The following is a 127,433-nucleotide window of genomic DNA, read 5'->3' on the forward strand; positions in this document are numbered from 1 at the left end:
ACTTAGAAATCCATTTAATGGAGAAAATAATGCCCCTAGAGATAAAATAAGAGACACTGGAGATACTAAAAAACAAATGTTTTGGCAAACTACTAAAATTAGACCACAGAAAGTGCAAATCAGGAGAGATCAATTAAGAACTCTTAATGATTTTCAAAAATTGCTGGGAGATATTAATAGGCTGCCATCTACAATTGGCTTAACTACTCAAGAACTAAATAATTTATTTCAAATCCTACAAGGTGATAAGGACTTGAATACCTTAAGAAAGCTACAAGCTGAAGCTGAAAAGGAATTGATTCTGGTAGAAAGGAAATTATGAGATTCATATATTGACTGCATTGATCCAAAGAAGACATGTATTTTAGTTATCTTGCCTTCAATTCATTCTCCTACAGGAATTCTTATGCAAAGGGAAGACTGTTTTTTTAGAATGGGTATTTTAAAAAATACAAACAAAGTAAGAAATTAAAAACCTACATAGAGGGGCTGGAATGATGGCTCAGAGGTTGGGAGCACTGACTGCTCTTCCAGGGGTCCTGAAGTCAGTTTCCAGTGACCACATGGTGGCTCACAACCATCTATAGTGATGCCCTTTCTGGTGTGCAGGTGTACATGCAGGCAGCACATTGTATAAATGATAAATAAATAAATATTTAAAAAGAAAAACCTACATAGAAAAGGTTTCTGAATTGATTGTAGAAGTAAAAGCGAGACTTCGCCAGTTAGGTGGAATAGATCCAGCAGATATGGTGGTACCTTTTACTAAGGCTGAGACTGCCTCATTATGGGCCAACAATACACATTGGCAGAGGGCTTGTAGTGATTTTTAGGGAGAAATTAACAACAGATACCCCAAAAGCAAGAGATTTCAATTCATAAAAAGAACTAATTGGATTCTTCCTCATATAGTGAAGCGGATTCCAATTTCTGGTGCTCCTACATTTTACACCGATGCCAATAAGTAAAAAAGAGCAGGCTATAAATCAGAAAATATAAGTAAGGTAGTTGAGAGTCTTTATGATTCCGTGCAAAAATCAGAATTATATGCAATTCTGCTGGTCTTATAAGAGTTTGAAGACTCTCTTCTCATAGTTACCAACTCTCAGTATGAAAGAGTTGTGCTGAATATAGAAACAGATGACCTAATTCAAGATGATTCTGAATTAACTTCACTATTTATTCAATTACAACCAATGATTAGAAATAGAAACCATCAATATGGGTATATAACCCATATAAGAACTCAAAGGGGTCATTCAGGACCTATAGCACAAGGTAATAATGAGATTGATCAACCATTGATAGGAAGTGTGTTAGAAGCTTCAGAGTTTCATTTAAAAAAAAAAACCACATGTTAACAGTAAAGAATTTAAAAAAGGAGTTTTCTATCACTTGGCAACAGGCCAAGGAAATTGTGGAAAAAATGTCCTACTTGTTCTATATATAACCAAACTCCATTACCTGCAGGAAGTAACCCTAGGGGGAATCAAAGAAATGAAATTTGGCAAATGAATGTATTTCATTTTATAGTGTGTAGAAACTGAAGTATGTGCACCACACTGTAGACATATATTCAGGATTTCAGTGGGCAACGGCTTTAAGTTCTGAAAAGCCTGATTCTGTTATTACTCATTTACTAGAAGTCATGGCTACTATGGGTGTACTTAATCAAATTAAAATTGACAATGCTTCATCTTATGTCTCTAATAAAATAAAACATTTAAAAATGTATTGTAACATAAAACATGATACCAGTATACCATCTAATCCCACAGGACAAGCAGTCATTGAAAGATCCAATTGTACTTTAAAAGAAATGCCCATCAAACAAAAAGGGTTATCAAAGACCCCAAGAGATAGATTACATAATGCCTTATTGACTTTGAATTTCTTGAATGCTAATGAACAAAACATGACAGCTGCAGAGAGACATTGGATTTTAGAAAAATCTGCTGAATTAGATCAGCCTGTCTATTTCAAGGACATCCTGACCTCAGAATGAGAACAGAAAGTGTGTTACGATGGGGTAGAGGTTTTGCGTATGTTCACACAGGAAAAGAAATTGTAGGTTCCATCTAAAATGATAAAAACTAGATATGATAGAGGAAGACCCCCTGATAATCATACATACAGCCTTAATCCTAACACCATGAAGACAAAGACAGACAGATCTCTGTAAGTTCTAGACTGGGCTGGTCTCCACAGGTCTCCCGTACTGATAAGTTATTTGTCAAACAGCCTAGGATTTAAACCGACAAATTTCTCATTAACACACATGCAAACTGCGTGTCTCCCATGTTGAAAAGCTTTTTGTTTGCAGAGTTAATGTGTCACTGCTCTGGCAGCTGGCTTATCCCTCTAAATAATGAGCTGCTTTCATAGGGGACAATTGGCAATCACAGCAGATGCAAAAAGACACCGAGGACTTACAGGTGACAAAATACTTGCCAGCCTAGTTAGACCCTAAAAACTCAAAGGCTAAAATTCACATACTAAAAGGGTAAACTTAATGCCTTCTCTTCTTTTGCTCAGGGCAACTGGCTTGTCTCTAAAATGAGGTGCATTTACTTGGGAGACAGGTAGCAGCCTTACCTAACCATCAGGTGCCACAGAGCCTAGAAGACATTTAGTCTAAAAGGTGGAAGTGTCTATTCCTATGGAGAGAAGGAGACAAAAACACCTGCAACAAGTGTGAAAACCCAGGTACATGGTGCCTATGGTATGCATAAACTCCTAAAAAAATGGGAATTTATGTAAGTGTGAAAACCCAGGTACATGGTGCCTAGGGTATGTATAAACTCTAAAATGGGAGTTTATATAAGTGTATAAACCCAGATACTAATGCCTTGGGTATACATAAGTTTATTTAAGGCTTAGTGCTGTTTCTTTTGCTCAGGGCAATGGGCTTGTCTCTAAAATGGGATGCATTTCCTCAGCAGACAGGTAGCGGCTTAACCTATCCATCAGGTGCCACAGAGCCTAGAGAAGGACATTAAGAACTATACAATCTTGTTTTGATTTTAATTAAATAATGATTATATGTCCTTTGGTAATGGTAATATACTTCCTCTTTGAAAGAGGTCAAAATTAAGCAGACCTGGATGAAAAGGAGACTGCTGACTTAAGTCAGTCTATACATACATGAATTCAAACTACAGTACTAGCCTCGGTTGTATATTGCTTGTGCATCCTGCACACCTCATGTATTTATAGTTTTGGAATTGTATAATGCTTGTGAGAAATTATATAATTTCAGAATTAAAGTACCAGACACTGATGTTGGATCAGACCTGACAGGATTCATCCTCCAGCATGCTGATGTGCTGATATGCTGCGTTTCTCATGTTCCATCCACAAGTGCTTCGGTTACTGTTATGTTCATAACAGAACATCTCCCATGACAGCTTTGGAGAAAGCTCCTGATTCCAAATGGTCCAGCATATCTAACCGTCCCACACAGGACTTTTATTAGGCTTGAATTTTTCAACGTTTAGAGACAGGACCACAAATGCTATGTCTAGCTTGTTTAACCATTTTCCTAGTTTTATTTGGACCCCTGTATAGGTATTATTTGTCCCAAATCAGCCTGAAGAAGCTTTAAAAAGATAATGCCATCCCATTTCCCTTAAAGGGGGCTTGAGTTAGGTTTGGGGCTGTGGAGGCTTATCTTCATTGAGAATTGATTGTGTTATTATTGGCTTTCTTCAGAGAAAGAACGAGGCTGAACTCAGGGATTTTTCTCTGAAAATATAAAAATATATAGAAATGATAGGACAAAAGGTAAATTATTGAATTTACTCTTCAATGTACTCATAAGACTAGTTTAATTCATTGGTATAGAATATTAAATATTGATGTAAAATAGGTTTATTTTAATTCATTGTACTATTCAATTTTATCACAAGCCTATACATCTTAGGTTTAATAGATAGATAAGGTAAAATATTTAGATTAAGTCTTCAAAAACCTCAGAGATCTACAGAATATGGCATTTAAAGAAATTTTGTTTTGAGGATTCTTTGAAAATGAGACAAGTTGACTCCTGGCAACATCCAGCCTGCCTGAAAAAAGGTAGAGAGCATCGAGGAACCTACATATGGAGATGGGTTCAGATATGGCAAACGCGCCTCTGGGCAAAAAAAATGTTCTTATTGTCTGCCACAGAGAGAATTCTGCCTGAAATGGGCAAAGTTGGATGCAAGTGGAGTTGACAGCCTAACTCTGCCAAGACAGGGTAAGCAAGTCCTCAATAGTCCCTGCTTCACAAACGTGTCTGTCAGATAAAGTGGGCAAGAAGGCTGAAGATGATGCTTCAACACGTTAAAGAGTTTCAAGTGACTATTCTGGTAGCAAAGTGTCTCTGTCATTTTTTTTTTTTTTCATTTTGGAAGCTGCTAACCTGCACTTCCTATTTATAGCTAATTAATTTTATTCCTTTTCAAGTCTCTGATGGGGTTGAAGACAGCAAAACATTATAACATAATGATTGTTTTGTGGTTCTTGTGTATATTGTATACTGGTGTAATGATATAAATATATAGGTAAAAGGGTTTTTTTTTATTGGACTAAAAGGGGGAATTGTGGAGGAATGCTGAGTGAATGTATCAACTGTCAATAAAGTGCTGGTTAGCCAATCAGCTGGGCAGAAGGACAGGAAGTGGAAGGCGGGACTTACTGGAGGGGAGGAGAAAGTTTGACGGTTGGAGGAGGATGGTGGGGACTTAACGAGGGCTGGCCCAGGGGTCATAGCGGCAAGTGCTTGGAATATGTGTATGTTATAAGGTTTAGAGTAGTTTGATTAGTTTATGAGTAGATCAGAATCAGTTCAGATTCTGCCTAGTGAAGTGCTGGCAGCTTTAAAGTACGTTTCAGTCTCCCTTTGTCAGTTATTTGCTTTGTAGGCCAAATGAATACAAAATACTGTAACATGTTTACAATCTAAAAACAAGACAATATTTTACTAATGTAATGTTTCAACAAATTTTATATGAACATCAGTGAGATGGTTCAGTAGGAAATGTCTTTTGTGTGCACTGCTGGCAACCTGACATTGATTATATATAAAGATAGCCAAATCAGACCCAACAATGTTGTCAAACAGACCCCCCCACACACACACATGGATCAAAAAATTTTAAAAATATACCTCATTGTTGTTACACTATTTAGCATGCCTATATAATTCATTTCGAAGGCATACTTCAAGTTAAAGTCCTAAATGGTAAGTAATGGGAATATGAAAAAGCATGGAACATCAATATATATATATATATATATATATATATATATATATATATATATATATTCTCAGATTGTGTTTTCTTTGTTGCTTCTAATTCACTTTTTAGGTCTTGAATAGCTTTATTCATTTCTTTCTCCTGTTTGATTGTATATTCTTGTTATTCTTTATAGGATTTATTATATTCTTTCATCTGTTTCAATGTATTTTCTTGTATTCCCTGAGAGATTTATTTTCCTCCTTCAAGCCATCTATCATTTTCAAAATCTCAGATGTGAAATATTCTTGCAATCCAAGGGTGTTAGCATCTCCAGGGCTGGCTGTTTTAGGACTGCTGGCATCCAATTCTGTCAGAGGGGTCTGAAGTTTGTTTTCTGTGTTCTTACACTGGCCTCTTGCCATCTGGTAGTTCCTGTTGTTAGCAGGCCTGGAGGTCCTTCCAATGGGGTCTCAAGTGGGTGAGGCATGTCAGAGGTATTCAAAGAGAGTTCCAAGCCAAAGACTGCTTGCTAGGAATCCCCAGAGGCTGCCTAAGGATGGCAGACGATTCAGATTAGAGCCCAAAACCACCTCAGATATGCTGAGTTCTCTGTGTCCCAGTTGGGCCAAGTAAGTGAGAAGCAGCCTGAGAGATATCCAATCTGAAAGCTGCTCAGGTGTCCAACAGGCATCCAAGGTACGATGGACAATGTGGCTTTTAGTCCAAGCCTGACTCACTTTTGCTGATTTGCTCTCTGTGTCCCAAGTGCGCTCGGCTGGTGAGGAGTGGGCAGATAGAAATCCAAGTGCAAAGCTGTTTGGATGTCCCACAGGTCACTTCTGCTATTTTGATCTCTCTATTCATTTGCTTTCTGTGTATAAGACTGGCTAAGCCAGTCAGATACTGGTGCAGTGAGAGCCACACCCAAAGCTACTCAGGTACTCCACTGGCTTCCTTTGCTGATTTTCTCTCTATGTTCTGGATGGGCCAGAGTACGTGGAGAGAGGTCCAAGCCTAAAGCTGCTCCATGTGTCCCTCAGGCCTCCTCAAGGTGGTGGGTAAAGTGGGGTACAGCCCATGCCCACCTCATCTCTGTTGGTTAACTGTCTGTGTCCTAGACAGACCATGCAGGTGTGGAGCAGGCAGAGAGTGATCAAGGCCTGAAGCTTCAACATATTAAATGCACTTCTTACATTATTTCCCATATATTTTCATGTCCCTTAAGATAACTGTCATTCAAAAGTTTTACCGCATTGCTTAAACTCATAGGGTTTCTCTGTATTATGCCTTCTTTTATGTATTAAAATATGACTATGATATACAAAGGACTTTCCACATTGATTACATTCATACGGTATCTCGCCAGCATGTATACTTTTACGTATTAGGAGACACTACTATGTGCAAAAGCATTATGACATTAGTAATATTCATAATGTTTGAATGAAAGTCTATATTCTTTCATGCCTTTGAAGAAAACTGTGCTGTACCACACAAATTACATTTATAAGGTTTCTATCTCATATGAATTCTTCCATGCTTTTGAAGAAGACTGTGCCGAGAAAAGGCTTTACCACATTGATTACATTTATAAGGTTTCTCTCCTGTATGAATTCTTTCATGCAACTTAAGAGAACAATTCCATGCAAAGGCTTTACCACATTGATTACATTCATAAAGTTTCTCTCCTGTATGAGTTATCTTATGCATTTGAAGATAACTGCGCCGTGCAAAGGCTTTACCACATTGATTACATACATATGGTTTCTCTCCTGTGTGAATTTTTTCATGATTCTGATGATTCCTGTGACATGCAAAGGCTTTACCACATTGATTACATTCATAAGGTTTCTCTCCAGTATGAATTCTTTCATGCATGTGAAGATGACTGTGCCGTGCAAAGGATTTACCACATTGACTACATTCATAAGGTTTCTCTCCTGTGTGAATTCTTTCATGCATGTGAAGATGAGAGTGTCGTGCAAAGGCTTTCCCACATTGATTACATTTATAAGGTTTCTCTCCTGTATGAATTCTTTCATGCATCTGAAGATGACTTTGCTGTGCAAAGGCTTTACCACATTGATTACATACATAAGGTTTCTCCCCTGTATGAATTCGTTCATGCATGTGAAGATGACTGCGCCGTGCAAAGGTTTTACCACATTGATTACATTCATAAGGTTTCTCACCTGTATGAATTCCTTCATGCATTTGAAGAAGACTGTGCTGAGAAAAGACTTTACCACATTGATTAAATTCATAAAGTTTCTCTCCTGTTTGAATTTTTTCATGCATCTGAAGAGAATTGTTCCATGCAAAAGCTTTACCACATTGATTACATTCATAAGGTTTCTTTCCTGTATGAATTATTTTATGCCTTTGAAGAGAACTGTGATCTGCAATGTCTATACCATATTGCCTCCATTCATTAGAGTTCTCTCTTGTAAAATTTCTTTCATGTCTTTGAAGAAGACTCTGACATGCAATGGCTTTAACACACTGATTATATTCGTATGGTTTCTTTCCAATATGATTTCTTTCATCCCTCCAAAGATGACCTTGACACGCACCAGTTGTACCACATTGGTTATCTTCATGGGTTTTTTGTTCAGTGTGTGTTCTTTCATGTATTTGGAGACTACTGTGATGTGCAATGGCTTCACCATATTGAATATCTTCCTTTGCTTTCTCTCCAGTATGAGTACTTTTATGCCTCTGAGGATGACTGTGATATGCAAACAATTTACCATGTTGAGTAAATTCAGAGGATTTTTTCTCCACTATGACTTCTTTCATTCCTGCAAAGATAATTGGCACAAGTGAAAACATTAACACAGCCATTACACTGATGAATATTTTTATCTGTGTGATTTAATTTTACATTTTGGTCCAATTGTGAATAAGAATCAGATATTATGGAATGTTCACTTTGCTTACTTTCATATGATCCTATTCATTATGCATCTTTGAAGATTATTATGATGGGAAGAGCATTGATTACATGAACTACATTTACAACATCCTTTTAATATATAAGAAGATTTTCACATATTGGAAGAGAAATGGTAGAACTCAGAGCTCTACCACAATGATTGCATTCATAAATTTTCCTATAGTGTGACTCATAATATATTTGCAAAGTCAACTGAGAGAAACAGAAAAAAGTCTCATTCCTATTACTAAAGAGGATTTTGTATAGCATAAGTTTGTGGATTTATTGCCAATGAAGTTGGACAATCAATTAATTGTAAACTTGTAGTATATTCAGAAAGTCTAGGCACAATGGGGACTTCTACATATCTTCTAATTCTTCTTGGTTAGAGGGGAGCACATTGCTTCTTTTAATACCCCTAAGCTCACATGGGTAGCATCCATTGTGACATATGACATACTTATCAAAAGGAGAATAATAAATGAAAGGTCCCCCACTCTAGTCACACAGTTTGACGTTTGCTTTCCTTATAGACATACGGTATAAGGATTAATGTTTCTCTACAATAACATTCTTGGCTCTCATAAACTACCACTCACTAAACTTTGCAACATTCCTGCACAAAAGATGAGGAAAACAAGCTTTATTATGGAGCATTTGCTTATTAGATGTTTTGAACACAGACTTATTGCCTATGGGCTTAGCTTCTGCTATATCTAAGTGGAATGAGACTAAACACATTGGCAGTTGTATAGTCTAGCTCTCATGGGGCTGTGATTCAAATGGTGATATCTGTTAATGCATGGTTTTCTTGTCTTCTTTCTTAGAGAAATGCTTTGTAAACATAAACCAGATACCTGCCTTTGAGGTACATGGTTTTGTGAGAATTTAATAATCATCAATATACTTAAGGCAGTGCATTCTTACACTGTTGATTTTCCATAAAACTTGCAGGACACATTAAAATTTCTATAGAGGCACATTTGGATCAACTTGTACATGCTAATTACCTTCCATGTCTTCTAGACCACTGAAAATGTTCTTAAGAATTGTATTGTGTTCTTCCCAATTGTAGCCTAAAATGTAATAGCAGAAATTGATTATTATTATTATTATTTTTTTGGAAATTAGGCAAAATTTAAGTTAGCATTTTCAGTAAAAATAAGAAACATCACTGATTTATTTACCTCATTCTCAATTGAACTTACAACAAATAACTATATCAAAGAAACAGTTGTCCTTACATTTTAGAAAGAAAGAAGAAATCACTGTCTTACCTATATCAGTGAGGTTCCTATAGGTCTCCAGCATCACATCTTTGTAGAGACTCTTCTGGGAAGGATCCAGCAAAGCCCACTCTTCCAGAGTGAAGTTCACATACACATCATCATAGGTCACTGCATCCTATAACACCACATATGTGAATATAAGACAAAGCATGATAGTGACAACACTGTAAATGTATACGTCATTGACAATAGACTCATGTAATTCTGATGCTTCTTCCACATATTTTCTGACACAGATATACTAATAATGACTATACTAATAATAGTCAACAATGCATTTTACAGAGAAAATGAATAATGATGTTCACTTCCATCATTCCTGTACCCCTTGAACAGGATACAGCTTTGCAAGAGGAATACCCATCAACAGACATAAACAGAGAGAAACAGAGAGCCAATCAAGCAGATCAACAGTACTGAACTCACATCACAGAAACTGTATGAGCAACTGCTGACTATAAATATGATGGGAAGCCTGGGTGTATTTTTTTATGCCTGTAACCCCAGCACTCAGGAGACAGAGGCAGGTGTATCTCATTGAGGTGTATGCAGACCTACACTATGCAATGAGCTTCAGCACAGTATGGGGTTCATATGAAAACCCTGACTTCTCTCAAAAATATCAAGTAATCAAACAAAAGAGATAGAAAGAACTCAGAAGTGTTTCCTGAGGTTCCTACAAAGTAATACACATTCACCCCAGCTCTGTATTCATCTTCCAGAAAACTCAAATGCCCCAGTTTAAAATGTAACAATAATAACATCTCTGTATTAGAAAATGCATGTTTAAACAGTTACAAATGGACAGATGGATGTATTAGCAATATAAATATTTATCATAAATAAGCCACATATGGAAAGAGACATAGTATACCAGAGCTCTTGTTGGTTCTGGGAATAATTGGAGTTCATTACCAGTATTTAGATTAGAGGTTCACAACTACCCATTATACCATGGTCAGATGTCTGAGGCCATCTTCTGACTATTGTGAGCATCAGGCACACATCATGTACATATTCCTGCATACAGGCAAAATATATATTTATTCAAAAATTCAAATCAACTGCAACAGGTAGAAAGAATGTCAGACACCTGAAACCCAATGATGTAAAAGGCGCATTTAGTATTAATGTCATAAACACAGGCCATCCTGAGAAATAAAATATACTCTATGACACATTTCAAATTAAAAGATGTGGAGGAAAATAAATACAACAGCATATGCCTGCATATACCTACACACCAATCCCATCTGCTAATAATATTAAAACAAAATAAGCCAGGCATTTTGGCCCAATCAAACCTCAGCACTCTGTAGACAGAGTCAGATGGATCTCTAAGTTCAAGGACTGATTGGCCTACATAATATACTTTCTGGAGAACAAGGGCTACACAGAGAAATCTCTTCTTCAAAATAAAAACAAAGAACAACAAAAAATGTAAAAATTAACATGCTAGGCAAATAGCAATGAATAGCTTTTACTATTCCTTATGTGATATAGGGATAGATTGTACAATACTCAGGGCATGACAGCACAAGATGGAAGCTGTCTGATGAGTTTCAATGACAACACAGTAGACACAAAGAACAATAAATGGGTTGAGTCTATAGACACTCACATCCCATCCCCAATAAGGAATTTAGAAAGGCTCTTCTTATAGCAGCTTCCATATGCTCAAAAAAAAAAAAAAAAGATTGCAATAAAATAAAGACATCATCCTTACTGGGAGCTTTTTGATTGAATCAACTACACTCTGACCCTGGTTACTACAGGCTCATGGTCATCCCATGATGAAAATACATTGAGTCTAGATTCAATGATCCTACTAGTCTCCAACAGCCCGTACAGTGTTCAAATGTCCAAAGGCTCCTTTGACAGTAATGGCAATCTCCTGACTGCCACCTCTTGTAAAATCAGAAAAGAAGCAATATCTTTCAAGCATACAATGGCACAGGAGAGCCCTTCCCATACCAATAAAGAACAATGCGTACACAGTGAGGGAAGACTGGACCAAGAAAAGTAAAGCAACAGGGCAAACACCAAATCGTGTCAGTCTGACTCAGCTATCTGGGGCGTCAGTTTCAAAGGGCACAGTCAGCCCTATGCACACAAGTTCTCATATATCCACCAGTTTGTTTATTTCCACTCCCTATATGCATCTCTCCATGGCAGATTTCTCATAGTTTTTTTGTTTTGAATTTCATTTATTTATTCAGATTACAACTCAACTGCCATCCCATCACTTGTATCCTCCCACTCCTCCCTCCATCCCACTTTCACCCTATTCCCCTCCCCTAGGTCTATGATGGAGGATGACCTGCTCCCCCATCATATGGTCACAGGCCATCAAGTCTCATTCAGGGATAATGCCCACTCTTTCTCTTTGTGCCACCAGGCCTCCCCACCAAGGGGAGGTGGTCAAATAGGGAGCACCAGAGTTCATGTCAAAGTCAGTCCATCACAGTTTTGAAATCTCAATATTTTATGCTCTCAAAATTAGACTTGGGCTTCATCCTCAAAGCTTCTTGCAATAAACTCTCAGTTTCCTCACTGAGCATCTGATTCTCCCAAAGACAAATCCCTAAAAATGTCTGAACTGAAACACATGAAAGGATCCAGGACCTTTTTTTGTTTTTTCTTTTGGTGTTTTGACACAGGGTTTCTCTATGTAGTCTTAGCTATCCTGGACACACTTTGTAGACCAGGCTGGCCTCAAACCCACAGCAATCCACCAAACTCTGCCTCCCAAGTGCTGGGATTAAAGGCATGTGCCACCACACCTGGCTAATGACCTTACAGTTTATATCTTCCTTGTTTCCAAAACCAGTAGAGCACAAAGGAACCTGTCACATTTGGCTTCTAAATTCTGATGAGCTGTACCATACTGGACCACACTTGTAGCAGATTTTATAGGAATTTCCTTTCTGGGAGTAGGAATCACTTTGTGTATCTTCCATTAATTCAAAGTTTAGAAGTAGAGAGTGATAACCTTAGGGCACCTTCTTAAGCTTCTAATACAGAGCAAAGGCCTTCTCTTTCATGACAATAGTGTCCTTGAAAATCCCTGCCCCTGTTTCATCATTTGACGGCCATCTGAACCTACATAGTGCTGTTTGTCTCTACAAACCACAGACTTTGTATTTATCTCAGCCTCTCTTGTTGCTTTTTTCACTGTAGTCCTGAATGAGTCACTAGTAATAATAATCCAACAGATTCAAGATTCCATCTAAGAAATCAACCCATTATTTTTAAATTCTGCCTTACTAAATTCCTCAGGGCATGGACAGAATTAGAATGTTTTGGGGCCAAAATATCACATAAATGACCACCAGCTAAATTCTTTTCATGGAGTCTATTTTCCACTGAAACCCTATGATCTCAACTTTCTATGTCTGCATTACTCTCCACAGTCTGATCTTCTGTGTCCTACATGAACAGCAGACTAAGTTGGGTCTACAGCTTTCCATGCCTTTTCTGTATCAAGTCTTTATGTGTTCCACATTCCTTCAAAAGATAATATTCCCAGGTTCTGCCCAGTACCAAAATAACTTTCTGTGTACCACTTTTGGTAATAACTTGCTACTCAGGTAATGAACAGTTTTTATTGATGGTTTTGTGGCATCACGGGCCATGATTTTGGGAGCTTAGCACAGAGACACAAGCCAGAAAATGAAGACAAAGACCATGGTGGATAAACACTGTTCCATAGCTTGTTCTCTCTTCGGTCAGCATCTCATGTTCACCTGGCCCTTTTATGCAGCCCATACCCACTTGTTTTGGGATTTTGCCACCCTCAGTGGAAGAGTCTTCCCACATCAATCAACCATCAACACAGTTTTTCACAGACATAGGAAGCAACCAGTTTGATGGGAGCACAGCCTCAATTGAGGCACCCTCAGCTAACAGTCCACTTCGAATTAAAGAGAAATGAATCTAATCATGACACAGAAAAAGTGATACAGGAAAAACTTTTAATAACCCTAAACCAATGTGCTAACTAAATATATCAATCACCTAAGTAGCAAAACCAGAAACATTGATGATTACAACAACCAGAAAACACAGATTTGCCAAGAAACAAAGAGAGACAAGTCTTTAGAATCAAGAGAAAACCAAATCTTTTTCTCCACAGAAAGTCCCCAAACCAACAAATATTCAAGGACCTCATGAAATGAAATTTTCAGAAGACAAAAAAACAGAAGAGCTTCCAGATAGGGTGGCCTGAGCCGCTAATCCTAACACTCGAGGAGTCAGAGGCAGGTGGCTATCTGTGAGTTCAAGGCCATCCTGGTGTACAAAATGAGTCCAAGACAGTGAAGGCTAAACAAAGAAATCCTGTCTTGAGGGGAAAAAGAATTCCATTCATTCCTTTTTCTCAGTGGCTTTCATACTTGTTTCTATATTGAACAATGTCTCCTGTAGCTCACCCTTTTTCTGCTACTCAGGTAAGACTTGTTTGAATACCTAATCCTGCCCCTCCTGCCTAGCGCCTGGAAGACAGTTCTGTAACTCAGTTTTGGTTTTTCAAGACAAACTATTTCTGTGTAGACTTGACTGTTCTGGATTCACTCTGTAGATCTGCCTGGCCTTGAACTCACAGAGATCCACTTGCCTCTGCCTCCTCCTAGAGAGCTGACATTAAAGGCCTGTGCCACTGCATTGGCTAGGAAGTAAATTCTTAATGACTGAGAACCATTGGGGAATAGAAACAAACAGGAGATTAGAGCAGTGATGAATTTAAAAATGAAATTTAAAATTAACATCAACAATTAATTTTTTAAACAGACGAATATAATTGCAAAAACAGACTGGCATACTGACATTGAAAACAGCACGCCAGTCTGTCTGCAAGGGACCGGCATTAGAAAAATACATTGTTAGCTGCTGAACTCTGTAACCTAGCACATAATTGCAGCCAATAGCCTGGGTCTCAAATTTCTAAGTTACTATAACTATGTCAACTAGGATTTCACTTAACTGCATAGGATAGTCCCTTAATTGGAAATTCAGGGTTCGCTGCCTCAAGCTAACCTACCCAAATTGAATAACCGCCAATCTGATGTTTTTACTCATAAGAATGGATTAAATGAATGGAAGCGATCACTTCACACACAATTAAAAGACTGCTTAAGAAAAATCTCTTTAATGACAGCAAGCATTCAGCTCTGGCTAACGCGCAAAGAAAAGCCAGCTGAGAACAAATTTTGCATTTCATGTTTAGTGTCAGCCTAATGTCTCTTTAAGGTTTGGGACCCAGGTTATGTTTTGAACTACTTAAATATGGACTGGAAAGGGCAAGTCTAGACATGTAGACAGATGGAATATTTGCATAGCAAAGATATTCCCTGAGATGTTTCTTCAGGAGCTGTACTTTATTCTTAATATACCAGGGGCCTTAGGGATAGATGCCAATGCCTAGGCAACAGGATAGATGCCAATACCTAGGAAACAGGATAGATGCCAATGCCTAGGCAACAGGATAGATGCCAATACCTAGGAAACAGGATAGATGCCAATGCCTAGGCAACAGGCTGTTTCTGGTTCTGCAAAGCATGTTCCTGTAGTTCTGCATTTGAGAAAGATCTAGGCCATTTTTTTCATTCTTGTGGGCCTCTGAGAAAGCCTTGCTTGATTATTTCAGCCATCAACACAATAGTTTTTCCTTCTTTTGTCTTGTCTCTGTCTCTCTCTCTCTGTCTCTCTCTCTCTGTCTCTCTGTTTTTCAAGACACAATTTCTATGTGTATCCTTGGCTATCCTGAACTTCTATTGAAAGCCAGGTTGGCCTTGAACTCACAGTGATCTCTTTCCTCTGCCTCTCTGAGTGCTCCAATTACAGACATTTGAAAAGCACCTGGAAAATTTTCCTTTTGAAAGTCTTGTCACCCAAAGTAGTCTTGCGTATGTGACAGAACTATGCTTGTTTCAAGAAGAAAACTGAACTTTGATGTCAACCAGGCTTTAATGTTGGCTGTGATGCTGTAATGCCCATCTTGATCAGGTTGGTAGAGGACAGTTTTTTAGTGTTTTATGTGAAGATGGGCCTAGTAGCTGGTTGTATGAAAGGAGGTCTCCACTGTCATGGTTTGGAGCCAAATTTCAGGACAATACCTTTGCAAAAAACATGTGTTTCTTAGATTTCTAATCTCTTACAGGCCTGAGTAGCATACTACTTTTCTATGAGGTGTTTTGGAAGAATCCCCCTGTCTGTTAAACTCTACTTGGTGCCACTTACTATTTTTTAAGCATTGGTAAATCTTTTATATCATAAGTTTTTCTCGCCCACATCGCAGCTTATTATTGAAGTGCTACAACCTCCAGAAAATTAACTCCTAATGGATCTTAAACCTAAATGGTAAATGGTAAGGACAGAAAATGTACATATATTAGAGAAGCTAGGCCTCTCCGAGTTTGTCATCCTGCAAAGGATATTTCTACACAAAAGCTCATGTTACAAAACTTTTATGCAGTTACAGCCCACACAGTGAAGTTTTTCAGAGGCCACCACTGGATGCAAAGCATGCCTAGAGACACAGTGAACTTTAAGGTCACAGCATGTGGGGGAACTTTACCAACCAGGCCCAGGAAGAACTTGTCACAACAACTCCTGCTGCTCATCTGCCTGCTCCTCCATTTGTGGGCAGTGACTCTGCAGTCACCATGCTGTGACTCTGCAGCTTTCCTGGGCTTCCCTCACAACACCTAGCACCTGCCATCAGAGCACATCACAGGGATCCATTCAAGCCCCCTCAGATACACAGATCAACTTTAATTCTATACTGACATGGAGCTGAATCAGGCACCTGAAAGTACCAGACTGTTCTTGCAGACATGCCTGGAGGCCCTGATTGGTCAGGCAGTTTTGAATGAGATGAGCTTCTCCCTCAGGATGAGATTGTGCTTGTAGGGACACAGCATAATAGTTCCAGGCTCAGGCATCCAGTCCAGGGCCCTACCTTTTCCAGATCTCTAGAGATCTGCCTTTAAGTAGCACTCCTGCCTCACCTCAGATAGCCTATTCATCTTTCTTCCCACCAAAACCCAGGCAAGACAAAACACACCAGCTAGTTTTGCCCAGCAGCCTGGTTCTCCCATTTATGGGCAGTGACCATCCACACACCATGCTTCCTGATGCATATTTTATTTACAACCTGGTTAGACAGACACTGACAAATGACAAAAGAACTTCCCATATGCTCCAGAGTTCTCACTCCCTCCTTCTTTTGCTGCAGCCTCCAAACAGTGTTTCCCCTGGTATAAAAGCTTAAGAAAGACAGCTCAGAAGAGGATAATAATGTATGGGGCAAAGTTAACCTAGGAGAAGAAATCTAAGTTGAAGAAGGAGGCAAAAAAGTACCATAATTCTAACTGGTGCCCCCACATGCCACCACAACACTTACCTTCCAACTACGCCCACCTCTTAGCACCTCTAATCTTCTTCCTCAACCTAACGCTAACGACTGCCCATAACATTCTTTTATTGAAACCTTGAAGAAAATTTTGTCCCAGTCCTCCTCACATATATAGGAGGGCACATTGCCCAGGCCTTCAATATCTGGTACACAATTGGTAGTTCCTCTGTACAGGAACCAGCATGAAAAGCTGACTATACCATAGTGGAGGATACTAAGGTTCTTGAGGCACAGGCCCTCCCTATACATACCACTAATCAACAGGCCAAGCTAATAGACTTTACCCATGCATTCCAGTTGGCACATGGACAATACTGAAGTATTTACATAGACCACAAATATGCTTTCATATCCTCCTGTCTGATGCTGCTATCTGGAAAGAGCAATGGTTACTAACAAGAGAGGGATGATCTATAACTAAAGCAGACGAGGTCATGGCCATGTTAAAAGCCTCCCACATTTCCACATCTATTGGAATTCTCCACTCTAGGTCACACCAGAGTGATAATTTTATAGTCTCTAAAGGAAATAACTAGACTGATGAGGCAGTTAGCACTGTGGCCCTTGGAAGCCTAAACTTGTCTCACCCATCACTAGAAATCCATACCCTACAACCCTCACACCCCACATCACCTCCTGACACTCATCAAATTCTGTCCTATTCATCTTAATATCCAAGCCCTATGTAACGTTGTTAAAATGCACCTACAGCCTAAGTCCATGAGCTTAAAAATCTTAAAGACATTACTACCTCCTGTAATACCATCAGATATCAAACCCTAACTCCAGGTATCCTAGCCCCACTTTCGCTAGTCTCCAAGTTAGAGGCTCCCTCTCTAGGACTGACTGGCAACATGATTTTACCCACACGCACAAAGTCATGCATGTCAGGTATCTACTGGTCGAGATAGACACAGTCTCAGGATGGGTGGAGGCCTTTCCCACTATTAACACCTCCTTCCAGAGAACACACATCACTTTGGACTCTTTGGCTTCATCCAGCTGGACAATGATCCTGAGTTCACATCTCAAGTTTCCCAGACCTTACCTAAAGCCCTAAACATTCCTTGCTATTTTCATATACCATATTACCCACAGTTTTAAGGAAAGATAGAACCAACTAACCGGTCTCTAAAAAAATATCCTTATCAAACTGTCACAGGAACTTCACCTTGACTGGGTGACATTCCTGTCACTAGCTCTATTCAGCCTGAGGGCTCTCCCTAAGAAACCTGTTTCTATTTCACCCTTTGAGCTCTTTTCAGGACAACCAGTCCTAAAACCTTTTTTTTCAGTAAGATCAGCACCCCTTTCCGACCAAGTACTCACCCCTTTACTGTGTCATCTCAGCTCCCTACTATGAGACTTTACTAACCACCATCTAGCCCACCCTTGTACCCCTCCTGTAAACACCGGAGATCATCAGGTCATTTGTCTCCTCTAGACCAATGTCCCTCAGCTCTTTCCACTAAAAAGCAGAGCCCTTCAAAGTAAATCTTCTGACTCCCGCAGCTGCAAAACTGGAAGGCTTCCCTCACCTATGTAACCTCAGGCCTTTTAACTCACCTCTTCAAGATAATGCCCCTTCCTACATATCAACTCCAACAGGGCCCTGCTCCCTTAAGCTCCAGAGGAAGGCTGAGACCAACCACCTTGCCTCCTGCTCTGGAAAAGTGAGGCTTTACTCCAGTGGCCATGGTCAACTCTACTCTATTGGATACATAGTTTCCCTCCTCCCCCCTGGTCTGTTGTTGTACAGGGTAACCCTTATATTTCAAGATTCAAGGTTCAGGAAACACTCATTTGTTCATAACAGTCTCTCTGAGTAGAGTACGGAAAATGCTCTATGGCTGGGTGTCAGAAGCCAAGTGAATTCGCCATTACCCACATATCCAACCCTCCTCTTTATTTGATAGAATTCTTGTTAGCTTCCTCTTTTACCAAACAGAAAGTCTTTGCAGGGAAGGACTGGACACTTAAGGGGGCTGCCCCTATTGGTCCTGACGGATCCACACACAGAGAAGATGTTCCTTCACCTCTACAGAAAGAGCCTCTTTTTTTATTTCTAGGACCAATGGGACACCAGCTGGAAAACATGCATCACTGGTAAACTCTCCTGCCGAACACTCCTGAACTTCCAATAGGAACAATTCATATGCAGAGAAAATATATCCCAATGACCCAATCCTTTAATATACAAGAGGTGGAGAAAGTGATTAAACCTCCTCCAAGGTCATTGCCTCTCTGACTTCCCCTACCCTAAACAACACAAACCTGTCATTTCCTTTCTCACTTCAGACTCTGACCTTGGTCTACAAGTTTCTTAACATCACCCAGCCTGGCTGCTTGGCCGATTGCTGGCTCTGTGTACCTCCTGGGAACAGCTCAGAACTGCCACTGACAGTGTCCCCAGTTACCCTGCTACCTTCACCTTGCCATTCAAGTGCCCTAAATCTGGCATTGCTGCTACAACCCCTACCCTTTTCTCTACACCATCTTTGGCTTGGAAAGTTGTTTCAAGGCATCAGAGACATGTTCTGTAGGAACGTTAAGTTCCCTGGACTACAACAAAACAAGAATCCGCCATAGCTCATCTCAGCCCTAATGCCCTACTGCTCACAGCACCTCGATTCGGCCTGGCACTCAGGTGTATCATCGTCTACCTGCTGGTCCATCAGGAACTTGAACTCTGCTGCTTCTCTTCTCCAAGTTGGCCATGACACATGAGAAGAACTTTTATTAATCCAAGTTCTGGATTTAGTAGCTGCCCATCTTGTTAAGTGGGCAGTTCAAGTTATGTCCTCCTTGCTGTTACAGTAATTACTGCCTGTATTGGAGCTGAGACAACGGGAATGGTATTTCACTAACTTTATGTTATCCAGCTTTCTTCTCAGATTATTCAGGACCTCCAGCAAGTGGCTCACACAATATTAACTCTTCAAGGTCCAACTGACTCTTTGGCAGTGGTGGTACTCCAGAATCGACGAGGACTAGACCTCCTATGGCTGAAAAGGGAGATCTTTGTCTCTTTCCCCAAGAGACATGCTGTTTTTATGTCAACCAGTCAGGTACAATACAAGATAAGACACCACAACTTGAGGCAACCAAAGCAAAGGGAACAGCTGGCGGCTTCTAATGCCTGGAGCGCTGAGAATCCACATGAAGTACACTTCATCCTTCTTGACCTGCATTCTGCTCATTTCCCTGATCTTACTGTCTGCATCCTGCTGCAGTAACTTCTTCTCCAACAGCAAATGCAAAAGGTCTCTCACCAATCCTTTAATCAGTTACTTTTACAGAGTTATCAACTACATCCTAAGAGACAACACCTCTCATCAGCAGGATCTGCCTGATGGAAAAAACAAAAATCATCCATATCCCCTCTCTTCACCATCAGCCCCTTTCTGGTTCCTCATTTCCTTTTATAGTAACTGAAAGTGAGGAATGCATGCAACAACACAAGCACCCCAGCAGTCCTGAAGACCTGCAGTGAGGACACAGACAACTTCACAGCAAACATGGAAAGAAGTACACTGCCATGAGTGTACATTTGGCTTCTCTCTCTCTCTCTCTCTCTCTCTCTCTCTCTCTCTCTCTCTCATATTTTATTTATTAATTTTTTTGTCCTTTGCATGCATGTCTACGTGAGGGTGTTAGCTCTTGCAGTTACAAACAGTTGTGAGCTGCTATGTGGGTGCCAGGCATTGAACCTGGGTCCTTTAGAGGAGCAGTCAGTGCTGTTAACCACTGAGCCATCTCTCCAGGCCCCCTCTTTATTTATTTATTTATTCTTTTTAAAGACACGGTTTCTCTGTATAGCCTTGGCAAGTGCTGGGATTAAAGGTGTGCACTACCATGACTGCCTCCTTTTCACCTATCTTTGGGGTCATCTAATAAAGAGAATTCCTTCCATCTGCCCCATCTCTCTCACCCTCGTGTGTCTGCAGATACAATCTCTGTGTGCTCTTCCCCAATAAAACCACTTACATGGATCTGCCATATGGCATGATTGCTGAATTCGCCATTCAGCCCCGCTACACAAATCCTGATACCTGGGAGTAAACACAGGCTTTCTGCATATTAGGTAAGAGCTGTGCCACCAAGCTATGTTTCCAGACCTTCACAGAAATTCTATATACAATTTCATTTAAAAACAACCCTGAGGTTGGGTCTAGTGCTACATGCCTTTAATCCTAACACTCGGGAAGCAGAGGACAGCCTGGTCTACAAGAGTCCAGGACTGCCAAGGCTACACAGAGATACCCTGTTTTGGGGGCAGGAGGACTCTCAGTTATGCTAAGTAAGCTTTTTAAGAATAGCATCTTGTATACCTCTTAAAGGGGGTAACTGGAAAAAAAGGGACACATTTATGATGTCAGGAGAAACTCTGCTACAACTTAAGAGGAGTCCAATGAAACAACCTGCAGAAGGGAACACAGGGCATCTCAGGTGCATCACTGGTCAAGCCCACAGAGCCCTTGGGACTGAGGACCAGAGCTCTAGGTAGTGACAAGACTTGAGTCCTCAGGAGCTGAAGCAACACCTCCCCAAAGGCCCTGGCCCCAACTTTACCAGCTCTCCCAAGCATTGGCCCCGCTGTAGAGGAGTTCTACTTTATTCTCAATACTTGAGCAGCTAGGTAGAGGCTAGTCCTTTGCATGAAGATGGCCCTGGTGGCTGGTCATAGTAAGGGGTGACTCCTTTGCCATGGTTTAGAGCCAAATGTCTGGACAATCCTAGTGAGCAAGCATATACATCCTAGCATCCTAACCTCTAGCAGGCTGAGTGAGCATACTCCTTATCTATGGGGTATTTTGAAGGCAGTCCTCACTCACCTAAATTCTACTTGGTGTCTCTAACTGTTTTGTAAGCATGGGCTAATGCTTTACATCATCACTTCTACTTTGTCCATCACAGCTTCACACTGCAGTGCTCCCCAACACGTGTGATGCCTTTTACAACCTCCACAAAATTAACTCCATATGGATCTTACACCTAAATGTTAAAGTCTAAGGGTAGAACTTGTAAAAGATCTTAGAGAAAATAAGGATCTCAGTGTTTGGCATCCTGCCTAGGATGTTTCTATACCCCAGTCCTAACCCAAAAGTTTTGCCAAATGCAGCCCCTATAGTGAAGTTATTCAAAGGCCACAGCTGGGTCAAGGCAGTGACTAAGACCACAAGGGACCTCACAGGTGGCCCAATATGGCCCATGCTTACCACACAACCCCAGGGAGGAAGCACCGCACTACACCAGCGGCTGCTGCTCACCTTCCTGCTCTTCCTCATTGTGGGCAGTGACCCTGAGTTCGCCTTGCTGCAACTTCGGAGCTTGCCTGAGCCTCCTTCACAGCGCCCAGCAGCAGCTCTCAAAGCACAGCACACCAAACCATTCAAGACAGCTCAGCTTTCCAGCTGAACCAGCGCCCGGAAAAACCCGCCTTCTCTGTGTGCTGGCAGGACTCCTGGAGGCCCTGATTGGACGCGGAGTCTTGAGTGACACGAGCACCTCCCTTAGGGTGAGAATGTGCCGCTGGAGGCACACCTTATTATTATTTACCGGCCCAGGCTTCCAGCCCATTTCCAGATAGGAAGAGATTTGCGTTTCAGCAGCGCTAGTGTCTGTCCTCCAAAAGCGAAACCCTCTGTTTTCCACGCGAGACTCACCTCACCTCTCCTGCAAGCTCTGCTCAGCAGCCTGCTGCTCCCTTCCGTGGACAGTGACCCTCCCCTCACCATGTCGGGATGTTGGAACTTGCTCGAGCTTCCCTCACAACAGTCAGCAGCAGAGCTCAGAGCACAGCACACCAAACTTCTCAAGCCCGCTCAGCTTCCGAGCCGAACCCGCAGCAAGGCTCCGAGAAGAACCCGCCTCCGCGGTTGACTGGCAGGTCTAACTGGAGGTCCTGATTGGCCAGTTCATCTTAAGTGACATAAATGCTTCCTTTCTGGCTAGCGTGTGCTGCAGGGACACAGAATCGCGGTTCCTGGCCCCAGGCTCCTATCCAGGGACAAACCTTTTCCAGAAGTGCAGAAGTTTGCATTTCAGTAGCACTGTCCTCCAGTAGCCTTAACGCCGTCTTTCGGACTAGCCTAGGGAGGATCCACCACTTGAGCTTCCTCCCCTCAGCCACAGGCTCCTCCCTCCTGTTTGTGCACAGAGAACCTGACTTCACTATGTCACAGCACCCAGCAGGCACCTCACCTTCTTCCTCCTGTACCTAGGTGGCTAACTTGCAGAGCCCAATACTCAATTGGCAGTGAAATTATCAGTCGGTTCCGCAATTAAAGAGAGATTTTAGGAGACACGACTGTTGTTTTATTTCTTCAAGCTGGGTTCAGGTAAACTCCTGCAACGTGTTACCTGGTAGGAATCAGACAACCCTGGAGAAAAGAGGGAAACCTAGCATCCTCTGTAAAGCACTGTTAGCTGCAGATCTTCCTCAGTGGGAAAGTGACAAGCAAATGCACACCTGTATTAGTCAAGGTTCCCCAGGTGAATGCAGCTGATAGAATGAGCCGCTCTGTGTATGAAGAAAAGGGATTTATGTCTCACTGGCTGTGGTCCCACTAGTCCAACAGTGGCTGACTAACAATGGCAAGTTGAGGAATCCAGTAGACGTTCAGTCCCTGTGTCTGGATGTCTCAGTTGGTCTTCAGTATATAGCAGGATCCCAAAGAAGAAGCTGCTAATGTCAGTAAGAGATGAACTTACTAGCCGGACGTAGGGCGAGCAGACAAAGTGAAAGAACTGTCATTTGCAATGTCTTTCATGTATGTAGGATGCAACCAGAAGCTATGGCCTAGATTAAAGGTGAATTTTATCCCCTCAAGAGATCCAGATTAAAGAAGAATTTCCCTACTTCAAATGCTGTGTTTAAGGAAAATTCCCCACATTATCCAACTCTTTGGGTTTAGTTAATTCCAGAAGGAGTCAAACCCAGAAAAGCCATCACAACAACCAAGATAGAAGAACTGAGAGAGAGTTTTCCCTGTGGCAGGCAAGGAGAGCATGAGAGTTGTTCCCAAAGCAATGTTTTCTTCAACACAAGACAGCTCACTACTATCTGGTACTCAAGGTCCAGGGGTTCTGACACCATGTCCGGTCTCTGTGACTAAGAGGCATGAAAGGAGCTCAAAGACACAGGCAGAAGACTTGTACACGGAATATAATGACTATTTTTTCTTTTGGAAATAGAAAGGAGAACTTGCAATAAAACATATTGTTGAAGCTGGGCGTAGTAGTGCATTCCTTTAATCCCAGCACTTGGAGCCCAGGGGCGTGGTGATGACTGTCAATCTGAGGAAATACTGTGCTACATAATAAATATAAACACACATATTGAAAAAGAAGAAAAAAAATTAAATAACAGATAAAATGGGGCATTGGAGAATAGGGCAATATCTTAAGGTCATTTCAGATGTCTTCCACCGGTGCCTATAAAATCATTTTCAAAAGTGAATATTGCCAAGTAGGGTAGCACATTCCATTAATGCCAGAACTTTGGAATCAAATCCATATTCATGAATTTGAGGCCATACTGATTACATAGTCACTTCCATAGTATCACACAACTCCAGTGGACATTTAAAACGTTTCAAAACGTGACTGTTGTTGTAGTGTCTCAAAGCAGAAAGCAACCATCAAAATGTTGTAAGGTAAAAAGAAATATTTTAGAGAGGTATGGTGGTGCACGACCTTTATTCCCAGAATTACAGATGCAAAGGCAGACAGATCACTGTGAGTTCCAGGCCAGCCTGGTCTACAAAGAGAGTCCAGGACAGTAAAGGCTAACACAGAGAAATCCTGTCTTAAAAAACAAAACTTTTTTTTCCTTCCTTGGCCAAACTTGAAATCTCCTCTGCAGGAGGAAAGAGAAGAAGGCCTTATCAAAACCAGGCTGTTCTGATGGCAAATGTTGTGATTGCAAATGACAGTTCTTTCACTTTGTCTGCTCGCCCTACGTCCGGCTAGTAAGTTCATCTCTTACTGACATTAGCAGCTTCTTCTTTGGGATTCTGCTATATACTGAAGACCAACTGAGACATCCAGACACAGGGACTGAACGTCTACTGGATTCCTCAACTTGCCATTGTTAGTCAGCCACTGTTGGACTAGTGGGACCACAGCCAGTGAGACATAAATCCCTTTTCTTCATACACAGAGCGGCTCATTCTATCAGCTGCATTCACCTGGGGAACCTTGACTAATACAGGTGTGCATTTGCTTGTCACTTTCCCACTGAGGAAGATCTGCAGCTAACAGTGCTTTACAGAGGATGCTAGGTTTCCCTCTTTTCTCCAGGGTTGTCTGATTCCTACCAGGTAACACGTTGCAGGAGTTTACCTGAACCCAGCTTGAAGAAATAAAACAACAGTCGTGTCTCCTAAAATCTCTCTTTAATTGCGGAACCGACTGATAATTTCACTGCCAATTGAGTATTGGGCTCTGCAAGTTAGCCACCTAGGTACAGGAGGAAGAAGGTGAGGTGCCTGCTGGGTGCTGTGACATAGTGAAGTCAGGGTCTCTGTGCACAAACAGGAGGGAGGAGCCTGTGGCTGAGGGGAGGAAGCTCAAGTGGTGGATCCTCCCTAGGCTAGTCCGAAAGACGGCGTTAAGGCTACTGGAGGACAGTGCTACTGAAATGCAAACTTCTGCACTTCTGGAAAAGGTTTGTCCCTGGATAGGAGCCTGGGGCCAGGAACCGCGATTCTGTGTCCCTGCAGCACACGCTAGCCAGAAAGGAAGCATTTATGTCACTTAAGATGAACTGGCCAATCAGGACCTCCAGTTAGACCTGCCAGTCAACCGCGGAGGCGGGTTCTTCTCGGAGCCTTGCTGCGGGTTCGGCTCGGAAGCTGAGCGGGCTTGAGAAGTTTGGTGTGCTGTGCTCTGAGCTCTGCTGCTGACTGTTGTGAGGGAAGCTCGAGCAAGTTCCAACATCCCGACATGGTGAGGGGAGGGTCACTGTCCACGGAAGGGAGCAGCAGGCTGCTGAGCAGAGCTTGCAGGAGAGGTGAGGTGAGTCTCGCGTGGAAAACAGAGGGTTTCGCTTTTGGAGGACAGACACTAGCGCTGCTGAAACGCAAATCTCTTCCTATCTGGAAATGGGCTGGAAGCCTGGGCCGGTAAATAATAATAAGGTGTGCCTCCAGCACACTATAAAAGGAAATGAGGAACCATGAAGGGGCTGATGGTGAAGAGAGGGGATATGGATGATTTTTGGTTTTTCCATTAGGCAGATCCGGCTGATGAGAGGTGTTGTCTCTCAGGATGTAGCTAATCCTCCCTGTCAGAGCATATTGGATTGTCGTTAGCACCCGGATCTGTGGCCAGGGGCTGATAACTCTGTAAAAGTTACTGATTAAGCCGGGCGTGGTGGCGCTCGCCTTTAATCCCAGCACTCGGGAGGCAGAGGCAGGCGGATCACTGTGAGTTCGAGGCCAGCCTGGTCTACAGAGCGAGTCCAGGACAGCCAAGGCTACACAGAGAAACCCTGTCTCAAAAGACCAAAAAAAAAAAAAAAAAAAAAAAAAAAGTTACTGATTAAATGTTTGGTTAGAGACCTTTCGCATTTGCTGTTGGAGGAATGTAGAGAAGTTACTACAGCAGGATGTAAACAGTAAGATCAGGGAAATGAGCATAATGCAGGTCAAGAAGGATGAAATGCACTTCATGTGGATTCTCAGCGCTCCAAGCGTTAGAAGCCACAAGCTGTTCCCTTTGCTTTGGTTGCCTCAAGTTGTGGTGTCTTATCTTGTACTGTACCTGACTGGTTGACATAAAAACAGCATGTCTCTTGGGGAAAGACACTCCCTTTTCAGCCATAGGAGGTCTAGTCCTCGTCGATTCTGGAGTACCACCACTGCCAAAGAGTCAGTTGGACCGTGAAGAGTTAATATTGTGTGAGCCACTTGCTAGAGGTCCTGAATAATCTGAGAAGAAAGCTGATAACATAAAGTTAGTGAAGTACCATTCCCGTTGTCTCAGCTCCGATACAGGCAGTAATTACTGTAACAGCAAGGAGGACATAACTTGAACTGCCCACTTATTAAGATGGGTAGCTATTGAATCCACAACTTGGATTGGTAAAGGTTCTTCTCCATCTGTTGTAGGAGACGAGCTATATGGCAATGTTCAGCCATCTTCAGAGCCTAGGATTCTATTTCTCTAGCAGTCTGTCATTTACCAGAAACCAGCTGACCTTGTCATGGATCGGCAGTTAGATACCTGTTGTGGTTTATTGTAACGGCTGGTCATTGAAGACCCCTGAGCTACTCCTTTTCCAGTAAGACTACTGATAAGATCAGGTTAAAGGGCAGTTGCCTGCAAGCAGCAGTTCTGGGAGCTTTTTCCTGACTAACCAGATCCTTCACGACTTTTCTGGAATTTTTCTCTTCCGCAGCTATAGCAGCTGTAAAGGTAGACACTTGCTAGAGCATCCAGAGTTAGGTATCCATAGCAACCCTTGCTTACACAAATACCTATGCCTCTGTGCCTATATAAACTCTGTGAAAATTTTCAATAAATGGGGTTTGATCAAAATGTAGACTTGCCCTCTTCTTTGTGTCTTGTGTTCTGTCCCTAAACAGGAAAATTCTCCTCCTGAGCTTTAGTCGAACCCCAGCGGGCTGAAGCAATCTGTCATGGCCAACTTGGAGAAGAGAAGCAGCAGAGTTCAAGTTCCTGATGGACCAGCAGGTAGACGATGATACACCTGAGTGCCAGGCCGAATCGAGGTGCTGTGAGCAGTAGGGCATTAGGGCTGAGATGAGCTATGGTGGATTCTTGTTTTGTTGTAGTCCAGGGAACTTAATGTTCCTACAGAACATGTCTCTGATGCCTTGAAACAACTTTCCAAGCCAAAGATGGTGTAGAGAAAAGGGTAGGGGTTGTAGCAGCAATGCCAGATTTAGGGCACTTGAATGGCAAGGTGAAGGTATTTAGCAGGGTAACTGGGGACACTGTCAGTGGCAGTTCTGAGCTGTTCCCAGGAGGTACACAGAGCCAGCAATCGGCCAAGCAGCCAGGCTGGGTGATGTTAAGAAACTTGTAGACCAAGGTCAGAGTCTGAAGTGAGAAAGGAAATGACAGGTTTGTGTTGTTTAGGGTAGGGGAAGTCAGAGAGGCAATGACCTTGGAGGAGGTTTAATCACTTTCTCCACCTCTTGTATATTAAAGGATTGGGTCATTGGGATATATTTTCTCTGCATATGAATTGTTCCTATTGGAAGTTCAGGAGTGTTCGGCAGGAGAGTTTACCAGTGATGCATGTTTTCCAGCTGGTGTCCCATTGGTCCTAGAAATAAAAAAAGAGGCTCTTTCTGTAGAGGTGAAGGAACATCTTCTCTGTGTGTGGATCCGTCAGGACCAATAGGGGCAGCCCCCTTAAGTGTCCAGTCCTTCCCTGCAAAGACTTTCTGTTTGGTAAAAGAGGAAGCTAACAAGAATTCTATCAAATAAAGAGGAGGGTTGGATATGTGGGTAATGGCGAATTCACTTGGCTTCTGACACCCAGCCATAGAGCATTTTCCGTACTCTACTCAGAGAGACTGTTATGAACAAATGAGTGTTTCCTGAACCTTGAATCTTGAAATATAAGGGTTACCCTGTACAACAACAGACCAGGGGGGAGGAGGGAAACTATGTATCCAATAGAGTAGAGTTGACCATGGCCACTGGAGTAAAGCCTCACTTTTCCAGAGCAGGAGGCAAGATGGTTGGTCTCAGCCTTCCTCTGGAGCTTAAGGGAGCAGGGCCCTGTTGGAGTTGATATGTAGGAAGGGGCATTATCTTGAAGAGGTGAGTTAAAAGGCCTGAGGTTACATAGGTGAGGGAAGCCTTCCAGTTTTGCAGCTGCGGGAGTCAGAAGATTTACTTTGAAGGGCTCTGCTTTTTAGTGGAAAGAGCTGAGGGACATTGGTCTAGAGGAGACAAATGACCTGATGATCTCCGGTGTTTACAGGAGGGGTACAAGGGTGGGCTAGATGGTGGTTAGTAAAGTCTCATAGTAGGGAGCTGAGATGACACAGTAAAGGGGTGAGTACTTGGTCGGAAAGGGGTGCTGATCTTACTGAAAAAAAAGGTTTTAGGACTGGTTGTCCTGAAAAGAGCTCAAAGGGTGAAATAGAAACAGGTTTCTTAGGGAGAGCCCTCAGGCTGAATAGAGCTAGTGACAGGAATGTCACCCAGTCAAGGTGAAGTTCCTGTGACAGTTTGATAAGGATATTTTTTTAGAGACCGGTTAGTTGGTTCTATCTTTCCTTAAAACTGTGGGTAATATGGTATATGAAAATAGCAAGGAATGTTTAGGGCTTTAGGTAAGGTCTGGGAAACTTGAGATGTGAACTCATGATCATTGTCCAGCTGGATGAAGCCAGAGAGTCCAAAGTGATGTGTGTTCTCTGGAAGGAGGTGTTAGTAATGGGAAAGGCCTTCACCCATCCTGAGAATGTGTCTACCAGGACTAGTAGATACCTGGCATGCATGACTGTGTGCATGTGGGTAAAATCATGTTGCCAGTCAGTCCCAAGGAGGGAGCCCCTAACTTGGAGACTAGGGACAGGGGGCTAGGATACCTGGAGTGAAGGTTTGACATCTGACAGGTATTACAGGAGGTAGTAATGGTCTTTGAGATTTTTAAGCTCATTGACTTAGGCTGTAGGTGGGTTTTTAACAAAGTTACATAGGGCTTGGATTTTAGGATGATTTGGATAGAATTTGATGAGTATCAGGAGGTGATATGGGGTGTGAGGGTTGTAGGGTATGGATTTCTAGTGATGAGTGAGACAAGTTTAGGCTTCCAAGGGCCACAGTCCTAGCTTCCTCATCAGTCTAGTTATTTTCTTTAAGGACTATGGAATTGTCACTCTGGTGTGACCTAGCGTATGAATATGGGCCTGGCGGCTGGTCATAGCAAGCATATACATCCTGGCATCCTAACCTGTAACAGGCTGGGTGAGTATAGTACTTATCTGTGGGGTATTTTGAAGGCAGTCCTCCCTCAGCTAAATTCTACTTGGTATCTCTTACTGTTTTCTAAGCATGGGCAAATGCTTTACATCATCAATTCTACTCTCTCCATCACAGCTTAACATTGCAGTGCTACCCAACACGTGTGATGCCTTTTACAACCTCCACAAAAGTAACTCCCAATGGATCTTTAAATTTTTTTTTTATTAATTTATTCAGATTACAACTGAATTGTTATCCCATCACTTGTATCCTCCCATTCTTCCCTTCCTCCTGCTTTTATCCTATTCCCTTCCCCTAGGTTTATGACTGATGGGGACCTTCTCCCCCACTATATAGTCATAGACTATCTAGTCTCATTTTTGGTAGCCTGCCTATTCTTTCTTTGAGTGCCACCAGGACTTCTCACCACAGGGAGGTGGTCAAATATGGAGCGCCAGAGTTCATGTCAAAGTCAGTCCCAGCTCTCCACATAACTGTGGAGAATGTCCTGTCCATTGATTAGATCAGAGTAAGGGTTCGATGTTTACTATTCTATTGTCCTTGGTTAGGGCAATAGTTTGAGCAGACCCCTCTGTGCCCTGACCTACCCATCACGATGTTCTTTTTCAAACATGGGAACTTTCAAAGACACTATTCATCCACATATACGTAAACACACACACATACACATACATACATACATACATATAAACTTAGGTATGTACATATTGATAATACACACAGCCAGTTAGACATATAAATAGACAGACACATTTTTGAATGAAGCAGATGGCTTCAATAGCTATGTAATTCTGTCTTGAGTTTTTGTATAATCCAATATAAAGGTTTTCTATGTATAGAAAAAATTACCTCATTCAAAAATAAATTCAGTCATTACATAAAAAGCGAGTTAGAGTAGTACTATTAATCCTAATATCTAACTATATATAATAAGTTTAAAGAAGTGGTTTTATAAAAATACTTTTATTACACATGTATAAAACAAGCTACATACAGCAGGGTGAACCATGTGACAATCATCAGAATTATGAGTTCTATACATGTTACATTCATAGTTAATTGACCATCTGCCTTTGTCCAGTTTGAAGTAAGTATCTTTCCTGTCTTGTTGGATCTAAATTTCGGAATGAAATTCATTACCTATCCTATTTCAACTCTAGTAGCTTAACTTCTTTATCTTGATCTAAAACGATCTTGTCCCCTAACCAACTAAACTTGGTTATAAAACTATACTATCTTGTCTTCAATGCCCCTCAGAGACTTGAGAAGGAATAAAACTTAAATTCCTGAATGAACCAGCAGTGTGGGTTAGCAGCTTCCAAAATGTACAAATTGACTTAAGAGAATTTACTGCCTGACCAGTCTCCCAATACACTTTATAACGTTGGAGCCTCATCTTCAGCTTTCTGGCCTAATATCTCTGCCAGACTTGTTCGCAGGGTAGGAACTATTGAGGACTTTGTTACCCTGACTTGGCAGAGTGGGGCCATCAACTCTGCTTGCATCTAAGTTGCCCATTTTGGGGCAGATTCTGTTTGTGGCATGAACAAGGACATTTTGCCCAGTAGCTGGTTTGCCACTCCGTAAGGAGGTTCTTTGATGCTCATCATCTTAAAGAAGTGGTTTTAACTATACGCTCATTATGAGTTCAAAGCAGAAATTTGACTTTTTTCTTATTTCAAATGCATGTTTTATGTGCAGACAAGAGTTTTTTATGTCAAGGTTTTTCTACGAAACGGGTACCTGTCTTGTCTTGTCGAGATAACCATTCATTCTCTGTTTCTATATTCATAGGGTCTTCCTTATCATGGTGTACACCTGGGCCTATCCTTGGTTAAACCTAGAATGAATGCATTTCCTTGATTATTAATTCATTTTAATCTTGTTTTCTTTCTTGGTGTAATTCACAAGGAGGTTCATAGACCTCCTTGCAGTTTTTGCTATATTTCTGGGGGATGGGAATTAAGGTTCTTTGAGTCAATTAGAAACCATTACCAGGAATTATAAAATCATTTATAGGAAACCTACCCAAAAGAGAGAAGCACCTATGGATGACTAGGATTATGCTATAGGCAGTGAGAGTCTATGCCAAGCCAGATGTCTGAAACAAGCATGGAAAGGCAGTATAGCAACACTAAGCAGTCCTGAGGAAAAATCGTTGGGCTTTGCCTAAACCAGGGACACACCCATTTGTCAGTCATGCAAGACCAAGTGGGCTGCTTCCAGGAAGCTGCCTTGCTTGCTTTTGCCAATCCAGTATGTGGTTGCTGCAAGCAATAAGTTAATTTTATGAGGCCACAATCACCCTGATCCCCAAACTACATAAAGATTCAACAACAAAACAGACTTGCAGACCAATCAACCTTATAAACATAGATACAAAACATTCATTAAAATACTAGCAACCTGATGCAAGAACTCTTCAAAGAGATCATCCAACATTGTCAATTAGGCTTGATCTCAGAAGTATAGAAATGTTTCAACAGACAAATAAAATAAAATAAAAGTAAATGCAATCCACCATATAAACAAACCGAAAGAAAAAACAATGGTCTCTTCATTAGATGCTGAAAATGCCTTTGGCAAGATTCAACACCCCTTGATGATAGATGTCTTAGAGAGATCAGGGTTACAAGGGACATATCTTGTATCACAAAACAAAACAAAACAAAACAAAAAAACCCATAATTTGCAGCAAGCTTATGAGCAAGATCAAATTATGTTGGGAGAAACTCAAAGAAAGTCCACTGAAACCTGGAAAAAGAAAAGGTTGTTGCCTCTCTTCATAAATACTCAATAAAGAAATAGAATTTCTAGCTAGAGCATTAAGACTATTAAAAGAGATAAAGGGAATACAAAGTGGAAAAGAAGAAGTCAAACTATCATCATTTCAGGATGATATGATAATACAGATAAGTGACCAGGCTTCTCCGAAAACTGATAAACACATTCAGTGAAGTGGGTGGACACAAGATTAGCTAAAATAAGTCAGTAGCCCTTCTATAAACAAATTAGAAATAGTCTGAGACAGAAGTGTGGGAAACAACAGCCTATACCATAGCCACAAATAATAGAAAATACCTTGTGGCAATTCTAACCAAGAAAGTGAAAGATATCTATGACAAGATATTTGAGTTTTTGAAGATATAGATTGAAGAAGGTATGAGAAGATAGAAAGATCTCCCATGTTCAAAAATTCATAGGATTAACCTAGTAAAATTGGGCATCATACCAAAAGAAATTTACAGATTCAGGCAATTCTCATTAAAATTTTAACACCATTATTTACAGAACTGAAAGAAAAATACTCAACTTTCTATGGAAAAGAAATCTGGAAATCTAAAACATCCCTTTGCAATAAAAGAACTTCCAGATATATCACCATCCCTGGTTTCGATCCACAGATCTGGAGAGGTGAGTTAACAAGGAGGCTTGAGGGGAGATTATGGAACTCCCTAGGAAGGAGAAGTGCATTAGATTTTCCACATGGACTGTGGTTAGAGTGTGGGGACAGGAACAGGAAGGATGTGTGTTGGGGCAGGGAGGGAGGGAGAGAGTCTGAAGAGAGATGACTGACCTGAACAGGGAGCTTTTGGGAGGCAGTATGGAAACCTCTTGCAGTTAATAGTCCCTGGAATCAACAAGGTGACTCTAGTGAGGACTCTTAGGAATGTGAGATAAGGAGCCTGAACAGGCCAACTTCTCTAACAAGACAAGGCTTTCAGTGTTGGTACTTAGACCCCAACCAAGACACAAAACCTCAGACCTACAGTTTGTCCTGCCTGCATATGTGCTGAGGTGTTAGTGGCTCAGAACTTGGCGCAGTGGACAGTCAAAATTACTGATCTAGTACCATGTCCAGCACTGCCTGGGATGCCAGGAACCTGACTCTGAATAGCCAAGAGATCAAGGATAAAACAAAATTAGACATGTGGGGGAAAAAAACGTCAGGACAATGATTCTTAGTGATATTTTGCTATTCTAATAGAATGCTCCCTAGCTCAACTGTCATCAGACAGGAATCAGTCTTCAATTCTTTAATGGGAGTAAATAACTTGAAAATGTCTGCCCTTTCTTTACAATTTAACTGTCTTCTCATACTACCTAGTGCTATTTTTTTTCTACAAAAGACAGAATTTTCACTTCTTTCTGGCCAAATTGTTTCATTTTCACTGTAGACCTGAATGGATTATCAGTAGTAACCAACCAACAGGATCAATATTTTGTCCAAGAAAATCCCTCAATTACTTTTTAATTGTGCCTTACCCAATTTCTCAGGACATGGGGAGAATAAAGAAAGATCCAGGACTAAAATAGCACACAAATGACCTCTAGCCAAAATTTTAATGGAGCCATTTTCCAAGTAAAATCCTATTTATTACCTTGACCTCCACTGTCTGCATTCCTCTCAAGTCTCCCATCTTCCCAGTCCTTTCAGAACTTCCTGTTAGCCTGTGTGCACAGCTTTCTAAGGGTTTTACCATCTAAATTCCTGACACTTTTAACAATCCTCCAGAAGCCAACATTAGCAGGTCCTTCTCACAAACAAAATCAATTTTAGGTACCATTTTTTTAAACTTGTATTTCTCCTGTTGTGATTAAATTCTCTAACAAAAGCCGGGCGTGGTGGCGCACGCCCTTAATCCCAGCACTCGGGAGGCAGAGGCAGGTGGATTGCTGTGAGTTCGAGGCCAGCCTGGTCTACAAAGTGAGTCTAGGACAGCCAAGGCTAACACAGAGAAACCGTCTCGAAAAACGAAAAACAAAATTCTCTAACAAAGAGCATCTCAGGCCATTGTCAACAGAGTTAATCGCTGTGTGGGATGACTGATAGCTAGGCTATTGGACGGTAGGCACAGTGCTACTGAAATGCAAATCTCTGTGTATCTGGAAAAGTTCTGGTGCTGGACTGGAATGCTCCTGTCAGGGCAGTGTCCCTTCAGCATAATCTAACTTTAAGGAAACTGTCACTTAAGAGTCACTGGACTATCAGGGACTTCAGGAGGACCTGGCAGTCAGGCTAGTAGGAGGGTTTTACCAGGTGCCATGGTGCAGGCTTTACTATCTAGCTGAGCAGGCTCAAATATTTCTGGTGCATTGTTCTCTGAGTGCTGCTGCTGGATTTCAAGAGGGAAGCTCAAACGAATTCTAAAGTCCTGGCATGGTGAATGAACAGTCACTGCTCAGAAATGGGAGAACCAGGCTGCTGAGCAAAGCTAGCTGGAGTGGTGTGTCCTGCCTGGGTCTTGGTGAGAAGACACATGGGTAGGCTATCTGAGGTGAGGCAAGAGTGCTACTTAAAGGCAAATCTCTAGAGATCTGGAAAAGGTAGGGCCCTGGACTGGAAGCCTGAGCCTGGAACTATTATGCTGTGTCCCTACAAGCACAACCTAATCCTGAGGGAGACGCTCATGTCACTCAAAACTGACTGGCCAATCAGGGCCTTCAGGCATGTCTGCAAAAGAAGAGCAGTCTGGTACTTTCAGGTGCCTGATTCAGCTCCATGTCAATATAGACTTAAAGTTGATCTGTGTATCTGAGTGGGCTTCAGTGGATTCCTGTGATGTGCTCTGATGGCGGGTACTAGGTGTTGTGAGGGAAGCCTAGGAAAGCTGCAAAGTCACAGCATGGTGACTGCAGAGTCACTGCCCACAAATGGAGGAGCAGGCAGATGAGCAGCAGGAGTTGTTGTGACAAGTTCTTCCTGGGCCTGCTTGGTAAAGTTCCCCAACATGCTGTGACCTTGAAGTTCATTGCGGCTCTAGGCATGCTCTGGATCTAGTGGTGGCCTCTGAAAAACTTCACTGTGTGGGCTGTAACTGCATAAAAGTTTTGTAGCATGGCTTTTATGTAGAAACATCCTTCCCAGGATTCCAAACTAGGAGAGACCTAGCCTCTCTAACACATCTACATGATCTGTCCTTAGCATTTACCATTTATGTGTAAGGTCCATTTGGAGTTCATTTTCTGGAGGTTGTAGCACTCCAATAAGCTGCTATGTTGAAGAGAAGAACTTACGATATAAAGGATTTACCAATGCTTAAAAAGTAGTAAGTGGCACCAAATAGAATTTAACAAACGGGGAGATTCCTCCAAAACATCTCATAGAAAAGTAGTATGCTACTCAGGCTGATAAGAGATTAGAAATCTTGGGGCTGGAGAGATGGCTAAGAGGTTAAGAGCGCCACCTGCTCTTCCAGAGGTCCTGGTTTCAATTTCCAGCCACTACATGGTGACTCGAAACCATCTATAATGTGACCCGATGCCTTCTTCTGCAGATAAAACACTCATATACAATAAATAAATCTTTAAAAAAAAAGAAAGAAATCTAGGAAACACATGTTTATGCAAAGGTATTGTCCTGAAATTTGGCTCCAAACCATGACAGTGGAGACCTCCTTTCATACAACCAGCTACTAGGCCCATCTTCACATAAAACACCACCAAACTGGCCTCTACCAAGCTGATCAAGGTGGGCATTACAGGTGTCACAAGCAACATTAAGGCCTGGTTTACGTCAAAGTTCAGTTTTCTTCTTGAAACAAGCATAGTTCTGCCACATGGGCAAGACTACATTGGATGACAACACTTTGAAAAGGAAAAATTTTCCAGGTGCTTTTCACATGTCTGTAATCCCAGCACTCAGGGAGGCAGAGGCAGGCAGATCACTGTGAGTTCAAGGCTAGCCTGGCCTTCAACCGAAGTTTGTGATAGCCAAGGAGACACATAGAAACTGTGTTTTGAAAAACAAAGAAAGAAAGAAACAGAGAGAGAAGAAAGAGAGAGAGAGAGTGAGAAGAAAGAGAGAGAGAGAGAGAGAGAGAGAGAGAGAGAGAGAGAGAAGAGAGAAGAAGAGAAGAGAAGAGAAAAGGAGGAAAAACTGTTGTGCTGATGGCTGACATAATCAAGCAAGGCTTTCTCATGGGGCCACAAGAATAGAAAAGGGCCTAGATCTTTCTCAAATGCAGAACTACAGGAACTTGCTTTGCAGAACCAGAAACAGCAGCCTGTTGCCTAGGCATTGGGATCTATCCCTACGGCCCCTGGTGTATTAAGAATAAAGTAGAGCTCCTTCTTTCAGAAACATGTACAGGAGAGCTTATATTGGTCTATGGCCAGGGCCTTTGTGGAAGGCTTGTTTCATGACCTGAGAACCAAACTCATCCCACTATTTGGTCCTATATTCATCAGTTCCAAGGCCACTGTTGGCTTGGTCAGTAATATCTTCCAATACCCTATGTTCCCTGGAGCAGCATTGCTCTATTAGTCTCCTCTTGAGTTTGTTCCATTGTAGGATAATTTATGCTGACTTCTTAGAAGTCATTTTCCTCCCTTGTAAAGTATCCAAGTTTCCTAAGGAGCTTACATGGCATAAGAGATAGCTTGTGCAAGACCTCCCCACCCCATCTTTTATACTTCCTACCTTCTACTTTTCCTACGTTTTCATCTTCTGAGACCTTCCACTTAGCAGCCTGACACTGAATAATGACCTGCTGTTTCATGGCACTTGTGTACTTAAGAAACATCTCAGGCAATATCTTTGCTATGCAAGTTTTCCATCTGTCTGCATGTCTAGACTTGCCCTTTCCAGTCCATATTTAAATAGTTCAGAACATAACCTGGGCCCTGAACCTAAAAGAGACATAATGGTGACAGTAAACATGAAACACAAAATATTTTCTCAGCTGGCTCTTCTTTGATCATTAGCCATTCAGCAATGCATGCTGTCATTATAGAGATTTTTCTTAAGCAGTCCTTTAATTGTGTGTGAAGTGATTTCTCCCTGGGAGATTAATTCTAGTACAACTGAATTTCATGCCTTTAGAAAAATGTTTCTGTGACAATCTGTGTTGACTCAGATCAACCTGATTCCAGTGTGCTGCTCCCCTGGCAGTGACCTTGCTTTTCACTTATTTAGACTTCCTTTATTCCTTACTAAATGGCTGCAGCACATCAGAGTCTTGAAGCTACCTATTTGAGTCCTGTAGTGAACTATCAATTGCAGTAACAGGAAAAGTATTTCCATATGGTGCCTGGCTTCTTCTTTCAGACCAAAAGAGGAGGAACAGTTTACTGTGTACACTGCAGGGTGAATCAAGGTAGTCAATATCTGTATCACAGGGTCAAGTTTAAGAGAGTCAGCTGCAGGGGTCACCATTTTAAGAAGGGCCTGATTTCCATAGGATAAGTAATTTTGTAATTTCCCAAGACGTATTAATCCATTCATATGAGTGAAAACATCAGATTGGTGGTTATTCAATTTGGGTAGGTTAGCTTGAGGCAGTGAACCTTGAATTTCCAATTAAGGGACTGTTCTATGCAGTTAAGTGACATCCTAGTTGACATAGTTATAGTAGCTTAGAAATTTGAGACACCGGCTATTGGCTGCAACTGTGTGTCAGGTTACAGAGTTCATCAGCTAACATTGTATTTTTCTAATGATATTCCCTCGAAGACAGCCTGGCCTGCTGTTTTTCAATGTCAGTATGCCTATCTGTTTTTTTGCAATTATATTCATCTGCTTAAAAAATTAATTTTTATGTTAGTTTTAAATTTCATTTTTTAAATTCATCACTGCTCTAATCTCCTATTTGTTTCTATTCCCCAAATGGTTCTCAGTCATTTAGAATTTACTTCCTAGCCAATGCAGTGGCACAGGCCTTTAATGTCAGCTCTCTAGGAGGCAGAGGCAGGAGGATCTCTGTGAGTTCAAGGCCAGGCTGATCTACAAAGTAAATCCAGAACAGCCAAGGATACCTTGTCTTGAAAAACCAAAGCTGAGTTGCAGAACTGTCTTCCAGGCACTAGGCAGCAGAGGCAGGATTAGGTGTTCAAAGCAAATCTTACCTGAGTAGCATGAAGTAAGGGTGAGCTACAGGAGACATTGTTCAATATAGAAACAAGTTTGAAAGCCCTTGAGAAAAAGGATTGGATGAATTTCTTATTTCCTCCAAGACAGGATTTCTTTGTTTAGCCTTCACTGTCTTGGATTCATTTTGTACACCAGGATGGCCTTGAACTCACAGATAGCCACCTGCCTCTGACTTCTCGAGTGCTGGGATTAGCAGCTTAGGCCACCCTGTCTGGAAGCTCTTCTGTTTTTTGTTTGTTTGTTTGTTTGTTTTGTCTTCTGAAAATATCATTAGTATTCTATGAGGTCCTTGAATGTTTGTTGGTTTGGGGACTTTCTGTGGAGAAAAGCTTTTGGTTTTCTCTTGATTCTAAAGACTTGCCTCTCTTCATTTCCTGGCAAATCTGTGTTTTCTGGTTGTTGTAATCATCATGTTTCTGGTTTTGCTGGTTAAGTGATTGATGTTGTTAGTTAGCACATTGGTTTGAGGTTGTGAAAAGTTTTTCATATATCACTTTTTCTGTGTTGTAATTAGATTCAGTTCTCTACAATCTGAAGCGAACTGTTATCTGAGGGTGCCTCAATTGAGGACATGCCCCATCACATCGTTAATCGCATTGTCTGTGAAAAATTGTGTTGATAGTTGATTGACATGGGAAGACTCTTCCACTGAGGGTGGCAAAATCCCAAAACAAGTGGGTATGGGCTGCATAAAAGGGCCAGTTGAACATGAGATGCTGACCGAGGAGAGAACAAGTGTTTATCGATGGTCTTTGTCTTCATTTTCTAGCTTGTGCTTCTGTGCTAAGCTCCCAGAATCATGGCCCGTGATCCCACAAAACCATCAATAAAAACTGTTCATTACCTGAGTAGCAAGTTATTACCAAAAATGGTACACAAGAAGTTATTGTGATGCTGGGCAGAACCTGGGAATATTACCTTTTGAAGGAACGTGGAACACATAAAGACTTGATATGGAAAAAGGCATGGAAACCTGTAGACAGAACTTAGTCTGCTGTTCTTGTAGGACATGGAGGATTAGAGTGTGGAGAGTAATGCAGACATAGAAAGTTGAGGTTATAGGGTTTCAGTGGAAAATAGACTCCGTGAAAAAAAATTTAGCTAGAGGTCATTTCTGTGATATTTTGGCCCCAAAACATTCTAATTTTGCCCATGCCCTGAGGAATTGAGTAAGGAAGAATTTAAAACAATGGGTTGATTTCTTAGATGGAATCTTGAATCTGTTGGATTATTATTACTACAGTACTACAGGACTACAATGAAAAAAAGCAACAAGAGAGGCTGTGATAAATGCAAAGCCTGTGGTTTGTAGAGACGAACAGCACTATGTAGGTTCAGGTGGCTGTCAAATGATGAAACAGAGGCAGGGATTTTCAAGGACACTATCATCATTAAAGAGAAGGGCCCTGCTCTGTATTAGAAGCTTAAGAAAGTGCCCTAAGGTTATCACTCTCTACTTCTAAGCTTTGAGTGAATGGAAGATACACAAAGTGATTCCTGCTCCCAGAAAGGAAATTCCTACAAAATCTGCTACAAGTGTGGTCCAGAATGGTACAGCCCATTAGGAGCCAACTTGACAGGATCCTTCATGCTCTACCAGTTCGGGAAACAAGAGAGATACAAAAGTTAAGATCCTGAACCCTGTGTGGTGGGACATGCCTTTAATCCCAGCACTTGGGTGGCAGAGTCTTGTGGATCGCTGTGGTCTACAAAGGGAGTCCAGGATAGCTAAGGTTACATAGAGGAACATTGTGTCAAAACACCAAAAACAAAAATAAAAACAAAAAAGCTTCCACTTGTTTTAGTTCAGGACTTTTCCAGCCATTTATCTTTGGGAGAATCAGATGGTCAGTGAGGATACTAAGAGTTTATTGTATGAAACTTTGAGGATGAAGCCCGAGTTGAATTCTGAGAGCATAAGATGTTGAGATATCAAAACTATGAGAAATCTGCCATGGAGAGATGCATATAGGGAGTGGAAATAAGCAAACTGGTGGATATATGAGAACTTGTGTGCATAGGGCTGACTGTGACCTTTGAAATTGAAGCCCCAGATGGCTGAGTCAGACTGACACGATTTGGTGTTTGCCCTGTTGCTTTACTTTTCTTGGTCCAGTCTTCCCTCACTGTGTACGCATTGTTCTTTATTGGGATGGGAAGTGCTCTCCTGTGCCATTGTATGTTCCAAAGATATTGCCTGTTTTCTGATTTTACAAGATGTGGCAGACAGGAGATTGCCATGACTGTCAAAGGAGCCTTTGGACATTTGAACACTGTATGGGCTGCTGGAGACTAGTAGGATCATTGAATCTAGACTCAATGTATTTTCATCATGGGATGACCATGAGCCTGTAGTAACCAGGGTCAGAGTGTAGTTGATTCAATCAAAAAGCTCCCAGTTAGGATGATGTCTTTAATACTTGCCTTTGTTTTGTGGCATTCTTTTTTGGACCTTATGGAAGCTTCTATAAGAGGAGCCTTTCTAAATTCCTTATTGGGGATGGGATGTGAGTGTCTATGCACTCAACCCATTTCTTGTTCTTTGTGTCTACTGTGTTGTGATTGAAACTCATCAGGCAGCTTCCATCTTGTGCTGTCATGCCCTGAGTATTGTACAATCTATCCCTAAATCACATAAGGAATAGTAAAAGCTATTCATTTGGCTAGTGTGATTTTTTTTACATTTTTCGGTTGTTCTTTGTTTTTATTTTTAAGAGAAAATTTCTCTGTGTAGCCCTTGTTCCCCAGAAAGTATGTCATGTAGACCAATAAGGCCTTGAACTTAGAGATCCATCTGACTCTGTCTACAGAGTGCTGAGGTTTGATTGGGCCAAAATGCCTGGCTTGTTTTGTTTTAATATTATTAGCAGATGGGATTGGTGTGTAGGTATATGCAAGCATATGCTGTTGTATTTATTTTCCTCCACATCTTTTAATTTGAAATGTGTCATAGAGTATATTTTATTTCTCAGGATGGCCTGTGTTTATGACATTAATACTAAAGGAGCCTTTTACGTCATTGGGTTTCAGGTGTCTGACATTCTTTCTACCTGTTGCAGTTGTTTTTAATATTTTGAATAAATGTATATTTTGCTTGTATGTAGGAATATGTACATGATGTGTGCCTGATGCTCACAATAGTCAGAAGACGGCCTCAGAAATCTAACCATCGTATAATGGGCAGTTGTGAGCCTCCAATCTAAATACTGGCAATGGACTCCAATTATTCCCAGTACCAACAAGAGCTCTGGTATACTATGTCTCTTTCCATATGTGGCTTATTTATGATAAATATTTATATTGCTCATATATCCATCTGTCCATTTTTAACTGCTTAAACATGCATTTTCTAATACAGAGATGTTATTATTGTTACATTTTAAACTGGGGCATTTGAGTTTTCTGGAAGATGAATACAGAGCTGGGGTGAATGTGTATTACTTTGTAGGAACCTCAGGAAACACTTCTGAGTTCTTTCTATCTCTTTTGTTTGTTTACATGATATTTTTGAGAGAAGTCAGGGTCTTCATATGAACCTTATGCAGTGCTGAAGCTCAGTGCAAAGTGTAGGTCTGCATACACCTCAATGAGATACACCTGCCTCTGTCTCCTGAGTGCTGGGGTTACAGGCCTAAAAAAATACACCCAGTTTCCCCATCAAATTTATAGTTAACAGTTGCTCATACAGTTTCTGTGATGTGAGTTCAGGACTGTTGGTCTGCTTGATTGTCTCTCTGTTTCTATGTCTGTTGATGGGCATTTCTCTTGCAAGGCTTTATACTGTTTAAGGGGTGCAGGAATAATAGAAGTGAGCATCATTATTCAATTTCTATCTAAAATGCCTTGGTGATTACATTATTAGTATATCTGTGTCAGAAAATATGTGGAAGAAGCATCAGAATTACAGAGTCTATTGTCAATGACATATGCATTTACAGTGTTGTCACGATCATACTTTGTCTTATATTCACATATGTGATGTTATAGGATGCAGTGACCTATGATGATGTGTGTGTGAACTTCACTCTGGAAGAGTGGGCTTTGCTGGATCCTTCCCAGAAGAGTCTCTACAAAGATGTGATGCTGGAGACCTATAGGAACCTCACTGATATAGGTAAGACAGTGATTTCTTCTTTCTTTCTAAAATGTAAGGACAACTGTTTCTTTGATACAGTTATTCATTGTAAGTTCTATTGATATGAGGTAAATAAATCAGTGATGTTTATAATGTTTACTGAAGATAGTAAATTAAAATTTGCCTAATTTCCAAAAAAAATATATTAATCAATTTCTGCTATTACATTTTAGGCTACAATTAGGAAGACCACAATACAATTCTTAAGAACATTTTCAATGGTCTAGAAGACATGGAAGGTAATTAGCATGTACAAGTTGATCCAAATGTGCCTCTATAGAAATTTTAATGTGTCCTGCAAGTTTTGTGGAAATTCAACAGTGCATTGTTAGCACTGCCTTAAGTATATTGATGATTATTAAATTCTCACAAAACCATGTACCTCAAAGGCAGGTATCTGGTTTATGTTTGCAAAGCATTTCTCTAAGAAAGAAGAGAAGAAAACCATGCATTAACAGATATCACCTTTTGAATCACATCCCCATGAGAGCTAGACTATACAACTGCCAATGTGTTTAGTCTCATATCACTTAGATATTGCAGAAGCTAAGCCCATTGCATAGGCAATAAGTCTGTGTTCAAAACAGCTAATAATCAAATACTCTATAATAAAGCTTGTTTTCCTCATCTTATGTGCAGGAATGTTACAAAGTTTAGTGAGTGGCAGTTTATAAGAGGCAAGAATGTTACTGTGGAGAAACTTTAATCCTTATCCCGTATTTCTATACGGAAAGCAAAAATCAAACTGTGTGACTACAGTGGGGAACCTTTAATTTGTTATTCTCCTTTTAGTAAGTATGTCATATGTCACAATGAATGCTACCCTTGTGGGCTTAGAGGTATTAAAAGAAGCAATGTGCTCCCCTCTAACCTAGAAGGATTAGAAGATATGTAGTAGTCCCCATTGTGCCTAGACTTTCAGAATTTAATACAAGTTTACAATTAACTGGTTTTCTAACTTCATTGACAATAAATCCAAAAACTTGTGCTATGCAAAATCCTCTTTAGTAATAGGAATGAGACTTCTTTCTGTTTCTCTCGGTTCAATTTGCAAATATAGTATGAGTCACACTATAGGAAAATTTATGAATGCAATCATTGTGGTAGAGCTCTGAGTTCTACCATTTCTCTTCCAATATGTGAAGATCCTATATATTAAAATGATGTTGTAAATGTAGTTCATGTAATCAATGCTCTTACCATCACAGTTATCTTCAAAGATGCAAAACAACCCATATTGAATGGGAACATCATGAAAGTAAACAAAGTGAACATTCCATAATATCCGATTCTTCTTTACAATTGGAACAAAATGTAAAATTAAATCACACAGATAAAGATATTCATCAATGTAATATCTGTGTTAAAGTTTTCACTTATGCCAATTATCTTTGCAGGAATGAAAAAAGTCATATTAGGGAAAAAGCCCTCTGAATTTACTCAACATGATAAATTGTTTGCATATCACAGTCATCCTCAGAGGCATAAAAGTACTCATACTGGAGAGAAAGCAAACAACGATATTCAATATGGTGAAGCCATTGCATATCACAGTAGTCTCCAAATACATAAAAGCACACATACTAAACAAATAACCCATGAAGATAACCAATGTGGTACAACTAATACAGGTCAAGGTCAACTTCAGAGGGAGTTGGAAAGAAACCATATGAATGTAATCAGTGTGTTAAAGCCATTGCATGTCAGAGTCATCTTCAAAGACATGAAAGAAATTTTACAAGAGAGAAATCTTATGAATGGAGGCAATATGGTAAAGTCTTTGCAGGTCACAGTTCTCTTCAAAGGCATAAAATAATTCATACAGGAAACAAACTTTATGAATGTAATCACTGTGGTAAAGCCTTTTCATGGCACTGCCATCTTCAAAGGCATGAAAAAACTCATACAGGAGAGAAATCTTATGAATGTAGTCAATGTGGTAAACCCTTTGCATGGCACAGTTCCCTTCAAAGGCATGGAAGAATTCATACTGGAGAGAAACCTTATGAATGTAATCAATGTGGTAAATTCTTTGCACAGCACATTCATCTTCAAAGGCATGAAAGAATTCATACAGGAGAGAAACCTTATGAATGTAATCAATGTGGTAAAGCCTTTGCACAGCAATTTCATCTTCAAAGGCATGAAAGAACTCATACAGGAGAGAAACCTTATGAATGTAATCAATGTGGTAAAGCCTTTGCACAGCACAGTCATCTTCAAATGCATAGTAGAATTCATACTGGAGAGAAATTTTATCAATGTAATCAGTGTGGTAAAGGCTTTGCACAGCGTAGTTCTCTTCAAATGCATGAGAGAATTCATACCGGAGAGAAACCTTATGTATGTAATCAGTGTGGTAAAGCCTTTGCATGGAACTGTTCTCTTCAGATGCCTGAAAAACTTCATACAGGAGAGAAGCCTTATAGTGTAATCAATGTGGTAAAGCCTTTTCTCAGCATAGTAGTCTTCAAAGGCATGAAACTATTCATACGCGATAGAAACTTTATGAATGTAATTCCTGTGGACAGGAATTGTCCAACTGCCTTTGGACAACACAGTTTTCTTCAAAGGCATGAAAGAATTTATACTTTCATTCAAACCTTATGAATATTAGTAATTCATATTGCTTTTGCACATAACATTGTGTTTCCTAATATATAAAGTATACATCCTGGAGAGATACCCTTTGAATGTAACCAATGTGATAAGACCCTTGTACATCATGGTCATATTGTAATGCATAAAAAACACATACTGCAGAGAAACCCTATGAATGTAAGCAATGTGGTTAAACTTGAATGACAGTTATCTTATGAGTCATAGAAATATACAGGAAATAAACAATGTAAGAGATGGATTTAATATGTTGAAGCTTCGGGCTTGGATTACTCTCTGCCCACTCCTCACCTGCATGGCCTATCTAATCTAGGACACAGACAGTTAACCAGCAGAGATGAGGTGGGTGTGGGCTGCACCCCGTATTACCCACCACCCTGAGGAGGCTTGAGGGACATGCGAGCAGCTTTAGTCTTGAACCTCTCTCCATTTACTCTTCTCTGACCTGGCCGATCCAGGGCACACAGAAAATCAGGAGATGAAGCCAGTGCGGTATCTGAGTAGCTTTGGGTGTGGCTCTCTTTCCACTGGCTCTTCACCAGCCTGGCCCATTTTGGACACAGACATTAAATCAGCAAAAGTGAGTCAGGCTTGGACCAAAAGCCACATTGTCCACCAATGTGGACACCTGTTGGGCACCTGAGCAGCTTTTGTATTAGGGATCTCTCAGCTTGCTTCTCACTTACCTGCACCAACTGGGGCAGAGACAGAGAACCCAGCATATCTGAGCCGGTTTTAGGCTCTAACATGAATCATCTGTCATATTGGAGTGGCCTCTGGGGATTCTTAGCAAGCAGCCTTTGTCTTGAAACTCTCTTTACCTGCTTCCGACCTTAGACACAGATATTGACTTGATTGGAGGGACCTTCTGTCCTGCTAACAACAGAAACTACCAGATCGCTAGAAAGCAGTGTGAGAACACAGGAAACAAACCTTAGAGCCCTCTGAGAGCACTGGAAGCCAGCAGTCCTCCCAAAGCTGCCCTGGGAAATACTAGCATCCCTGAAGTGCAGGAAGATTTCAAATCTGGAGTGCTAAAAATGATAGAAGCCTTGAAGGAGGAAACTAAGTCTCTCAAGGAGATACAGGAAAATACATTGAAACAGGTGAAGGAATGAATAAATCCTATAAAGAATTACAAGAATATACAATCAACAGGAAAAAGAAATGAATAAAGCTATTCAGGACCAAAAAAATGAATTAGAAGCAACAAAGAAAACAGAATCTGAGGCAATTCTGGAATAGGAAAAGCAAAGGAAGAGAACAGACACTGCCAACACAAGCAACACCCACTGAACACAGGAGATGAAAGAGAGAATCCCAAGTGTAGAAGATACAGATGTGGTATTTGATATATCAGTCAAAGAAAATGTTAAAATAAAACATTTCTGAAACAAAACATCCAAGAAATCTTTACAGCATATAGAGACCTAACCTAAGAATATTAGGAATAAAAGAAAGAAAAGCCTCCAACCTCCATAGCCCAGACAATATTTTGAACAGAATCGTGGAAGAAAATTTCACTAAAATAAAGAAAGTGATGTCTGTGAAAGTAGAAGAAGCCTACAGAACTCCAATAGTCAAAACACTAATGTGCAGAACAAAGAAAGAACATTAAAAACTGCAAGACAAAAAGGCCAAGTCACATAGGAAAGGCAAACCTATCACAATTACACTTGACTTCTCAACAGACACTATGAAAGCCAGAAGGGTCTAGACCAGTGCCAGTAGACCCTAAGAGGCCACAGATGCGACCCAGACTACTCTACCCACCAAAATATCAATCACCATGGATGAGAGCACAAGATATTGTACAACAAAACCAAGTTTAAACAGTACCTAGCCACAAGTCCAGCCCTACAGATGATACTAGATACTAGTAGGGAAAAACGGAACAATGGAAAACTCCGTGCTGCAGATATAGTTCAGTTGGTAGAGAGCCTGGGTAGTCCACGCTGGGCTCTGCGGTCACCCCAGCACCTCATTCACTGGGCAGAGTGTGTTGCTGTATTCCCAGCACCTAGGCAGTGAAAACAGCCTTCAGCTAGTTCAAGGCCAACCTGGCCTATATGAGGAAAAAAGATTTGGCTTAGTTGGGTAAACTGGGGTGTCCTTGGGCAAATATCCTAGGTTCAGAGCCCCTGTCTCCCCATCTGTGGGATGGGCACACTGCTGACTGTGAAGGGCATTACAGGAACTGCAAGAGGTATGTTAGAAATACTCTTCTTGGGGGCTGGTGAGATGTCTCAGCAGTTAAGAGCACTGTTTGCTTTTCCTGAGGACTTGGGTTCAATTCCCACTATCCACATGGCAGCTCACAATTGTCTGTAACTCCAATTCAGGGGATTCTGACACCTTCAGACCAATGCACATAGAATAAAATTAAGTTGTTTTTCTTTTTAAAGAAATATTTTTATCCATGCCTGGTATGTAGAAAGTGCAGCACTCCCCTGCATGTATCACACTCTTGCCAGCCTTGTCCTGATGCACTAGAGGCACATGGGTATGTATACTGAAGTCAGGTCTGCTGTAATGGACAAGTCGCCATACTGAGTGTGTTACCATGGGAGACCATGAGTCAGCTGACATGGTGTCTGTGCTGGGTCAGGTCGAATTCTTGGACTACCTGAAGGATGGGCTGGGCTTCTCCAAGTTCCCAGCTGGCCTGGAAGCATATCAAACCCAAAGAGGCCTTCCGCTTCCTGGTGGTTCTGGGGCAGCTTATCTGGAGCCTGAGGAATCTGAAAAAAACTATCGCATGTTTAGGCTAAATTCTCTTGAAGAGCTTCTTAAGGCCCCCTGGACTGTGGTGGGGCCTGGGTGGGATGCAGAGGAGAGAGAAGGTGGGTGCTGCAGCCAGGCCACCCCAGAGGGTTCTGATAGGCGCGTTCTTAAGGGAATGTTGTGGGTCTGAGACGGAACCATTCCTGTCTGTGTGAAGGCATTTTAAAGCCAGAAGACCGCAGGAATAGTTTAAGGACTCCTGATCATTCACTAAGAGCTCATGCAGACTTGCGTGCATTCGTGTTTGTCAAGCCCTTAGTTTTTGTTCTGGTCTGTCTGTCTGTCTGTCTGTGTGACCCACCTGTGGGCCTGGAGACCAGACGATGACTTTGAAAAGGTGTTTCCTTGCACTTTTACATGGGTTCCAGGGACCCAACTCAAGTTGCATAGGAAGTGCCCTTACCTGCTGAGTGGCCGTCTGGGTGGCCCAGGCCTGCATCGTTGTGATTGCAACCATCTGTCTACTTCTGAGTCCCACTCTTTGAGGCCTTTGCCTCATGCCAGGGCTCTACCTCCATCTCCTGAGTATGATGGCTCCCAGATACCTCTTCGTAGGAACCAAGCAGACTCAAAAGGCTCTGTGCTCCTCCACCCTCACCTCCCAAGGATGCACAGTGCATGAGCAGCCAAGTCCACCTGGCATGTGCTCCTGGGACAGGAAACACGGGCACTGTGTGCTCTTAATGGGGATTTCAGGGTGGGCAGGGTTGGCATCTTTGAGGAAGTGGTACTTCAACTGAGATTTTAGTCACCACCCCAAGCCCTTGATAAGGGCATCAGAGTAGAGTGCCAAGGTCAGGGCCACGGCTCAGTTGGCAGTGTGCTTGCCTATCATGCACAAAGCCATCCCCAGCCCTGCATAAACTGGGTGTGGGGGTGCTCACCTCTAATCCCAGCATTCTGCTGGTGGAGGCAGGAAGAGCAAAACTTCAGGGACATCCTGAACCCCCTGAGACGCTGTCTCATAAAACAGACAAAGCCGTACCATAAGCAAGTGTGGAAAATTAACGCCCAGCCTCCATGAGCTCATAGAACACACACACACTGCAGGAAGGCTGAGTGCGCATACATTTAGAAAACTCAGTGCTGGCGCCATAAAGTAGCTGGGTCCTGTTACTTGGCCCCTGGTGCACTGCCTCCCTGGGAGCATTCTGGAGTTCACCCTGGCTGCGACTTAGTTTCTCTATTCCAGAGCCATGGAAGATGCTGGCCTTGTGTCTTCATCTGCTCCCAATTCCCCACCTTCCAGCACGTGTGTGGGGCCCGTAGGATGTATGGAGAAGATTCTGAGACTGTTCCCAGGGAGGGTGGCCTGTGGTCCTGTGGCCAGAGTCCTAGGAGCATAGCCATCTCAACCCTGCTGGTCCTACCTGTGCGGTCGCTCGTCTCGCTAACAAAGCCAAAGAATGTGCCTTGGAGCTGCGTGCAGTGGTACAGGCCGGAGATGTCACCTCTGTCTCAAAAGAGACTGAAGACTAAGACTACTTGAGAGCTGTCCCCTACCCTACAGAGACAGCGAGGAGCAATTCATTGTACTGTAAAACTCAGGGAGCCAGGGTCCCTGTGGTGCTCAGGCAAGCAGGAGTGTGTGCGAGGGCCAGCACAGCCACGCAGGCCAGGGATGCTGACCCTGAGTGTACAGGAAGCTTCACAGAAAAGGGCGCTGTTGCCAGAGGGTGAAGATGCTGTATATTCTTGGCTTACCAGGCATGTACACTTTAGCAAAATTCTCCTGTCTCAACCTCCCATCTCACAGTAGAGGTGCTGGTGTGTATATGCACGTGGGTGCCTGAGTGTGTGTGCACATGTGTGCATGTGTGTGTGCCTGTGTGCAGCCCTGCCCAGCTACTACACATGAGACACTAGAGGCTGTCACCAGGTCTTAGTGTCTTCATCTTATGTTTTGAGTCAGGGTCTCTCCCTGAACCTGGAGTTTACCTGTCTGGTTAGGCTGGCTGCCAGTCACTGAGCCACAGACATTCTATTGTCCACCTCCCCGGCACTGACATTACAAATGTGTGATGCGAGCGTGACAAGCACTTTACCAACCAAGCCATCTCTCTAAGCCCTTCTCTTTGTAAGCATTGGTAAGATTTGTGATGAGTGCCTTTGGGTAGTAAGAGCCAGACTGTCCTTACAGGTCAGAAGCCAGCACTAGAGTGCCTGTCTAGCATCTGCTAGTGAGGGGCCGAGTGTGGCTCAGCAGTCAAGCATTTGCCTAGAATCCCCCAGTGAGGGCAGGGGTGTGGCTCAGTGGTAGAGCCCCTGCCTAGAATCCCCCAGTGAGGGGCTGGTGGTGTTGCTCAGTGGTAGAGTACCTGCCTAGAATCCCCCAGTGAGGGGCTGGTGGTGTGGCTCAGTGGTAGAGCCCCTGCCTAGAATCCCCCAGTGAGGGGCTAGTGGTGTTGCTCAGTGGTAGAGTACCTGCCTAGAATCCCCCAGTGAGGGGCTGGTGGTGTGGCTCAGTGGTAGAGCACCTGCCTAGAATCCCCCAGTGAGGGGCTGGTGGTGTGGCTCAGTGGTAGAGCACCTGCCTAGAATCCCCCAGTGAGGGGCTGGTGGTGTGGCTCAGTGGTAGAGCACCTGCCTAGAATCCCCCAGTGAGGGGCTGGTGTGGCTCAGTGGTAGAGCACCTGCCTAGAATCCCCCAGTGAGGGGCTGGTGGTGTGGCTCAGTGGTAGAGCACCTGCCTAGAATCACCTTGTAAGGGGCTGGGGTGTAGCTCAGTGGTAGTTTGCCTACCCAGCATGCATGAGGCTTTGAGTTCAAATCATACCATTACAACCCCCTCCACACACACACACACATACACCAATCTGCTTCTGTGATCCTTTCTTAACAGCTACAAAACCTCCCTGGCTCAGCTAATGCCGCCTTCAGCTGAGAGCAGAGTTGGCCTCTGTGAGTGGGCTTCACAGTGGTGGTAGAGTCTCCGCAGGCCACCACGGGTCCAGAGCCACTGGAGGGTGGGCTGGGGTGGGGCAGGGAGGCGATAGGGACATTTCCTGGCAATGTCCACTCAGCCATACTTGAGCTCCTGCCACCACCCACCCCCACGAGTCATTGACTCTTCCTGGCCAGTCTGAGTGTGATTGGCTTTGGTTCCCTTGTGCTTCTTTGTTGTTGTTGTTTTACATTTATCTATTTATTTACTTACTTACTTCATCACTCACTTTTGTGGAGGAGATGGGTGAATGTGTAGTCAGATGACAACGTAATGGGGTCAGTTCTCTCCTTCCACTATGTGAGTCCCAGATTTCAAACTCAGATTGTCAGGCTTGGCAGCAAGCATCCTTACCTACTGAGTCATAAAACGTGAGAGAAAGAGAGAGAGAGAGAGAGAGAGAGAGAGAGAGAGAGAGAGAGAGAGAGAGAGAGATGCTCATGACTGAACCTAGCACTAAGCATGTGCTTTATCACAGAGCTACATCCCTCCGCATTGCTTTTATTCAACAGGGTTTCTCCTAGTGCCGTCCAAGGCTGGCCTTGAACATCTCATGATCCTCCTGCCTCAGCCATCACCCTTGTCCCCCTTTCCTCCTGCTGCTCCTTTGATGAAAGGTCTGAGCCCCGGACCCTGATGCTCATCCTCTGTGCTTCAGGGCTCCTGGGGAGCAGTCGTTGAGGCGGCACCTCAGCTGCTTCAGAAGCCCACAACCTCTGTGGCCCTGACTGCTTGACATTTCAAGCACAAACCTATATAGGCTTTCTGCCCATGTGCATGGAGATGCCACATGGAGACCTGGGGCCTCCAATAAGAGTGGGGCAAGTTAGAGGACCTGCAAATTGTTGGGGGAAAAATGATCTTCTGGGTGGGCTGTAATATCCAGATACCCATTTTGTACAGAACCATCCAGTGAGGTGGGAATAGACACTAACCTACAGGAGGGTCCGCAAGGAATATATGAACATTTAGTGGAATTAGGGGTGGGTATTAGTAGACAGTCTCTGGCTAGGGTTTTTCACACCAGTATTATGGGTGGAATTCAGAGCCATTTAATGGGGGTGGGGGGATTCTAGGCAGGTGCTCTACCACTGAGCCACACAGCAGCCATTCACTGGGGGATTCTAGGCAACTGCTCTACCACTGAGCCACACCCCAGCCCCTCACTGGGGGATTCTAGGCAGGTGCTCTACCAGTGACCCATGTTCCCAGCTCTTAGTTTTACTGTTTTGAGATGGGATTTTATTAAGTTGTCCAGGCTGGCCTTGAACACTTGGTCTCCCTCATTCCTCAGCCCCCCCCCCCCCCCCAAGTAGCTAGTTTTACATGCCTTCAGGCTTCTGGAGCTATTTTTATTACAGAGCAAACCATGCTGACTAATGGGCCATCAGGGATCAGGGCCAAGGATTCAATATACATAACGGATAAACAGAGAAGCGAGCCAGCTCCTCCCCAAGCGATTATTCAGCGTTTTAATCTGCTTTATGGGCCAGTTTCCCCAAATGGGTAATTGCTCCTTCATAGTATTAAAACCTGTTTAGAAACCTAGGTACCTGCAGGAGAAGGAAAAGGCTTGACAGCTGTTGCTGAAAAGAATTCCTTTCCCTGGCTGCAGGGTCTCCTTTAGCCGAGGTTAGCCTCACACTGCAGTCCTTCTGCCTCAGCCTTCCACATCCTGGGATTCCCAGCATAGGGCACCATGCCAGCTATGGGTCCATTTAGTCCATGTGCCTCTCCTTCCTGTGTTGTCTCTCCTGGTTCTTTTTTCCTTTCAGAATACAAATTTTCTATTTATTTTATTTTAGTTTTACAATTTACGTATGTATTGTCTTGGGGAGGGGGGTGGACATCATGGTTAGGGTATGGAGATCAGAGGACAATTTGGGGAGGCATGTGGCTTCCTGGACTCTTTAACGCAAGTCATCTTACCTGCTGGCTGATCCATCTCGCCCACCCTGGATCTTTCTAGGCCATGTGGGTCTGGGTAGTATCCTGTCTTGCTAAGGTTGCAGAACTGTGCCTTGGTACTGGTTCTCAGGCTCAGGCCTCTTTGAAATTTGGGTACAGGTAGGACTAGCACAAGGCGAAGCAGCCCAGGGCCTCTGTGGGACCGGCTGGGCTGTCATTCCCAGGAGCTCCACAGTTGACGCTGTAGGAGAACTGGAGGTTTAAGCCAAATAAGAGCTCTTTCAAATTCCTTGAGCTGATAAGAGGTTTCTTTGTCTTGTTTGGGTCTTGGTCTGGGCTAGTGTACAGGGCTCTAAGCTGGAGTCCCCACTGCTTTGTAAACATCTCTGGCTGCCACCTGCTGCCTCCTCCCTCTGGAGAACTGGAAGCTTCCTCTGCTTTTGATCAGATCTTATCAGTGGCTGCTGATGTGCACCATCAGCCCAAGGGCAGGATAGACCTGGAAGGAAGGTGTTCCCTAATGGGAGAGGCTGGCTTAAACCAACCTGGACTCTAGAACTAGGTTACGCCGGGGCTAGCCTTGTGGGCAAGTCTGCAATCCTCACACTGGGGAGGCAGAAGAGTAGTATTTATTTGAGGCTAGCCTGGGCTACATAATAACTTTGAGGCCAACCTGTAACTATACAGTAAGACTGTCTCATAACACACACACACACAAAGAGAAAGCAACAAATGTTTAGAAGTCTCTGTTTCCTTGTGGGAGGAGCTAGACGGTTACAGTTCTGAGATGTGTCAAGGGCTGAGATTGGCTGCTGACTATGACCACAGCTCTGTCACCCTTGCTTGATCCCTCTGAAAATGTGGTAGCTGCTGCTTCTCCGCAAGCCTGGGGTCTACAGGCTTGCCTGTTCCTAAATACCCCGTATTTGACTTCAACTTCTATTTCAGTGGGTCCTTGAGTTAGGGATGGAGTATCTAATATAAAGAAATCCATTTGTTTAATGTGTGTATGTATGAGCACACACTTGGGCGCATGATATCACAGCACATGTGTGGCGGTGAGAGAACAGCTTGTAGGAGGCAGTGTTCTCCCTCCACCATTGGGTCCTGGGGAATCCTCTACCCTCCAAACCATCTCGCTGCATCTCCTTGGACTTCAGAGACGTCAGCGCTGCCAGGGCCCTGCTGGGTGGCTTCGTGCTCAGGCAGATGCGCCTGCCTTGCTCCTAGAAGGAGGAAATTGAGGTGGTAGAGCTGTTAAGCTTGCAGTGGGGGAGGTGCAGGTTCCAGGTCACTGTGCACAGGGCGAGGCCACTTTTAGCAGACATTGGGCCCTGGAGGAGCCCCAATGCCCACACATGAGCCCACGGCAGGTCCACAACTTACGTTTCTTTTATATGTCAGTGGTACTTATAGGATTGTCCCTCATACTCTTTCTGGGTACACTCTCCTGGTTGGGGGGTGAGGGTGTGTGTGTGTGTGCCACGGCACCATGCAGATATCAAGAAAACTTCAGGATTCAGTTTTCTCCTCCCACCATGTGTACTAGGGGATTGAACTCAGGCCGTCAGGCTTGGTGGCAAGCATCTTTCCCTCCCTGAACTCTCTCTTTTGTAATCTAACCTCAAACTCACTGTGTAGCCAAGGATAACCTTGAACTGATCCTCTTGCCTCCGCCTCCCAAATGCTGGGATTACAGGCCTGAGCCACCAGGCTCGATTTATACAATGCAGGGCAGGGTGAGGGGGTGGGGTGGGATGGGACCCAGGGCTTAATGCACGCCGGGCCAGTACTGCCCCACCTGATCTACATCCTACTCTGGGCCTTGAACTTGGGATCCTCCTGCCTCCGGCTCTTGAGTTGTTGAGTAGAGAAAATTAAGCAGCCTCTACCACCATGTAAGACTGCCGCCAGAGTCCCTGGTTCTAGTCTGTGGTTTAAACGTGCCCTGCAGTTCCGTTTCTAGCGTCGGGGCCTGCTACCCTTTCACTTTGCTGACCTGTCGAGGTGGGGACTTCGCTCTGTTTATGCATTCAAGCACCTTCAGGTCCATTGATGATTAAACCCTGTACAAACAGCCGGGGCAGGATTCCCAACAGGCGCCTGGGTGAGGCCGCTGAGGGGCTAGGAGTGCAGCAGGCGCGGCATGCACGGCAGGCAGCTCCTTTCCATCTGTTTGGTTTATTTCAGGTGGATGAGAGGTGCTATTTAGAGACTGGCAGGCACGTGCCTTTCATCCGAGCACTGGGAAGGCTGAGGCAGGATGGTCACAAGCACAGCAGTAGCCTGTCTACAGAGGGAGACCCGAGCTCAGAAAACAAAACCAGCATTGTGGGATGGACTTGAGCACGCCCAGAGCCCTGGCCCCATCCCCAGTACTGCATTATCAGGTGCCTGTGTGGTAAACCCTTTACCTGCTACGCCAGTGTCCCAGCCACCGTCCCCATCCCTGAGGACAGAGGGAAATGACTGTTACACAGCTCATTCTGTCACTTTGAAGTAATGAATACAAAGGGGCATTTTGTTTTATTTTGTATTTCATTTTACTTCTCTCTCTCTCTCTCTCTCTCTCTCTCTCTCTCTCTCTCTCTCTCTCCGTGTGTGTGTGTGTGTGTGTGTGTGTGTGTGTGTGTACATGTGAGTATATATGTGAGTGGACATGTCTGTGCATTCACAGAGGCCAAGAAAGACCTTGGATACCTGATCTGTCAATTGTCTGTGGTCATATTTCTTTGAGATAGGGTCTCTCACCAGGCCAATGTCCAGCCATCCTCCTGCGTACACCTCCCATAGTGCAGGAGTTCCAACTACATGTACATGCCATGCCCTGCATTTTATGTGGGTGCTTGAGTCCCAGCTCGGGTCTTCCTGTTTGCTTAGCATGGTGTGAGTCCTGCCACTGACCCCTGAGGTTTTTTTTTTTTAAATACATGTACTTACTTTGATGTGTGTTTATGGCTTGTTTGCTGTTTTGGGTGTTGGTTGGTTGGTTTTTCTGAGATGGCGTTTCTTTGTGTAGTCCTGGCTATCCCAGATCGTGTTAGCATTAAAGATGTGCACTATCACCGCCCAGGCTGTTGTGTGTTTTGGGGGGGTAGTGTGGGGGGACTGCATACCATGGCGTGAATGGGCTTAAAACACAACTTTCTCCTTCCACCACGTGGGACCCAGGAATCAAACTCAGGGCATCAGGCTTGGCAACAAGTGCCTTTACCCATCCTGCTGTTTTTGAGACAAAAGTCTCTTTCTGTAGCCCAGGCTGGCCTGGAACTCACTAGGTAGCCCAGACTGGCCTCGTATTCACTGCAGCCCTCCTGTCTCAGCCTCCCAGTGTTGGGGTTACAAGCATGTGTCACCATGCCCACTGAGAAATGTTCCTCATGTGTGGCTATTTCTGTTCTGTTGTGCCTGGCCCCTGGGCACTGTGTGGAAAAAACTAAGGCAGGAAAGAACTGGAACATAGAGCCAGGCACAGTGACACATACCTGTCCACCCAGGGTTTGACTAAAGAGATTGAGTTTGAAGCCAGCCTGGGCTAGTCAGTCTTCCTAGTCCCCAGCCCCCACCACCCAGTACTCACACATAGATTTTGGTGATGCCACCAAGATCAATCAGTCACCTAGAGAGGTAGAGTGTCAAGCTGGGCGTGGTGGAGCACGCCTGTGATCCCAGCACTCGGAGGCAGAGGCAGGTGGATCTCTGTGAGTTCAAGGCCAGCCTGATCTACAAAGAGAGTCCAGGACAGCCAGGGCTACACAGAGAAACCCTGTCTCGAAAACAAAGAGACAGACAGACAGATGGTGTCATGGCAGCTCTCCTTCCTTTTGAAGCTTGCCATCTCAGTTTCTCATCTTTTTTTCTTTTCTGTGAATGGTTGTTTTGCCTGCACGCCTGTCTGTCTGTGTATGACATGTATGCCTGGTGATCGTGGAGGTCAGCAGAGGGCGTTCGATCCCGCATGGCTGTAACTGCAGGTGGCTGTGAGCCATCTCGTGGGTCCTCTCCAGATCGCTGAGCCCTCTTAAACTGTTGAGACATCTCTTTAGCCCTCAGCAAGACCCAGGGACCCTCCTGTGTCTGCCTATCTGTTGTGATTACAGGCAGGAGCCAGCCTCACCCATTTTTTTTTACAAGAGATCTGAGGGTCTTGGGTACTCCTGCTCACAAGACTGATGGGGCCATCTCCTAGCAATGTGCTTTTGTTGAGAGAGGTTTTTAATTTATTATTGTTGATGATGATGTTGTTGTTTGTATGTGGTGGGGACGGAGGGATCGGAGCACAGTTCTCTCCCTCCTCTCCTGTTGAGTTCCAAGGTGGAACCCAGGCCATCAGCCTTGTATAGCAAGAGTTTTTATCCCCCAAGCCATCTTGAGGGCTCCGTTTTCTGGTGAATGAAGGACACACCCTAGAGGCCAGGTTGACCAGCATTCTCCAGCCTCTGCCTTCTGCATGTTGAGATTTCAGGCCCTTGAGCTCTGCTCCAGGCCAGCTGTGGTGTCACCCAGACAGCTGTGGTGTTACCCAGCTGGCTGTGCAGTTTTCACTAGCAGACCCTACATACAGCAGCCAGAACACTTTCTGACTACACTACTCATTTCCACAATTCTAATGTCCTATGCACAGTACGGGTGTTTTTTTCTCACTTCATCCCACTTGCCTTCCTCAAAGAATCCGATTTCTGCTGCCCGTCTTCTCTGTGGAGAGTTGGTCATGGCCTCTAACCGCAGGAGGTGTGAGTGGGTGTGGAGGTAGATGGCCTTGCCGTGGGTGGGGCCACACTGGGCGCCAGCCCTGTGCCTGGAAGTGACCTGGAGTGTGTGATGGCTAATCTTGGGTGTCACGTTAGTGGGATTTAGAAGCCCTGGAGGCCTGGGGCTGGGCTCAGTTTGTAGCTGGCTTGCCTGGAATTCGGAGTCCCTTACCACATACACCCAATGCAGTGTCTGTCATCCGGCACTTGGGAGGTGGAGGCAGGAGGATCAGGAGTTCAATGTCATCTTTGGCCAGCCTAGGCTACAGGAGACCCTGTCTGGACAAACAAAATAGCAGAATTACCATGGAAACAGCATGCTTGTCCATGATGGAGTTCCTACAGTTGGTTAGCTCAGACCCACCTCGATTGAGGGCCATCACTCCTTAGTCACCAGGCTGGATGAGACCAGATGGAGTGGCTGAGGTCAGCCTGAGGGTGCCTCTGAAGCCGCAGGCCCTGGGGAGACCTTGGAGTTGGCTCTGACTGCCCTGCCTGGGTTTTGGGGGGCTTATCCACTCATGATCTTCCATCTGTAGGTCAGTCTTTTCGGTTGGTGCAGTCGGCTTTGGAAATTTTTTAGCCACCATTTCTCTGGCTGATTCACTCCTCACTTTCTGACTGTGGACGGCAAGTCCTTGTGGGGAGTGCCCCTCTGTCCCAAGCCTCTCAGCACTTACTTGTTAAAGGAACTTTTATTCACCTGTTTCAGTTGTTGTCTGGGAGGCTTCCTGTCTCTGTCTGCTAACCTAGGCCTAGTCCTGGAAGCTCCTGGCCTCCGGACAATCTAACCTAGGCCTAGAATGTTTTCAGCCTCTGAGACTTACTGCTGAATAAGCTCACCCTTTCTTGTTCTTACTGAGCTCTGGGTTGGCTGGTTCAACTCAGCTGTTCTGGCAGCTCCTCTCCCAGGTGACTGATTCAGTCTGGCTTCTCTCTTGGGCCCTGAATTGCTCTGCTTGGCATGAAACTAGATCAGTGGTCTGCTCTGATCTTCTGGCGCCTCATTCTCTGGTCTACTTGGTCTTTACCTGAGTTCTCTCTCTCTCTGCAACTTGTCTATTACTGTCCTGGCCCCTTAAGTAGCTGTAGCTTTCCTGTCCTCTCTTTTTTGTGAGAGTTGAACATATCCCATTCTGTCAAGTCTTTATCTGATTCATCTCGTTCTCTGCCACTCAACTAGACATCACTTTCAAACATGGATGCTCCCTTCTACAAACTAACTTTACCTTCATTGTTTGGAATTAAAGCCATGTTCCACCACACTTGAACCTAAGCTTTTCTTTACCTGAAGCTTGCTGTATTCCAGGCTGGCCTTGAACTCAGACCTGTTTGCCTCTGTCTCCTGGATTAAAGATGTGTTTGTACTGAAGCTGTATCACACAGACCTAGAAGCTCTTTGGATGTGATCTCTTGCCAGATGAGCCATGTTCTGAATTAAAATCACTCCACACTTACTTTCAGTTTCTTTGCTTGGTCGTCAGGGCTGGGTGCTTTTATCCTGCCAGCTCCAGACTCAATACTGGCTCCTCCTCCTCTTCTTCCCCCTCCTCCCCCTCCTTCTCCTTCTTTTTAACATGTATTTATTTTGTGGTTGTACACATGCCACAGCACACATGTTTAGTCAGAGGAAAAGTTGAAGGCGTCAGCTCTCTCCTTCCACCGTGTGATTTAGGCCTTGAGCTCAGGGCATCATGCCTGTCTGGAAGTGCCCTTAAGTGCTCTGCCACCTTGCTCACTAGTCCTTTGGTTGTGACTTTTGTTGATTCGGGAACCCAAGGCCATTTCCAGCTCTCTTCTGGGCTGCTCATCCTACTTGAGGTCATGGTTCAAGTTACTATACCTTTTTGATTGTAAGATTTCCCTTCAGGTCCTCCTCCTTCTCCTCCTTTTCCTCTCCTTCTTCTTCACTGAGGTTTTTTAAAAACGTTTTTTAAATTCTGTGTGCATGAGTGTTGTGCTTCCATGTATAACTGCCTGGTACCATCTCTCAGAGATTTGCAGAGTTCACAGTGGCTACTTGCAGGTCTGTGCAGTGCCCCACGAGCACTGTGCCTGGACCAGCATGTACTGGCAACCTCTCTTGTTCATTTGAGCTCTCTCCTCTTCCTCAGAAGGATGAAGGATTGTTAACTGATGCCCAAGACTTTGGACGTTAAGGAATGTTATGCTCCAGCAGCCATCCTCAGTCACCTGCTTCATCCTGCCTTGTGCTCACATGGGACTTCGCTGCTCCAAGGCTAGTCTCTGCACTGCATACTGTCCTCCTGATTTAAGGGAACAGCGTCACCTGTGATGCCTCCTGGGATTCCACAGGGTCGTCCCTCTCCCAAAGCCAGAGACTCTGTGAAAGTTAGATGCTGAGTTTTCTAAAGCTTCTTACCTGGGCACACCTTCCCAACTTGCTGAAGTTTTGGGAGGGGGCTGTTTGTTTACAGTCCTGAGAATGTGTCCCATGGCCTCTTAAATGCCAGGCAAGCTGTTTGAGTGCTAAGTCATACCCCAGCTCCTCACTGGGGGATTCTAGGCAGGTGCTCTACCACTGAGCCACACCCCAGCCCCTCACTGGGGAAGTCTAGCAAGCACTCTGCTGCTGTGAGTTATACCCTAGGGCTCTTTTCATCTTTCATTGTGAGTCAGGGTGTCACTAAGACTGCTGAGGTTGGCTTAAACTTGCAGTGCAGCCCAGGAAGGCCTTCAATTTTCTATCCTCCTGTATCAACTCCCTGAGTCACGGGGATACTGGGCATTTGCCCGTAGGCCCAGTTTGGCCTGCTCTGTGTTGGGATTAGAGAGGTAGACAGCCCCACGCATATGCAGCAGTGGTTTTACTGCTGGCTGTTATTTCTCCCCTCCGCACACTGCTGCTTTTGGCCACTGCTATGAAGTCAATCTGGGTCTACTGTGTGTATTTATTGCAGCATGCATGAGTCATCTTGAATGTCGTTGCTGCCATAGCAAGTCCCGATGCTGGACAGCTTTACCAGATTCTGCCAAACTCCCGACTTGGCCCATGAGGAGGAGGCATGGGGCTCCCAGAATTTCCTGGTTGTTTACTGGTGCACACCATGGCTGGATTAAATGGCTTTAGTCACCTTAGTCTCAAACTTCCAGCTGTCTTCAACCCTTAAGTGACACAATGAAGTTTCTTTAAACATTCATTCACTGTGGGAGGTGGGTGGGAAATTAGAGCAACCATTGTGAAAATCACTTTAGAGCTGTCTTTAAAAATTAGTGCTCGGGCTGGAGAGATGGCTCAGAGGTTAAGAACACTGACTGCTCTTCCAAAGGTCATGAGCTCAATTCCCAGCAACTACATGGTGGCTCACAACCATCTATAATGAGATCTAGTGTCCTCTTCTGGCATGCAGGTGTACATATGGGCAGAATATTGTATAAATAATGTATCTTTAAAAAATAATAAAAATTAGTGCTCACCTGGGCATGGTGGCCCACGCCTTTAATCCCAGCACTCCGGAGGCAGAGGCAGGCGGATCACTTTGAGTTTGAGGCCAGCCTGGTCTATAAAGCAAGTCCAGGACAGCCAAGGCTATTCAGAGAGACCTTGTCTTGGGGGAAAAAAATTAGTGCTCAGCTGTTTCACTACTGTGAGATATTTGCAACCCCATATTTCTTGCTGCTCTGTTCCCTATAGTGAAGAGCTGGAATCAACATAGTGTGCACCCCCAGAAGAATGGATAAGAAAATGTGGTAGACACACACGCACTGGAATCCTCTTCCACTCCAAAGAGTAACGAAGCCAAAAACATTTGAAGGGAACTGGCTGGACATAGAATATGGACCCTTAAGCAAAGTCAGGGAATTTCAGAAAGAAGCATCTGCATGTTCTAGCTCATCAACACATTCATATATGTAGGCTAATGTGGGTGCTATATGCCATGAGGAAAGAGAAAAGAGAGGCTGCTCTGTATAAGGGGATGGGGAAGGTTGGATGGCAATGGGCTCGGGAGATGCAGCCAACTATCTCTACTTCTGATACTGGCACAGGCTGTCCACCTTAGGATATGGGTAGGCACATAGACTAGTTAATCCTGAAAGCGTAGAGTTTAATGTGAAGCATGCCACGGCTTTTGCTCTGAACCCCTTTCTAACTGTATGGAAGTTGGTTGAATTGGGTAGAGTTTGGGGCTGGTTAATTTTGGTGTGACATATTTTTATTTATTTGTAAGATTTTTTAAATAAAGTTTATAAAATCACAAAACATGAATTCTTTCAAGTTTAATCTTAATGTCTGCCAGTGTTGTGGGGTGCCGTGGCTATGAGGTCAGAGGACAACTTTGTAGAGTTGGTTCTCCCTTTCCACCCTCATGTGGCTCTGAGGTGCAAGCAGCAGACCTGTAGACCAAGTGTGTTTCCCTGCTGAGAAAGCATCATAGGTTGCTAGGCCATCTTAGATACTACGCACGTGAGGAATTCCAGCCTTGCTCCCATAAGAACTGGATGACGGTGGAAGAGACTGATGAGTCTGTGTGCTCAAACCTGGGCCAGGGATGGTAGTGATGGAGGCAGGAACAGGGCCTTGTGCTAACAAAGGACCAAGGCCAGAGGGCAAGATGGAGGCAAAAGGATACGCCCAAGTGTGTCCAGGGAAGGTGATGCCAGTCTCCAGGAGGAGGGACAGGTGCCAGGAGAGATGGACCATGGGACCTGCTGTGGACATGGTTAAGTGTGTGGCTCCAGCATTTGTGGGGACACACAGCAGACACCTGGAGAGGGCAGGGGTGCAGTGCTCCTGCGGGATATTAGCATGCTATCACACAGGACTTGCGAGTTCATGTTTTCTTTGCTCAGATAGGGTCTCGTGTAGGCCAAGCAGGCCTTGAACTTGCTATGTTTCCAAAGGATGACTTTTAAACTTCTGGTCCTCCACCTCTCAAATGCTGTGGTCCCGGGTGTTTGGACAGCTTTTCCCTAGCTTTTATATGACTCCGTTTCCCTCCTATGAAAGCTGGAATGTGGTGGTTGGTTGCTGCTTTCCCTCTACCTTAGAGGAGCACCTGTTAAATGTGAAATATGCACACCATGCCACATACCTGGTATAAGACTTATTGTAAAGTATGGGAAGAGAAGGAAGGGGGCACCAGGGGGACAGAGAGGGAGTGAGGAAGAGTAAAACAGGGGAAGAGAGAGACACACACAGGAGGTAGGTATGCCCTTTTTATGTCCTTGGCAGCTAGCCAATCTAATCGCAGGCAGATAATGACATCATAGGTTGCTAGGCAGACTGGGGACACTCTGCTAAGAGCACCCAGGGTCCCCACGCAGTCCTCTCTTTTCAATGAAGCAGGGAGTAAAAAAAGGTCCTGAGCCTGGGGAGGTGGCTCAGTGGGAAAGAGTGCTTGTTATGCAAGCATGAAGACCCATGTTTAAATCCACTGTACCCACCCAGTGTAACAGCTGGGCCTGGCTGCCCATTCCTGCACCCCAGCCACACGGGGAGTGCAAACAGCCTTGCTGGCTGCTGGCAGAGCCCCAGGTTCAGTGAGACACCCTGTCTCCAGGGCATGAGGTGGTGAATGATGGAACAGGGTACCCTTATACCCTTCCCTCCTCCTGCACACACATGGACACATGCATGTGTGCGCACACCACATCCATCCATGTGTGCATACGCGCATGGGCCTTGGAAGTTTTGGCTCCCATGAGAACATTAAGTACTGCCTCTGTGGGATGACATTTGTCTCCACAGAATGAAACTCTGCCAACAAGGCAACACTGCCTCCCAGGAATCCGTTTGTTTTTTCTTAACTTCCCAGCCCCAACTTCTACTACACCTGTGGACTTTGCCAACTGCACCTACCTATGCCAGATAGGACTGGGCTGGGCTGGACCAAGTCTGGGCTCTGGGCAATTTGTTGGGCCTGGCTGGCCTTTCCATATGAGGAAGGCAGGCCTTGCTGGCCCAGGGCTGCAGAGAGGAAGTTCCCTGGGAGCACTGAGTTAGGCTCTGCCTTGTTTGGGTAGGTGGAGCTGTTGTTTTTGAAATAGCAAAGCCTTCTTGCTTTTTAGATGGGACTTAGGGAGATAGCAAGAGTCTCTGTGGGAAAAAAAAAGCCTTGTCTGGCCTGTGATGCTGAGGTAGGGCCAAAGCCATCACGTTGCTCTCCCGGAACATCAGAACATCACTGTTCCAGGAAACACTGCTCTCATTCCAGACTGACAGGCTCTGCCATTGGCTGCCCTCTGGGCAGTTGTGAGTGGAGGATGCCTGCTTGGCCCTTTCTGGGGCTCTTCCTGGTTCTGCCTTCAGTTCCCAAAAGGGTTTCCTGAGCTGGGCCTGTGGAAGTTGCCAGAATGGAGGGATTGAGTGGAGTGCCTGTTTCTGTCCCCAGCTCCTCCATCCAAGGTTGCATTGATGCATCGTCCTGGTCCCCTCTTTGGTGGCCTGGCTACACAAGACTGTGGTGGCTTTCTCTGCAATATTCTGAAATACACATGTCGACCTAGAAATACAGCATGGGATTCCGAGAGCTTTTGTGTGCTCACAGCAGATACTACAGTCAAATAACAGCAGGCGCTAGTTTTGTTTTTATAGTACTGAAGGTTGAACTTGAGGTTTCACATGCCAAACAAGCTGTCTTAGTGAACACCTCCCTCCCCTCCCCCGCCCTTATCCTCTGTTTTGAGATGGGATCTCACTAGTTGCACAGCCTGCCCATAAACTCAAGAGCTGTAAGCCCAGGCAGCACCTAAACTGGCTGTTCTCCCCTTCCAGTAACCCAAGTACTTGGAAGGACAGGCCTGCACCATGAGGCTCAACTAAATACTAGTTTAGAACTATTATTATTTTTGCATGAAATTCAAGATTTGGAGAAACAATCCTTGGTTTTGCTAATTGTTCTAAGATGCAGTGTGAGCAGCTTCATTCATAAGGAGTGCTGAGGGCTGAGGCGAAGGCCAGGCTCCGCCGGAGCGGCTCATCATCCTCATGAGGAAGATGTGCTTCAGCCAGGTGACATTAGCTGGAGAGCTAGCTCTGCAGCCCCGGGGTTCTTTGAGCCCTCTTGAGTCCTGGGTGTGAGTCTTAGATTAGCATGGAAGGAGAGAGAGAAGCTGCCCACACTGTACCTGAGGGACCAGGTTCTCTATGTCTGCCAAGTGTCCAGTGAGTCCATTAAGCATCCCCGTACATTCTAGGCTAGCCTGGGTTTGTGTGCGGCGCACATGAAGCCTGGCATGGTGGCACACACCTTTGATCTCATCAGTAGGGAGGCAGAGGCAGGTGGGTCTCTGGGAATTTGAGGCCAGCCTGGTCTAAAGAGTGAGCTCCTGGCCAGCCAAGGAAATGCTAGAGAGGTGTTGTCTCTAATCACATGTATGTGCATGTGAGTGTTGGGCCTGTGTGCATGTATGTGCATGTGCATGTTGGACCTGTATGAATGTGTGTATGTATGTATGTATGCATGTATGTGCATGCATGTACATGAATGTGCATGTGTCAGGTGTATATGCATGTATGTGCATATGAGTGTTGGGCCTATGTGTATGTTGCATGTGAGTGCTAGGCCTGTATGCATACATTACACTTTGTGCCTGGCATCCTTAGTGCTTGCAGTAGGGTGTCTGATCCCCTCTGCCCTGCGGTTACAGAGCTTGTCAACCACCATGTCATGTTAGTGATCAACCTGGGTCCTCTGCAAAACAAGTGTTCTCAATTCAGCCCCAGGTTCTCCATTTTTTTTTTAAAGTTCCAGAGGGCATCAGGTACAGATAACCCCCTTTTCCATGTTGTAATGAACCCCATCCCCGCCCTGCTGGTTTTCCACAGTGCTGGGTGTAGCACTCTGCTAACTGAACAACATCCTAAGCCCTTGCTTTGAATCTTCCTGACTATTTTGAGCTATGGTCTCAAGCCTAAGCCAGCATCAAACTCATGGCAATCCTCCTGCTTTCTGAGTGCTGGATTGCAGGAGGCATAGCCCACCATGCCAGCCTTTCGCCTTCAGTGTGCTAACACCACTGGAAGTTTCATAAACATTCCTGAAAGCATGCTCTCTGGAGGAGATTCCCTTGCAGGGCTGGGGACTGGGGGATGGAGTGGAGGGGGTGCTAAAAATGCAGATCACCAGGACCAGCCTGGGTATCAAGAGTGAAGCTGCTGGTGTGATCACAGATCCGCAGGGAATGCAGCACATGAGATCTCAGGCCAGAGCTGAGCCTAGCCACAGTGACCTGCCAGAGTGGGGACTCCTGAAATGCTGGGCTGATGCACACTCTCCCTCCCTCCCCTCCTCTCCTGCTCCCCCGCCCCGCCCCCGTTCATGTTCTTGGGTGTGTATGCCACAGCACACATGTGGAGGTCAGAGGCCAGCTCTCTCCTTCCATCTTCTGTGGTGGGCTTTAGGAACTGAACTCTTGTTTGCTCAGCAAGCACGCTTACTCGCTGCCTTTTGGCCAGCCCCATGTGGTTTTCTGGGGAGAGGTGGCATATAGGTCCTGTGGCTGTCTGACACTTGAAGAACCAGCTGCCGACCAATGGAGACAGTGGCTGGGAGCAGTGACCCATCCCAGAGCCTGGACCCAAAAGGGCTCTTGTTCCTCCTGGTCTGAAACTGTTTTGTCATCAATCTTGGTGCGTAGGTCTGGTTTTAGTCTTTCCTGCACCCTTTCATGTTGTGCCTCAGCCCTGTGACCCTGTGGTACCATGGCTCATCTTTCCAGTGTTCTGGCAAAAATGGATTGCCTTTTGTGTACACATGTGCTGTCTGCACAAGTGTAAAGGGTGCACACGCACATTTGTGTGCACGCGTGTAAAGACTACAGATAGACATCAGGTACCCTCCTTTGTACTCTTCACTGCCCCCCCCCCCTTTTTTTGAGGCAGGGTCTTTTATTGGGATCTGGGCTGGCCAGTTCACCCTCTCATCTCTACCTATCCAGTGCTGGGATCCCAGGTGCATGATGCAGTGCCTGGCTTTTCTACGTGGGTTCTGGAGACTCTGACCTCAGGTCCTCATGCTTGTACAGCGGGCACTACCCACTGAGCACCTCACCAGCTTCCGCTTGAAAGAAGTTATTTGAAATGAAATATACTAGAAGTTGTAAGAATCTTTGCTTTGGGACTTGGGCCTTGAGCAGTGCTGCTCATGGGTGGGGAATCCCTTGGTAAGTGGTCACCTGAAGCTCACTCTAGCGTGCCTGAAGCCTGGGCTTCCAGGCCGGTGTGGAGGTGCACATCTGTAACGTCAGCACTCAAGGAGGTGGAGGCAGGAGGCTCAGATGTCCAGGGTCATTCTCAGCTACTTAGAGTTAAAGGCCAACCTAGGCTTCATGAGGCTCTGTCTCAAAATAAAAAAGCCATTCCCTGATCCAGCTGTGGTTTTCCTTGGCACATGCACAAGGTGAGGCCTCCGCACCCCTGGCCTCCTGGGAAGAGCACCAGAGCACATGGGAACGTGCAATAAAGGAAAGGGTCCCTGCTGTGGCCCATTAGTCACTGGTGCTGTCATTTTATTCCATCAGTCCGTGAAAAACAGGCCTGCCCTTCCTTGGCGGGTCAGAAGGTAGAGAGCACCTCTGCTAGGTTTGCTGAGCATGTCATTCCGTGAGGTGAGACCCTTCACGTTTACAAGCACTACTTATAGTGGCTAACGCAGTGGCTGGAAGGTCCCTTTAAAATGGCATGGTGACCTCACTCTAGAGAACGGTTCTTTTCAGCCACCTCCCTCCCACAAGGGCTTCTCTGAATGTACAGTTTGCTAAGCCAGTTTGTACTGTATTGATTTTTTTTTAGTATTTGTTTTAGTGTGTGTGTGTGTGTGTGTGTGTATGTGTGTGTGTGTGTGTGTGTGTGTGTATACTTCTCTGTGTGTCTGTGTGTGTGTGAGTCTGTGTCTGTGTGTATCTGTATTGTATGTCTTGTGTGTCTGTGCAACTGTGTGTGTCTGTGTGCATGTCTATGTGTCTGTGGTGTATCTGTGTGTGCGTGTTGTGTCTATGTGTATGTCTATGTGTCTGTGTGCATGTCTGTCTGTGTTTGTGTCACAGAAGAAATAAAGAGATCAGGCTTCCTGGAACCAAACAGGTCATCAGGTTTGACAGCAAGTGCCTCTACCCGATGAGCTGTCTTGGCATCTACTTTGTTGGTCTCATACGGCTGAGCTGATCTTGAACTTTTGATCCTCCTGCCTTCACCTCCCAAGTGCTGGGATTGAACTTGTGTGGCCACCACTCCAGGTCCAATTTATCTGAAGGACAATCTGGAGTTCTGAGAATCCATCCCCCATCAAGGTGGATCTTGGTTTCGTTCCCGCGGCCTCCTCTGTCAATCACTGATCCATTCTTACGTGGACAGCCCCATGCTGTGAGGCTTACTCAGGTTGTTGCTTTAGAAATTCATGTGTCAATTACAACATTTTTCCCTATTCAAACAGAAACTTTAAGGCCAGGCATGGTGGCACCCACATTTATTTATTTATTTATTTTATGTATACAGTGCTCTGCTTGGCTATACATCTGCACACCAGAAGAGGGCACCAGATCTCATTACAGATGGTTGTGAGCCACCATGTCGTTATAGGAATTGAACTCAGGACCTTGGGCAGAAGAGCCAGTGCTCTTAACCTCTGAGCCATCTCTCCAGCCCGGTAGTACATACCTTTAATCCCAGCACTTTAGGGGCATAGGCAGAGGCAGGCAGAATTCTGAGTTCCAGGACAGTTAGGACCACACAGAGAAACCCAAAAACAAACAAAGAAGAAAAACAAAATTTATAGTCAGGAGAGACGGATGGCTCAGTGGTTAGCAGCACCGGCTGCTCTTCTAGAGAACCTGGGTTCAACTCCCTGCACCCACATGGCAGCTCACAGGCAACTTCCACTTCAGTTCCAGGAGATCTGATGTCCTCTTCTAGCCTCTGGAGGCTAGTGACACTCAAGACATGTGTTCAAGCAAAACACACATACTCGTACGATTTTAAAAAGCAATACAGTAAAAAGGGGAAATTTAAATTGGGTTTTGTCTTTTGAGACAGTCTCTGCAGTCCAGGTCAGCCTAGAACACACTCTGTAGTGCTGATCCTCCTGCCTCAGCCTTCTGAGTTCCCCTCCTGGAGAACTGACAGGAATGGGCTACTCACTCCTGCCCACCCCCTGAGGTGTTCAGCCTGGAGAGTGGGGTGCTCAGGCCACTACCACCATGGGTGAGGAGTGAACATACCTCCCATCCACGTCTGAGATATTCCTCACACATGGGAGGCCATGGGGTGGCCTCACTGTCTGCAGCATCTCTGGCCAGGAGTCTTGTCTTCAGCTGTGCAGTTAGTTACTCCCTGTAACTAACTGGGCGTAACTCCCTGTTACGCCCCTAGCTCACTGCTCCCACCTCAAAAGTGAACATCTGGTCCTGCGGGGATGGAGAGCAGGCATGGCGAGCAGCTGTGTAGAGGAGAAATATCCTGCAGCTGAGAGGAAGTGAACTGTCATTCTTACTGACAGCTTGGCAGCTCCCTTGTTGGGGGCAGGTTACCAGATTCCTCCTTCAAAGATGGAGTTGAAAGGATGTAGTAGCCAGGCTTTGGGCTAAGGACTGACTGGATTTCAAGATCTGCCTGGACCGCAGAGAACTTAGTGCCCCATCTACTGAGGCTGTTCCTGTTCTATTTTATTTTTTCTCTGTGAATGAGTACAGCACAGGCATTAGAGCAACTTGTTAAGGAACAGTTCGATGCAGGACATATAGAAAAATCAAATAGTCCATGGAATACTCCTGTATTTATTAGTAAGAAAAAAATCAGGGGCTGGAGAGATGGCTTAGAGGCTGGGAGCACTGTCTGCTCTTCCAGAGGTCCTGAGTTCAATTTCCAGCAACCACATGGTGGCTCACAACCATCTATAATGAGACCCAGTGCCTCCTTTGGTGTGCAAGTGTACAGACAAATAGAGCATTCATATACATAAAATAAATAAGAAAAAAGAAAAAAATCAGGGAAATTGAGGTTTTTTACAAGATTTAAGAGCTGTAAATAAGACTATGTGTGATATGAGGGCCTTTAAACCTGTCCTCCCTTCTGTAGCTATTCCTGAAGGTTATTATACTATTGTTATAGATCTAAAGATTGTTTTTTCACTATTAAATTACGTCCTGAAGATTCTCATAAATTTACATTTAGTATACCTTCAGGTAACTTCAGAGACCTTATCAAAGAGATCAGTGAAAAGTCTTGCTCGGGGAATGAAAATAGTCCCACTCTTTGTCAGAAATTTGTGGATCAAGCATTAAAATCTGTTAGATGTAAATATGGGAAGACTTGTATTTTGCATTATATGGATGATATCCTTATAATAGAAAAGACGAAAGAACTGACTAAATTAATTCTTAAAGATATGACTGAGTCTTTAACTCAGTGTGGATTGGTAATTGTCCCTGACAAAATATGGCACAATAGACCAATTAGTTACCTAGAGAATACTATCTGTGACAACTATATTATGTCACAAAAGTTACAACTGAGGATTGATAAAGCAAAAACACTTAATGACTTTCAAAAAGCATCAGTGCACAAGAACTTGGCAAAGTAACAAACAGACAAACTGACAAGAGAGTTTACATCTCAGTGTATTTGTAGACAAACAGTCTAGAATTTTATGCACATTTTTTTGAAACAGAGAGTGCTTTGTGGCTACATTTTTTCGTGGAGTAGATTCAAGGAAATCAATGAGCAATCAGACATACACAAGTACAAAATACAAAGTAATAGTGTTGTCATAATTTGGATTACAACTTTAAAAGAACAATACAGGGTACAGAAGACACACTAAAGTCATCATTACTTTTGAGTTATTGACTTGGTATTAGTATACATGTGTCTCCTTTGTCAAGGGTCAATGTTCTCTCATCAATGGAACTTATGTCTAACACCTGTGTGTCAAGATAGTTTTTTTTTTTTTTAGTTCTTCTTTCTAATATCTGAGCATCACTATCTGAACATTTTGAAACACTTCATTTCTTTGTAAGCCATAATAAAAATTATTAACTAGTGATTAATTCTTAACCACGTTTCCTCCAATAAGTAGAACAATAAGTAAATTCCAAGGCTGAGTGGTCCCTGGCTGCAGCCCCAAGTTAAGGGCATCTCATAACAACATTGTCATGCCTGAAAAGTCCTAATATAAGAGTAAAGTTAAGAAAACAAATAAAAACAAAATAATCCAACACAATGAAAAAGAAAAGGGCTGCAATCAGTTACTCCTGACAGGAACATCAGATCCATTCCAAGAGGCTCTCCCTGGACAGGGGTCGTCGGGTTGTACAGTAACGTTTGTAACACAGACTCCACTGGAGGGGTCATGACAACCTCCAGGTAAGTGAGAAGCAAGCTGAGAGATCTCCAATCTGAAAGCTGCTCAGGTACCCAGCAGGCCTCCTTGGCACAGTGGACAATGTGGATTTGGTCCAAGCCTGACTCACTTTTGCTGATTTGTTGTCTTTGTCCCAAGTGGGCCAGGTTGGTGATAAGCTGGTAGAAAGAGAGTCACACCCAAAGCTACTCAGATACCCCACTGGTTTCATCTGCTGATTTTCTGTATATCCTGGATTGAGCCAATTCAGAGAAGAGTATGTGGAGAGAGGTCCAAGCCTAAAGCTGCTCAAGTGTCCCTCAAGCCTCCTCAGGGTGATGGGTAATATGGGGTGCATCCCATGCCCACCTCATCTCTTCTGGTTAACTATCTGTGTCCTAGACAGGCTATACAGGTGAGAAGCGGGCAGAGAGTGATCCAAGCCTGAAGCTTCAACTTATTAAATGGACTTCTTACATTGTATATATCCAGTATATTTTCATAATTCTTAAGATAACTGTCATTCAAGTTTAACCACATTGCTTATATTCATAGTGTTTCTCTGTAGTATGTGTTTTTTATGTATTACAATATGACCATGATGTACAAAGGTCTTTCCACATTGCTTACATTTATAGGGTATCTCTCCAGCATGTATGCTTTTATGTATTAGGAGACAGAGTGTTACATGCAAAAGCATTATGACATTAGTAATATTCATAATGTTTGAATGAAAGCATAAATTCTTTCATGCCTTTGAAGCAAACTGTGCTGTGCAAAGGCTTTACCACATGAATTACATTCATAAAGTTTCTATTGCGTATGAATTCTTCCATGCATTTGAAGAAGACTGTGCTGAGAAAAGGCTTTACCACATTGATTACATTCATAAGGCTTCTTTCCTGTATGAATTCTTTCATGCCTTTGAAGAGAAGTTTGCCATGCAAAGGCTTTACCACATTGATTACATGCATAAGGTTTCTCTCCTGTATGAATTCTTTCATGCACTTGAAGAAAACTATGCTGAGAAAAGGCTTTACCACACTGATTACATTCAAAAGGTTTCTCTCTTGTATGAATTCTCTTATGCATTTGAAGAGAACTGTGCTGTGTAAAGGCTTTACCACACTGATTACATTCATAAGGTTTCTCTCCTGTGTGAATTCTTTCATGCATTTGAAGATAACTGTGCCGTGCAAAGGCTTTACCACATTGATTACATTCATAAGGTTTCTCTCCTGTATGAATTCTTTCATGCATCTGAAGATGACTATGCCATGCAAAGGCTTTACCACATTTATTACATTCATAAGGTTTCTTTCCTGTGTGAATGCTTTCATGCACTTGAAGACGATGGTGACATGCAAAGGCTTTGCCACATTGAATGCATTTATAAGGTTTCTCACCTGTATGAATTTTTGCATGCATCTGAAGAGAACTTTGCTGTGCAAAGAATTTACCACATTGATTACATGCATAAGGTTTCTCTCCTGTATGAATTCTCTTATGCATTTGAAGAGAACTTTGCTGTGCAAAGGATTTACCACATTGATTACATTCATAAGGTTTCTCACCTGTATGAATTCTTTCATGCATTTGAAGAAGACTGTGCTGAGAAAAGGCTTTGCCACAATGATTACATTCATAAGGTTTCTCTCCTGTATGAATTCTTTCATGCCTTTGAAGAGAAGTGTGCCATGCAAAGGCTTTACCACATTGATTACATGTATAAGGTTTCTCTCCTGTGTGAATTCTTTCATGCGTTTGAAGAACACTGTGCTGAGAAAAGGCTTTACCACATTGATTACACTTATAAGGTTTCTCTCCTGTATGAATTCTCTTATGCATTTGAAGAGAATTGCGCCGTGCAAAGATTTTACCACATTGATTACATGCATAAGGTTTCTCACCTGTATGAATTCTCTTGTGCACTTGAAGATAACTGTGCCGTGCAAAGACTTTACCACATTGATTACATTCATAAGGTTTCTCACCTGTATGAATTCGTTCATGCATTCGAAGAGAGCTGTTCAATGCAAAGGCTTTACCACATCGATTACATTCATAAGGCTTTTCTCCAGTATGAATTCTCTCATGCATCTGAAGAGACCGTTGCCATGCAAAGGCTTTACCACACTGATTACATTCATAAGGTTTCCCTCTTGTATGAATTCCTTTATGGCTTTGAAGAGAACTGTGATTTGCAAAGTCTATACCATATTGCCTACATTCATAGGATATCTCTCTAGTAAAAATTCTTTCATGCCTTTGAAGATGAATCTGACATGCAATGGCATTAACAAACTGATTACATTCAGATGGCTTCTTTTCAATATAATTTCTTTCTTCCCTCTGAAGATGACCTTGACATGTACCAGTTGTACCACATTGGTTATCTTCATGGGTTATTTGTTCAGTGTGTGTTCTTTCATGTATTTGGAGACTACTGTGATGTGCAATGGCTTCACCATATTGAATATCTTCCTTTGCTTTCTCTCCAGTGTGAGTACTTTTATGTCTCTGAGGATGACTGTGATATGCAAACAATTTACCAGGTTGAGTAAATTCAGATAGTTTTTTCTCCACTATGACTTCTTTCATTCCTGCAAAGATATTTGTCACAAGTGAATGCTTTACCACGGTCATTACAGTAATGAATATTTTCATCTGTATGATTTAATTTTACATTTTGGCCTAATTGTAAAAAAGAATCAGATATTATGGAATGTTTACTTTGTTTACGTTCATGGTGTTCCCAATCATTATGGGTTGTTTTGCATCTTTGAAGATAACTGTGATGGTATAAGAGCATTTTTTACATTAACTATATTTACAACATCCTTCTAATGTATAAGAAAATTTTTACATATTGGAAGAGAAATGGTAGAACTCAGAGCTCTACCATAATGATTGCATTCATAAATTTTCCTATAGTGTGACTCATACTATATTTGCAAAGTCAACCAAGAGAAACAGAAAGAAGTCTCATTCCTATTACTAAAGAGGATTTTTTACAGTGTAAGTTTGTGGATTTATTGCCAATAAGTTGGACAATCAATTAATTGTAAACTTGTAGTATATTCAGAAAGTCTAGGCAATTTGGGGACTACTATATCTTCTAATTCTTCTTAGTTAGAGGGGAGCACATTGCTTCTTTAATTACCTCTAAGCTCACATGGGTAGCATCCATTGTGACATATGTCATACTTATCAAAAGGAGAATAACAAATGAAAGGTTCCCCACTGCAGTCACAGAGTTTGACTTTTGTTTTCCTTATAAACATACGGTATAAGAATTAAAGTTTTTCCACAGTAACATTCTTGGCTCTCATAAGCTGCCCACTCACTAAACTTTGCAACATTCCTGCAAATAAGATGAGGAAAACAAGCTTTATTATGGAGTATTTACTTATTAGATATTTTGAACATAGACATATATCCTATGCAATGGACATAGCTCCTGTAATATCTAAGTGGTTGAGACTAAACACATTAGTGATTGTATAGTCTAGCTCTCATGGGGCTGTGATTCAAATGGTGATATCTGTTATTGCATGGTTTTCTTGTCTTCTTTCTTAGAGAAATACTTTGCAAACATTAACCTGCCATTGATGTACATGGTTTTGTGAGAACTTAATAAACATCAACATACTTATGGCAGTGCATATTTATACTGTTGATTTTCCTGAAAACTTGCAGGACACATTAAAATTCTTGAGGCATATTTGTATCAACTTGCATATGTTAATTACCTTGCATGTCTTCTATAACATTAAAAATGTTCTTGAGAATCATATTGTGGTCTTCCCAATTGTAGCCTAAAATGTAGCAGCAGAAATTGATTAATATTTTTATTGGAATTTAGCCAAAATTTAAGTTACTATCTTCAGTAAACATTACAAACATCACTGATTTATTTACCTCATTCTCAATTGAACTTACAATGAATAACTATATCAAAGAAACAGTTGTCCTTACATTGTAAAAAGATAAAAGAAATCACTGTCTTACCTATATCAGTGAGGTTCCTGTAGGTCTCCAGCATCACATCTTTGTAGAGTCTCTTCTGGGAAGGATCCAGCAAAGCCCACTCTTCCAGAGTGAAGTTCACATGCACATCATCATAGGTCACTGCATCCTATAACACCGCAGACATGTGTATAAGACAAAGCATGATAGTGACAACACTGTAAACATATACATCGTTGACAATAGACACGTAATTCTGATGCTTCTTCCACTTATTTCCTGACACAGATGTTCTAAAGTAATCACCAAGGCATTTTAGGTAGAAACTGAATAATGTTGTTCACTTCTATTATTCTTGTACCCCTTGAACAGGATATAGCCTGGCAAGAGAAATGCCCATCAACAGATGTAAAGAGAGAGAAACAGAGAGGCAATCAAGCAGATCAACAATTCTGAACTCACATCACAGAAAACTGTATGAGCAACTTCTGACTATAAATATGATGTGAAGGCCGGGTGTATTTTTTTTTATGCCTGTAATCCCAGCACTCAGGAGACAGAGGCAGGTGTATCTCTTTGAGGTGTATGCTGGCCTACACTATGCAGTGAGCTTCAGCACAGCATGAGGTTCATATGAAGACCCTGACTTCTCTAAAAAAAATCAAGTAATCATACAAAAAAGATAGGGAGAACTCAAAGGTGTTTACTGAAGTTCCCACTAGGTCACACACATTCACCCGAGCTCTGTATTCATCTTCCAGTAACCTGAAATGCCCTAGTTTAAAATGTAACATCAATAACATCTCTCTAAGAGAAAATGCATGTTTAAACAGTTAAAAATGGACAGATGGATGTATTAGCAATATAAGTATTTATCATAAATAAGCCACATAGGGAAGGAGACATTATACCACAACTCTTGTGGGTCCTGCAAATAACTGGAGTCCACTGCCAATATTTAGAATAGAGGCTCACAAGTACCCCCTTATACCATGGTCAGATGTCTAAGGCCATCTTCTGACTATTGTGAGCATCAGGCACACATCATGTACATATTCCTACATACAAGCAAAATACACATTTATTCAAAAATATTAAAAACAACTGCAACAGGTAGAAAGAATATCAGATTCCTAAAACTCAATGACATAAAAGGCTCCTTTAGTATTAATGTCATAAACACAGGCCATCCTGAGAAATAAAATATACTCTATGACACATTTCAAATTAAAAGATGTGGAGGAAAATAAATACAACAGCATATGCTTGCATATACCTATACACCAATCCCAACTGCTAATAATATTAAAACAAAACAAGCCAGGCATTTTGGCCCAATCAAACCTCAGCACTCTGTAGACAGAGTTAGATGGATCTCTAAGTTCAAGGCCTGATTGGTCTACATGACATACTTTCTGGGGAACAAGGGCTACACAGAGAAATTTTCTCTTAAAAATAAAAAACAAAGAACAACCGAAAAATGTAAAAATTATCCTTCTAGCCAAATAGCATTGAATAGCTTTTACTATTCCTTATGTGATTTAGGGATAGATTGTACAATACTCAGGGCATGACAGCACAAGATGGAAGCTGCCTGATGAGTTTCAATCACAACACAGTAGACACAAAGAACAAGAAATGGGTTGAGTGCATAGACACTCACATCCCATCCCCAATAAGGAATTTAGAAAGGCTCCTCTTATAGAAGCTTCCATAAGGTCCAAAAAAGAATGCCACAAAACAAAGGCAAGTATTAAAGACATCATCCTAACTGGGAGCTTTTTGATTGAATCAACTACACTCTGACCTTGATTACCACAGGCTCATGGTCATCCCATGATGAAAATACATTGAGTCTAGATTCAATGATCCTACTAGTCTCCAGCAGCCCATACAGTGTTCAAATGTCCAAAGACTCTTTTGACAGTCATGGCAATCTCCTGTCTGCCACATCTTGTAAAATCAGAAAACAGGCAATATCTTTGGAACATACAATGGCACAGGAGAGCCCAATAAAGAACAATGTGTACACAGTGAGGGAAGACTGGACCAAGAAAAGTAAAGCAACAGGGCAAACACCAAATCGTTTCAGTCTGACTCAGCCATCTGGGGCTTCAGTTTCAAAGGTCACAGTCAGCCCTATGCACACAAGTTCTCATATATCCACCAGTTTGCTTATTTCCACTCCCTATATGCATCTCTCCATGGCAGATTTCTCATAGTTTCGATATCTCAACATCTTATGCTCTCAGAATTCGACTCAGGCTTCATCCTCAAAGCTTCATACAATAAACTCTTAGTATCCTCACTGACCATCTGATTCTCCCAAAGATAAATGGCTGGAAAAGTCCTGAACTGAAGCAACAGGAAAAGATTCAGTACTTTAATTTTGTATCTCTCTTGTTTCCAGAACTAGTAGAGCATGAAGGATCCTTTCAAGTTGGCTTCTAAATTCTGATGGGCTGTACCATATTTGACCACACTTGTAGCAGATTTTACAGGAATTTCCTTTCTTGGAGTAGGAATCACTTTGTGTATCTTCCATTAATTCAGAGCTTAGAAGTAGAGAGTAATAACCTTAGAGAGAGTGTCTAAGGTGCATTAGACCTTCTTAAGCTTCTAATACAGAGCAAGGCCTTTCTCTTTGACGATGATAGTGTCCTTGAAAATCCCTGCCTCTGTCTCATCATTTGACAGCCATCTGAAACTGCATACTGTTGTTTGTATCTACAATCCACAGGCTTTGCATTTATCTCATCCCCTCTTGTTGCTTTTTTTCACTGTAGTCCTGAATGAGTCACTAGTAATAAAAATACAGCAGATTCAAGATTCCATCTAAGAAATCAACCGATTATTTTAAAATTCTGCCTTACTCAATTCCTCAGGGCATGGGCAAAATTAGAATATTTTGGGGCCAAAATATCAAAGAAATGACCTCTAGCTAAATTTTTTTCATGGAGTCTATTTTCCACTGAAACCGTATAACCTAAACTTCTATGTCTGCATTACTCTCAACACTCTGCTCTCCCGTGTCCTACAGGAGCAGCAGACTAAGTTCTGTCGACAGCTTTCCATGTCTTTTTTCCATATCAAGTCTTTATGTGTTCCACGTTCCTTCAAAAGATAATATTCCCAGGTTCTGTCCAGCATCAAAATAACTTCTTGTGTACCACTTTTGGTAATAACTTGCTGCTCAGGTAATGAACAGTTTTTAGGGATGGTTTTGTGCGATCACAGGCCATGATTCTGGGAGCTTAGCACAGAGACACAAGCTAGAAAATGAAGGCAAAGACCATGAATAAACACTGTTCCATAGCTTGTTCTCTCCTCAGTCAGCATCTCATGTTCGCCTGGCCCTTTTATGCAGCCCATACCCACTTGTTTTGGGATTTTGCCACCCTCAGTGGAAGAGTCTTCCCACGTCATTCAACCATCAACACAATTTTTCACAGATATAGCAAGCAACCAGTGTGATGGGGGCATGCCCTCAACTGAGGCACCCTCAGATAACAGTTTGCTTTGGGCGCTGGAGAGATGGCTCAGAGGTTAAGAGCACTGTCTGTTCTTCCAAAGGTTCAAGTTCAATTCCCAGCAACCACATGGTGGCTTACAACCACCTGTATTGAGAAGTGGTCCTTTCTTGTGGTGGGCAGGCACACATGTGGGCAGAATACTGTATAAATAATAAAATAAATCTTTTTTTAAACCCATAGATTTAAAAAAAAAGAGTTTGCTTTGGATTGTAGAGAACTGAATCTAATTAGGACACGGAAAAAGTGATATATGAAAAAAAATTTTAATAACCCCAAACAAATGTGCTAATTAACTACATCAATCACTTAAGTAACAAAAACACAAACATTGATGATTATAACAACCAGAAAGCACAGATTTGCCAAGAAATGAAGAGAGGCAAGTCTTTAGAATCAAGAAGAGAAAACCAAAACTGTTTCTCCAAAAAAAGTCCCCAAACCAACAAAATTAAAGGACCTCAAAGAATAATAACTTACATTTTCAGGAGACAAAACAAAAACAAACAAAAAACCAAAAAAAAAAAAAACAGTGAAGGACTTCTAGACAGGGTGGCCTGAGTCACTAATCCCAGCACTCGCGCAGTCAGAGAGAAGTGGATAACTGTGAGTTCAACGCCATCCTGGTCTGAAAAACGAGTCTAAGACAGCAAAGGCTACACAAAGAAATTCTCTCTGGGGGAAAAAAAGAAGGTCCTTCATTCATTTTTCTTAAGGGCTTTCACACTTGTTTCTATATTGAACAATGTCTATTGTAGCTCACCCTTTCTTCATGCTACTCAGGTAAGACTTACTTTGAATACCTGATCCTGGCTCTGCTGCCTAGTGCCTGGAAGACAGTTCTACAACTCAGTTTTGGTTTTTTAAATACAGAGTAGCTCTATGCAGCCTTAGCTGTTCTAGATTCACTTTGTAGATCAGCCTGGCCTTGAACTCAGATTTCTGCTTGCCTCTGCCTCCTGGAGGGCTGAGATTACAGGCATGTGCCACAGCACTTGGCTAGGAAGTAAGTTCTTAATGACTGTGAAATAGTGGAGAACAGAAACATACAGGAGATTAGAGCAGTGACAAATAAAAAAATGAAATTTAAAAGTAACATAAACAGTTAACTTTTTAAAAAGATGAATAAAACTGAAAAAACAGATAGGCTTACTGACATTGAAAAACAGCAGGCCAGTTTGCGTTAGAGGGAATGGCTTTAGAAAAATACATTGTTAGCTGCTGACATCTGTAACCTGACGCACAGTTGCAGCCAATAGCCGGTGTCTCAAATTTCTGAGCTGATATAACTATGTCAACTAGGATTTCACTTAACTGCATAGCACAGTCCCTAAATGGGAAATTCAGTGTTCACTGTCTCAAGCTAACCTACCCAAATTGAATAACCACCAATCTGATGTTTTCTCTCATATGAATGGATTAATACATCTTGGGAAATTACAAAATTACTTATCCTGTGGAATTCAGGCCCTTCTTAAAATGGTGACCCCTGCAGCTGACTCTCTTAAACTTGACCCTGTGATACAGATATTGACTACCTTGATTCACCCTGCAGTGTACACAGTAAACTGTTCCTCCTCTTTTGGTCTGAAAGAAGAAGCCAGGCACCATATGGAAATACTTTTCCTGTTACTGCAATTGATAGTTCACTACAGGACTCAAATAGGTAGTTTCAAGACTCTGATGTGCTGCAGCCATTTAATAAGGAATAAAGGAAGTCTAAATAAGTGAAAAGCAAGGTCACTGCCAGGGGAGCAGCACACTGGAATCAGGTTGATCTGAGTCAACACAGATTGTCACAGAAACATTTTTCTAAAGGCATGAAATTCAGTTGTACTAGAATTAATCTCCCAGGGAGAAATCACTTCACACACAATTAAAAGACTAATTAAGAAAAATCTCTATAATGACAGCTCTGGCAAATGATCAAAGAAGAGCCAGCTGAGAACAGATTTTGCATTTCATGTTTAGTGTCAGCCTAATGTCTCTTTAAGGTTCAGGACCCAGGTTATGTATTGAACTATTTAAATATGGACTACAGAGGGCAAGTCTACATATGTAGACAGATGGAAGATTTGCATAGCAGAGATATTCCCCGACATGTTTCTTAAGTACCCCAGTGCCCTGAAACAGCCGGTCATTATTCAGTGACAGGCTGCTAAGTGGAAGGTTCCAGAAGATGAAAAGTTAGGGGTGGGGTGGTTTTGCACAAGTTATCTCTTATGCCATATAAGCTTCATAGGAATAGTATCTAGTATACTACTTACCGGGGGAAAAATGAAAAGAGATGGGAGACTTCTAAGAAGTCAGTGTAAATTTTCATACCATGGGCTGGGCAGGGTGGCACACACCTTTAATTCCAGCACTCGGGAGGCTGAGGCAGGCAGACTGCTAGGAGTTGGAAACAAGCCTTGTCTACAAAGTGAGTCTAGGACAGCCAAGGCTACATAGAGAAATCATGTCTCGGAAACCAAAAACCAAAAAACAAAAAACAAAATAACAAAACAAACAAACAAAACAAAATAAAAAATCATACAATGGAACAAACTCAGGAGAAGTCTAATAAAGCAATGCTGCTCAAGGGGATCATAGAGTACTTTGAGGACATTACTGACCATGACAATAGTGGCCTTGGAACTGATAAACAAAAGACTGAATAGTGGGAAGAGTTTTGTTTTCAGGACATGAAAGAAGGCCCTGGCCCCAGTCCAATACAAGCTCTCCTACACATGTTCCTGAGAGAAGGAACTCTAATTTATTCTTAATACACCAGGGGCCTTGGGGATAGCTCCCAGTGCCTAGGCAACAAGCTGTTTCTGGTTCTGCAAAGCATGTTCCTGTAGTCCTGCATTTGAGAAAGATCTAGGCCATTCTCCATACATGTGGACCTCTGAGAAAGCCTTGCTGAATTAGGTCAGCCCTCAATACAACAGAGTTTTTCCTTCTCCTTCTCCTCCTCCTCTTCTTCTTTCTCTCTGTCTCTGTCTCTGTCTCTCTCATTGTTTTTCTTCCTTGTTTTGTTTTTCAAGACACAGTTTCCATGTGTATCCTTGGCTTTCCTAAACTTGCTTTGAAAGCCAGGCTGGCCTTGAACTCACAGTGATCTGCCTGCCTCTGCCTCCCTGAGTTCTGGGATAAAAAAACATGTACCAAGACACCTGGCAAGTTTTTCCTTTTCAAAGTGTTGTCACCCAGTGTAGTATTGCCCATGTGGCAGAACTATGCTTCTTTCAAGAAGAAAACTGAACTTTTATGGCATGCTAGGCTTTATTGTTGGTTGTGACCCTGTACTGCCCATATTGATCAGCCTGGTAGAGAGCTGTTGTGTTGTTTTTCATATAAGATAAATACAGCTACAGAAATTAGAAATGCCCCATGTCCTCAGGAGGCAAAAGCAGGAGGATCTCTGTCAATTCGTGGCTAGTTTGTTTTTAAAAACGAGTCCAGGCTGGGCTGGAGAGATGACTCAGAGGTTAAGAGCACTGACTGCTCCTCCAAAGGTCCTGATTTCAATCCCCAGCAACCCATGATGGCTCACAACCATCTATAATGAGATCTGGTGCCCTCTTCTGGCATGCAGGTGTACATGCAGACATAACATTGTATACAAATAAAGAAAAAAATAATTAAAAAAAAAAAAAAGAGTCCAGGACAGCCAAGGCTAACAAGGAGAATCCCAATCTTGGAAAAACAAAAAACAAAAAAGCAATAACCAGAAAGGCCCCATGTCATCTTTAATGGTTTTAAAATGAATTATTTGGAAAGAATGAGTGTGAAATTGTCAAGGCTAAACATTTTAATTTTTTTCATTTTACATTTTCTTGTTTTATTTTATGTATTCTCTCAAATAGCACACCCAACCATAGCCTAGCTTTCCTCATCTTTTCCCAGGAAATCTACTAGCAAACAGTTAGAAGTAGAAAATAACTTGGAATAAATAACACAGACTCAGAAAATCAAATGCAGTGTGTTCTCTCATCTGCTGTTTCTTGCTCCAAATTTCCAGATGTGAGTGTATAACTTGGAGTAACCATACAAGCCAGGAATGAGAAAATGGAAAATATGGGCAGGGCTAGACATGGAAAAGCAGGACGAAGATTATGTGGGACAAATGGGGAGGATGTGTTTATTGGTGTTGAGGGAAGTCAATACATCAGACTGAAAGCAGGAGGAAAACACTACACTAAAGATAGTTGGAAAAGACATAAAGAACCTTATTAATGTTTATTCACCCAAAGAAATATAGCACTCATATGTATGTGTATGCATACACATATAATCTTTAATGAAATTACATCAGTTGAGTGGACAAACTTCTATCAAGATCTGTAGACTATTTAATGAAACTCCAGAACTAGGGAAGAGAAACTCCCTTTTGAGTCATGATCATGAGACTCCCAGACAATATACGCATTGGCATTTCCCTATGTTGCCTTGCAGAGTTTGACGACAAGTCTCTTTTGCTCAAGGCATCAAACACTTCAGACACTGCACTCAAGGATCAGAGCTGGGTCTGAGATAAAAGCCTCCCCCATGAGGACTAACTTTTATAGTATGAGAAGCACTATGTAAGCTTGCAAGGAGGGAAGCAATTGACAGACCTACCCAGTCGTGTTATTCATAATCCACAAAAAAATGGCTAGCAAGACAAGACATCCCAAAGAGTGCCATAATGGCATTCATATCTTGCTGGAAAGCACCAGTTCCCCAATTGTTTTAAGATACATTCAACAGGATGGTAACATGCCCAGCTGTAGAAAGCTGCCAAAATCCAAGAGATAGTGTGATCATGGATCTTAGTGGAGAACCGACTAGCACATTTTTACTAGACCAGTATTATTTCTAACTGCAATCAAAACTTTTCTTTAACTCACAGACAACTGTGGCTTTTGTCCCATATCAAAGAAACTTCTCTTCACAATGAACAGAATGAAGATTATCACAGAAAACCACACCTGCACCATATGCAGAAAACTGATTGTGAGGTGGTCCCCTTCAAGGTCTGCAACACAACTCCTGAACGTCACAGAAATGGGGAAGGGTGGCAAGATTTTAAAGGGCCATACCACTGGGCAGATTTGCAGTAGGATTAGGTCTCCTAGTAAAGACAGGGAAACTTCAACCATGATAGCTTAATAATATAGTAAATTACACAGGAGCTGCACAATGACAAAGACATGCTAACACAAAGGGGTCAATGTCCTATGGCTCTACCCATAGAAAAGAGCAAGATCCAACAAAAAATGCTGAGGACAAGAGTAACAGTCTTTTGCAGGGAAAAAGTTTCCTAATTGTTTATCCAGAAATCATATGCATACCAGTAGCACTAAATACACACACACACACACACACACACACACACACACACACACACACACACACACATACCACTCAGATTAAAGCAGATACTGACCCAGCATATGTTAGTGACATTTCAGGCACTTTGTTAAAGATGGAATATTATGCAAAGAAAGGTACACCTTATACCAACAGGGTCAAGCCATGATAGAATGAATGAATGCTCTTCTGAAGCTTTAATTATAGAATATAACTACATGGGGTTGTTGTTATGTCATAAATCCTCATATCACGATCTATTTGATTTCTGTCAAATTTTTCACTTGCAATGCAAAGGATCACATACCCATGGAGTTACATAATTCACAAAATACTATAAAACACTGATGCTTTAGTCTGTTGGAGAAAACAGAAACCAGATATGGAATGGGCCACAGCAATATTCACAGCTGAGAGAATATGCTTACATTTTCCAGAAACTGTAAATCAACCCATGTGGATTCCAAGCAAGCAGAAATATCAGCCTCTTAGGTGGAGGTTATACAGCCATACCTCCAGAAAAAGACAGTAACAAACTAAGGGGAGTCTACACTAAACCTGCCATGCTTGAAGTTCAGTGAGAGATAGGACAGTAGTACAAAAAGACAGGCATGATACCGCTGGTTAAATGCAGTCCTCAAGCTGGTAACATGAGGCGCTCTTAAGCACACTTGCTTTGAGGCTCAAGAGATCTGTGCAAGTGAGCGGTGGCTCCACAGAGTCCTGCTCAGCTTTCAGAGGCCTTAGTAGCTGTAAGTATGATAGGAACAGTTATCTGGAACAGAGGGTAACAGGAACTATTGGGATTTTATCCAAGACATGCCATTGTTTTTCTAGCTACTTGGACGGATGCTTTCTACACTGTATCAAATATTGCTACAGAGTGGTGTGGAGGATTACCTGTAAGCGAGAATGCTCTCACCATTGACCTGGACCACTACAGGGGGAGAAAAATAAAGCTTGTTTGGGGAATTCAAATTGCCAAGGCTATCTTTCAAGGGGCTGGGTGCTAAGAGAATAGCAAAACAGGACAAAACAAAACCCAGAAGACCAACAAAGAGAAATAAGGGAAGCCTTGCAGTTTGAAGTATGTAAGTTGCAGAAGGACAGAGCCTGTAGCTGCAGCAGCCTGGCAACGGGAGCAGGAGCGGCTGTGTGGGCCACAATAGCCTGTGTGCTAGTGTGTGGACTGGGTGTACTGCAGGTTCGTGTGAGTTAATAGGGAACTAGCTGTCCCTTAGCTATAGGGTGGATAAGGAAAGTAATGTGTTTTCCTGACAAACAGAAACTCTTCACAACTTTGCTGAGAAATGTTTTTGTTTAAATCTGTCAGATTCCAAGATGAGCTGAGTCCAGACTATCACTGACGACACTATCAGCCGCACTGCCATTTGTGGGGGCCACTTTGGACTTAACAGTAGTTCATATTTCAATGAATATGCACTACTTGGAAAATGAGACTACATACAAGAGAGGGAATAACAATTGAGATGTAGTCTGAATAAATTAATTAAATAAAATTATTAAAAGTAAAAAATAAAGAAAAGTGAGGTGATAACAATTGAGGTCTAATCTGAATAAATTAAATAAAAAAAGGAAGAAAATGTGGATTATAAATTTCCTGAAAAGGCTTCTGATTCACCTATATGTTTTACCATGAATAACAAAAATATATATTAGGATGCTTAGTAATGGTTTGGCTTTTATTTAATCAAGTCAAAAAGTGGGGAAAATATAGTTTATCCCATACAGGTGATTGGAAGCAAAGTTATTAAAACATACATATGAAAAAAATGTAGCTGGTAGTATAGTAGTGCCTCACTTGCTCCCTGTCCAGCTGGAGGGGAAAGATCAACCTTGTCTTCAATCCCCATTGTGTTAAATGTAAGCTGAATGGTTTAGGGAATCTATTGTGTGGCCTTGCATGGGCCTCAACAAAATATCATTTCTACTAAATCAAGGCATGGAAACAAACTTTTGATTTTAGCCTTTCACAATGGCTCCACTGTTTCCTCACCACCCTACAGTGGAGGAGAACATAACATACTGGCTTGTGGTCATTAATATTAGTACCTGATTCATTCCTCCATAGAAAGAAAATATTATGGGTAACACTCTCAATTCAACCTTTGATACTATTAGCAATCGATCCTGTTAGGCACAAGCTTTTGTAGTCAGTCCTAGTGTGTTGTTAATAGAAAACCTAGAAATGCAGTGACCTTATTCAAGATACTAACAAGAAACGTATCCTTGTAAGAGAGCAATATCCATAAACCTCTAGCAAAGGGTAGAGATATATATGGACCCATATGATTCTCAAAAAGCTCAAATGCTCTCTTCATTTTACCTACAGTCAGCCACCAACATCTTAGATAAAGATACATGAAGAGAGGCCGGGCGTGGTGGCGCACGCCTTTAATCCCAGCACTCGGGAGGCAGAGGCAGGCGGATCTCTGTGAGTTCAAGGCCAGCCTGGTCTACAAAGTTAGTCCAGGACAGTCAAAGCTACACAGAGAAACCCTGTCTCGAAAAAACAAAACAAAACAAAACAAACAAACAAACAAACAAAAGATACATGAAGAGGATAGAAATAAACGTTAAGAGCTAGTTTACCAAAAGTGGAAGTAAAGATATGCTTCCCGATGCATACTTTATTTACCACCTGGTTAGACAGACACTGAAAAATCACAAGAGAACTTCCTATATGCTCCAGAGTTCTCACTCCCTCCTTCCTTTGTTGCAGCCTCCAAACAGTGTTTCCCCTGGTACAAAAGCCTAAGAAAGACAGCTCAGAAGAGGTTAATAATGCATGGGAAGAAGTTAACCTAGGAGGAGAAATCTAACTAAGAAAGGAAGGCAAAAAAGTACCATAATTCTAACTGGTCCCCCCACATGCCACCACAACACTTACCTTCCAACCATGCCTACCTCTTCGCATCTTTAATCTTCTACTTCGACCTAATGCTAACAACTTCCCATCACATCCTTTCATTGAAACCTTGGAGAAACGTTTGCCCCGCCCCTCCTCACATATACAGGAGGCCACATTGCACCAGGCCTTCCATATCTGGTACACAATTGGTAGCTCTTTTGTACATCAAGGAGCCTGAAAAGCTGGCTATACCATAGTGGAGGATACTAAGGTTCTTGAGGCACAGGCCCTCCCTACGCATAACACTAATGAACAGGCCAAGCTAATAGACATTACACCCCACATCACCTCCTGATACTCATCAAATTCTGTCCTATTCATCCTAATATCCAAGCCTTATGCAATTTTGTTAAAACGCACCTACAGTCTACGTCCATGAACTTAAAACATCTTAAAGACTATTACTACCTCCTGTAATACCTGTCAGATGTCAAGCCCTAACTCCAGGTATCATAGCCCTCTTTCCCTTGTCTCCAAGTTAGGTGTTTTCTCCCTAGGACCAAAGGGCAACATGATTTTACCCACATGCCCACAGTCAAGCATACCCGGTATCTGCTGGTCCTGGCAGACACATTCTTGGGATGGGTGGAGGCCTTTCCCACTACCAACACCTCCTTCCAGAGATCAACTCTCACTCTGGAGTCTCTGGCTTCATCCAACTGGACAAAGATCCTGAGTTCACATCTCAAGTTTCCCAGACTTTACCTAAAGCCCTAAACATTCCTTGCTATTTTCATATCCCATACTACCCACAGTTCTCAGGAAATTTAGAACCAACTAACTGGTCTTTAAAAAATATCCTTATCAAACTGTCACAGGAACTTCACCTTGACTGGGTGACATTCCTGTCACTAGCTCTATTCAGGCTGAGGGCTCTCCCTAAGAAACCTGTTTCTATTTCACCCTTTGAGCTCATTTCAAGACAACCACTCCTAATACCCATTTTTTCACTTAAATCAGCACCCCTCCCTGACCATGTACCCACGAGTTACTGTGTCATCTCAGCTCCCTACTATGAGACTTTACTCACCACCATTTACCCAACCCCTGTCCCTCTCCTATCAACACTGGAGATCATCAGGTCCTTTTGTCTCCTCTAGACCAATGTCCCTCAGCTCTTTCCACTAAACAGCAGAGCCCTTCAAAGTAAATCTTCTGACTCCCACAGCTGCAAAACTGGAAGGCTTCCCTCACTTATGTAACCTCAGGCCTTTTAACTCACCTCTTCAAGATAATGCCCCTTCCTACATATCAACTCCAACAGGGCCCTGCTCCCTTAAGCTCCAAGAGGAAGGCTGAGACCAACCACCTTGCCTCTTACTCTGGAAAAGTGAGGCTTTGCTCCAGCAGCCATGTTCAACTCTACTCTATTGGATACATAGTTTCCCTCCTCCCCCTCTGGTGTGGTATAGCACAGGGTAACGCTTATATTTCAAGATTCAAGGTTCAGGAAACACTCATTTGTTCATAACAGTCTCTCTGAGTAGAGTACGGAAAATGCTCTATGGCTGGGTGTCAGAAGCCAAGTGAATTCGCCATTACCCACATATCCATCCCTCCTCTTTATTTGATAGAATTCTTGTTAGCTTCCTCTTTTACCAAACAGAATGTCTCTGGAGGGAAGGACTGGACACTTAAGGGGGCTGCCCCTATTGGTCCTGACGGATCCACACACAGAGAAAACTTCCTTCACCTCTACAGAAAGAGCCTCTTCTTTTCCATCTATGACCAATGGGACACCAGCTGGAAAACATGCATCACTGGTAAACTCTCCTGCCGAACACTCCTGAACTTCCAATAGGAACAATTCATATGCAGAGAAAATATATCCCAATGACCCAATCCTTTAACATACAAGAGGTGGAGAAAGTGATTAAACCTCCTCCAAGGTCATTGCCTCTCTGACTTCCCCTGTCCTAAACAACACAAACTGGTCATTTCCTCTCTCACTTCAGACTCTGACCTTGCTCTACAAGTTTCTTAACATCACCCAGCCTGGCTGCTTGGCAGATTGCTGCTCTGTGTACCTCCTGGGAAAGCTCAGAACTGCCACTGACAGTGTCCCCAGTTACCCTGCTAAGTAACTGCACCTTGCCATTCACCAAGTGCCCAAAATCCGGCATTGCTACCACCCCTACCCTTTTCTCTACACCATCTTTGGCTTATAAAGTTGTTTCAAGGCATCTGGGACACGTTCTGTAGGAACATTAAGTTCCCTAGACTGCAACAAAACAAGAATCCGCCATAGCTCATCTCAACCCTAACGCCCTACTGCTCACAGCACCTTGATTCTTCCTGACAGTCAGGTGTATCATCATCTACCTGCTGGTCCATCAGGAACTTGAACTCTGCTGCTTCTCTTCTCCAAATTGGGCGTGGCACATGGAGAAGAACCTTTACCCATCCACGCTGTGAATTCAGTAGCTGCCCATCTTAGTAAGTGGGCAGTTCAAGTTATGTCCTCCTTGCTGTTGCAGTAATTACTGCCTGTACCAGAGCTGAGACAACGGGAATGGTACTTCACTAACTTTATGTTGTCAGCTTTCTTCTCAGATTATTCAGGACCTCCAGCAAGTGGCTCACACAATATTAACTCTTCATGGTCAAATTGACTCTATGGTAGTGGTGGTACTCCAGAGTCAAAGAGGATTAGACCTCCTAAGGCTGAAAAGGGAGATCTTTGTCTCTTTCCCCAAGAGACATGCTGTTTTTATGTCAACCAGTCAGGTACAGTACAAGATAAGACACCACAACTTGAGGCAACCAAAGCAAAGGGAACAGCTTGTGGCTTCTAATGCCTGGGGTGCTGAGAATCCACATGAAGTGCATTTCATTCTTCTTGACCTGCATTCTGCTTATTTCCCTGATCTTACTTTTTGCATCCTGCTGTAGTAACTTCTCTTCTACATTCCTCTAACAGCAAATGCAAAAGGTCCCTGACTAAACCTTTAATCAGTTACTTTTACAGAGTTATCAGCCTCTGGCCACAGATCCAGGTGCTAACGACAATCCAATATGTTCTGACAGGGAGGATTAGCTATATCCTGAGAGACAACACCTCTCATCAGCAGGATCTGCCTGATGGAAAAAACAAAAATCATCCATATCCCCTCTCTTCACCATCAGCCCCTTTCTGGTTCCTCATTTTCTTTTATAGTAACTGAAAGTGAGGAATGCATGCAACAACACAAGCACCCCAGCAGTCCTGAAGACCTGCAGTGAGGACACAGACAACTTCACAGCAACCATGAAAAGAAGTCCCCTAAGCCATGTGTGCACTTTTGGCCCCTTTTTTTTTGTTTGGTTTTTGTTTTGTTTTGTTTTGTTTTTTTGAGACAGAGTTTCTCTGTGTAGCCTTGGCTGTCCTAGACTCACTTTGTAGACCAGGCTGGCCTTCAATTCACAGTAATCCACCTGCCTCTGCATCCCAAGTGCTGGGATAAAAAGTGTGTGTCACCCCCACCTGCCTCATTTCACCTATCTTTGGGGTCATCTTATAAAGAGAATTTCTTCCATCTGCCACGTCTCTCTCATGTCCCTGTGTCTCCAGAGACAGTCTCTGTGTGCTCCTCCCCAATAAAGCCACTTTCATGGATCTGCCATCTGGCCTGGTTTCTGAATTCCTCGTTCAGCTCCACCACACAAATCCAAATACCCAGAAGTTAACGAAGGCTTTCTGCATATTAGGCAAGAGGGGAACCCACCAAGCTATATTCCCAGGCCTTGACAGAAATTTTATAAACAATTTCAAGTAAAAAAAAAAACCCTGAGTTATGCTAAGTAAGCTTTTTAAGAATAGCATCTTGTATACTTCTTAAAATGGGAAACTGGAAAAAAATGGAAGATATTTATGACGTCAGGAGAAACTCTGCTACAACCCAAGAGGATTCCAATGAAACAATCTGCAGAAGGGAACACAGGGCATCTCAGGTGCATCACTGGTCAAGCCCACAGAGCCCTTGGGACTGAGGACCAGAGCTCTAGGTAGTGACAAGACTTGAGTCCTCAGGAGCTGAAGCAACACCTCTCCAAAGGTCCTGGCCCCAACTTTACCAGCTCTCCCAAGCATTGGCCCTTGCAATACTCGAGCAGCTAGTTAGAGGCTTGTCCTTTGCATGAAGATGGACCTGGTCATAGTAAGGGGTAACTCCTTTGCCATGGTTTAGAGCCAAATGTCTGGACAATCCTAGTGAGCAAACATGTATATTCTAGGATCCTAACCTGTAATAGGCTGGGTGAGCATACTCCTTATCTGTGGGGTATTTTGAAGGCAGTCCTCCCTCACCTAAATTCTACTTGGTGTCTCTGTTTTCTAAGCATGGGCTAATGCTTTACATCATCACTTCTACTTTGTCCATCACAGCTTAACACTGCAGCGCTCCCCAACACGTGTGATGCCTTTTACAACCTTCACGAAATTAACTCCAGATGGATCTCATAGATCCAAATGGACCTCAGTGTTAAAGTCTAAGGGCAGAACTTGTAAAAGATCTTAGAGAAACAAAAGATCTCCGAGTTTGGCATCCTGCCTAGGATGTTTCTATACCCCAGTCCTGCCCCAGAAGCTTTACCCAAATGCAGCCCCCATAGTGATGTTATTCAAAGGCCACAGCTGGGTCCAGGCAGTGATATGTGGGAAGAGGCCATGCCAAATTGCCATGTCAGCAATCCTGTGCTTAGGCTGTATGCTGTGACCTTTGGGTTGCTGACCTTTGCCTCACGAGGTCTTGTGTTCCAGGCTATCCTTGGACTATTTACTTTTGAAAGAAGTAGGGAAGTCCCAATTTGGAACCACCCAGAGAAGTAGGAAGTTCTACAGGGAGCTATTTAGGCTATTGTATTCTTGCTCTGGGGCTAGGGTGAGTGAGATAAGAATAGATCCTATTGACCTTGCTCTATATATGTTCCTGCTAGTCGGCAATAAAGTGAATCTTGATCAGAAATTTCCTGACTTGTTTCGTTATTTCTCGGGTCTCTGTATCCTACTTTCAATCCCCACTCCCTCTTTCAGGTGAACCGTGATTTGATTTTTCCAGCGTCCCTGGACCCAACAACTAGGACCACAAGGGACAACACAGGTGGCCCAATCCGGCCTATGCTTACCACACAACCCCAGGGAGGAAGCACCGCACTACACCAGCGGCTGCTGCTCACCTTCCTGTTCTTCCCTGTTATGGGCTGGGACCCTGAGTTCGCCATGCCGCAATTTTGGAGCTTGCCTGAGCTTCCTTCACAGCGCCCAGCGGCAGTGCTCAAAGCACAGCACACCAAACCATTCAAGACAGTTTAGCTTTCCAGCTGAAGCTGCAGCTTAGCTCCAGGCAGAACCCGCCTTCTCTGTGTGCTGGCAGGACACCTGGAGGCCCTGATTGGATGCGGAGTCTTGAGTGACACGAGCACCTCCCTTAGGGTGAGAATGTGCCGCTGGAGGCACACCTTATTATTATTTACCGGCCCAGGCTTCCAGCCCATTTCCAGATAGGAAGAGATTTGCGTTTCAGCAGCGCTAGTGTCTGTCCTCCAAAAGCGAAACCCTCTGTTTTCCACGCGAGACTCACCTCACCTCTCCTGCAAGCTCTGCTCAGCAGCCTGCTGCTCCCTTCCGTGGACAGTGACCCTCCCCTCACCATGTCGGGATGTTGGAACTTGCTCGAGCTTCCCTCACAACAGTCAACAGCAGAGCTCAGAGCACAGCACACCAAACTTCTCAAGCCCGCTCAGCTTCCGAGCCGAACCCGCAGCAAGGCTCCGAGAAGAACTCACTTCCGCGGTTGACTGGCAGGTCTAACCGGAAGCCCTGATTGGCCAGTTCATCTTAAGTGACATAAATGCTTCCTTTCTGGCTAGCGTGTGCTGCAGGGACACAAAATCGCGGTTCCTGGCCCCAGGCTTCCTATCCAGGGACAAACCTTTTCCAGAAGTGCAGAGGTTTGCATTTCAGTAGCACTGTCCTCCAGTAGCCTTAATGTCGTCTTTCAGACTAGCCTAGGGAGGATCCACCACTTGAGCTTCCTCCCCTCAGCCACAGGCTCCTCCCTCCTGTTTGTGCACAGAGACCCTGACTTCACTATGTCACAGCACCCAGCAGGCACCTCACCTTCTTCCTCCTGTACCTAGGTGGGTAACTTGCAGAGCCCAATACTCAATTGGCAGTCGGTTCCGCAATTAAAGAGAGATTTTAGGAGACACGACTGTTGTTTTGTTTCTTCAAGCTGGGTTCAGGTAAACTCCTGCAACGTGTTACCTGGTAGGAATCAGACAACCCTGGAGAAAAGAGGGAAACCTAGCATCCTCTGTAAAGCACTGTTAGCTGCAGATCTTCCTCAGTGGGAAAGTGACAAGCAAATGCACACCTGTATTAGTCAAGGTTCCCCAGGTGAATCTAACTGATAGAATGAGCCGCTCTGTGTATGAAGAAAGGGGATTTATGTCTCACTGGCTGTGGTCCCACTAGTCCAATAGTGGCTGACTAACAATGGCAAGTTGAGGAATCCAGTAGACGTTCAGTCCCTGTGTCTGGATGTCTCAGTTGGTCATCAGTATATAGCAGGATCCCAAAGAAGAAGCTGCTAATGTCAGTAAGAGATGAACTTACTAGCCGTCCATAGGGCAAACAGTCAAAGTGAAAGAACTGTCATTTGCAATGCCCTTTCTGTATGTAGGATACAACCAGAAACTATGCCCTAGATTAAAGGTGAATTTTATCCCCTCAAGAGATCCAGATTAAAGAAGAGTTTCCCTACTCCAAATGCTGTGTTTAAGGAAAATTTCCCACAATCTCCAACTCTTTGGGTAGAGTTAATTCCAGATGTATTGTTGAAGCTGGGCATAGTAGTGCATTTCTTTAATCCTAGCACTTAGAGCACAGGGGCATGGTGATCACTGTGGATTTGAGGAAATACTGTGCTACATAGTAAACACACACACACACACACACACACACACACACACACACACATTGAAAAAGAAGAAAAAAATAAATAACAGATAAGAAGGGGCATTGGAGAATAGGGCAATATAATACCTCTTAATGTGATTTCAGATGTCTTCCACCAGTGCCTATACATTCAATCATTTTCAAAAGTGAATATTGCCAAGTATGGTAGCACAAGCCACTAATCCCAGGACTTTGGAATCAAATCCATATTCATGAATTTGTGGCCATGCTGATTACATAGTCACTTCCATAGCATCACACAACTCCAGTGGACATTTAAAACATTTCAAAAGGTGACTGTTATTGTAGTGTCTCAAAGCAGAAACAACCATCAAAATATTGTAAGGTATATATTTTAGCCAGACATGATGGCATATGCCTTTAATCCCAGCATTAGGGAGAAGGAGGCAGGTGGATCTCTGTGAGTTCAAGGCCAGCCTGGTCTACAAAGAGAATCCAGGACAGACAAGGCTAACACAGAGAAATTCTGTCTTTAAAAAAAAAACAACCAAAAAAATTTTTTTTCTGCCTGGGCCAAACTTGAAGTCTCCTCTGAAGTAGGAGAGAGAAGAAGACCAGTTTAAAACCAGGGAAGATTTTTATAGTAAGGCTCTAGTCTGAGGTACTTAGCAAGTGATTACAGATTTTTTACAGTTAGTAATTTAGTTAACTATCAGCCAGTTCTCAGAGCACGAACAATGGAAACAATTTATGTTGTGTAATTATCAAGGTTACAGAAAAAACAAGTCAATAAACAAGTTGTTCTTCATCTTGGGACATTATTGCAAAAATTCTATTGGGGACATAGTAGAATTAAATCAAATTTTAACATTATGTTAATTAGTGAAAGGAAAAAAATGGAGTTGCTGTCCCTTAAGAAATATAATTTTTATTTGTTTCTTTTGTTTGAGACAGGGTCTCATTTAGAACTCCAGCTGACCTTGATGCACTAATTATACTGTAATATAAAATACATATTGAATCTGTAATAAATAGTAGTATATATTTTTTCCTGCCCCTCTGCACCATTATTGTTATCATGACATTCTTCTACAGAAGAGGCATCGGAGAAATTATTTGATATTCATGCAGTTAGAAGACAAAGATGATGTTCTTTTTTGGGGCAGTGGGCTTTGAGACAGGGTTTCTCTGTATAGCCTTGGCTGTTCTGGACTCCCTTTGCAGACCAGGTTTGACTAAAACTCACAATGATCCACCTGCCTCTGCCTCCAGAGTGCTGGGATTAAAGGTGTGCACCACCTCACCCAGCTAAAAATCTCAAATCTCGTAGCTACTTGTTCAACTACTTGTGATTATGATGGAATTGCCTGGACTCCAAAAGAGCATTTCCACTCTTCCATATCTGTCAATGGAAATACATGTTCAAACCATAAAAGTTAACTGTGGAGCCAAATATCAGTGACCATGACCTTGTAAAACAGATTAGATTAATACCCAATCTCTTTTCTTATATAATAAGTCTCATAGTTTTTTTGTTTTTTGTTGTTGTTGTTGTTGTTGTTTGTTTGTTTTTTACCTACAATAAAAGATCAGGGAATGTTAAGAATAAAAGCACTGGGCTGGAGATATAGATGGCTCAGAGGTTAAGAGCATTGCCTGTTCTTTCAAAGGTCATGAGTTCAATTCCCAGCAATCACATGGCTCAAAACCATCTATAATGGTTAAAAAAAAGATTCTTTAGTATATATAAATAAAACAGAAATGGATATTTGTACAAGTACAAGTGTGTTGTAAGTTGTTCATTCAGATATTTGTCAAAATATGGTAAATAATGTTTGAATGTATTGGAGAAATGTATGTTAATATTCTTAAGCTCATTTCAATGAAGTTAATTGATTTTTTGTAAAAATAAATAAATAAATAAAAATGATGAAAGCATTTAAAATTCATTAGTGGAAGTATGACATAGGTGTATTACATCGAAGTGGGGGAAATCTCTTTTATAAACATCATGTTAGACCCCATTACAATTTAGTCTGTCCCTGGATGAACACTAAAATAGAATGACAGTGGGGACCATGATCATCCTACATGCTACATGGGTCTCAGGAACAGATCATTTACTATGTTACCAAGGAGTTCAGTGTCTTTCTTTTCTGTCAGCTTGGCACGATTGCAAAGGAAAGAGTCAAGCTAGTGGATCAAGAAGCTCTATATTAATGACAACTGAACCATTTATCTTCTCTTTTAGAAAGCAAGCCTAGCTGTAATAGGACTTTGTCAACTAGGGTACTATTAAGTACCAATTCCCTTTATATAAATACAAAACGTATTGTAGAAAAAAGAGAAAGACATTCTTGTTTTAAGGACCTTTATCAAGGTCAAATTACACTGAATGAGTATGATTATGGCCAGTTTAGATTTTGGCAAGATTAAGGGTATATTTTTCTGGGAATTCTAAAACAGACATTTCAAACAATCAGGAGGGTAGAGTTCTTAGGGTACAAAAATTTCTTGCCAGCTATCTGTCACAATTCTATGAAGGCTACCATTTGGGCATCCCATTTGCAACTTGGCATTGTGCTCCATGGAGTGCCCAGCACTTGTTAAGAACTGCTGCCAGTTCATTTGGAAGATCCTTTCCTGGTCCATTCCTATCAGCCTTGCCTTGTCTGTCCAGGAGGGCCTAGCATTCTCCTGGTAACAATAACTTGTAAGGTGAGAAGATGTCAGTTCTTCCTTGCTGTGGTCATTGTTGAATGTAGTTTCTGGTTTTTTTCACATAATTAGCTTTCTTTTTGTTTGTTTGTTTTTGTTTTTGTTTTTCAAGACAGTGTTTCACTGTGTAGCCTTGACTGTCCTAGACTCACTTTGTAGACCAGGCTGGCCTCGAACTCACAGCAATACGCCTGTCTCTGCCTCCCGAGTGCTGAGATTAAAGGCATGCTCCACCACGCCCAGCTATAATTAGCTTTCAAAAGGACTTATTATAACAGCCAGTTTGTTATATACAGAGCTAACTTACATAAGTTGTGTATGGGAATACGCATAGTTCCTGCATCTCCATTCATTCTAATTGGGAAAAGAAAACTTAGCACGCATATTTTTGACAATCATATGAATTCATCTGTCTATATGGTGCACCTTTAGAAAAAAAATCTTGATTGTTGTCTTTGTATGACAAATACTTCTTGAACAGAATTCATTTCCAGTGTGTCTATTAGAAAAAATTCAGCATGTATTTTCTGTAATATGTTCAACATACAGCATTAAAAATAAAATAAAATGGCAGTTTGCATAGCCTAACTTATTCAGGTGTGTATAATATGTGTGTTGTTGTGGCCAGTGGTGGTTTCATTTTTATCAATTACATATGATCTAGAATCACCTGGAAAAAAAGCACTATCTGCCTGAATGACACCAGGCTCCTCAACATGATGAGAATAGACCGTCCTCTGAAACTGTAAGCAAGCCACAATTAAATGCTTTCTTCCATAAGTGTTGCCTTGGTCATAGTGTTTTGTCACAGCAATAGAACAGTGAATAAGACATCATATTAGTGTGTGTGTGTGTGTGTGTGTGTGTGTGTGTGTGTGTGTGTGTGTATAATTTAATTCCCATGTGCAATATTACATGCTATGTCTTGAGGAACTATGAAAGGCAGCTTCTTCAAAGATAAGAGGTAGCACATTTGCATGCCATTCTAAAAATATTCCATTTCTACTGTGTGTGTTTGAATTTGGAATTGAAGTTACTATTTTTATTCCTATCTGAATAGAGAGAGAGATTTTTAATTAACTGCTATCAGAAACATTGAAAGAACGTATCTTGGGGCTGCAGAGATGGCTTACTGGCATCTCTATTAGAGATTCCAGGTTTGACTGCTACTACCCACAGAAATCACAACTGTGTGAAGCTCTGGGTCCATAGGATCGAACTCACTTTGCTGACCTCTGCTTGCCCCTGCCACGCATGTGATCCATGGATACACACGCAAGCAAAACAACCATGCACAGAAAAGTAACTAGATAAAATAAACAAACAAACCCTTCCATACCAAAGTTGATTTGATCAGGCTAATTTTACTCATAAGTAAATCGAATTAGAATGGAATGTGATACGAGAGAAATTCACCGGGTGCTGTAGAAACGTGAAGTTGTGCCTTTTTATGTCTTTCAACAATGTTATTAGAAGATTGTGAAGGTGTTTATAAAACTGGGCTACAAATGCCATTGAGGGCTGAGATATTGAGGGGCTGTTCTGGTCCAAAAGTGGAGGCATGGTGCAAGAATCATTGTGTGCTTGCTTTGAGGGGTGCATGTGTGCACATGGCAGACACAAACTAATGGCATGTATTTTCCCTGCAGCTACTGTGAAACACAGCTCTAGGCTGCCTGATGCAGGTGCTGGGAACTGAACTCTGCTCTGAATGAGGAGTGTCAGTATTTACTCGGTGAGCCTTGTCTCTAGCTTCATCAGCTACTTTCTCATGCCTCCCAGAACTATTTGCCGTAGAAATGACTGTACAGGACAGGCTGAGTCCTCTCACACCAATTATCCATCAAGAACACTCCCCCTCCTACAGATTAGACTGAAGACCAAGCTTGTGGATGCATTTTCTCAGTTGGGGCTCTTTTTTCCCAAATGCTTCTAGCTCTTAGCAAGTTAAAAAACAAAACTAACTACCATTGGCTACAATACACACAAGAATACATAAGGATATATATAAACTGACATTTTATTTTTAGTGCTCTGTGTTCTGATATCACTAAATGTATGTTGAAATTTGTTTTAATATTTGCATTGGAAATTAATTCATTCTTGAAGTGTTGGATTTTTCTGTTGTTTTTTTTTGTTTTGTTTTGTTTTGTTTTCAAGACAAGGGTCTCTCTGTGTAGCCTTGGTTGTTCTGGACTCCCTTTGTAGGTTGGCCTTGAACTCACAGTGATCCACCTGTCTCTGCCTCCCGAGGGCTGGGATTAAAAGCGTGTGCCACCACCACCCGGTGGGTGAAGTGTTCTTAATAAAAGACAAGGATTAATAGTTATTCCCCTAATGGTATATCATACAGGCAGATGAAATTGTATGATTGTCAAAAACATTTGGACAAGTTTCTATTCCACATAGAAAATTTCTGAGATACAGTAACCACCTGTAGTACAATCCACAGTGTGTGCATGATTTCTGTGTATATAATAAACATGTTGCTGTGTATTCTAAAAAGTAATTATATAAGGAACAGAAATGAAATAAATGAAAAGTGTTAATGCTTCAAAAGTGCTCTGGAGAGGGTCCAGGGTAGTTTCTCTGGAGTTGGATTGCAGATGCCCTTCTTGTTCACTTCATCTCTTGGGTGGCCAGAGCTGATGGCTCAGGCAACCGATCAGAGTTGAAAGAAGAAAAAGGAAGGAAAGGGAAAAGGAGCCCAAGGTTTATTCTCTAGGGACTGGCTGTACTGCGGCTGAGGAGAACTTAAACTGACCACCTTTTTCCCCATGGCTGAGGCTGTAAAAGCGGCTTCTGGCTAAAAACTGCACGGGGGGGGGGGGGGTCGTAAAAGGAGGCTCTTTGATCTGTAGATAGGCCTCTTTACGGAGATCTCCAATAAGTTGGTGTAAACTTAGGCTTATTAGCCATAGAAGGCTGATGCCCCTTCTCAGAAGGCTGAGTCTGCTAACTTATTTGCGAATCTATAGAGAAATAAGAAGTAAGAGAAATAGAAAATAAACCACTCACACACATATGTTCAAGAGAAGAGGACCAGGAGAAAAGGTGGATGAAGTCAGGTGTCTTAACTTCAACTGAATTTAAGCTGCTCAATCTTTCCTTCTCTGTTCTCCTTCATTTTCTCCTCTGTTCTCCTCTCCACATTTATTGTAGACCATACTAATACTTCTGAGAAAAGGGAATTACCTCATAGTCAAAAGAGTACTATTAATCACAAAAACAGATGAATTCTAAGATATAACAGGTTACATGTTTTAAAGCTAAACATTTCTCATCTATGTATCCATTACATAAGTTCATGGTGAGTTCAAAATGATGAAGGTTAGCAGGGTCTAAGGTTAATAGGGTCTGAAACTTACAAGAGTATACAATTTATCAGTTAGGATGGACCTGACTATACGTTATCCAGCTATCTCTTAATTCATTATGAGCTCAGGACAATAATTTTGTCTATCTTTCATTCTAAGAAACAGTAAATTCAGACATCTCTAGGTAACTTCATTCCACATAGGTTCATGTGGAGTTTAAACAAATTTGGCTATATTTATGGTCAAATACCAGGATTCTTGGTGCCAACGGCGGTGGAGGCTTATCTGAAGCCATAAATCTGCTGGTAGGCTATCCTAAGTGAGGCATCTGGAGGTCCACAAAGGTATTTATTGCATCCATAAACTAACTTTAACATTTAAAAGTATTTGAGTCAAATCAGGAAATCCATAATCAGGGATTAATTCATCTGGATAACAAAAAGTACATCTTCAATAAGTTTGCTCAATCAGAGCTGGTAAGTGCCAGAAAATAACAATTCACACCAATGCCAGATGTATTTATTTTTGGTTTTTCGAGACAGGATTTCTCTGTGTAATCTTGGCTATCCCGAACTCGCTTTGTAGACTGGGCTGGCCATGAATATAGTCCTGGCTGTCCTGGATTCACTTTGTAGACCAAGCTTGCCTTAGACTCACAGTGATTCACCTGCCTCTGCCTCCGTGGGTGCTGGGATTAAAGGCATGCGCCACCATGCCCAGCTCTAATGCCAGATTTCAGAGAGATGCACAGTAGTGCACAATTGACAAGGTAGTCAGAGGTTGGAAGCAGTTCTGGGATACATCACAATACAGACCTTGCAAATATCGGATCACCTCCAGAGATCTATCATGCCTCCTGGACTTTCCCAAATCAATGGCTCCTGAAAGCATGTCAGAGGCTGGAAGCAGTTTCGGGGTACATCATGGTATAAGACCTTGCAAACACCAGATCACCTACTAGATAGCCCACATGCCTAGTGAGCTTCCTTAACAGGGCGGCTCTTGGCAGAAAAGTTAACTGCAATAACATCCTATCACTTTAGAAATTCTGAATTATGACCCTATTTTAGAATTGGGGAGAATCTGCATGGTCAGGCTAGGTTAAAATGAGACTGTCTACATTTGTTGACAGGAAGTAAGCAGGATGGGTTGCTCTAAATGAAGTGGCAGGGGTTCTCAAAAAGTGTTGGAGATTGCAGGGAACACAGTGATATCCTTGCTATTCCTTGATTCTGTGTGTGTGTGTGTATGTGTGTGTGTGTGTGTGTGTATCTGTAGTAGGAATATTAACTTGGGAAATTCTATGATGTTGGTTTTTTGCTTTTGTTTTTTCTTTTTAAGATTTATTTATTATTAGCCAGGCATGATGGCACATTCCTTTGATCCCAGCACTCTGGAGGCAGAGGCAGATGGATCGCTGTGAGTTCAAGTGTTCTGCCTGCATGTATACCTGCAGGCCAGAAGAGGGTATAAGATCACAGTACAGATGGCTGTGAACCACAATGTGGTTCCTGGGATTTGAACTCAGGAGCTTTGGAATAGCAGGCGGCACTCAACCACTGTGCCATCTCTCTAGCTCCCGGTGTTTGGTGTTTCAAGACAGGGTTTCTCTGTGTAGCCTTGGCTGTCCTGGACTCACTTTGTAGACCAGGCTGGTCATGAACTCACAGTGATATGTCTGCCTCTGCCTCAGCAGTGCTGAGATTAAAGGCGTGTGCCACCATGCCCAGCTTGGCGTTTTATGTTATAAACAGTCTCATCAGGATTGGCATATTTTGGTCAGATAAAAAATAGGTTAGATTTTGGTCAGATAAAAAAATTGGTTATGGGTTGGAGAGAAATTTCTAGACAACCCTGGCGGGCAAAGAGGTATATCCTAGCACCTAATCTCTAACAGGCCTGGGTAGCGTGCTGCATATCTGTGGGGTGTTTTAGAATATTCTGTATCTAAGTTGTACTTGGTGTGACTTCCTATCTCCTATGCACTGGTAAATCCTTTACACCTACTCCTTTGCATCACAACTTTATATGGAAGTGCCATTCAACGCAGGTGACGGCATTTAAAACCTCTACAAAATTAACTCCAAATGAACTTGTAGAAGATACTAAAGAAACTAGCTAGGCCTCTCCAAGTTTGGCATCCTGCCAAGGACATTTCTACACTCACATTTTTGGTTTGGGGGTTTTGTTTTTGTTTTTGTCCTATGGGTTTCCTTAAGACACAGGACAATCAGGAACTTCATTTTAACTCTCGTAGCTGCACAAACAGAACTCTTAACCTGCAAGGCATATCTTCGGGTTTTGGTCTCCCATTAATTTGCCAGATATTTGTCCCTGCCTTTCTTTTCACACATCCACTCAGGCTCTTGTATTATTTTTCTTTCTTCTTCTGAGGGGTTCCCTGAGATATGGGAGAAGGGATTTGATGAAGACATCCCATTACAGCTGAGTATTTTTCAGCTTTTAAATTCAACCTTCCAGAAACAAAAAAATGATTTGAGTAACACACAGAATTTTTGAGGGCCAAAGGTCACTCATGATCATGTTAGATAGTTTTTAAATTAGCATACCAAGGATCAGGTTCTTTTAAAATACAACTTCTTTTGAGGTCCTCCACTAATATTCTCACCTCTTGGCACCTTCCATCCCCAGTATACTTTTCGGGTTTTTCTGTTATAGGTATCCTATTACACATACTATTAAACCCCGCCCCCCCTCACCTGCACAGAGAACTATTTACCCTCTTTACCATAGATTCATGATCTATGCCAAATCACTGATACTGTAAGACCCCCTCCCCTGTGCACCCACCATAGCAAGCATAGCAGCAGTAACGCTATCTTGCAAGGCAAGACTAGAATAATAGGTTCCCGGGATAAGATGAGGCCTGGGGCCCAGAAGAGAAAGATAAATGCATGCTGAGATAACAGAAACAGTTTGTCCTTGTCAAACAAGATATTTATGGTCGGCCACCTGGCCCAGAGAACGGGTAAACTCCCCTGTTCCTAGAGCCCATCTGATGACCGGGCCATAACCTCGCCTCATTTAAATTTACCAATCAGAGCCCTGTAACTATGCTTCTCGCTTCTGTACCCGCGCTTCCCGCTAAAATCCCTATAAAAGGCCCCCGAAAGACTCGCTCGGCGCACCAGCCTCTCCAGAGACTGAGACGCCCGGGTACCCGACCCCCTGCAATAAAGCCTCTTGCGTGTTGCAACCGAAACCTTGGTCTCGCTGGTTCTTGGTGGGGGTCTCCACGTTAAGACCACTGTGCTGGGGGTCTTACATTTGGAGGTCCCACCGAGATTTGAGACCCCCGCCCAGGGACCACCGACCCAAATTCGGGAGGTAAGCCTTTGTGCCGGCCGGCTTAGTCGTTGTTGTCATTTCGTCTCTCTGTTAATCGTTACGTGTCTTGGTGTTTGCGCAGACTCTCTGAATCTGGCAAGGACTAGAAGGAGTTGATGGACTCGGACTTCTTCCTTGTGCCCCCGGGAGACGTCCCGGCGGAATTCCGTAGGGACTTTCCGTCCCACCAGAACCCTGTCTGCCCCAGGGTTATTTGGGGCCCCGGCCCATCTGAGAGGCTATTCGCCTCATCTGGGAGACGAGGAATCCGGATCCCCTGCGGCGCCCGAGCCGCCGTCTCCAACCTCCGTTTTACTTTCGCTTTGGCACAAGCGTCCCGCGCAGGCTGTTTTTGGTCTTTTGTGTCTAGTTTTCCTCTGTTGTCTTTAGTTTTATATTTTTGGTACCATGGGTCAGACTCTTGCCACCCCATTAACCCTTACCTTACAGCATTTCAAAGAGGTCCGTGTCATTGCACACAATCTGTCAGTGGAAGTCCGCAAGGGCAAATGGGAGACTTTCTGTTCCGCCGAATGGCCCACGTTTAACACCGGGTGGCCACGAGATGGCACCTTTAACCTTTCTCTCATTTTACAGGTCAAGTCCAAAATTATGGACCCTGGACCACACGGTCATCCGGACTAGGTCCCCTACATAATAACTTGGGAATCTCTCGTTCGTGACCCCCCTCCATGGGTCAAACCTTTCCTCACTCAGCCCCCTCCTATCCCCACCTCTCTTACCACGCCCGCCTTAGCCCCTCCCCTGGCCCCCACTCCGGCGGCCCCCTCTGGGGCCGGTCTCTATCCCGCTGTTGTCCGCCCCCCCAAGGTCTTGCCACCAGACGAGGGGCCCCTCCTTGACCTCCTAACCAAGGAACCACCCCCTTATCAGGCCCCAGCAGCCCCAGGCCCAGCCTCACCGGCCGGACCCCCGACTCCCTCGGCTCCTCCTTTGCCGGGGCCACCTGAGGATATTGCTCCCGCCGCAGCGCCCGAGGCCTCACCAATGGCCGGCCGACTCCGTAGCCGGCGTGAAGTTCCACCCCAGACCTCTCAGGCCTTCCCCCTTCGGGCTGGCATGGGCGGCCAGATCCAATATTGGCCGTTTTCTGCCTCAGATCTTTATAACTGGAAAAATAATAACCCTCCTTTCTCTAAGGATCCCTCCCGGTTAACTTCCCTTATTGAGTCCATTTTAGTCACTCATCAACCCACCTGGGACGACTGCCAACAGCTCCTACAGACGCTCCTCACCTCCGAAGAAAAGCAGCGCGTCCTTCTGGAAGCACGCAAGAGCGTCCCAGGAGCTAATGGGCGGCCTACCCAGCTGCCAAATGAAATCAACAGTGCTTTCCCCTTGGAACGACCGGACTGGGACTTCAACACTGAGGAAGGTAGGGCCCACCTACGTCTTTATCGCCAGCTGCACATAGCGGGTCTCCAAAAAGCCGCCAGGCGGCCCACCAATTTGGCCCAGGTTAAAATGGTTACTCAGAAAACAGATGAGACGTCCTCAGCTTTTCTTGAGCGTCTAAAAAAAGCTTACAGGGTTTACACTCCATATGACCCTGAGGACCCTCTCCAGGCCACCACTCTGGCCATGTCCTTTGTCTGGCAATCTGTCCCAGATATCAGACGCAAATTAAAGAGATTGGAAGAACTCAAGAAAAGTACAGTTCAGGATCTTTTAAAGGAGGCAGAAAAAGTTTATAATAAGAGAGAGACGCCGAAAAAAAAAGGCTTAAAAAAGAGTCTGAAAAAAAAAGAAAGATTAAAAAAAGAAGCAGAAAAAAGGGAGAATGCTAGAGATAAAAAGAGACATAGAGAAATGAGTAGACTGTTGGCCACCGTAGTTTCAGGGCGCCAGGATTGTCAGGGCCAGGGAAAACGGAGAAAGGCCCCTGTGGATAAGGACCAATGTGCCTATTATAAAGAAAGAGGCCACTGGGTACGGGACTGTCCCAGACGTCCCAAAGGGCCCCGTAGGGCCCCCCCTCCGCGGCTCTCCTCAACCTAGAAGACTGAAGAAGTCAGGGTCAGGAGCCTCCCTCTGAACCCCGGCTAACTCTAAATGTGGGGGGGGGGCAACCCGTCACCTTCTTGGTGGATACGGGAGCTCAGCACTCCGTCCTCACCACCACACTGGGGCCCCTGACAACAAAGACTGCCTGGGTGCAAGGAGCGACTTGCGGGAAGCCTTACCGCTGGACCACCGAGAGGAAAGTACATCTTGCAACTGCTAAGGTCTCACATTCTTTCCTTCACGTCCAGACTGCCCATATCCCCTCCTGGAAAGGGACTTGTTAACCAAACTCAAGGCCCAAATTCACTTCGAAGAAGGGCACACTTGTGTGACAGGACCACAAGGGCGGCCTATTCAGACTTTAGTATTAAATCTAGAAGACAGATTGTATGAGACTGACCCCCCTGGGAACGATACCCCTAGCCCAGACTGGCACGCCCTTTACCCATCTTCATGGGCCGAAACTGGGGAAATGGGCCTAGCTCACCAACAGCCCCCCATATTAGTACACCTGAAGGCTTCTGCCACCACAGTCTCTATTCGGCAGTACCCTATGTCCCAGGAAGCCTACCTGGGGATACGGCCTCATATTCGGAGACTCCTGGACCAAGGCATACTGACTCCTTGTCAGTCTCCCTGGAACACCCCCTTGCTTCCTGTTAAAAAGCCCGGGATGGGAGATTATCGGCCGGTCCAAGACTTAAGAGAAGTCAACAAACGGGTTAAAGACATACATCCTACTGTCCCCAATCCTTACAATCTACCATGTGGGCCGGGGGTGTTTCTAACCCTGTATAGGGCCAGGGGTAGCAGGGCCACCCAGTCCTTAGTGTCAGCTTACTCCTTTTGAGATGGTCTATGGTTCACATGTTCCTATTGTTCACTTCCTTGACCCAGATATCGGCTCCTTCGCCACCAGGCCTTCCCTCCAGGCACACCTAAGAGCCCTCCAAGAGGTGCAAAATGAGGTATGAAAACCCCTAGCCTGCGCTTATAAAGACCAGCTTGATAAGCCCCTGGTCCCTCACCCCTTCCAGGTTGGAGACTACGTTTGGGTCCGACACCACCGGGCCAAGAACCTTGAACCCCGCTGGAAGGGACCCTACACAGTACTCCTGACCACCCCAACGGCTCTCAAGGTTGACGGAATTGCCACCTGGATCCACGCTGCTCACGTCAAGGCGGCCAAGGGCCAATATCCATCACTCTGGCACTGCTATTAAAAAGATTAACAGTCGGGGGGGGGGGTGTTGCGGCAGGGATTGGAACCGGGACTACTGCTCTCACTCAGGTTGCTCATTTTCAGCAGTTACAGCAGGCCATGAACGCAGACCTTCAAGCATTAAAAAAATCCATTAGTGCATTAAAACAGTCCCTGATCTCCCTTTCTGAGGTAGTGCTCCAAAATCGTAGAGGGTTAGATATCTTGTTCCTGAAAAAGGGTGGGCTCTGTGCAGCCCTCAAGAAAAAGTGTTGTTTTTATGCTGACCATACAGGAGTAGTCAGAGTTAGTATGTCTAAGCTGCGAGAAAGGCTCAAGCAGCGACAGTTGCAATTTGAATCAGGACGAACTTGGTATAAAAACTGGTTTAATAAGGCTCCTTGGTTCACCACTTTAATATCTACCATAACGGGCCCTTTATTAATTATTATCCTGCTCCTACTTTTTGGGCCCTGCATCCTTAACAGACTGATGCAATTCATCTGAGACCGCCTATCGGTTGTACAGGCCTTGGTTCTAACCCAACAATACCAACTGCTCCAACAGGTAGAACCAGAGGTCATTGAATGAAAGATTTCATTCAATTTACAACAAGAGGGGGGAATGTAAGACCCCCTCCCCTGTGCACCCGCCATAGCAAGCATAGCAGCAGTAACGCTATCTTGCAAGGCAAGACTAGAATAATAGGTTCCCGGGATAAGATGAGGCCTGGGGCCCAGAAGAGAAAGATAAATGCATGCTGAGATAACAGAAACAGTTTGTCCTTGTCAAACAAGATATTTATGTGCAGAGCAGAGCCTTGCTCTTGCTCTCTGTTTAAATACTACTGTCCAGTGGGTGTCATGGGGTTGTATGACTGTGTCTGGTTATCTTAAGTTAGTGATGTCACTGAGTTTTGATTATCAGGGGCAGCCTTGTATTTAGTAGGAATACTAACTAAGCTATTTTTAAGTCTCTAAAGGGCATTTTTACTGTACTCAGTACATTTCATCCCCTGATCATGCACCTACACAGTGATGGTGAGGACCACATATTTAAGAGCCCAAGGAGACCCCAAGCTGTGGTGGGCTGCCCTCCACCACCCCACAAATTTTACAGGATGCCCTTTGCCCAGATACTTACAAGTTACAGAAAAGACCATCTTGCCTGCTCAGCCCCATTAAAATTTGAGATAAGAACTACTGTGCCTTGTTGAAATAGCCCAGCTGCTTCCGCATTATTGTAGCTACTCTCCTTCCATTCAAAGGATGCTGACAAGCTGACTCTGGGGGCAATCTCTGACTATAATCACTCCTCACTAAGTGGAAGGGATACTCAAAAATTCCTCCCTCCCCTCTCCCCAACCAGTGGGTGACTAAGACTATATTGACTCATTACCATGCTCTACTCTTTAGCTCCCCTCACATCAGGTTTCTTCTGAGTGTCACCCTGCTGCCTGACTTGAATCTAGATCTTCCACATGACTGGGCAGAGGTTCTTCAACAAGTACATGGAACTCAGCTGGACTTCTGTGCATGGTCTGGCCATATCCAGATGTGTATTTTACTGATGATGGCAGCTTCATATGAGAAGGAACCAGGTACACAGTGGAGGTAGTAATAGTGTTTACATAAACTGTCTGGAAATCAGCCTTACTACCTCTTCTGCCCAAAAGGCTGAACTAAAATCAATAATGAAAGCACTCCAGTTGGGGCAGAACAAAAGTATTAATATCTACATTTGCAACAGCTCCTGTACATGGATGGGGCCATTAATTAAGAAAGCAGACTCTTAACAGCCAAAGGAAAGGCTATTAAAAATAAACAAGTGATCCTAGAGTTACTGTCAGCCCTCTGGCTGCCAAAATCAGACCATTCAGCCCAGGAGACTATGGTGACTGTTACCAACTTACTGATAACCATGCCAGCCTCAGCGTTGTCTGAGATGCCAAATACTCCTTTGCCAAACACATAGGTTCAAGATGGATGGAGGTATACTACAGATAAAATTGAGTTATCCTCCCAACTGAACTGGCCAAGTCTGTGATCCACCAAATCCACAAAGAAAGTTAAAAGTGCTTCTGGGACATTCAAAATTTAAGATCTTCAATGTAAACCAGTTAGTAGAGAACTGTGTGACTAAGTGTCTCCCTTGCCAGTTTACCAACCCACAAAGAAATGAGCTCCCTCAAAACAAAAGGGAAAGAGAAACTCTGCACAGTGTTTTCTAAGAAGTAGACTTCACTGAGGTAAAACCTACTAAATATTGTTCAGAGCCAACCCGGGGTCATTCAAGGCTAAAAGAATCTACTGGCTATGGAAAGATACTGATGCCCCGTTCCAAAGCTAAACTTCCTCCTTTCAGCCTCTGCATAACTTCCTCCTTTTAGCCTCTGCATAACTTCCTCCTTTCACCCCCTGCAGATGTTATTCAGCAGGATAACTTGGGACTTTCAGATAGATAGTGTTCTGAGATAAACCACAGGATGTTCCCCTGATGGTATCATCTGGAGGCATTCTCGCCCCCCCCCCACCCCGCTGCTTAGCTCCTGCCTCCACCCCATATAAGTTTTTCCTTTTGATTCAATAAACAGACCTTGATAGGAATGCTACTTGGTCTTGCCTCACTCTTTTCCATCCCATCCCTCAGGTATGGCTCCTCTCGCGACCCCGTAATTACTGGTCCAACTGGATGGGACAAAATATGGATATAAATACCTTTTAGTCTTTACAGATGCCTTTTAAGGATTGGTAGAGGCTTATCTCACCAAAAAAAATGAAAAAGAAAAAAAAAAGAAATAGCATCCACAGTGACCAAGAAGATAGACTCTGTTCTACAGTAGAATCAGACCTGCTTTCATCTCTAAGGTAGTACAAGACTTACTTAAGGTACTAGGGACTAATTGGAAATTATATTGTGCATACCCCCAGAGCTTTTTCAGTCCTTAACAGTACAAATATCTATCTAACTAATCATTGTTGGCTCTGTCTGGAAGCCAAACTTCCATACTATCTTGGAATGGGAACAATAGACCCTGCCCTGTTCAACTCCCTATCATCTGTACCACTGGGCATTGAAACCACATGTCCTCAGGAATTCTCTGGGACCTTGAGGGACATAAGAGGAAATGCCACATGCTTCAGGTCTCATAATTACCCTTTGAGACATACACTATACTCCATGGTTTGCAATGATCCAAATGTATTCGTAGCATAGGAAACATTTGATTCCCATCGGCTAAACAGCTCTCACTACTAGCATCCCGTAAAGACTTCTGGTTTGCTTATACTACTAAACTAACCCCTGCATCTCCCAGGGATAACTAATGGGGACATGGAGAAGCATGACATGACAGATTATACATATCCACAGCACATTAAGCTATGTTGTGAGATAATACAGTTTGATTGCTGGATATCCTACTGTATTACATTTCTTCCAGATAAATGAAAATGTTGCTTTGTATAAGCACATGAGTTATTTAATGCAAGCATTTTAATAATACCATTGTTAAAATGTGCTGGCATATCAGGACCTATTAGGGGGTATATCTTCTATCCTTGGACTTGTACTCAAGATGCTGAAACATCTTGAGTACTTGATTAATTACTAACATCAAAACTAGGTTGGATAGCAAACAATAACATAGCAAGTGAGTTTGTAAACATATGAAAAACAAAACCAGAAACAACAGCCCACCACCTTTTCACAGACACACTTTCTTGAAAAGTATGATCACTCATTGTCTAATGTTTAGATAAACAATGGATCACTTTGGTAACAGGCATCCCATTCTATACAGCAAAGCAGAAAAATACTTACCACAAAGAGAAAGTGCAATAGAAGATGAGCAAAGGCCAAAGAAGGAATGTAAGAACCACAAAATAAACTTCACTAGATGAATTTACCACCCATATAGCACACTTTAATACCTACTTCAAATACTTAAAATTGAAACCATAATGTAATACTTTCCACTATCAGTCTTAAACACATAAGACTTATTTGATTCAAGGCTATGATGAAAAGATGAATAAGACTTTTTTCTCCTCAAATAGAAGACTATGTGATGTCAAAAGTCTTCACCAAGCAGTTTACCATCGGCTGTGGGACTTCAGAGTTGCGGGTGGTCACCCTGCATGAAGGACAGGAAGAGGCCATTCAAGAGCACAACTAAGAGAAGGTCACCCCCAGAAGATGTCATCCAAAGCAAGAAGGTGAAAGTCTCACATAGGTTCCACAAGACAGACCTAGGCCTGGTGTTGACATTGGGTCAGGTGACTTGGGTCATCTTAGCTGGGTGAGAGTGTGCTAGCGAGGAAAAAGCTGGCCTTGGTACCCCTTATAAAGGATGTTGTTTAGGCTGAAGCCAGGGTATGTATACTGTGTGCCTGAGCCAAAGTAGCCAGATCAACTCTTATGGCTGCAATGATGAGAGTGCCCTGGGAAGGGACACCTCAGAGATGGTCCCTGAAAAAGTGGAACTGAAAGACAATGTGGTACAAGTGTTGGCAGGAGACAGTAACAAAGGAGCCCTAAGCAAAGATGGTTGTGTCTCTGTGTGGGGCTCTTCCCAGGACCATAACAGTGTAATTGGGTTGTTGGGGCCCATAAAGAAGAGCATGGTACCTGTTCAAGTGCAGCTAGAGATGCCAGTAGAATAGGTAGCCTCACGGAATGACCACTTGTTGATGCTGTCGGCAGATGGAGATGGTTACAACTTGGGTTGTGGAGAGTAGGGTCCGCTGGGCCTTGTGCCTGAGTTACTGTCAATCAAAGTAGCTGTCAGGGCCTTGAACAATTCCAAGTCCGCAAATGTGTGCTGCTGAAATCCAGGGGAAGCCGTGGCCATGAATGGTTCCAGAATGCCTTCTGTGGTGCCTATTTCACTTTTGCCACCTCTTGTGAGGGTCATGTATATGGCTTTGACCTCTCCAACTATCACCAACTCGGAATTCCAGGTGCTGCATCTTGCTTCACTCCTGAGAACTTCACATTCTTCAAGAATTCCACCACCTCCTGGGTGGGCTTCTCTTTCTCAGGACTATGACATCAGTGTAGAGAATTCCAGTTTTTTAACCTTTATTTTTATTTTATGAATGTAAATGTTTTGCCTGTGTGTATCTGTGCACAGTACCTGCAGAGGCAAGAAGGGGTCATCAGAAAGCTTGAGAATAGATTTACAGGAGATGGCTAGCTACCAGATGTTTTCTGAAAAGGAACATGTGTTTTCTGTAACAGCACTCAGTGCTCTGAGCTGCAATGCTCTCTCTCTAGCCTTTTTATTTAAAACTTATTTTTATATGTTAATTAAAATATATTACACCATTTCCCCTTTCCCTGTCCTTTCACCATCCCCTCCTAAATTCTTCCCTTTTAATGTCTTCATTTTAAGAATGTGTAAGTATGGGGCTAGAGAGATGGCTCAGAGGTTAAGAGCACTGACTGCTACTCAGGAGGTGCTAAGTTCAACTCCCAGCAACCACGTGGTGGCTCACAACCATCTATAATGTGATCTGATGCCCTGTTCTGGTCTGCAGGTGTACATGTATCCAGAGCACTGTATACATAAAAAATGTGTAAGTATGTGCAAATATATGAATAAACCCTACTGAGTCTATTTCTATTGGTTATGTGTATATGGTTTCAGAGCTCAACTACATTAGATACGCAGTTTAGAGAGCTCATCCTTGCCTGAGGTTAATTCACACACTTGCAGGAAAGCTCCACTGTTTAATGACTAACAGGAGTCTGACCCTGAAGGACCTAAGCTGCCCTAGACAGTAAACATGCTGCTGGCATGGCCCTGACTTTCTGGAGCTCCAGGGAAGACTGGGCATTGTCCTGAACCAAGCACAGTCTTCCTTTGTTCTGTGGGCCTCTCACTACACCCTCTTTCTATGGATGACATTGAAATCTTAAAATTCCTGACTCCTCTTTCCAAGTACCATGATTATAGGTTTCTGTCACCATGCCTGGTTCAGGTGATTTCAACCGCATTTAGTGATACATTTGAATGATGGATGAGTAAGGTGAACAGTTACACTTAACAATACTGAAAAACCACTTATCTTCTTAAGCCTGGTTTCCCCCATCTGTAGAATAAGGACAGAGTTCTCCCCTAAGCCTTTGATGAGTTATAACAGACTCAAGGACAAAGAAAACCAATATTGCTCATAGTTGGAAGACAGTGGAGTTTAAGGCACCAGGGTTGCATTTGATTGGAGCCGCCTTCTGTTACTGGAGTTGGGAGCAGAGCCCATGCACTGGCTGCCCTAAGCAGCAAGGCTCAGCCACTCATCCTCTGTAAGACAATTAAAAGAACTGAATTAACTAGCTGTGGCATGTCTGCCGATAATGCAGGCATCCTAGAGGCATGGTGGGCAGACCTAGTATAGACAGATACAAGTTTTAGGTTAGCCTGAGTTCCATAGTGAGACTATTCTTTAAAATTAAAAAGGGAAAGAAAATTACAATGGGAAAAAGCAAATTATGAATAAAAATTGAAAACATGGTAACATATTTATTCAGTGTGCCTAATTTTGACCAGTGATGAAGGTAGGTGGTAGGTGATCTTTCTTTCCTGTGAAATGAGCTAATTCAAGACACATTGAAGTATTTAAATGTGGCTTATTGGGAGCACCTCTCTGCACGTTCACCTATCCCAAGGAATGTGGATAGAAAGGTTTCCAGGTAGGGGGGACTTAAAGGGTATGAAGAGAAAGTGGGCACAGAGAGGTAGAGGAAGAAAACAGAGAGAAGAGGGGAGGGGAAACACAGAAAGCGAGAAAAGCAAAAAGTGGGAACCAAAAGGTCTGTTATATAGTGGAGAGCCGGGGGGAGAGAGAAGGGAAGCCCCTGCAGCTGTGCTGCACAGTTAGAGTAGTGGGCAGGATATGACAGCCTCACCCTGAAGCAAGTAGGGACCAAGGGATGCTGGGAGAACCCGGAAGCCAGGTTCGTTTAGGTCAGAAAGGCACCTCAGCAGCTTGCCCTAGGTTTGAAGGCCAACATGAGGTAACCAATCCATTCTTGAGGCCTAACATCCTAATATCCCTTTACATATAAGGAAAAAGTTGTGCACCAAGAAGCAATCTAATTAATCCAGATAATTAATTTTCCTGATTGGGCTGCTGGCACCAGATTTCTCTTCCAATAGATCCTTGCTGAAAGACTGATATTCATATATTTTTTTGGTTTTTTGAGACAGTCTCTGTGTGTAGCCATGGCTGTCCTGGACTTGCTGTGTAGACCAGGCTAGCCTCGAACTCACAGAGATCCACCTGCCTAGCCTTCCGAGTGCTGGAATTAAAGGTGTGCACCACCAAGCCCGGCTACACTGAAAGGATTTGAAGTGGACTCATTCCAAAAACCTTTCTTTTCCTCATCCGTAAATCCCTCCCCGTTCTCAGATCCATTCTCTTCTATGAGGTAGTCAGATAATGAGTTCATGCTTATTCAACAGAAGAGTTCTCGTGTGGAAGACTCAGTCTTTTCCCAGAATGAGATTCCAAGAGAAATTCGAATTCCATGGAGTTCATTGTTTCACTAGATGTTTGCCTAATGAGAGATATAAATGTCTCTTTAGGAGATCTTTTTGCTATCATGTAGGCAGGTTACAGAGATGAAAGAGTGGGAACTGAGGGGGCTTTAAGATTCAATTGCAGACCACCAAGTGGGGACCTACAGGGCACTCAAACTGACAGCTACATGGAGTTGCTAAGAAAAGGAAAGAAGGGAAAACCAGGAAAGTGCAGACTCACCATAGATGAGCAGATAGATACAGAGCAAACAGTAGGAGCCTGGTTGTCTTCAAGTCCACCCCAAACACTGCTCTCAGGGTTAGTGTTAGGATTAGGGTTACTGTTAGGGTTAGGGTTAGGGTTAGGGTTAGGGTTAGGGTTAGGGTTAGGGTTAGGGTTAGGGTTAGGGTTAGGGTTAGGGTTAGGGTTAGGGTTAGGGTTAGGGTTAAGGTTAGGTCTCAGAGTTAGGCTTAGGCTTAGGGTTACTGTTAGGGTTAGGGTTATGGTTACAGTTAGGGTTAGGATTAGTGTTAGTGTTAGGGTTAGGGTTAGGGTTAGGGTTAGGATTAGGGTTAGGACTCAGGGTTAGGGTTAGGGTTAGGATAGGGACTAAGGGTTAGGCTTAGGCTTAGGGTTACTGTTAGGGTTAGGGTTAGGACTTTGTGTTAGGGTTAGGCTTAGTATTACTGTTAGGGTTAGGGTTAGGGTTAGGGTTAGGACTCAGGGTTATGGTTAGGATTAGGGTTAGTATTAGTGTTAATGTTAGGGTTAGGGTTAGGTTTAGGGTTAGGACTCAGAGTTAGGGTTAGGATTAGGGTTACTGTTAGGGTTAGGGTTAGGGATTGGGTTAGGGTTACTGTTAGGGTTAGGGTTAGTGTTAGGGTTAGGGTAAAGGTTAGGGTTATGGTTATGGTTAGGGTTAGGATTAGTTTTAGGGTTAGGGTTAGGGTTAGGGTTAGTACTCAGCGTTAGTGTTAGGCTTAGGGTTACTGTTAGGGATAGGGTTAGGGTTAGGTTTAGGACTCAGGGTTAGGGTTATGCTAAGGGTTACTGTTAAGGTTAGGGTTAGGGTTATGTTAGGTCTCGGGTCAGGGTTAGGATTAGGGTTACTGTTAGGGTTAGTGTTAGGGTTAAGGTTAGATTTAGGGTTAGGGTTAGGGTTAGCGTTAGGGTTAGGGTTAGGGTTTGGTTTAGAGTTATGGTTAGGGTTAGTGTTATGGTTATGGTTAGGGTTAGGGTTAGGACTCAGGGTTAGGGTTAGTGTTAGTGTTAGGCTTAGGGTTAGGATAAGGATTAGGGTTAGGGTTAGGGTTAGGATTAGGGTTAGGGTTAGGGTTAGGACTCAGGGTTAGGGTTAGGATTAGGGTTACTGTTAGGGTTAGGGTTATGGTTAGGTTTCGGATTAGGGATAGGATTAGGGTTACTGTTGGGGTTAGGGTTAGGGTTAGGTTTAGGGTTAGGGTAAGGGTAAGGGTTAGGTTTATGGTTATGGTTAGGGTTAGGGTTAGGATTAGTGTTAATGTTAGGGTTAGGGTTAGGACTCAGTGTTAGTGTTAGGCTTAGGGTTAATGTTAGGGTTAGGGTTAGGTTTAAGACTCAGTGTTAGGGTTAGGCTTAGGGTTACTGTTAAGGTTAGGGTTAGGACTCAGGGTCAGGGTTAGGATAAAGGTTACTGTTACTGTTAGGGTTAGAGTAAGGGTTAGGGTTAGGTTTAGGTTTAGGGTTAGATTTAGGTTTAGGGTTAGCGTTAGGGTTAGGGTTAGGGTTAGGGTTAGGTTTAGGTTTATGGTTAGGGATAGTGTTAGGTTTAGGGTTAGAGTTAGGACTCAGTGTTAGGATTAGGGTTAGTGTTATGCTTAGGGTTAGGATAAAGGTTTGGGTTAGGGTTAGGTTTAGGATTAGTGTTAGGGTTAGGGTTAGGACTCAGGGTTAGGGTTAGGATTAGGGTTACTGTTAGGGTCAGGGTTATGGTTAGGGTTAGGTTTAGGGATAGGGTTAGGGTTACTATTAGGGTTAGGGTTAGTGTTAGGTTTAGGTTAGGGTTAGGATTAGGAGTAGTGTTAGAGTTAGGGTTAGGGTTAGGGTTAGAGTTACGATTATTCTTCGGTTTAGGGTTAGGTTTAGGGTTAGGGTTAGGACTCAGGGTTAGGGTTAGGCATAGGGTTACTGTTAGGGTTATGGTTAGGGTTAGGTTTAGGACTCAGTGTTAGGGTTAGGGTTAGGGTTACTGTTAAGGTTAGGTTTAGGGTTAGGGTTAGGGTTAGGACTCAGTGTTAGGGTTAGGGTTAGTGTTAGGCTTAGGGTTAGGATTAGGGTTAGGGTTAGGGTTAGGGTTAGGTTTAGGGTTAGGGTTAGGGATAGGACTCAGGGTTAGGTTTAGTATTAGGGTTACTGTTAGGGTTAGGGTTATGGTTAGGGTTAGGTCAGGGTTAGGGTTAGAACTCAGGGTTAGGTTTAGGCATAGGGTTACTGTTAGGGTTAGGGTTAGGTTTAGGACTCAGTGTTAGGGTTAGGTTTAGGGTTACTGTTAAGGTTAGGTTTAGGGTTAGGGTTAGGACTCAGTGTTAGGGTTAGGGTTAGTGTTAGGCCTAGGGTTAGGATTAGGGTTAGGGTTAGGCTTAGGGTTAGGACTCAGGGTTAGGTTTAGTATTAGGGTTACTGTTAGGGTTAGGGTTATGGTTAGGGTTAAGGTTAGGTTTAAGGTTAGATATAGGGTTAGGGTTACTGTTAGGGTTAGGGTTAGGGTTAGTGTTAGCGTTAGGGTTAGGATTAAGTTTAGGGTTAGGGTTAGGACTCAGGGTTAGGGTTAGGCTTAGGGTTACTGTTAGGGCTAGGGTTAGGGTTAGCATTATTGTTAGGTTTAGGGTTAGGACTCAGGGTTATTGTTAGGCTTAGGGTTACTGTTAGGGTTAGGTTTTGGGTTAGGGATAGGGTTATAGTGTAAGGGATAGGGTTAGGGGTAATGTTACGGTTAGGTTAGGACTCAGGGTTAAGGTTAGGATTAGTATTACTGTTAGGGTTAGGGTTAGGGTCAGGACTCTCGGTTATGGTTAAGATTAGGGTTAGGGTTAGGGTTAGGGTTAGGACTCAGAGTTAGGGTTAGGCTTAGGGTTACTGTTCAGGTTAGGGTTAGGGTTAGGGATAGGGTTAGGGTTACTGTTAGGGTTAGGGTTAGGGTTAAGTTTAGGATTAGGGTAAGGGTTAGGGTTAGGGTTAGGGTTAGGGTTAGGGTTAGGCTTAAGGTTACTGTTAGGGTTAGGTTTAGGGTTAGGTTTAGGGTTAGGTTTAGGGTTAGGACTCAGGATAACTGTTAGGGATAGGGTTAGTGATAGGATAAGGGTTAGGGTTAGGTTAGGGTTAGGTTTAGAGTTAGGGTTAGAGTTAGGGATAGGTTTAGGATTAGGTTTAGGGTTAGGGTTAGGGTTAGGTTTAGAACTCAGAGTTAGGGTTAGGCTTAGGGTTAGTGTTAGGGTTAGGGTTAGTGTTAGGGTTAGGGATAGGGTTAGGGTTAGGGTTAGGGGTTAGGGTTAGTGTTAGGGTTAGGGTTATGGTTCGGGGTAGGGTTAGGGTTAGGGTTAGGGTTAGTGTTAGGGTTAGTGTTAGGATTAGGGTTAGTGTTAGGACTCAGGGTTAGGGTTAGTCTTAGGGTTGTTGTTAGAGTTAGGGTTAGGGTTAGGTTTAGGCTTAGGGTTAGGGTTAGGGTTAGGACTCAGGGTTAGGGTTAGGCTTAGGGTTACAGGTAGGGTAAGGGTTAGGGTTAGGGTTAAGGTTAGTGTAAGGGATAGCATTAGGGTTAGGGTTAGGGTTAGGGTTAGGGTTAGATTTAGGACTCAGGGTTAGGGTTAGGCTTATAGTTACTGTTAGGGTTAGTGTTAGAGTTAGGGTTAGGGTTAGGGTTAGGGTTAGGGTTAGGGTCAGGGTTATGGTTAGGACTAAGGCTTAGGGTTAAGCTTAGGGTTACTGTTAGTTTTGGTGTTAGGGTTAGGGTTAGGGTTAGGACTCAGTGTTAGGGTTAGTCTTAGGGTTACAGTTAGGTTTAGGGTTAAGGTTAGGGTTAGGGTTAGGTTTTTAGTTAGGGATAGTGTTAGGGTTAGGATTAGGGTTAGGGTTAGGATTCAGAGTTATGGTTAGGGTTACTTTAGAGTTTGTTTTACTGTTAGTTTTAGAGTTAGGATTCAGGGTTAGGTTTAGGCTTAGGGTTACTGTTAGGGTTAGGGTTAGGACTCAGGGTTAGGGTTAGGCTTAGGGTGATTGTTATGGTTAGGGTGAGGGTTAGGGTTAGGGTTAGAGTTAGGGTTATGTTAGAGTTAGGGTTAGGACTCAGGGTTAGGGTTAGGATTAGGGTTACTCTTAGGGTTAGGGTTAGGGTTAGGGTTAAGGTTAGGGGTAGGGTTAGGGTTGGGGTTAGGACTCAGGGTTAGGGTTAGGCTTAGGGTAACTGTTAGGAATAGGGTAAGGGTTAATGTAAGGGTTAGGTTTAGGGTTAGGGTTAGTGTTAATGGTTAGGCTTAGGGTTACTGTTAGGGTTAGGATTAGGGTTAGGATTAGGTTAGGTTTAGGGTTAAGATTAGGCAGGGTTAGGGTTAGGGTTAGGACTCAGAGTTAGGGTTAGGCTTAGGGTTACTGTTACGATTAGGGTTAGAGTTAGGGATAGGTTTAGGTTTAGGGTTAGCGGTTAGGGTTAAGGTTAGGGTTAGGGTTAGGGTTATGGTTAGGACTCAGGGTTAGGGATAGGCTTAGGGTTACTATTAGGGTTAGGGTTAGGATTATGATTATGGTTATGGTTAGGGTTAGGGTAAGGGATAGTGTTAGGGTTAGTGTTAGGGTTAGCATTAGTGTTAGGGTTATGACTCAGGGTTAGGGTTAAGCTTAGGGTTACTGTTAGGGTTAAGCTTAGGGTTACTGTTAGGGTTAAGGTTAGAGTTAGGTTAGGGTTAGTGTTAGTGTTAGTGTTAGTGTTAGTGTTAGTGTTAGGGTTAGGGTTAGGACTCAGGGTTAGGGTTAGGCTTAGGGTTACTGTTAGGGTTAGGGTTAACGTTAGGGTTAGGGTTAGAGTTTGGACTACGGGTTAGGGTTACGTTTAGGGTTACTATTAAGGTTAGGGGTAGGGGTAGGGTTAGAGTTAGTGTTAGGGTGAGGGTTAGGGTTAGGACACTGGGTTAGGGTTAGGATTAGGGTTACAGTTAGGGTTAGGGTTAGGTTTAGGTTTAGGGTTAGGGATAGCGTTAGGGTTACTGTTAGGGATAGGGTTAGGTTTAGGGTTAAGGGTTAGGGTTAGTGTTAGTGTTAGTGTTAGGGTTAGGGTTAGGGTTAGGGGTAGGGGTAGGGGTAGGGGTAGGGTTAGGCTTAGGATTACTGTTAGGGTTAGGGTTATGGTTCGGGGTAGGGTTAGGGTTAGTGTTAGGGTTAGGGTTAGGACTCAGGGTTAGGGTTAGTCTTAGGGTTGTTGTTAGGGTTAGGGTTAAGGTTAGGTTTAGGCTTAGGGTTAGGTTTATGGTTAGGACTCAGGGTTACGGTTAGGGTTAGGGTTAGGGATAGGGTTAGTGTTAGAGTTAGGGATAGGGTTAGGGTTAAGGTTAGGGTTAGGGTTAGTGTTAGAGTTAGGGTTAGGTTTAGGACTCAGGGTTAGGGTTAATCTTAGGGTTACTGTTAGGGTTAGGTTTAGGGTTAGGGTTAGGTTTAGGGTTATGGTTAGAGTTAGGGTTAGGTTTAGGGTTACGGTTCGGGGTAGGGTTAGGGTTAGTGTTAGGGTGAGGACTCAGGGTTAGGGTTAGGGTTAGTGTTAGTGTTAGGTTTAGAGTTAGGCTTAGGGTTAGGGGTTAGGGGTTAGGGGTTAGGGTTAGGGTTAGGGTTAGGCTTATGGTTCGGGTTAGGGTTAGAGTTAGAGTTAGGGTTAGTGTTAGGGTTAGGGTTATGCTTAGGGTTAGGGTTAGGGTTAGGGTAAGTGGTTCGGGGTTAGGTTTAGGGTTAGGGTTAGGTTTAGATTTAGGGTTAGGGTTAGTGTTAGGACTTAGGGATAGGGTTAGGATTAGGATTACTGTTAAGGTTAGGGTTGGATTAGTGTTAAGGTTAGAGTTAGGCTTAGTCTTAGGGTTATTGTTAGGGTTAGTGTTAAGGTTAGGGTTAGGGTTAGGGTTACGGTTAGGGATAGGGTTAGGATTAGGATTAGGGTTAGGATTAGGGTTAGGGTTAGGTTGAGGACTCAGGGTTAGGGTTAGGCTTAGGGTTACTGTTAGGGTTAGGGTTAGAGTTAGGGTTAGGGTTAGGTTTAGGACTCAGGGTTACGGTTAGGGTTATTGTTAGGGTTAGTGTTAGGGTTAGGGTTAGGGTTAGGACTCAGGGTTACGGTTAGGCCTAGGGTTACTGTTAGGGGTAGGTTTAGGGTTAGGGTTAGGACTCAGGGTTAGGGTTAGGCTTAGGGTTACTGTTAGGGTTAGGGTTAGGGTTAGCGTAGGGTTAGGGTTAGGGTTAGGACTCAGGGTTAGGGTTAGGCTTAGGGTTACTGTTAGGGTTAGGGTTAGGGTTAGGGTAGGGTTAGGGTTAGGGTTAGGGTTAGGGTTAGGGTTAGGGTTAGGACTCAGGGTTATGGTTAGTCTTTGTGCTACTGTTAGGGTTAGTATTAGGGTTAGGGTTAGAGTTAGGGTTAGGGTTAGGGTTAGGTTTAGGACTCAGTGTTAGTGTTAAGCTTAGGGTAACTGTTAGTGATAGGGTTAGGGTTAGGTTTAGGACTCAGAGTTAGGGTTAGGCTTAGGGTTACTGTTAGGGTTAGTGTTAGGGTTAGGGTTAGGGTTAGGGTTAGGGTTAGGGTTTAGGGGTTAGGATTAGGTTTAGCGTTAGGGTTATGGTTGGGGTTAGGGTTAGGGTTAGGGTTAGGTTTAGGGTTAAGGTTAGGGTTAGGGTTAAAGTTTGGGTTATGCTTAGGGTTAGGGTTAGGGTAAGTGATTAGTGGTTAGGGTTAGGTTAAGATTTAGGGTTAGGGTTAGAGTTAGTGTTAGGACTCAGCTTTAGGGTTAGGCTTAGGATTACTGTTAGGGTTAGGGTTAGTGTTAGTGTTAGGATTAGGGTTAGAGTGAGGGTTAGGTTTAGTGTTAGGGTTACTGTTAGAGTTAGGGTTAAGGTTAGGTTTAGGTTTAGGTTTAGGGTTAGGGTTAGGACTCCGGGTTAGGGTTAGGGTTAGTGTTAGTGTTAGGGTTAGGGTTAGGACTCAGGGTTAGGGTTAGGCTTAGGGTTACTGTTAGGGTTAGGCTTAGGGTTAGGACTAGGGTTAGGGTTAGGGTTAGGGTTACTGTTAGGGTTAGGGTTAAGTTTAGCGTTATGGTTAGGATTAGGACTCAGGGTTAGGGTTAGGCTTAGGGTTACTGTTAGTGTTAGTGTTTGTGTTAGGGTTAGGGTTAGGGTTAGGGTTAGGGTTAGGATTAGGACTCAGAGTTAGGCTTAGGCTGAGGGTAACTGTCAGGTATAGGGTAAAGGTTAGGGGTAGGTTAGGGTTAGGTTTAGGGTTAAGGTTAGGGTTAGGGTTAGGACTCATAGTTAGGGTTAGGCCTAGGGTTACTGTTAGGGTTAGGGTTAGGGTTAGGGTTAGGGATAGGTTTAAGTTTTGGGTTAGGGGTTAGGGTTAGGGTTAGAGTTAGGGTTGTGGTTCGGGGTAGGTTTAAGTTTAGGCTTAGGGTTTCTGTTAAGGTTAGGGTTAGGGTTAGGGTTATGGTTAGGCTTAGGGTTCGGGTTCGGGTTAGGATCAGGGTTAGGGTTAGTATTAGGGTTACTTTTAGGGTTATGGTTAGGGTTAGGGTTAATGTTAGAGTTAGGGTTAGGGCTAGGGTTATGGTTAGGGATAGGATTAGGGTTAGGTTTAGGTATAGGATGAGGGTTAGGGTTAGGATTAGGGTTAGGTTAGGGTTAGGACTCAGATTAGGGTTAGGCTTAGGGTTGCTGTTAGTGTTAGGGTTAATTTAGGGTTAGGACTCAGGGTTAGGGTTAGGGTTAGGTTTAGGGTTACGTTTAGGTGTGGTTTAGTACTCAGGGTTAGGATTAGAGTTAGGGTTAGGGTTGTTAGGGTTATGGTTATGGTTAGAGTTAGGGTTAGTGTTAGGGTTAGTGTTATGCTTAGGTTTAGGTTTAGAGTTAGGGTTCGAGTTAGGGTTAGGGATAGGTTAGTTTTATGACTCAGGGTTAGGGTTAGGGTTAAGGTTAGGTTTTGGGGTAGGGTTAAGGTAGGGTTAGGGTTAGGCTTAGGTTAGGGTTACGACTCAGGGTTATGGTTATGGTTAGAGTTAGGTTTATGGTTACGATTAGGGTTAGAGTTAGGGTTAGGGTTAGGTTAGGATTAGGACTAGGGGTTAGGGTTAGGGTTAGGGTTAGCACTCAGGGTTAGGATTAAGCTTAGGCTTAGTGTTAGGGTTAGGATTAGTTTAAGGTTAGGACTAAGGGTTATGGTTAGGGTTATGGTTAGGTTTAGTGTTAGGGTAGGGTTGTTAGGGTGAGGGTTAGGGTTAGAGTTAAGGTTAGGTTTAGTGTTAGGTTTAGGGTTAGGGTTAGGTTAGGGTTGGGGTTAGGTTTAGGTTTAGGTTTAAGTTTAAGTTAGGGTTAGGACTCAGGGTTAGGATTAGGGTTAGGGTAAGGGTTAAGTTAGTGTTAGGACTCAGGGTTAGGATTAGGTTTATGGTTAGGGTTAGGGATAGGGTGAGGACTCAGGGTTAGGGTTAGGGTTAGGGTTTGGGTTAGGGTTAGGTTTAGGTTTAGGTTTAGGGTTAGGGTTAAGCTTAGGGTTAGGGTTAAGGTAGGGTTAGTTTTTGGGTTAGGGTTAGGGTCCGGGTTAGGTTAGATTTAGGACTCATGGTTAGGGTTAGGATTAAGTTTAGGGTTAGGATTAGGGTTAGGAATCGTGATAAGGTAGTGTTAGGGTTAGGGTTAGAGTTAGGGTTAGTGTTAGGGTTAGGTTTAGGTTTATGGTTAGGGTTCGCGTTATGGTTAGGGTTAGGGCTAGGTTAGGGTTAAGGTTAGTTTTAGTGTTAGGGTTAGGGTTAGTGTTAGGGTTAGGGGTTAGGGTTAGGGGTTAGGGTTAGGGGGTTAGTGTTAGAGTTAGGGTTAGGGTTAGGGTTAGGGTTAGGTTATGGTTATGGTTAGGTTTAGGTTTAGGGTTAGTTTTAGGGATAAGGTTAAGGTAGGGTTAAGGTTAGGGTTATGGTTAGGTTTAGGGTTAGGACTCAGGGTTAGGGTTAGGGTTAGGTTTCGGGTAAAGTTTAGGATTAAGGTTAGTGTTAAGTTGAGGGTTAGGGTCAGTGTTATGTTAGGGTTAGGACTCAGGGTTATGGATAAGGTTATGGTTAGTTTAGGTTTAGGTTTAGGTTTAGGGTTAGGGTTAGGTTAGGGTTAGGACTCAGGGTTAGGACGCAGGGTTAGGGTTAGGCTTAGGCTTACTGTTACAGTTAGGGTTAGTTTAGGGTTAGGACTCAGGGTTAGGTTTAGGGTTAGTGTTAGGGTTACTGTTACTGTTAGGTGTGGGTTATGACTCAGAGTTAGGGTTAGGGTTAGGGTTGTTAGGGTTAGAGTTAGGGTTAGGGTTAGCGTTCGCGTTAGGGTTATGGTTAGGGTTACGTTTAGGGTTAGGGTTGTTAGGGATAGGGTTAGGGTCAGGGTTAAGGTTATTTTTAGGGGGTTAAAGTTAGGGGGTTAGATTTAGAGTTAGGGTTACTGTTAGTGTTAGGGATAGGTTAGGGTTAGGGTTATGGTTAGGGTTAGGTTTAGGGTTAGATTTAGGGTTACTGTTAGGGTTAGTGTTAGGTTTAGGTTTAGGAATAGGTTTAGGGATAGGTTTAGGGTTAGGGTTAAGGTAGGGTTAGGGTTAGGGTTAGCGTTAGGGTTATGGTTAGGATTCAGGGTTAGGGTTAGGGTTAAAGTTAGTGTTAGTGTTAGGGTTAGGTTAGGGTTAGGACTCAGGTTTATGGTTATGGTAGGGTTAGGTTTAGTGTTAGGGTTAGGGTTAGAGTTAGACTTAGGGTTAGGTTAGAGTTAGGACTCAGGTTTAGGGTTAGGGTTAGGCTTAGGGTTATGTTAGGGTTAGGGGTAGTTTAGGGTTAGGTCTCAGAGTTAGATTTAGGGGTAGGGTTAGGTTTAGGATTAGGGTTAGGTTTAGCTTAGGACTCAGGGTCAGGGTTAGGTTTAGGGTTAGGGTAGGGTTGTTAGTGTGAGGGTTAGGGTTAGAGTTAGGGTTAGTGTTAGTGTTAGTGTTAGGGTTAGGACTCAGGGCTAGGATTAGGGTTGGGGTAAGGGTTAGGTTAGGGATAGTGATAGTGTTAGGGTTAGGGCTACGGTTAGTACTCAGGGTTAGGGTTAGTGTTAGGGTTTTGGTTAGCGTTAGGGTTAGGGTTAGGGTTAGGGTTAGGGTTAAGGTAGGGTTAGTGTTAATGTTAGGGTTAGGTTGAGGATTACTGTTTGGGTTAGAGTTAGGGTTCTGGTTAGGTTAGAATATAGACTCAGGGTTAGGGCTAGGGCTAGGGTTAGGGTTAGGGTTAAGTTAGGGTTAGTACTCAGGGTTAGGATAGGGTTAGGGTTAGGTAAGGGTTAGGGTTAGTGTTAGGGTTAGGTTAGGGTTAGGGCTTAGGGTTAGGGTTAGGGTTAGGGTTACGGTTAGGCTTTGGGTTAAGGTTATGGTTAGGGTTTTTAGGGTTAGGGTTAGTGTTAGGTTTAGTGTTAGGGTTAAGGTTAGTAATAGGGTTAGGGTTAGGTTAGGGTTAGGACTCAGGGCAAGGTTTAGGGTTAGGGTTAGGGTTAAGGTTATGTTTAGGGTATGGGTTAGGGTTAGGGTTACTGTTAGGGTTAGGGTTAAGTTTAGCGTTATGGTTAGGATTAGGACTCAGGGTTAGGGTTAGGCTTAGGGTTACTGTTAGTGTTAGTGTTAGTGTTAGGGTTAGGGTTAGGACTCAGAGTTAGGCTTAGGCTTAGGGTAACTGTCAGGTATAGGGTAAAGGTTAGGGGTAGGTTAGGGTTAGGTTTAGGGTTTAGGGTTACTGTTAGGGTTAGGGTTAGGGTTAGGGATAGGTTTAAGTTTTGGGTTAGGGGTTAGGGTTAGGGTTAGAGTTAGGGTTGTGGTTCGGGGTAGGCTGGGCGGACGCGGGGAGACGGGGAAAGGGGATGACGCGCAGGTGGAGGGGTCGGGAGGAACGGGGAGCGGGAAAGATCTGCCCGGAGCCACCAGCACGGCCTGACACGCGCCGCCGGGTTGAATCCTACAGGCGGACTGCGCGGACCCCACCTGTTTACCTCTTAACGGTTTCACGCCCTCTTGAACTCTCTCTTCAAGGTTCTTTTCAACTTTCCCTTATGATACTTGTTGACTATCGGTCTCGTGCCGGTATTTAGCCTTAGATGGAGTTTACCACCGCTTTGGGCTGCATTCCCAAGCAACCTGACTCCGGGAAGACCCGGGCCCGCTGGTAGCGACCCCACACCGTCCACAGGCTGGGTCTCGATCAGAAGGACTTGGGCCCCCCCCACGAGCGGCGCCGGGGAGTGGGTCTTCAGTATGCCACATTTCCCACACCGCGTCGCGTGGCGGGAATTCGGCGCTGGGCTCTTCCCTGTTCACTCGCCATTACTGAGGGAATCCTGGTTAGTTTCTTTTACTCCGCTGACTAATATGCTTAAATTCAGTGGGTCGCCACGTCTGATCTGAGGTCGTGGAGCCAGAGGGAGGGGACGCGTGGCATGGCGGGAGAGGGGTGGCGGGAAAGGGACCGAGGCCCCTTTCTTCTCCACCACCACACCGCCCCGCCGTCCACAACACAGGTCCAATGGGTCCGTGAGAGAAAGAGCAAGAAGATCGACTGGGAGGAGCCTGGAGGCGGAGGCAGCGGCGAAGCGGGAACACAAGCCGGCGACCTCGCTTTGGCGGGCAGCCGGGGTCCCGGGGCACACAACGTGGCGCGGCGACAGGGCCAACCTGCGCCGCCTCTCCCCGACCCCACTCCCTGGGGAGCGCTCACATCGGCGAATGGACGGACCACGGCGTCCTGCAGGACTGTCGCCGGAGCGGGCCAACCCCTGGGCAGAGGAAAGACGGAGAAGGTGGCGGGGCCGGTCCACGATGCACAGACCGATGGCGCAGCCACGGCACGGGCTCGGCCAACCTTACGGGCGTGGGCGGCGCGACGACGCTCCCAGATGGGGAAGGGGTGTGCGGGGCGGAGACCCAGGACACGGGGACCGGTGGGAATGAGCGAGACGGGCGGACGCGGCGGCGGAAGACGAAGGAGAACGCGGAGGGCCGAGATTCCGACCCCGATGATCTAAGGAGCCGATGACCCCGCCTAGAGAGGGCGAACCCGGACCGCGACCCCTCCCGTCACCGCCAACGCATGACTGCTCGAGCCGCCCCAGGGCCGTCCCCACAGCCCCTGGGGACACGGAAAGACAGCCAGCGACCCCCTCCTCGCCAACCACCTTGCCTTTCTTCTCGCTCTCCTCTGCACAGACGCCGGGAGGTGGCGACGGCGGGACGCCGACAACCACCCACATGTCTGAACTTCGGGGGATGGAGGGCCTGGGGTCGGGGCTCTGCGAACAAACACCCAGCCACGCGAACCCACCCCTTGGAGATGGACACCGAAGGGGTTTGGCAATTGATCGTCAAGCAACACTCAGACAGGCGTAGCCTTGGGAGGAACCCGGGGCCGCAAGTGCGTTCGCAGTGTCGATGATCAATGTGTCCTGCAATTCACATTAATTCTCACAGCTAGCTGCGTTCTTCATCGACGCACTAGCCGAGTGATCCACCGCTAAGAGTCGTAGGAGTTTTTCGTCGGGTGCGTGGGGAAGAGACGGGATTCCCTCGCCCATACGTGCTGGTGTTGGCACAGTGCCCGCCCCCCACACCGGGAGAGAGGGCTCGCCTCCAGCAGGCCAGCGAGAGCAAAACAGAGGGAACACGAACACCGGGGGATGGGTCGGTCGGACGGAACGGGAAAAAGAACCACACACACAGTGACAAGGGACCCGCCCAACGAACACGGTCGAGGCGCCCACGACACGGGAAGCTGGGGTGACAAGCCTGGCGCGGCAGCGCGAGCCCCACGGGCGCCCAAAGGGGAGGCTCCCACCCCAACCTGCAACCATGGCATCGGGAGCGGCCCTGGAAGGGGGAAAGAGGGCGAGAGTCCGAGAGAGCCACGGGAGGGAGAGAAGGACCTCACACCCCCAGGCCAACTCCCTACGGGCCCTGCCACTACCCCCGACCCCGGGGGCGGAGAGGCGACCTCCCCAGGGGTCTTTAAACCTGCACATCGGAACGCGACAGCCAGGTACCCGGAAAGGTTCAGGGAGGACACGCGAGGTCAGAAAGGCCGGGAGGGGACGGATGCCGGACCCATCGCGGCCATCGCTGACCACACGTGACACGCTCCGGGCGCGGTAAAGCCAGAGCCACGGCGTAGGCGGCCGAGATGAGACGCGACAGCGCCCCCCCACCACAACCACGACATAGATGCGCACCACC

At 43.7% G+C, this 127,433-nt stretch overlaps 3 protein-coding genes across 17 annotated transcripts; 1 reads left to right on the top strand and 2 right to left on the bottom strand.

Moving 5' to 3' along the window:
- Positions 1 to 5,300: 5,300 nt before the first annotated feature.
- Positions 5,301 to 22,744, bottom strand: LOC311597261 (uncharacterized protein). 3 transcript variants are annotated; one of them, XM_084781478.1, is made up of 4 exons: positions 22,532 to 22,744; positions 9,435 to 9,561; positions 9,168 to 9,233; positions 5,301 to 8,023 (listed from the first exon to the last, which is right to left on the bottom strand). In XM_084781478.1, the coding sequence occupies exons 2-4, from the start codon at positions 9,466 to 9,468 to the stop codon at positions 6,738 to 6,740; spliced, it is 1,386 nt and encodes a 461-aa protein (XP_084637604.1). In that variant the 5' UTR covers positions 9,469 to 9,561; positions 22,532 to 22,744; the 3' UTR covers positions 5,301 to 6,737. The 3 variants fall into 3 exon arrangements, with proteins under 3 accessions (XP_084637604.1, XP_084637602.1, XP_084637603.1); XM_084781476.1 differs by having other exon boundaries at positions 22,527 to 22,744; XM_084781477.1 differs by lacking the exon at positions 22,532 to 22,744 and adding an exon at positions 22,131 to 22,517.
- A 2,526-nt stretch (positions 22,745 to 25,270) lies between these two features.
- Positions 25,271 to 92,062, top strand: LOC311597263 (zinc finger protein 558-like). 10 transcript variants are annotated; one of them, XR_014779156.1, is made up of 7 exons: positions 25,335 to 25,881; positions 27,453 to 27,561; positions 29,713 to 29,817; positions 33,127 to 33,249; positions 41,812 to 41,957; positions 42,695 to 42,821; positions 75,488 to 79,460. XR_014779156.1 is itself a non-coding variant. In XM_084781486.1 (7 exons), the coding sequence occupies exons 4-7, from the start codon at positions 33,154 to 33,156 to the stop codon at positions 85,347 to 85,349; spliced, it is 381 nt and encodes a 126-aa protein (XP_084637612.1). In that variant the 5' UTR covers positions 25,335 to 25,881; positions 27,453 to 27,561; positions 29,713 to 29,817; positions 33,127 to 33,153; the 3' UTR covers positions 85,350 to 87,652. The 10 variants fall into 10 exon arrangements, 7 of the variants coding, with proteins under 7 accessions (XP_084637608.1, XP_084637611.1, XP_084637612.1 ...); XM_084781486.1 differs by lacking the exons at positions 41,812 to 41,957; positions 75,488 to 79,460 and adding exons at positions 83,522 to 83,645; positions 85,316 to 87,652; XM_084781480.1 differs by lacking the exons at positions 41,812 to 41,957; positions 75,488 to 79,460 and adding an exon at positions 83,522 to 87,652.
- Positions 67,640 to 93,325, bottom strand: LOC311597260 (uncharacterized protein). Of its 4 annotated transcripts, none has more exons than XM_084781474.1 (4): positions 92,542 to 93,325; positions 75,158 to 75,284; positions 74,899 to 74,964; positions 67,640 to 73,749 (listed from the first exon to the last, which is right to left on the bottom strand). In XM_084781474.1, the coding sequence occupies exons 1-4, from the start codon at positions 92,542 to 92,544 to the stop codon at positions 71,960 to 71,962; spliced, it is 1,986 nt and encodes a 661-aa protein (XP_084637600.1). In that variant the 5' UTR covers positions 92,545 to 93,325; the 3' UTR covers positions 67,640 to 71,959. The 4 variants fall into 4 exon arrangements, with proteins under 4 accessions (XP_084637600.1, XP_084637601.1, XP_084637598.1 ...); XM_084781475.1 differs by having other exon boundaries at positions 92,478 to 93,325; XM_084781472.1 differs by having other exon boundaries at positions 92,473 to 93,324.
- Between the last annotated feature and the right edge of the window lie 34,108 nt (positions 93,326 to 127,433).

The sequence above is a fragment of the Acomys minous genome, assembly GCF_964271855.1.
Source record: "Acomys minous genome assembly, chromosome: 5".
Classification (NCBI taxonomy): domain Eukaryota; kingdom Metazoa; phylum Chordata; class Mammalia; order Rodentia; family Muridae; genus Acomys; species Acomys minous.

Coding starts and splice junctions, on each gene's coding strand:
- LOC311597261 (XM_084781476.1), bottom strand. CDS start 22,598: ATGGTGAGGGGAGGGTCACTGTCCACGGAAGGGAGCAGCAGGCTGCTG. Junction 9,562..22,526: donor GAGCTTGCAGGAGAGGTGAG/GTGAGTCTCGCG, acceptor GTGGTGTTATAG/GATGCAGTGACCTATGATGA. Junction 9,234..9,434: donor TAGGAACCTCACTGATATAG/GTAAGACAGTGA, acceptor ATTACATTTTAG/GCTACAATTGGGAAGAACAC.
- LOC311597260 (XM_084781472.1), bottom strand. CDS start 92,544: ATGGTGAGGGGAGGGTCACTGTCCACGGAAGGGAGCAGCAGGCTGCTG. Junction 75,285..92,472: donor GAGCTTGCAGGAGAGGTGAG/GTGAGTCTCGCG, acceptor GCGGTGTTATAG/GATGCAGTGACCTATGATGA. Junction 74,965..75,157: donor CAGGAACCTCACTGATATAG/GTAAGACAGTGA, acceptor GCTACATTTTAG/GCTACAATTGGGAAGACCAC.
- LOC311597263 (XM_084781482.1), top strand. CDS start 33,154: ATGGAAAAGAAATCTGGAAATCTAAAACATCCCTTTGCAATAAAAGAA. Junction 33,250..42,694: donor CGATCCACAGATCTGGAGAG/GTGAGTTAACAA, acceptor GTGATGTTATAG/GATGCAGTGACCTATGATGA. Junction 42,822..83,521: donor TAGGAACCTCACTGATATAG/GTAAGACAGTGA, acceptor TTTAACTCACAG/ACAACTGTGGCTTTTGTCCC.